General features: G+C 50.7%; 3 protein-coding genes and 1 pseudogene across 3 annotated transcripts; 2 read left to right on the top strand and 2 right to left on the bottom strand.

The window, feature by feature from the left end:
- Window positions 1-2264: 2264 nt before the first annotated feature.
- Pttg1ip (PTTG1 interacting protein) lies at window positions 2265-18239 on the bottom strand. Its single transcript, XM_051153295.1, has 6 exons — window positions 18066-18239; window positions 12808-12860; window positions 9416-9524; window positions 6160-6334; window positions 5193-5239; window positions 2265-3000 (listed from the first exon to the last, which is right to left on the bottom strand). The coding sequence occupies exons 1-6, from the start codon at window positions 18169-18171 to the stop codon at window positions 2963-2965; spliced, it is 528 nt and encodes a 175-aa protein (XP_051009252.1). The 5' UTR covers window positions 18172-18239; the 3' UTR covers window positions 2265-2962.
- Window positions 18240-20839: 2600 nt separating this feature from the next.
- Window positions 20840-21397, top strand: LOC127195205 (high mobility group protein B1-like; annotated as a pseudogene).
- A 9056-nt stretch (window positions 21398-30453) lies between these two features.
- On the bottom strand, window positions 30454-63082 carry Itgb2 (integrin subunit beta 2). Its single transcript, XM_051153294.1, has 16 exons — window positions 62896-63082; window positions 53430-53490; window positions 53004-53092; window positions 49659-49839; window positions 47275-47445; window positions 45987-46228; window positions 44979-45134; window positions 43995-44090; window positions 39334-39423; window positions 38009-38149; window positions 37140-37327; window positions 35804-36048; window positions 35120-35339; window positions 34261-34463; window positions 31065-31231; window positions 30454-30704 (listed from the first exon to the last, which is right to left on the bottom strand). Exons 2-16 carry the CDS (start codon window positions 53485-53487, stop codon window positions 30642-30644), a joined length of 2310 nt encoding a protein of 769 aa, XP_051009251.1. The 5' UTR covers window positions 53488-53490; window positions 62896-63082; the 3' UTR covers window positions 30454-30641.
- A 14129-nt stretch (window positions 63083-77211) lies between these two features.
- Window positions 77212-106026, top strand: Slx9 (SLX9 ribosome biogenesis factor). Its single transcript, XM_051153293.1, has 6 exons — window positions 77212-77392; window positions 79850-79958; window positions 90608-90676; window positions 96828-96978; window positions 103461-103529; window positions 105827-106026. Exons 1-6 carry the CDS (start codon window positions 77255-77257, stop codon window positions 105948-105950), a joined length of 660 nt encoding a protein of 219 aa, XP_051009250.1. The 5' UTR covers window positions 77212-77254; the 3' UTR covers window positions 105951-106026.
- The last annotated feature ends 2921 nt before the right edge of the window (window positions 106027-108947 follow it).

The raw sequence follows: 108947 nt of genomic DNA, 5'->3' as shown, positions 1-108947 counted from the left end.
CTCAAAGCCCAGGCTGACTCTCCTACCGAGTGGAAGACTGCTCGCCCTGTGGGTACCACTTGTGGGACTGAGGTCCTGACACAGAGCCAGCTGACAGCACCCATGGCTGCTTTGGGTGAGGCATGGCATTTCATCCTTAAAACTGGAGTGTCGGGAATGAAGGGTTGACATACCTGCCCCCACCCCAGCATTCTCCCCTCTGTCTGCAGACACAGGAAACTGCGGAGTAAACCTTTCCTCAACCCAACTGCATTGTTCTATTTCTCCACATGAGTGAGTATGAAAGCCCAAGCAGTTCCCCTGGACTGCCGAGATTCAGCGTATCTAGTAGTATCTCATCAACTGGATCCCCACAACTTCCCTTGGCCTTCCCACACCCAGAATTCTCTTGTTATCATTTATGGTGGCCACTGCTAGCATCACTTGCCTAGAGTACCTACAGAGGCCTGTGGTCCCAGGACAAGGCTGGGTGAGTGGGCTCCCACCTGTTCAGTGTGACCTGTCCACACTTCCTGTGGTCTGCGGTCTGGGCAGGGTGCTGTCTGCAGGACACTTCAGATGTACCCGTCCCAGGGCTTGTTTCCTGGTTGCAGGTCACTGCAGGCACATGCCTCAAGAGGGCAGACTTTTTAAAATAATATTTTTAAAATAATTTCTAAATTTACGTGCATTTGTTAGTGTAGGGGTGTCAGGTCTTGGAGTTACAGACAGTTGTGAGCTGCCACGTGGGTGCTGGGAATTGAACCCAGGTCCTTTGGAAGAGCAGGCAGTGCTCTTAACCACTGAGCCATCACTCCAGCCCCCAAGAGGACAGACTTTTATTAAGGGAGAATCACTATGTTCTGGCTCCTGGATTTGCAGGCCAGTCCCTATCTAGTGTTAACCTGAAAACCAGTGAGTCAGTTTCCACCCTCAGGTCCCCATGGCTCCTTTTCCTCCACTACAATGGCAACAGGTCCAGGCAGCCAGGGGAAGCTCTGGGACTGAGAACCGTGGGCACCAACAGCCTGTCACAAGCAGACTTGGTGACACCCAGACCCCTTATCTATCCTACATTCACCTGGCTCCCCACTTCAGACACTAGGGCTCATGAAGCCGGGTGCTACATGTCGAGGGGGGGGGGTGCCTGGATGCCAGTGTCCGCTGGTGGCCATGCAGAGCCACTTCCTCAAAACTTCTTGGTACCAAGGCAAAAACAGAATGTTGAGCATGGTGGGGTGGGATTACACTGACGGCAGGGAGTGTTGAGCACTCCGGGGCTGGCCCAGTCAGTTTCTGTAGGGCATGGTACCCAGTTCAAAGGGCAAGCTCGATTTACCTGGAGAGCTCACACCCCCCAGTCCAAAGCACAGAGAAAGAAATCAAAGTCATATTCCATTTTATTGGAAAGTGGTTAAAAAGTAAGGCATTGGGCGTGATGGTCTCGGGCTTGGCTCTGTGGCTGCTCCTCATGCCGCTCAGAGGCGGACACAGACCAGTCCAGCGAGCACCTGCTGCGTCTCCACGCTGGAGAATTAAATACTCTGCATCTAGCAAGTGGTCACTCTAACATTAGCTCAGCAACCTAAGAGATATGGTTTATATGTGCTACATAGTGATACAAAGTCCATCAAGGCCTGTGAGGAGGGCTCCCTTTCAATAGACAGTGAACAGACGACTCTCATTGGCTGCTACAATACTTAATGTCTGAAGATGCTTTAGATTACATCAGATGCCTAACAAGTCAGAAAAATGGTAAGACTCCAGATTGTGGTAAAGGTCATTCCTTTAGTTTGTGGAAATTGGAAGAGACAAATGTTAATCCCTGGACAGACTGACAGAGTTGAAAAGGTTACCAAGTGCTAGGTGACAGTCTCAGGCATGAGGGAGCCTGCAGTAAGGCCACTGCATCTGATGGTGGCTGCTTTCCTAGGATGGATATCTTTCCTCCTTTCCCTTCCATCAGACGTGTGATCTGCTTACTAGGGACACATCTGGATTTCAGAGAAATGTACACTGGACGGAATTACGGGGACCTGAATGTCCCCTGACAAGCTTCCGAGGGCCCATGCTGATGTGTCTGATACAGTGAGCTGAGACATGGCTGGAAGCAGTGTGGGAAGTGAGGCGGGTGTGTTATGTGTGCTCAGGCAGTTTTTCTGGTAGAAGGATGGAGCGGGGTCCTCCTAGCTTCCTACATACTCAGCTTCCACAAAGGGATGCCTGGTGGGCAAGCTCTTCATCCTCCATGATACATACAGGACCGGCTGGGGAGATGCCCAATCCCTACACAAAAGGATCAAACTGAATTCACAACTCAGATTTCCCATGGGTAAAAAGACTCTCGGTTTAGGAAAAATGAAAAACCCTATCCAAGAGGCCTGGATTTTCATTAAAGGTTTGGTAAGGCTGTTTCCTGAGGTAATAAAGACTTCAGGTGACTTTAGAAGCTCTTGTGCTTTTTGGATATAGCTGGGTTAGAAAGCAAATCTTTACCAGACTGTGGGGATGGTGCCTCTTCCAAAAGGCCCCAAAACTAAAGCAATGGCATGCCACAGAAACAGGCCTGCAGACAAGATGCAGCCTTGGGGAAGCGAGGGTGGTGGGTCAATTCTTGCCATAATAGAGTAAACATTACTCTGGGTGTTGCAATGTGAATCTTGCAGCAAGGCCACCCAGCAGTCAGTCAGCACTTCAGGCTGACAGCTTTGTAATAGGCTTGAAGACTGTGGGGACCAAGTACATTTCCTCCCCCCAAAAAGGACATCAACAAGATTAGTGTCTCAGGTGATTACATAGAGAGATAGAGGGAACAAGAGCAGGATTGTCCTCTCAAGGCCACTCCGGTGCCCATGCTAAGGCTTGAGGGATCACCCAGGCCAAGGATGGCTGTGGTGGTGAGGTCTCCGCAGGCTCTGCTGGAGAGTGCACTCCCAGGAAAATTTGGAACTGCAAGATCTGCCACAAGTGTGTGCCGGCTGCTTTAGAACTTCTCATATGGGTTTTGTTCTTTAAACAGACCTGAGGGAGAGGAAAAAAAAAAAAACTTGGTTTACAAATTCACTCACTCAACTGGATACAAACTCACAACAGTAATGTACAGCCTTGGGTGTTCTGGATTGCACCCACAATCCTAGCCTTAGGGAAGCTAAGAGAGGGGGACTGTTGGGAGTTTGAGCCCAGCTTGGGTTATAGAACAAGAAACTATCTCAAAAGAAAAACAAAACAGGCTGGAGAGATGGCTCAGTGGTTAAGAGTGCCACCTGCTCTTCCAAAGTTCCTGAGTTCAATTCCCAGCAACCACATGGTGGTTCACAACCATCTGTAATGTGATTTGATGCCCTCTTCTGGCCAATAGATATACATGCAGGCAGAACACTGTATACATAGTAATATATAAATAAATCTTAAAAAACAAACAAACAAACAAACAAAAGGCTAGGCTTGCACTAACGAGGCAGAGACCAGTGGCTCTCTGTGAGTTAGAGGCTAGCCTGGCCTACCAGTGGAGTTCTAGGCCAACCAGAGTTACATAGTGAGACCATGTCTCAAAAAACTAAAATTCCAAACCAAACAAAGAAACAAAAACGAAACAAAACCACCTACTTCACTCCATAAAACACAATACACCTCAGGCACGTTTTACATGAAAGACTTGACCACAGTTCTAAGCAAGCTCCTCCTGGACCTTCGCTGAAGCTGAGCTACAGATGACTTTAAAACTGAAATAAATTTTGTCAGGAAAGAAATCACAACAGTTCCCAAGAAACAAGCCACAGCTGAGATCACAGGAAGTCAGGAAAGGTCCCGCACATGCACATGTTTCCTTCAGCCATGGCAGGATTCACACAGAAAACACACACAAGCCGCTTCCCCTCAATGCCCCTGAGAGCTGTGGCTGGGCCTGGAACAAAGGAAGAATTTGCCCATAACTCTGTGGCCCGACCATTCTTCTTTATTTCTATTCCATCATTTACCTGCGTCTCTCTCCTGCCACCCTACCACCTCCTTCCTTGTCTCACACTGCCCTCACTGTCCTGACTGCCACAAACCTGTATGACAAGATGGTGTGAGACCAGTGTTGTAATCTACCTACAGGATCCTGTTAGGGCAGAGACACGAATATCTCTATGTTCCACCCATCCAGAAGAACCCATGGACATGTAAAGATGAAGCAAGGACAAAACAGCGGGACAAAAATCAGTAGAAAGGAGATGAGGTCTAGCCAGGGTCAAGTGCAGCCGCTGACGTCACAGAAGCCCAAATCCAAGCCTAGGCCACAGCCTGCAGCAGGAGCTACAGCACTCCTCAGTTTCCCAGGACCCACATGGCAGAAGAGAATTGGCTCCCAGAAGTCATCCTTGACCTCCAGAGGGCATGTTAGCATGTTTGTGCGCACACACACGAACACAAATACACACATATATGTTAATGCACACACACACACACACACACACACACACACACACACAGAGTAAATAAATAATTTTAATGCATATTTTGGGAAAAATTTTAGAGTTTTCTTCATCAGATTTCACCTGTTAAGGCAGTAATTCAAGGCCAAAAACTGGGTTCACAGCTGGAACCTTCCTTCTTGCAGCCATATGGTCCCATACTAGGTGTGTGAGGGGCACCAGGGTGCAGCACCCAACCCCTGGAGTCACAAGTCCAGGCAGAAGCTCGAGCACCTGTTCTGAGCTTTAAGATGAGCTCAGAACCAGCTGAGAGCAGCAGAAACAGGAGCAGAACACAGCATCGTGTGGGACACTGGAGACAGTGAGTCTCCACCATGCTGGGCCTCTTACTCCGACTGAACAAAAGAGGCTTGCACTTGGCACCCAAGATCAGGCTGGTTCCTTCAGTCACTCCCCAGCTTCTCCAAACAAGACAATGCAGTCAGAAAGCAGGAACCCCATCAGAAGACAGGAAGAAGAGATGCACGCGAGGGAAAGACTGCACAGACAGCCCAGAAACTCACAGACACAGGCATATCCTACTTTAAGGCAAATGGACAAGCAGCTATGAACGATCCTCCTGAAGTGTCATTCTTCACGAGAACCAAAGAAAAATAAAGCCTGTTCTCTTGAGGCACTCGGCGCAGTTAATCTCCGGTGGTGCCCTGGTAACTGCTGTCCTCAGTGGAGGACGGTTGTCTGGAAAAGCAGTAGCTGCCCAGATCAAAACCAGTCAAGAGAAACACATCTCACTCTTACCATATTTCTTCCTGATTTCATCATGTCTTGACTTCATCTCTGCTCTCCTAAAAAAAAGAAAAGAAAGAAAGAAATACTAAGTCACATCTGCTTATGGCAGACAAGCAGGGCCATCTCAAACTCCTAGCCCTTTCACGTCCTTGAGCAGAGCCTATCGCTCCTTCAGCACTTTCCTTGAGCTCCCCAAAAAGAAAGTGATGATGACTGTGGCCACTAGGCCACACCCACCACTTGATCAGCAGGGTGACTGCAAAGCCAGACTGCTGAGGCTGCTCTGATGGCCATTCTGTTCTTCTCCATAAACTAATTCTGAGTGGACATGGTGGTAACCACCTGTTATTGCAGCACTCAAGAGACTGAGGCAGGAAGAGGAAGAGTTCAGGGCCAGACTGGGCTATGGAGTGAGATCCCTACTCGAAGAAAAAACAGCAACAATAAATTCAAATGTCTAATACCATGATCTTTTTTAAAAGTTCTCAGAGAGAAAACGCAGACAGGTCAAAACCTTGTATCTGGTGACCAGGAAAAGTAATTACCATCTACTTAGTGGTACCCGCTTCAGAGCTGAAAGCACGCTCACCATTTGCCCCGAGGCTGCATGAGACCCCAGCACACATCAGAATTCAGTGCTCTGGGAACTAGTAAGCACAAGTCAGTGTCTACGACCGCTGTTAGGGGCTGGGGTTGGAACAGCAGTACTCAAGGCCAGGCCAGAGCACCGCAGCACAGGCTCCGCGAGCCTCCTCTACCAGTGGAAGAGGTAGACCAGCTAGCCTGAACTCTGAGACATGGCCAATGACCCCTCTGAGATTCCTGCCAGCGTCTCAGTACAGCCCAGAAGATGCTGGACAAGACACACGACACATTTTCAGAAATGGAGAAAGCGTGTGACTCACAGCCCTTGTTTCCCATGGCCTCCTTGTTATAAATTCAGAGGCAAGCTCCTGAGCAAGGGGCCTAGCCTCACCTCTCCTCCTGCCGTACTCTCCTCTCCTCCTGCTCTCTGATGGCCCTCTCATCGCTTTTGTCTGGCTTCCGGCTCTTCTTCCGGCGGCAGCAGCAGCAGCAGCAGCACACAGCGATGCCCAGGAGCACAGAGCCCCCAAGCACCGACATGGTGATGATCAAGGCCTCAAAGTTCACTGGAAGTCCAGGAATAAAGTTTAAACCTCAGCAAGTATGGCCTGCCTCCACCCCACAGCATACTCCTTTTTGTCACAGAAGCAGTCCTAAACATGAGGCTTGGGCATGTGTGTCCTTTCAGCCAGTGTCTACAACTTAAGATTTATATATATAGATTAACCACAACAAACTAATGAGACAAAACAGACTTTCCCCCACTTAAGACTGGAAGAAGGAAAGACGTCAATGTGTCTGTTCCCAAGGCCTCTTGACTCCCTAGTGCTAACTACAGATGGCAAACTGCCCTGACCACCAATACGTGCACATCCCTGCCCTAGTATCTGAAAATGGCTGACCAGTGTCACTCAGAGGCATAAAGTGCTGGTAGAGCCAACTTTAGGAACTGATACAAACTGAAAATAAATTTTAAGGCTCTTCTAAATTTCTCTTAAAGACCTTTAATTTAAAACCAGTCAGGCAGGGGGTTGGGGGGCTGGAGAGATGGCTCAGAGGTTAAGAGCACTGAGTGCTCTTCCAGAGGTCCAGCAACCACATGGTGGCTCACAAGCATCTATAATGAAATCTGGTGCCCTCTTCTGGTGTGCAGGTATATATGCAGGCAGAGCACTGTATAGATAATAAATAAATCTTTAAAAAACAGAAACAAAAAATAAAAATAAACCAAGTCAAGGCTTTTCTACTAATCTATTCAGGCCAGAGCCAGTTAAGAGCCCTGCACTGCTTTTGCCAATATGTTCCAGTCACCACCCAGCTCAACTCTGCACCCAGACACGTCACAAGCAGCTTCTCTGGCTGGAGGGCTGCAGAAGGAGAGAGGCCGAGGGCTGACTTCTCGGCTCCCTCAGGCAGTCTCAGCGCAGGGGCCCGTGCCCATCTACTGGACTCCTTTCAGTCTCTAAGCATGGCCAGAAGCAGTCACTGCAACTGCTCAGATGCCTGGGAGCTCCAACCCCCGTGTTCTGTCTAATGGTGCCTAGGTGGAAAGTGTGGAGGTGCAAAAAGTAGCAACTTGTGTGGTTAGAAAGTTAGAAGGCATCAGTGGGTGGTACAGCTTTTGACTACAGAACTCTGTAACACTCAACCTAAGAACGAGAACATTAAGACAGCTGGATCTAACTAAATCCAACCTACTCCCACCGCTTCTCTGACAAGCAGCTCAAGTCAGTGACAGATAAAAGCAGAGCTGTCACGACGGGCTCCTCTGCTAAACCCCTGCACCTTCACAGGGTTGAAGCCACACAGGAACGTCTACCCATGAGCAAAAATGGCCTGACAGCAATGATTGACAACACGCTCAGAGCAAAAGGTCAACATGTAAAGGCTTCATTTGTCTTCAAATGAATATAACACTTCAAGTCATTACAATTAAGACCCTGAGGCTATAATTTTCCTAGAGGAGAAAACAAATGACTCTAAAGCTAGGACTGACAGTCCATGGCGCCAACCTACAATCAGCATGATGAGCTGCCCAGAGCGATGGTGAAACCAGGAAGCTCAGTGGCCCAACCCCGAGTGCCCCACTCTGCTCAGGGGAGCATGAACCCTGGCCAACAACACCCTATCATAGGGCCAGGTGCAACCATGTGTATTCACATGTAGGGGGTGCCAGTCCCTCAAGACCCTCAGAGGTAACCAACGGTGTGCTCACTGGGAACCAGAGGCAGACCTGCTCTCAGGCTGCCTCCCACAGGCGCCACCCTACTCCGCGGGCAACGTGTGGTAACTACTCTTGCTGATAAGCTACAGTGCTGTGTGGCCATGCTGTAACCTGGGTGGGACATTCATTGCACAGGACGGTTATCAAGGGCACCCACCGACTGACACGGCTCAACACCTTCAGTCGTCAGAGTCAGACCAACAGCTCACTATTTTCTACACACCACCCAATGAGTCAAAGGCAAAACAAGTGACCTCCCTCTAAGCCACTGCTTGGAGGGGTGCAACAGGGGAGGTGACACTGGCGCTCAAAGCAGGACTTCCTTCTGTGAAGGCCACCTCAGGACCTAGGGGTGGGGGGCACTTCCAGATACTCTAGAATTGTCTCCCTGCTGCTCTGAGTAGTGATAACCCATACCACAAGGTAGTCTAGAATTCACACATTGATGGGAGATGTCTGAGTGGCAGTCAGTGCTCCCAGTGCAGGAAGAAGCACCACCAGGAGGGGACAGTGGGGGGCAGTGCTGAGGCCTCAGAGGCTTTTCTGTGCCAGGACAGAAGGACAGACACAGTGGTATTTGGACACCAAAGACACACCAAGCAGACAGGGTGTCAGCCCACTTTGCTTTCTGGATTCTCTGAGCTTTAACAACAGCCAGGTTGTTCTACGTGAAGTCTGACAGAATTCTGAGCCTGAAGTATTTTTGTAAAGATAGGTACACTAGATGTAAGAGGAGAGAGGGTCCATGGTGCAAACACATAAAGAACCATCAAGAACCCCCTGGGGCTGGAGAGATGGCTCAAAAGTTAAGAGCACTGAGTACTCTTCCAGAGGTCTTGAGTTCAATTCCCAGCAACCACATGGTGGCTCACAATCATCTGTAATGAGATCTGGTGCCCTCTTCTGGACTGCTGGCATACATGCAGGCAGGATATTGTATAAGTAATAAATAAATAAATCTTAAAAAGTAAAATAAAAGGAGAACCCCCTTGCCCCGGTGCTCTGAGAAACACCTGCACCTTCACAGGGCTGGAGGAGGCCTTCATGGGAGAAAATGACCACCCCAGACACAGACACACAGACACGCACCTGGCCTGACAGGGTCCTTGGTTGAGGGTCACTGGGCCATGGGACCCACACAGGTTCCCAGGCAGCAGCATCCACAGGCACATGAAAACAGGCTTTACAAAGCCCTTTCCCCACCTCCCACAATGGGGGTTGTGTGGTGCTGTGGCTACTGCTGCTCCCGGAGCCCCCAGGTCCCTGGGAGCATGCCAAACAGCAGGCTGTCACAGGACTGCTTGCTTCCTTCCCTTGGGAGTCACAGTACAGCAGCATTCCTAGTAACTTCCCCTGACTAAGCACAAGCCCCAGAATCATCAGAAGCCACTGACGTTTTAAGAAGGAAATGAAGATGACTTACCCCAGCAAACGCCCCAGCGAGCAGAACTCAGTTTACAAAGAGAAGCGGGGGGCAAGACTGTCCTCACAGGGTAGTCCAAGCACGCCTTGTTCTCGTTGCACCACAGACACTGAAAGAGACCAGCATCAGGAGGCCTTTCAATAGACCAGAGCAAGACCACCACCCCGTCTCCGGGGCTCTGCACCACCATCTCCCTAGGATGGATGCGTCTAAGGCATTCACCTCTCAAATACCCGTACTCAGTTCCCTACACAGTGACTGGCAGCCCTGTCCAGCCTACAGAGCCACTTGGTCCTGAGAGCTGCCCCGCTCCCAGGGTTTTTGCAGCCTGCCTGAGAATGGTCCCCTCACATCCTCAAGGAGGCCTGCGCTGCCAACAACCAGCCACCTTCCCGAGGCCCACATTCCCTAACCAATAACCCTGCCTGTCTCCTCACACTGTACAGTGCACTTGCCACACTGTGCAGGAAGTCAGATAACTGTGGCCTTCACTGAGCACCCAGAAACACAGGACACAGGAACCTGAGCATCCAGCAGGTGCTTCCTAAGTGTTTGCTGGACAGATGATGAGGTCCAGGGGAGTCACTACTTTAGGAGGTCCTGTGCCTCAATCTTTACACTGCACTTTAAAGTGTCCAGTTTTGAAGGACAACGTAACCAATGATCAGAGCAGGAGAGGACCTCCAGGGGACTCTGTCTGAGGCCCTCATGTGTTAGGGTGGGAATGGAACAGTGAAGAAATGGTCCTGATGCACCAACACATGTCAGAACTCAGAGCAGGGCCCACCATACCCACCCCAGAGTGACAGACAGGGCTGAAGGCAGCATAGCTGACCTAGGTAGGTGTCCCTGAGCAGACTACACACATCACAAGCCAAAGGAATTCTGCTTTCAAGAGCACTGGCCCTGCCAGAGCCAAGAGGCCATCCTTCTGTCCTCACCCAACTGCAGGAGCACGCATGCCACTGGATCTGCAGCAAGATTAAAACCCAGGTCTGGGTCTCAATTTGGAGCAACGCCTAGTACAAGACCCTGAAACATGCGCTGGGCTACTGCACAGCGTCCACTGTGTCCTCACAGCGCTTCCTGGCATTACACGGCACACAACAGCGGAGTCCTGCAGATCCTGCTGCTGGGCACATCTTCTACTCCAGTGTTTCTGTCCTGGGTTTGGGTGTTCTCTTTTGGTTTTTTCAAGACAGGGTTTCTCTGTACAGCCCTGGCTGCTCTGAAACTTAGTTTATATACCAGGCTGGCCTTGAACTCAAAAAGATCCACCTGCCTCTGCCTCCCAAGTGCTGGGATTACAGGTATGTGCCACCACACCTGGCTTCTGTCCTGAATTATTTTTGGTTACTCGTTCATTTTTTATTTTAGTATTTATTTATTTATTTATTTATTGGTTTTTTCAAGACAGGGTTTCTCTGTGTAGCCTTGGCTGTCCTGGACTCGCTTTGTAGACCAGGCTGGCCTCGAACTCACAGCGATCCGCCTGCCTCTGCCTCCCGAGTGCTGGGATTAAAGGCGTGCGCCACCATGGCCGGCTCATTCATTTTTTAAAAAGGCTCAAGTTGGGCTAGAGAGATGGCTCAGCTTTAAGAGCACTGACTGCTTTTCCAGAGGTCCTAACTTCAATTCCCAGCAACCACATGATGGCTAATAACCATCTATAATGTTTTGGTTTTTTGAGACAGGTTCTCTCTGTAGCCTTGGCTGCCCTGGAGTCACTTTGTAGACCAGGCTGGCCTCGAACTCACAGAGATCCGCCTGCTTCTGCCTCCCTGAGTGCAGGGATTGAAGGTGCTTTGTCGCCACCACACCTGGCATGTTCTGCTCTTTTTAACTACAATAAGAGGTTCCTGAACACCCTTAGGCCTGGAGTGGCCTTCTTCACCTTGCCTTCCTGAATGAAGCCTTGCTGTCTGGGTTCAGAGCAGGGTCAGATGCCTGGACTAACCACTGTGACCTGGGCAGGTCCCTCTCTGGACTCTGCCCTCATCACACATAACTCAGAGTAACAGGGCTACAAGGCTAGTACAACAACGAGTTGTTTTTTTGTTTTTTTTTAAATGGTTAAAATGGTGTCCTAGAGGAAAAACTAGAACCCAGAGTCAAAAAACCCCACCGTTCAACGCTACCAATGTGAGTACTGAGGCAAGACCAGCTGTTGACCTTTAGTCAGTCTCAAAGTAGCAAGACACGTCTCAGACCTGCACTGTCACTTTAAAAATATACTGCTCCTTTTTAAGATGCTCCTAATGTCCTGTGGTGGGAACCAAGAGGAAACACCGCCCTAACCTGTGTTGTCATTAACCCACAGTCGGGGCGGACAACACAACTGTGCAGCCCTGAGATGCCATCCAGGGAGAAGCCTCTGAAGGCTTTCCTGATCATCTGCTGCTCCACTTCTGTGCTTCCCTGAGAGTTCCCAACACAGGCTGCACAGCAAGCACTGGCCCATCCAAGCCCAAGCAGAACTCCTCTGTCTCAAGCGGCAGCTCAGAAGCCTCCCGGGCTGCTGAGAGAGCAGGCCACCACACTGGAGACACCTAGAGTCCTCACACGACATCTAAAGACATGGGTCGTGGAGCTATTTCCCCACTGCTGGTCCGCTTCTCCCAGAAGGGCAAATGAATGTCTGTCCCATCAAAAGGTCCCCTCATGAGTCCTCCCGTTTCACAGAGCAGAAGATGAGGGGATTGTGCTCCAGAATTGGAACTACTTTCTGACTCGAGGGCACACAAGGAAATTAAGAAGGGGCAGGAACATGCTGCCTGAGACTTCCCAGTGCACCACATGGCCCAGAGCTCTCTCATGGCCTGCAGCTGTCTTGCCTCTGGTTCTTCCCTAATCCTGTGTGAGGAGTTGAGAGAAGACCCCACTAGCCCTGACAGCTTCAGGAAGCGCCAGCACTGGGGCACAACCATGGTGTAAGGTTCATAGAGAGCCATTTCTCTTGACAAGGACCCTGCTAGAGGAGCTGACACTACAGCACTACACACATGAATGAAGAAGAGTGCATTCCTGAGTGTGCATTCAAGGCCCCCACTTGCCTTTCATTGCATAAGTTGTTATCTCAGCCCGCAACAGGTCTTGGAGGTCGAATGACCCTCTAGAGAAGACCTAGTCAGAGGCGAGCAGTCCTGGTCATCTACTGCCAGCATACCTGCCACACGTCCCAGTCAGCTCCAGGACGGGAGCATCCCCACACTGCCTGACTGGGTCATGGAGACTGGCTAGATTAGACAGTACATGCGCCTTTCATGGAAAGGCTTCAGGTGCCTGAGAGAAGCTGGGGTAATAGTTAACAACCACCTAGCAATTTCCAAATGGCAGAGCGCTTCAAACACACACGCCTCCTTGGACTCAGGGTCACAGGTCACACTACTTACCGAGACATTCCTGAGGCACTCTTCACAGGATCTGTTTGTGTACTGAGAACAACCTGCCAGGAGAGACAAAGGTATCACTGAGGTGGCAGAGAAGACACTGGTGCCGTGAGCCTCAGCCACGAATGATCAAGACTCTGCTGGTACTGGCCTGCTTCAGGGCACCCAACCTAATCCTGCTGCAAGCAAGTCACCAGGAGAGTCGCTTCTGCAAGGGCTCTCCTGTAAAGAAAGACTCCAAACACAACACAGCCATGCTCTACAGCTCCCCTTTACAGGCGAACCATGAAAGCACTAACCTGTTGGGGCCTACTACTACTGGCATGCTCTTGTGAGCAGGAGGCCACAGCCATATGGTGAAATTGCCTGGAGGCAAAGCCAAGCTTACAAACTTACCTCCAGATCTCAAGATCCCGGGGCAAGCTATACTCCCCAAACCCAGGAAGCCCGGTGCTGTCAGCCCACGCCAGTCATGCAGAGCCCCTGGGACACTGCCAAGCACCCACAGCACTGGATCAAAGTCTATTCAGCTATCAGCCTTGGGACTCAGGCAAATCAGATGTATAGAAGTAGCATAGAAATCAAGACTTTTGCATGCTACCCAACTGGGGCCACTCGCTACTACTGCCCACCATCCCTTAAAACAAGCACACTTGGCTCTCTGTCACTTCCTCAGCTTCCTTCCCTCTCTCTGTCCCCCTGGGGCTCCCTTTCCCCCTTCTTTCTCTCCCCTCCTCCCATCTACAATAAATCTTATATCAGAAAACAAAAACAAGCACGCTTTGAAAAGAGCACTGCACTCTAGTCATTGGCTGCCAGAAAAATGCAAACTAAAGCTTCGAAGGGACGCATGCGTAAGAAAGGCCAAACTTAAAGAGACGACCAGGGGCATACAGCCACGATTCCGAGTTGACTCGGCCATTTTTAGAAATGGCCACTCCTATGGCTAGCAAGCCCACTAGAGGTATCTTATTCAAAACATCAGACGACATACCCACAGAAAGCCCTGTGCAGGCATGCTCACCGCATCTCTATCCACAATGACTGGAAAAGGCCCAGGTGTTCATTTCTAGAAGGATGGACAGACAGACTGGAGTACCTACACAATGCAGCAACTTCAAGCCACAGAGAAAGGTAAAAATCAATGAAACTGACCAGCATCACACAGGCTGAAAGAAGCCTTGTATCAAGGACCACCTTTCAAGTCCAACAGCTCTACACAATGTAAACTCATCCACCTAGGGCGAGAGCAAGCGCTTCTGGGGCCACACTGGAAGGAAGACGGTGACTCATTGGGTTGCTAGGTGCAGTCTGCATCCAAGGTTACACAGAGAAACTTGTCTAAGGGTACATTCAAGCTTTCTAATTTTACAGGAGGAAAAATTTATCTCAAAAGAAAAACTGGTGCGGGGCTGGAGAGATGGCTCAGAGGTTAAGAGCACTAGCTGCTCTTCCAGAAGTCCTGAGTTCAATTCCCAGCAACCACATGGTGGCTCACAACCATCTATAATGTGATCTGATGCCCTGGCATTCAGGTGTACATGCAGACACAACATTGTATACATAATAAATAAATCTTTAAGGAAAAAAGAAAACCAAGATAATACTCGGGCTCTGGAGGTCTGCCACCAACCTAGAGGCACACTCAAGAAAGGCTGCACCTTAATAACAGCACAGGCCTATCAGCAAAACACAGTGATTAAAAACTCAGTGGTGGTGGGACTGGAGAGATGGCTCAAAAGTTAAAAGCACTGACTGCTCTTCCAGAGGTCCTGAGTTCAATTCCCAGCAACCACATGGTGACTCACAACCATCTATAATGAGATCTGGTGCCCTCTTCTGGCATACAGGCAGAACACTGTATACATAATAAATAAATCTTTCTTAAAAAGTTAAAAAACAAAACAAAAAACAGCAGCAACTTTGGTAAAATTGCTGGTCTACTAAAATCCTGCTGACTACGCCAGGAACTGATATCTTTAAGGTTTCATTGTAGTGTTTTTTAATATCCTTTTCTGATTGTTTGGGTTAGTCGGGTTGTTAAGAGAGGTAGGCTCGTTTACTAAGTTCATAATAAAATATAATTGATAAAAAAAATTAAGCCTACAAAAACAATCCAGTGGTGGGGACATACACACACTGCAGGGTGGCTCCTGCTCTGCTCCTTGCCTCCCCATTGGGGTAGACCTGAGGGACAGTGAAGTGCAGTGGGGCAGTGGCACACGCCTTTAGTCCCAGCACTCAGGAGGCAGAGGCAGGTGGATCTCTGTGAGTTCGAAGCCTGCCTAGTTCACATAGTGAGTTCCAGGGCAGCCAGAGCTACACAGGGAGACTATATCTCGAAGGGGAGGAAGAAAGGAAGGGAGGAACGGAGAGAGGTCGGAAGGGAGGGAGAGGGGGGAAGGAAGGAGGGAGGGAGGGAGGGAGGGAGGGAAGGAGGGCAACACCAAACTGAGGCTCTCTACATACTGGCTTTCTGAAGACCAAGATGGACTGAGGACCTTAGAGGAGACCGAGGAGATTAGAAATATAAAAGTTGAAGCAATTTGAAATGGCCCCAGGCTTCAGAGCCTGAGAGGATAGAAGGACCCCCTAGGGAACTTGGTTAATCTGTGTGGACTATATAGTAAGGCAAGCGTCCGAGTCCCACTCTAACAACTGTGTTCTAGCTAAGCAGAGACTATCCTCATTCTTAGGAGAATTCCTGAAGAATTTAGGGGCACAAACCACCTCAACAATTTACTCCATAATTTGGGAAAATTAGGTAACAAGCTATAAGATTGTAACTTGTCAATTTGCAATAAACATTTTTAAATGGCCAGATATTTTGTGGTAAGATAAGAAAGACCCTAGCAAGCACAGAGAGGGGACGGAGTAGTGCAGCAAGCATGCAGTCACTCAGGAGAGCTGCCCCCCTCATCCGTGTGAGCTCACTGTATCGCCCCCCCCCCCAGCTCTCCCACACCCTGCACTGAGAGCTTTCTCATTATGGTGACAGCTGAGGGTGTGCCGAACACACCCACCCACTCTCCAGCTGTTTCAAAGTCAGCCACAAGAAAGGATGGTCTTGCTTACTATCAGCGGACTCAGTGGCCCCAGTGATGATGAGGTCCGGATCTGTTACAGGCTGCGTGGGTAGCTGCACTTTCGGGAACAGAAAGAACTGAGTTCCAAGAATCACATCATGAGCTCCGGCTGCCCTGGGCCTGCCCATTACTAAGCAGGGGCCAGCCCTCCTCCTCCTCCTCCTCCACGGGCCAACTGGAGGGTGGATCTTGTGTGCCAGAGAGGATGAATGGCAGGCACCCTGGCTGAAGGAACTCCCAGACTCACGTGGCTAGGAAGGAAACACTGACAATTTGCTGCCCAAAGCTCACATTTCTGGAAGGCCACACGGAAATCTCTTACCCCATCACGGGACACAACCGACCACACGCTGCAGATAAAAAAAAACGTGTCTCCGCAGTTCCTTGGTGCTGACCGCGAACATCCTGACTCTGGGGCATTAAGCCTTAAGAGTTTAGTTTAGATGCTATTAATAATTAAATGGGAAGACAGTAAATGGTGACTCACTTCTGAGTGGGTCCCTGACGTTTCAGGTGAGTCAAGCAAGACACTCAGGACAAAAGGACGCACCTACACCTGGGAAGGGGTTTGACTCTGAAAACTAAGGACACAGAAGGCCTCCTGCTGCCATCTTCTGGGCCCCAAAGCAGGATCCACTTGGAAGGGCTTGGTGCCCTCTGTGGTGTCAAGACTCAGAGAGCACCTCTACTGTCAAGTCAGGGGAGTAGAGTACACTTGCTTAGACAAAGCAGTCCTGGCCGCCTCACTAAGGAAGGTAAGGAAGGGGCAGGGCACCCCAAAAGGCATGTATGGAGGAGTACCATTCAGTACAGTTTACTAAGGCAGGCTCCTCAGGGAGAGGGGGTTAGGGGCACTCCAAATTCCTCTGCAAACTGGGCTGTTCAGTAAGGACTCACCACCTGGTGACCCGCACCAGCCACCACTGTGCCTGAGTATTCCCGCGGAAGGTGCAGCAACCGGGAGGTTCTTTTAGGACTGTTCCCCACCCCCAAGATGAAGCTCTGAGAGAGTGGTTCCACATGCCATCAGAGAGGAAGCAAAAGCCCTGTCAAAGTGTCATCAACTTCATGAATTTCACTCTCCGGATCTATAATCCATTACTGGTTAGGTGAAGCACACAAAAATATTTTAAAAGGTGATTTTTTTTGCCAGGCATAGCGGTGCACACCTCTTATTCTCAGCACTTGGGAGGCCACAGGCAGGCAGATACCTGTGAGTTCAAGGCTAGCCTGATCTCGGTGGTGAAACCCTGACTCAAACAACACCAAAAGGTGACTTTGGGGGATACCGTAATACATTCTGTAAATGTATGTTGGTATGCTTGTAAACACGAATTGTTTTAAACGTAAGTCGTCTTCCTACACAATGTCACGTTAGTAGTAATCTCACACCTAGCACATGTTCTGCGACAAGAGATGGACGTTTGGTGCCCTCCTCCCTAGGGGCATTCTAGCAATGCAGCAGACACCCCTGAGCCACTGGGTAGGGGTCCTGTGTCTCCACAGGCTCTCCAGCATTCTCCCTATGTAAAGTCCTCACTGGGGAATCTAGCCCCCAAGTCTCCTGGGCCACAAGGGTCGGCTCCTGTAGTCACACTCTGCAAGACAGCAGGAGTGCAGCAGTCACAGACCCTAGGCACACCTGGGAGCAGATAAGAAACTTAAATACAGAGCTGCGACAGCATGCAAAAGGTCACAGAAAGAAAACACACGGTGCCAGGCTAGAGTGCAAAGACACCTTGAGAGAGCCTGAGTTACTATGGTGGAGAAAGACAGTCTTCCTTCTAGCTGGATCCCATCAACCCTAGCTAAGGTCAGGAAGCTGACCAAGCCGACCCTTTCAGCTTCAGACTTGGACACAACCTGCCAGCTCCCCAATTCCCCCCAAAAGAAAAAGTTAAGAGCTCAGATCCTCAAAGTGGCGGGCCCCGGCACCTGCTAACAGGCAGTTCAGATGCTCGCCGAACGGAACCCGAACCAGCCAGCTGCTAAGCAGGTGCCAAGGCCTGCCTTTCGTGCCTTAGGGCTCGACGTAATTCCCCGGAGTGGCGGCCGCGCCCGCGGCTCCAAGTGCAGAGGACGCAAAGCCTGCGGGCTGGGCTCCGCCCTGGATCAGACCCAGCCGCCCTCTTCCCCGGCCCCTAGGCCCCCCCCCCCCCCATTTCCCGGACTTACTCACTCCCGGAGTCTCCTGCGCGGAGGCCATGGGCAGAAGCAGCAGCAGCACCGCGCCGAGGAGCATCACCCATCTTGGCGTCAGCCCGAGGGCAGCAGACGCCATGGTGCGTCGGCAGCGTTGGCGGCCAGCACCTCAGACAACTCAACTTCGACGACGACCTCAGTTGTTTCCACTGCTAGCGCCGTGGCTCCAGAAGCGAACCCAAGGGGCGGTGCCTGCGAGTGCGCAACCGCAGGCTCCGGCTCGCTCCGCCCCCTCGCCTTACGCCCGCCTCCGGGCGCCGCTGAGGCTTAGTACGCCTGCGCACTGTTGGAACTGCCCTCGAGGGAGGTATAACGGGAGCTTCAGACCAGGGCGCCTGCGCAGTAGACTAGTAGGCGGGGCTGTGGGCTTCACTGCTTTGCCTGCTGCAACAACGCTTGCGTAGGAATGCAGCTTTTGGGCTCTGAGGATCAGCTGCTCTACCCCACACAACACCAATGGGGGACAGTAGGCGACCTGGCCCCGCCGAGGGGCTCTAAGGATGACTGCAAAGCGGCATGGACCGGGACGGTAGCCTCAAGTGCAACCAAGCTCCTTTGATTAGGGCCGCTGGCAGCCTCGATGATGGGTTGCGCCTGCTCTTGTAGCCACCTACCTTCCGCAACCTGGCCGACCCTCAGTAAGGATTTCCCGAGCCCCGTGGGCCTCTGCCAGTCTTCCCCGAGCCGCGTGGGTGTCCACCGGGCAGGTTTTGAGGGTTGGTCCACTTATGTACGTTAAAACAGCATCCAAGCTGTCGCAAACTTGTTATTGAAAGGCATTTAAATCCCTGAGAGCTGCCTTAGATGGTAGAATTGCTTGCCTAGCAACCGATGCACAAGCCAGTTCCATCCTGAGAACCTCACAAACCAGTCAGAAGTGATGGCGCACACCTGTCACTCCAGCACTTGGGAGATGGAGTCAAGAAAGATCAGAAGTTCAGCCAATGAGAGCGGGCTGTTGGAGGCAGGAGTGTAGGGTATTTTCTTAATTAGTGATTGAGGGAGGAGTGCCCGCTTGTTACAGGAATACCGCCCCTGGGCTGATGGCCCTGCAGTCTATAAGAAAGCGGGTTAAGTAAGCCGTGACTATGTTAGTAAGCAGCCCGCTTCCACAGCCTCTGCATCAGCTCCTGCTTCCGGGTTCCTGCCCTGCGTGAGTTCCAGTCCTGAAGTAAACCCTTTCCTCCCCCAGGTTGCTTATGTTCATGGTGTTTCATCCCAGCAATTGAACAGTAACTAAGAAAAAAGTTTATTAAGAGATACTAATGAGGGCTGGAGAGATGGCTCAGAGGTTAAGAGCATTGGCTGCTCTTCCAAAGGTCCTGAGTTCAATTCCCAGCAACTACATGGTGGCTCACAACCATCTATAATGAGATCTGGTGCCCTCTTCTGGAGTACAGGCCTATATGCAGGCAGAGCACTGTATACATAATAAATAAATCTATGAGAGAGAGAGAGAGAGAGAGAGAGAGAGAGAGAGAGAGAGAGAGAGAGAGAGAGAGAGAGAGACTAATGAAGCAGGAGTCTGGAAGGGGCTCCCAAGACAAAACAACAACAACAACACCACAGCTGGGTGTGGTGGCACACGCCCTCAATCCCAGCACTTGGGAGGCAGAGGCAGGAGGATCGCTGTGAGTTCGAGACCAGCCAGTCTGGTCTACAGAGTGAGTCCAGGACAGCCAAGGCTACACAGAGAAACCCTGTCTCAAAAACAAAATCAAAAGGCAAAAGCTCTTGTAAGACTGGTGCTCCATCCCCTAAGAAGGAGCCCTCCTCTCCAGCCTGACCCCTCAAGCAATCAGGACTTCTAAGACCTCACCTTAAAGGACCAGAACAGAGACAGTGAGCGACCAGACCACAGATCCAGAGACAAACTATCTTGGCCTATCCTTAGTCTCCCTCAGAGCCCATCTCTGACCTAATAGCTTTTCTACTATCAGGCACAACTTCTGCAATGCACTCTTAGCAGACCACTACCTTCTGCCAAACCCAAGTCTAAGAATGCCATCAGATACTATCTGAGACCCGTCGCAGAGACTTGCCTGCTTCGTTGTGGCCTGCCTACCTGATGTTTCCTCTAATATATTTGCAAAGTGCCTTGATTTATGACTCTGTTTTGTTCCGTAACTATAAGAACTTTCTTAAACTGTTTGCACGTTTGGAGCATGGTACTCAGGACAACCCGAGTCCGTGTTCCTAAGCTGTGGTCCTTCATGTTAGGCTCAACAATAGGGGCTGTCTCCTGCACTTTGGGTCAAACCGGAAACCATGAGGAGTTCAAGTCCCAGCTCCTCCCATTCCCACCACCGTGACCTCTACCATAGTTTCAAAGCCCCAGTGAGCTTCAGTGGCCACAGCAAAACAAACACCAGAACAGGCACAGACTAGAGCCCAGGCTCAGTGTCTCAAACCTGAGCTAACTCAGGGCCTGGTACAACATTCACAGGAAATCTATGCTTGACACACTTGCACAAGAGCAAGGTCATCGGTGTGTTAGTATGCTAGGGAACGTTTTAACAAGCCAGCCCCTTCTCTGTGTAGGGAGTAAATACTCTACGTGTTCCCAGGCAAGCAGCCCTCACAGAAGCTTCTGTTACACAAACAGATGCTTGAATACCCATTTGCGGAGGAGGCTGCACCTGGCTCCCCCTCTCACGGCCATTGCAGTACATTGAGCTCCATAGAAACAGCTCCGGGGCAAGCGGGAGCTGGACGGGCACCGGGCGACCCTGAACCTCGGAGACAAAAATCAGCTAAACATGGGCAAAGGAGATCCTAAGAAGCCGAGAGGCAACATGTCTTCATATGCATTCTTTGTGCAAACCTGCCAGGAGGGGCATAAGAAGAAGCACCCGGATGCTTCTGTCAGCTTCTCAGAGTTCTCCAAGAAGTGCTCAGAGAGGTGGAAGACCATGTCGGCTAAAGAAAAGGGGAAATTATGAAAGAGAAATGAAAACCTACACACCCCCCCCCAGAAGGGAGACCAAAAAGAAGTTCAAGGACCCCAGGGAACCCAAGAGGCCTCCTTCGGCCTTCTTCTTGTTCTGTTTTGAGTACCACCCCCAAATCAAGGGCGAACACCCCGGCGGATGACAGGCAGCCCTGTGAGAAGAAGGCAGCCACGGTGAAGGAGAAGTACAAAAAGCTACAGCTGCCTACAGAGCTAAAGGAAAGCCTGATGCAGCGGAAAAGGGGTGGTCAAGGCTGAACAGAGCAAGAAAAAGGAGGAAGAGGAAGATGAGGAGGAGGATGAAGAAGACAAGGAAGAGGAAGACAAGGATGAGGAAGAAGAAGAAGATGAATAAGCTGGTTCTAGCGCAGTTTGTTTTTTCTTGTCTATAAAGCATTTAACCCCCCCTGTACACAACTCACTTCTTTTAAAGAAAAAAAAAAAAAAAAAGAAATGTAAGGCTGTGTAAGATTTGTTTTTAAACGGTACAGTGTCTTTTTTTGTATAGTTAACATACTACTGAATGTGTCTTTGGCTAGCCCTGTCCTGGTGGTATTTTGAATGGCCACTGACCTTGCCTGGTATAGTCTGGGAGTTGTAAATTGGCATGGAAGTTTATTTATTTGTTTATTTTGGCATGGAAATTTAAAGCAGGTTCTTGTTGGTGCACAACACAAAATAGTTATATATGGGGACGGTGTTTTTTTTTCTTTTCGTTTTGTTTGTTTTTGTTTTTCCATCTTCAGTTGTCTGTGATGCAGTTTATGCAAAGAAAATTATTGTTCTGTTAACTGAATACCACTCTGTAACTGGAAAAAAATAAGTGTGGCTCTTTTGTTGACATTCTAAATGCTTCTAAGTAAATACAATTTTTTTGTTAGGAAAAAAAAGAAAGAAAGAAAGAAAACCCATTTGCAGCAACAGTAGTCATGAGACTGGTGCAGACTGCTTAGCGCAAGTATGCGCTTGTTCTAGCACCAGCGCACACAGTACTAATTCAACGTTTTGTTTTAATTGAAATCGTGTGTGTGTGTGTGTGTGTGTGTGTGTGTGTGTGTGTGTGTGTGTGACATCACAGCACATGTGCAAGTCAGATGACGACTTTCAGAAGTTGGTTTTCTCCTTCCACTGTGAGATCAAATTCAAGTTATTAGGTTTGCATAGCAAATGCCTCTACCCACTGAGCCATCCCACTGGCCCTACAGTACTAATTTGTTTGTTTGTTTTTCGAGACAGAGTTTTTCTGTGTATCCTTGGCTGTCCTGGACCAGGCTCTGTAGATGAGAATGGCCTCATACTCACAGTGGTCCACTTGCCTCTGTCTCCCGAGTGCTGGGATTAAAGGTGTGTGCCACCAAACCGGCTCGCACAGTACTAATTGTAGGACACTGATTCACATTAGCCCATATTCAAGAAATGCTCCTGCTAGCAGCATTATAAAGTACAACAGAGTCTTGGGAAGTTTGGAGATGCAGAAGCTGGAATGATAGTTCTGTGCCCCCAAATGGCAGCACAGGTGACATTGTCCTAAACCGCAGGACTCTGGCAGGTAAACAAGAAGGATCCTTATCGGGTAAACTATCGGGTAAACAAGCCTAGAGGTTTCCGTTTACTAGAAGAGCAGATCTCTCAAGGCAGTTTTTGTTTACCAGAAACCAGTCTTAATCCTCCAGTAACCTCTGTAAATTTCCCCACAAAGGTCAGCTGCCTCTAGCAAGGGCACATAGTTCAGCTCAGATCCTCATCCTGCTGTCATGTAAAATCTGCTTGTTTTTCCACGGTTATGCTCTTCTCTCTGCCCCTACCCCCAAATTGATCCCCAGTAAAACCTTTCTTTCTGCCTACAGAGTGGTCTAATTTCTCTGTGCCGTCGCTTTTAGTTAAGAGTGCTGTCTAGCTGGGCATGGTGGGCCCACGCCTTTCATTCTAGCACTTGGGAGGCAGAGGCAGGCGGATTGCTATGAGTTTGGGGCCAGCCTGGTCTACAAAGTGAGTCCAGGACAGCCAAGGCTACACAGAGAAACCCTGTCTTGAAAAACAAACAAACAAACAAACAAAAACAAAACAAAACAAAAAACCCAAAAAACAAAAGTGCTCTCTATTCTTCCAGAAGACTCCGGTTTGATTCCCAACACCCACATGGCAGCTCACAGTCTCCTGTAACTCCAGTTCCAAGACACCTAATGCTTCCACAGGCAAATACATGTCGCACATACATGCAGGCAAAACACTCATACTGTGTGTGTGTGTGTGTGTGTGGTTTTTAGACATAGAGTTTCTCTGTGTGGAAGATGAGGCTAGCCTCAAACTCAGAGATCTGCTTGCCTCTGCCTCCTGAGTATGGGATTAAAAAGATGTACACCACCATGCCCAGCAAATATAACGTGTTATTTTGTTTTTTTAAAAAAGATTTTATTATTCATTTATTATGTGTACAGTGCTCTGCCTTCACACATATCTGCAGGCCAGAAACAGGCATCAGATTACGTTATAGATGGTTGTGAGCCACCATGTGGTTGCTGGGAATTGAACTCAGGACCTCTGGAGGAACAGTCAGTGTCTTTAACCTCTGAACCATCTCTCTAGCCCGTTTTTTCCCCCCCCCAAGATAGGGTTTCTCTGTGTAGCCCTGGCTGTCCTGGAACTCTCTTTGTAGACTAGGCTGACCTCGAACTCACAGAGATGCGCCTGCCTCTGCCTCCTGAATGCATATTAAAGGTGTGCGCCACCAAGCCTGGCTATAAAATATATATATTTTTAAAGCCTAGCCTAAGGGTTAGACTATAGTCAGCCCTGCTAGCCCACTCCTAGGTTTCCTAGCAACCTGGTGTAATCACTTGCTGTCACTGCCAGGTGTATGCACTTCAGCTGCCCACTAGATATAAAGGACTGGCCCATCACTACACATATATTCCCCCCCACCCCCGCCGTATCTCCTACCCGTCTCTCTCTCTCTTTCTCTCTCTCTCTGCCTCTTTCTATCCTCATGGCCCACTCAGGTCCTAACTCCTCTCTGTCTGTTTGTCTGTCTGTCTGTCTGTCTGTCTCTCTCTCTGTCTGTTTCTACCCTCATGGCCCACTCAGGTCATAACTCCTTTCCCCTTCCTTCCATTCCCCAAATAAATCTCCTCATATCAGATCTGTTGTGTGCCATCTCATCCTTTTTTTTTTTTTGGCGGGGGCGGGGGGGAGGGCGGGGTTTCGAGACAGGGTTTCTCTGTGTAGCCTTCGCTGCCCTGAACACCAAGCTGGCCTCGAACTCAACAGCAATCTACCTGCCTCTGCCTCCCCAGTGCTGGGATTAAGGGTGTACGCCACCACACCTGGCACCATCTCATTCTTTATTACAACCCTGAGGGCTAGGGAGAAGGCTGTGTGGATGAGACTGTTTCCTGTGCAAACATGAAGAACTGAGTTCAACTCCCAAGACCCATATATACCAAGCCAGCTGTGCAAATTGGCAGCACTTTGGGGCTCAGAAACACTAAACATACACCAACAAGCACACGTGTGCACACACAAAGTACGGCCCATATCCCTGCTCTAGCCACATGGCCATGAAGAGGGAGAAGGGCTTCTGCTACAACCACACATCTGACATGCACAGGTACCTCTCCAGTTGGACAAGAGCTTCCATCCCAGGAAGGATTCACATAGCATGTGGTCCAGAAAGCACAGGCACTGGGCGGTGGTGGCGCGCACCTTTAATCCCAGCACTTGGGAGGTGCAGGCAGGCAGATCGCTGTGAGTTTGAGGCCAGCCTGGTCTACAGAGTGAGTCCAGGATAGTCAAGGCTACACAGAGAAACCTTGTCTCAAAAAGCAAAAACAAACAAGCAAGCAAACAAACAAACAAAAAAAAAAAAACCCAAGAAAACACAGGCACTAAGGATGGTTGAGAGAAGCAATGATACTGTGAGCCAAAGGATGCTTGCTTTTTCAAGGAGATGGTTAAAAAATTCAACAGGCACAGACTAGCATCAGCCTGATTTGCATCCAAGCGCCACAGAAGAGCTGCTCACAGCCCAGCCCAGCCACATAGTATAGTGCCACAGCCCAGGAGTCATGGGAATTCCAGGGTCACAGGTCAGAATTTCTGGTACCTGAGTCACCTGCTGGGGATTTTCAGTTGTATTTGGTGGTATCTGTATGACTATCCTTTCCTCGATGTGAGGACACACCTTAGTTAGCCACAGGATTCCATCCAGACAGCAGCCTGGAACACATGGAAGCATCCTCCTGGGCCATAGTTCACTTTGTTTCCAGGTGCTTCACCAAGGGTGCTCCACGTGGAGAGGTCAAATCCACTTTCTTGAGGGTAGGGACTTTAACTTCTAGAAGGAAGTCAGCAAGGCATGGGACTGTAGGGGGGTGTGGTCTGTGGGAGATGGGGTCAGCAGAGCTCTGGGGCAAGGGAGGAGCTGTGCCTGGAGACCAAGCCCAGTTTTCTATGGTTGACTTAAGCAAGGATGAAGAACCTGTTTCCCTGGAATGCGGGGATGGCCCTGATGGCTGTGAGAGGTGGTTCGCTTCACTGCTTTGGGACCTGGTTCATGCTCTTTGGGGGTCTTTCAGGCTCAGGAATTCAGAAATCTAGTTGCCTCTCCCTGATGAACAGACAGTCTCTCCCAGTTCTCCCTGAGAGCCAGATGTTCAGTGATTCCTGCATGTTTGTATTTTTAAATATTTAGTTTTACTTTATTATTGTGTGTGTGTGTGTGTGTGTGTGTGCTCATTTTGTGAATGTATACAAAGAATATGGAAGTGATGGTGGGTGTTATAAAAAAAAATTAAAGCAATGATGATAGAATACAAGGTAACAGGCAATAGATGTTATGTTATACAGAGTTTATTAAATGAGCATGGGGGGAGAAGGAAGGGGAGAGAGTACCCCAGAGAAAGAGAGACAGAGAAAGTAAAGAGGGGAGAGAGGAGACAGGAGAGACAGAGACAGAGAGAGAGAGAGAGAGAGAGAGAGAGAGAGAGGAGAGGTAGAGAGGGGAGAGGTAGAGAAGAGAGGTAGAGAGGAGAAGGAGAGAGAGCACCATGTGGAGAATCTGTTCTTTTATACGGCCCTGGGCAGGGCCACGCCCCCATGGCTGGTAAGCAGTGACATCACAGGTAGGCAGACTGAAGCAGAATCCTAACAGTAGGGGGCAGAAGAGGGAGATACTTCCTTCCCCCACCTCAGCTGGAGCCTCCTGCTGTGGGCGCTGGTCCTCTGGAAGAATAACAGGTGCTCTTATCCATTGACCCATCTCTTTGTTGACAAGATGGAAGATGACACTTGTTCAAGGTGGCATTGTAAAGACTCAATACTGGACATGGACCTAGGCTTGGAGTTTTGCTTCTGTTAGTTCTAAAGGGTTGTGTGTTCCTCCCTCCCTCCCCCTTCTCCCCACTCCATGACAGCGCTAATGACAGTGTCCTTGTTGGGGTAATCTTTTTGTGCACTGTGTAAAGGTTGTCTTTGTATTGTCCAAACATTGACTTCTGTGTCCACAGGGAGCTGAATACTGTCCAGACTTTGTATTGTTGTTTTTATGGATCATTACCTGCCTCATTTGTGAACATTCACCTCCGTCACCTTCTGATGGGTTTAATAAAGAGCTTATGGCCAAGAGCTGAGGCAGGAGGAGAAAGGCGGGACTTCCGGGCAGAGATAGGAACTAGGGGAAGAATCAGGTGGGAAGATTTGCCAATGTGACATGGAGGTGGAAGGAACAGGTGCCGGGACTGAGTGAGCGCTTAAGGGTCACATGGCAGACATAGACTAGAACAGTCAGGTTAACCGAAGTTAGGCAAGCTGGCTGGGAGGTAGCCAGCCAAGGCCTAATCTATAATAATAAATATTAATGCATTTCCGTGGCATTATTTGGCAGATCCAAGACGGTCCAGCGATAATCCTAAACAGGATTTTGGCTGAGTAAACAGAAGCCTAAATGTGGGTTTCTGTTTACCAGAAACCACTCCTTAACCCAAACCCAAAGATTACCTACCATGGGCAAGGTCATCTAGCTCCTGGTCAGTCCTATAGCCTGTATCAGCTCACAGATCCCCACCGTGTTGACATATAAAACAGGCTCGCGGGGCTGGAGAGACGGGTCAGAGGTTAAGAGCACTGGGTGTTCTTCCAAAGGTCCTGAGTTCAATTCCTAGCAACTACATGGTGGCTCACAACCATTTATGTGAGATCTGGTGCCCTCTTCTGGCCTGTAGGCGCACATGCTGTATAGCTAATAAATCTTTAAAAAAACAAAAAACAAAAAACAAAAAACAAAAAACTAAAAAACAACGGGCTTGCTTTTCTGCCATTTTGCTTCTCTCTGCCCCCTCTCCCAAGATACCCTTTGCAATCTGATGCCCAATAAACCTTTACTTCTACCCCTGGCGTGGTCCAGTTCGGTGGTTTCACTGTGCCCTTCCTTACAACTTCCTCTCCATGGCTCATCCTACTGCCACCTAGGAACCAAACCCAGGTCTTCTGCAAGAGCAACAGGCATCCTTAATTGCTGAGCCATCTCTCCAGACCTTGTTCAAGTTTCCTTTAATGCTTCGGGTTAATAAGATAAAGTCAGGTTCTTTCCCTGACCGTAGAAGGACATAGTTTCATTAATGAGGACAAAAATTAATCTTTGGTGACTGTTTCAAATATGCTTATCTATAAGTAAAGCATGTGCTGATCTGCCGTTTCTTCTGCTCTAGCAAAATACCTGAGGCCAAGAAATATATATGTGACACAAATCCATTGCTCACAGTGCTAGACACTGAGAGTCAAGGTACCAATAGATTTGGTGACAGCTGAGGATTGGCTCTGCTTGCAAGACAGCTACTTGTCTGTCACACGCTCCCTCATATCTAATTCTGCCCTGAGGTTTTGCTCTTCCTCTTTCTCAAAGACCTGCTCCCTACCACTATTGCACTTTGGAATAAGTCCCAACAGGTGAAGTAGGGAGAGACATCCACGTTCACACAGCACTATAGGGTGAGTCTCAGGCAAGAAGCGATAGTGTAGGCTCGGCGGTGATGCCGCACGCCTTTAATCCCAGCACTGGGGAGGCAGAGGGAGGTGGATCTCTGTGAGTTCGAGGCCAGCCTGGTCTACAAAGCCAGTCCAGGACAGTCAAGGCTACACAGAGAAACCTTGTCTCGAGAAAATGAAATAAATAAATAAGTAAACAAATAAAAATAAACAATAAAAGAAAAAATCAGAACAAACAAACAAACAAACAAAGAAGTGACAGTGTGGTAGTCAAAGGTGGCCGGGGTGGTAGGGACCTCCATGTAGAAATGGGAGGTAAAGTCTGGCTGCCCACCCAGCCACACCCACAACATGATGGGAACAGAGGTATCAAGCCTTGAAGAGGAGGATTGTTGCCTTGGCTGAGGTAGAACTCCCTATGAAGGAGTGGGTGTTATCCAGGAAGTATTCAAGGCCTCTGGGAGCCAGGGCTGTTCCGACAGCACTGGCAAGGCATGGCTGGATGTACTGCCATAGGACAGAAGACAGCAGCAAGCACCACCAGCAGGTGGCGCTAGACGAGGGGCCCTGCAGCTGTGCCTCCATCCTGGCTCTAGATCAACTCCCAGTGCAGGCTTCCCCAGCCAGCAGAGACCCACCCTGTGTGTCATCCACTGTACCAGAAATGCATCGCTTGCTTTTTGACTGAATGGGATGTTTCATCAACAGTCTTTCTGGACTTTGAACAATTATCTCTTAGGAAAGAAGAGGGCAAAGTATCCTTTGAAAATACATTTCACAGCTGAGTGTGGTGGCATACGCCTATAATCCCAGCACTTGGAAGGCAGAGACTGGCAGATCTCTGTGAGTTCAAGGCCAGCCTGGTCTACAGAGTGATTCCGGGACAGCCAGGGCTACACACAGAGAAACTCTGTCTAGAAAAACTAAAAAACAAACAAACAAACTAAACTAAACTTAAAAAAAAAAAAAAAAGAAAAAGAAAGAAGGAAAAGAAAATACATTTCACTGACAGGTATGGTGGCTCAGGCCTGTAATCCCAGCACTTGGGAGGCAGAGGCAGGCGGATCTTTCTGAGTTCAAGACCAGCCAGGTCTACAAAGTGAGCTCAGGAAGGACAGCCAGGACTATAAAAGAACCCCTGTCTAAAAAAAAAAAAAAAAAAAAAAAAAAAAAAAAAAAAAAGAGAGAGAGAGAGAGAGAGAAAGAAAGAAAAAACAAAAAAAAGAAAAGAAAAAAAATACATTTCCCGCAGGGAAGGCACGCCAACACACACCTGGTGCTCAGTCCTGCACACGTCACTCATGTGTATAATCACATTTAGACAAGAGTAAGGCCCTCTGTCGAGAGGTGAGAAGGCGTGAGGGGTTCTCTGGCCTCACCAAATCCTTCCTGCTCTAAGGCTTGTGCACACAAGCTGGGTGGCCATTTACATGGATGGCTGATGCAGTCTGGATATGAAATGTCCCTCTACAAAAGCTCCTGCGTTGGGGCCTTGGCACTTAGCTAGTGGCACTATTTTGGAAGGTCCTGGGAACTTTAGGAGGAAGAGTTTAGCTTAGGGGGTGGGTCCTTAGGGGGTGGGTCCTTATGGGGTGGGCCCTTAGGGAGTGGGTCCTTGGGGGGAGCTTGTCACTGGCCACCTTCTTCCTCTTGGCTTCCTGGCTGACTAGAGGTAAGCAGTTTGGAGAGTAAACCTCTACTGACAGGTCGCTCTGCTAAGCAACTGAACCACCTGAGACCATGAGGCAAAACAAGTATCCCCAGAAAATCTACCCAGCATGTGGGGTCATCACGCTCAGAGACCCCGGAACACCATAATCACGGAACACAACTTGGGTTCGTTCACTCATTCAGAGCTTGAGTCAGCAGTGATTTCCTGGTCACCACCAAAAACTTCTTATCCAGTGCCTTTGTGTCTGGCCACCACCCTACCCGCCCTGTGCTGAGCCTGATGGATGCTGGGAGCTGGAGAGGGGAGGGTGCCATTTCTGTCACCTGACACCATTGTTGGCAGCCACATAAGATTTAGCGCTGGGCCTGGGAGGGCTCCGTATAGACAGACCCATGGGCAGGGAAGAAGAGAGCCCACGTGAGCCCTCAGGATGTGAATAAACAGTCGGCAGATGGCATAAAGCAGCCTGGAGCTCAGCCACCTTGCCCCAGGGGACTCCACAAAGCCTACGGTCTGTGGGCAGCACGGATGGAAGCTTTATTATTTTTACACACATGATTACAATATAATATGTGGGATACTGTTTTACAACCATATATAATACAACAGATGGGATGTTAACAATACAATACATGGGACGCTGCTTTATACCCTGTCAAGTTTAAATATAAATAAGTTGGTGCCACCTTCACTGAGGGTGCAAGAAAACGTGTGGAACCTCTCAAGACTTGGGGACATGACGTTCTTAAGGCCGTGTGGCAAGATTGTGCAGGTCCGAAGAGGACTCTGTGGAAAACCTGGCAGCCTTGACATAAAGGCGGAAAGAAATAGAGTGGGCCTTTGGATCCTTGGCAGCGCTGTGGTGAGCTGTAAGCCACATGGTGGTTGCAGAGGGAAGGAGGCGTGGTCAGAGGGTCTCATCTGCATGATCCTGACACCTTGTGCCCTAGCTTTCAGCAAACTTAGGGTTCATGACTGTTGTCGTAGCACTCTTGAAGAGGGGGTTGTCCTAAAGGGGAACCAAACATGTTCTTGTCAGTGCAGGGAGGGTGTCAAGACTCTTAAGAAGCCACCAGATCAGCAGACATCACTCCTAGGAGCCAAGAGGGACAGGAAGCCTTCCCAGGGCCTGGGCCTCCTCAGAGCTAAGCCTGTACAACACTGCCCGCTCTGGGAGGCTGGAGGCTAAGCTGGGGTGAGGCCTGTGCCGTCTCTCTAGGACAATCACAGTCCCGGTGTGAGAAGTGACAGAGTTGGGGAAGGTACCCTCATGGGTGGGATAGAGGATGTACCACTGGCTCCCCGTGAGACGCCAAATAGGAGAGGCTGCGTTCATGTGCTATGGGGTCCCCCCAGCAAGGCCACTCACGTTGTTCCATTGGGATTTGAGCTTCTCCTTCTCAAAGCGTCTGTATTCCCTGAGGTCAGTCAGGTGGGTCAGGGCCTTCCAGATGACCAGGAGGAGGACACCGATCAATACGACGCCTACCACAGTGCCCCCTACAATAGCAGCCACGTTGGGGCCTTTCGCACACTCTAAGGAAGAAGCATACAACCAAAACTGTCAGTCCTTTCCTACAGTGGCCAGTGTGTACCATGCCTAGTCCTGCTGCAAGGGATTACCCTTTGCTGTATCTCATGAGGAGACGAAAGAATGTAGGTTGCCCCACCCCCACCCCATCATCACCACCAGAAATAAGACCAGGCCCCGTGCTTCCAAATGAAAGATAAAGGATATTTGGCCAGGTCAGTGGCAAACCCGAGGAAAGACTGGATGAAATGGCAGGACTCCCTGGTCACTTCCGGCTGGTGTACTCAAACAAGGGTTGTGCCGAGGCATCCCTGCCATCTCATTGTTTAGAATGAGAATTGGTACTAATGGCTGAGTTGGCACATCCGGGCAACCAGATACCCTGGTTCCGGGATACCAGGAACCAGAGGCCCATGCTCAGGCAGCTGAGGTAGCCAGTGCTGAGCTGGCCTCTCCTGGGTGTGGGTCCTGGGATACAGAAGGCTACATGGCAGACCCTGACTGTGGGACCGAGGTACTAACAGTGAGTGTGGACTTCTGCCTGCTAGGTCCCCGGCGACATTGTCATAGACTCTCTCCTATCATGATGGCCTCTTCAGGGAGGCCCGTTGTCTTCACAGAGATTAAATAATTTGGCCAAGGTTGCACAAAAGCAGACATAACCCCCAACCTGCCCATCAGAGTAAGCTGGAGGAGCCCTTGCTCAGGCAGGCTGGAGTCAGCAGCCCCCCAGCCCCAAGGGCAGGTCCTGAGCTCCAGGCACTTCACACAGTCTGTATCCTGTCTGTCTTTTATGGGCTCCTGGCTTGAAGAGGAGCTTGGACTCAGGGGGCCCCCAGGGCTCAGTTCTGTATGAGCCTGGTATGCTGCTGGCCTGAGCTTCCGGTGGTCACCTGAGTGGCCGCCTCGGCAATTCCTTCGGCTGAGTCTGTATGCGGTTGATAGGTGAAGTTCCAAGGCTGTTTGTCTCTTGGCTTAAATCTATTTGGTCATTGTTTCTCAATGGACTTCCAAGCTATTCAACCTCCCAATTCCTACTTCATCTGTTGGGGACCCCAGGACCCATCACCTGTTTCTCTCAGCTTTACTCCTGTGGGTTCCATTCAAAGGGAGGCTCTATCGATGCCCCACCTACTCCTCAGCCCACCCTGCTCCCACTCCTCTCCTCTCTGTTAAGTCCTAGACCGAGCAGCAGTTATATGTGCGTCTTCTGCAGCCCTGACACAATCCGTCCACTTGGTCAATGACAGGATGGCACCGCCTTACACAATATCAAGACTATATCTGCCCCATCTCTTGATAAACCTGCGCTTACCTGGCTCCTGACAGGGTCATGCTCTCTAGTTCCTAAAGGGACTGTGCTTACCTGGCCCCTCACAAGACCGTGTGCACCTCATTCCCTGACAGGACTGTGTCCACTTAGTTCCTGATAGGATCGTGTCCACGCTATCCTCAGCAGGGCAATACCCACCTCCTTGTACCCTGGCAAGGGAGCTGCTAGTTGCACTTTTAAAAGCACGACTTGGGGGCCAGTGAAATGGATCAGTCAGTAAAGGTGTCCGTTATGCAAACATGGCAATCTGAGTTTGATCCCATGATTAAAAAAAAAAAAAAAAAAAAAAGGTGAACCAACTCCTGAAGGTTGTCCTCTGATGTGCACACATACACGCACACATTAATAATAATAAAGAACTAACAATTACTGCAAAAAAAAAAAAAAAAAAAAAAAAAAGGAGGACTTTATGTGAACACAGCATGGCTACTTTCTGGAAATTTCCAATGGTTTCTTAGAATGTACAGGAACAGGTCTGGACCTTTCCAGGACTCATGGGGCATCATGGGGGTGCTGACTGCTCTAGCCACAGACCCTCTGCCTCCCCTTGTCCCCTCGTTTCATCTTCCTCTCTAGGAGAACTGGCCCCAGGAACCCCTCACTGATGGCTGCTGCCTCGCACTGTGTAGGGTGTTTATCTGGAGTGTAGCCAGGTGCCTCCCTTCCCTCAGAATGTGACCTTAGAGACCAGGTGAGGATCTCTAAGTCCACAGGTGTTACTGGGCCTGGCAAAGACCAGAGCCAAGTGGAGGGCCAGCAAACAGCACTGGAGGGTGAAATCACCTCCATTTCCCTGAAGCTCTCCATGAGGGCTTCTGAGGAAGCAACAGACATCCCTCAGGATCCTCCCATCAGATGAGAGATGCTCTGGCTGAACAATGTGGCACTGCTGTGGCATCATACCTGCGGTGGTCTGAGTAGCTTCGGTCCCCATTGACTCATGTGTGTGAATGCTTGGCCTATGGGGAGTGGCACTATTAGGAGGTGTGGCCTTGTTAGAGTGGGTGTGGCTCAGTTGAGGGAAGTGTGTCACTGTGGGGGTGGGCTTTGAGGTCTCCTATTCCCAAGCTCCACCCGGTCCGGAATCAGTCGTGTTTTCCTCCACAATGATAATAGACTAAAAACCGCCGGGCATGGTGGCACATGCTTTTAATCCCAGCACTCGGGAGGCAGAGGCAGGTGGATCACTGTTAGTTCGAGGCCAGCCTGGTCTACAAAGTGAGTCCAGGACAGCCCCTGTCTTGAAAAACCAAAAAAAAAAAAAAAAAAAAAAAAAAAAAAAAGACTAAAAACCTCTGAGACTGTAACCAGCCCCAATGAAATGTTTTCCTTTCTAAGAGCTGCCTTGCTCATGGTGTTTCTTCCCAGCAATAAAACCTAAACGAAAACAATATCCATTTTGTATTGGTGCTACCACCGGGAGATCTCTGTCTGCTGTTCATCTCCTCATGCAAGGCCAGGTAAGGAGAGCAGAGCGAGAAGGTCATGGAACAGGCAGGGAAAGTGGATGGCTGCCAGCTGCCTGGCCAGGTAGCTTGGATGGCTCCTCTTCCACTGCTGGGCCTGTCTTGCCCCACAGAAGAGATGTTTCCCTCTGCAGTCCTCTTACTGTCCACAAAGGCCTCATGGTCAAAGTTCTTGTCACCACATCCCACCTACACCAGTTCACGTTATCACGTCCCGGGTACCACTCAGCCTCACCTCGGCTGTCCTCCACATGGATGTTGTACATGTCCCATCCGTCCTTCTGCTGTAGGGTGTACGTCATCCAGCAGCCCTCAGAGTCCCTCTCCTTGCAGGGCGTTCTTTTCAAAGGGGTGGACTGCAGCGTCACATTGGCACAGGCCACACTGCAGTTCTTCTCAAAAGGGCCCTTACCAAATTTCAGGCACTCGGCACAAAAGCTGCAGAGGAGAGGGGTGGAGTAGATTTTTTGGGGGGGCCGGGGGCAGGGAGTAAGGGCATGAGGCTTCACATGGTATATTGATACAAAAGGACGCATAAGTATGTCAGGGTGCACACGTACGCAAAGACGCATGGTGGTGGAAGGGTGCGCTAGTGTGTCAAGGTTTGGGAATATGAAAATACATGGGCGTGCCAGGATGCCCGGGTGTGTGTGGGCACACTGGCATGTGAGGACGCATGAGTGGACCAGGCTACGGAGATATGCAAGGTGGCATAGATGATTCAGGAGACGTAGGTGTGTCTGGTACATGGTATAAAAGGAGTATAGGCCTTTGCATACTGGGTGGTCCCAGGTAGAGGGCCTGGGGACTCTCAGGACTCAGTGCAATGATATGAATGACAGGGGATACAAATTGTGTTCCTAAAAGGGTCTGAAAGGCAGAGCCAGTGTTAATGGAAACCAGTTCAAGGGCTGAATGAAAAGGCATAGGCCTAGACCCACTGTGAAACCAGGACTCCTGCAGGCATACAAGGAGGTGGATGGCAGGAACACTGGACCTGCTGAATCCTGCTGAGAACCGTGGAGGGGGTGGTATCCCTGAGGGCTCCCAGATGCCCAGTAGTGAGGCCAGTGTGGGCGATGGGGGACACTCACATGTACTTGCTGCATGGTGAGGGGCAGCCGGGACAGTCCTCACACAGCGGTGGCTGGTAGTTTCCCTCACACAGGCACCTGTTGCAACTGCACCGGCCGCGGCCACTGCACTCCACCAGCCGTGCATTCAGACACCCCTCGGTGCTCCTGCGGCACTGGCAGGCTGGGCCCTCGAAGCCATCCTTGCAACTGCATTTGCCACAGGAGCAGGAGCCCCTCTCTGGAAAACAACCGAGGTCACCATGACTCAATTCCCTGACGGAGGGGTAGGGAAAGGGAGTCATCCTCGCCACCCTGCACCCTAGCCAGGTAAGGGCCTTGCAAGGAGGACTGTATTTATAACCTCCTCTGCTTCCTGCCTGTACCTATCCCTCCTCACATGGCCTCTAGAGCACCATGGAAGGACAGCTGGGCAAAAGCACAGAGACACCAGAGATAACTTCTGGCCCAGCAACTCCAGCAATGCTGCCGCCATTCACCCAGATGGGACCTCCACATTGTATCTGAAAAGCTCTTGGATCAGGACATGACTGTCACCTCCACTGCCTTCCCAGGATGATGCTGACCCTCACAGAAATAGATCGAGCAGGGAAGGCTTGCTAGTCTGTCCACAATGCTCCACTTAATATCCCCTCCCCCATAAAAATGGAGACGAAAAAAGTCCACATGGCCCCTGACACTTACCTTCGCCACCGCAGACTTGGCCATCATATCTCTCACAGTTGACATTGTCACACTCGCAGTACTGCCCAAAGATCTCTTTGTTGGGGATGTCACTGGTGTGGCACACACACTGCCCACAGATGCAATCCCCCAGCCCTGAACACACGATGGAGCTGTTGTCCTTCCGGCAGCTTCCTTCCAGCTCCTGACCGCTCCGGCCCTGTGTCTGGCACTCACAGTTTTTCCCAATGTAGCCAGACTCACACCTGGTGTGATGAGGGAGGGGTTGCGCTTAGGTCCTCCCTTGGGATGGGGACACTTGTCCTTCATAGCCCAGCAGTCACCCAAACACCTGGAATGTGTGGCATATCACACCTGCTCTCCAAAGATATCCTGAGCACGTGCCACACGTACTAGGCAAGGCTATCCCTGGAATCATACAGGTGACAGTCTTATGAGCATGACACCTCTGACAGGCTCACCTGGGAGCTGCCTGAGAGTTGTGTTTTGAATTGTCCCTTGAAGCCATGCCTGTCCCTTGGACCTAGACCTGACCTAGCCCTGGAAGAGGGTCTGGTGGGGATCTGGGACCACAGCATTATCGCTGAGCTAGGGAGATGATGGAAGGATGTGGGGGAACACGATACATAGCTTAGTAAGACAAGCCTGGCAGTACCCAGGCCTCACACGTCCCGTGGACTCAGAGAACGCACTGACCAGTGGCCCATTCCTCCAGGCAAGCTAGCTCAGCCTTGGAGAGAGGCTGCTCATTCAGGACCAGGGCGAGGTGCTAGCGGCCCGGGAGCAGCCACCGAAGTCACCACTACTACAGAGTTTTTAGGAAAAGGTATATAGTCACTGTAGGCCTAACAGGTGGGCTAGTCAGTGCACCCCAAATATCAGAAACTGGGGGAGCAGTCAGGAGAAGGAGAGGATGGCTGGCACCCAGACCAGCAACTACAGCCTCTCTGTCAGGCATACGGCACCCTTGCTCCTCGAGGTAGAGCGTCTGGAACTAAGGCCTGTGAATACTTGTTCGCTGGGTGGCTTTAGGGCCCAGACTCCCAGGAGTGGTCGACCGTCTTAAAGGTACTCTAGCTGCATGCTGCCAATCGGATTGATCAGAGTCTTGGAGGTCAGAGAGAGCTAGGATATGGGGGTACCTGGACACCATCTACTTCCTGGGTGAGCGCGCCATACCCACTTCACCCGAAGACACCGGCCTCATGAGTAGGCGTGCCATGGGCTGTTCATGCCCACCTCATCTCATCTGCAGATGACTTTTCCACGGACTGATGTGCCATGGGTCACACACACACACACACACACACACACACACACACACACACATCCTCACCTGCAGATGCCACACTCCATGGTACCCTTGCCTCTACAGAGACTCTGCTCCTGACTCTGGTCCTGGCACCGGCACTCGCACAGGGGAAGGACCTGCACGGTCACTGTATCAGTAAAGCCCAGTGCCCGGATGACAAAGGACTGTGGCTGGATGCACTCGGAGGCCGTGACTTTTACCTGGAAGGTGACCTATAGGAGAACGGTGGGGCTCGGCTTAGGACTGTGAATGACCAGGGTAACAGCCCTGCTCTTGTGTCTTTGCCCAGCTTCTCAGGTACCCCAACCAGATACCTGTCCAGTTATGCACATCCAGCAGTTGCACTCAGAGGATGCTGTCATCCCATCCCAATCAGCCTACCCAGGGCCACTGTAGAGATGTGCAGGCCTTCATGTGTTGATAGATATGAACCTGCTGCTGAGACCACATGTGGCACCTTCGCTGTACCCTTTCCCTAATGCTGCATCTGGCCTCCTCGCAGGTATTTAAAAGGAGAAGAGCCTGGGTGCTGGTCACTAGTAGCATCCTTCCTTGCTTTTATCCCTGTGATCCTTTTCCTCCTTTGCTGCTCCTGGAAGTGAGTCACCAAAATCTCCACGGACCCCTCCAACAAGCTAGTATAGGAACCCCAGGTCTGCCGGGTATGGTGGCGCACACCTTTAATCCCAGCACTTGGGAGGCAGAGGCAGGAGGATCGCTGTGAGTTTGAGGCCAGCCTGGTCTACAAAGTGAGTCCAGGACAACCAAGGCTACACAGACAAACCCTCTTTCAGAAAACAAAACAAAACAAGCAAACAAGCAAACAAACAAACACTAAAAAAAGAACCCCAGGTCCGGGGGGGGGGGGGGGGCAGGGGAGGAAGGCGACTCACCGGGATGTTGATCTGCACGCCATCACAGTCCCCTCGGAATTGGCCTATACTTGATGCTCCATTACCACAGAAGGAGTCATAGGTGACTTTCAGGGTGTCCGGGAGGGTGTGGTGGTTCAGGAAGACCCTGGAGGAAAGTTTCTGTGGAAAGACAGCAGCTACGCTCAGGAGCGACAGGCCCAGCTGTCCCTGTTCCTCGTCACCTCACTTCTCACGTCCCTCCTGCACACCAGGCGATGACACAGACACCTACCAAGAGCTCAGTGATTGTGTCCACATGGGACAGCCAGCTGATGTCATGGGTTTGCTCTGAGACAAACTAGTGGCAGGTGGCTAGCATGGACACAGGCCATAAGCCAGCTTTGTGAGGACCACACCCTCCCTGTTGAACCCCTAGGTTAGCAGAGGAAGAACGACAGACTGTTGAAGTGATGTGAGAGACGAGACACAGAGGGAAGGAGAAAGCGCCAAGGTGGCATCCTGCGAGCAGGCAACGATGACGTCACCTGAGTCATTCCTGTAAAGATGGAGCTACACACGACTGGGCAGTGGCCAGGCACAGGAGCCTGCTTGGGGCACCTGGGGGCTCACAAGGCTAGAGAAGGAAACAAGATTCTCCACCCTGGCCCCAGGCTTGTACTCCAGTCACTGTATGTGCTGCCACAGGGAAGCAGGGATGCGGGCCAGAACTTTGGGCACATGTGTCACTGGGAGTAGATTTCTGTTATTGGTTGGGGCCTGGATGGTGTCTGAGCCCTGAGCAGTGTTAGGTGCACACTGGTGTTCCCTGGGATCCTGGGCCTCTGTGGCAGGCAAACCTGAGTGCATTCGGACAGATTGCCCATCACTGAGGAGGAGGATGGACTGGACGGGGCCTAGGAGGGCTCACCCAGAGTAAGGTTGGGGCCTGGCATGCATGAGGTGCTCTATCTGAAGGGAGTCTTCACAAGGTCCAAGGCCACCGTGATGACTGCTGGGGTCTTCCCGCCCTGAGAGGCATCATTCTGCCTTCTCCAATATCCACTGCCCGCTATCCCATAGCAGCTGGCAGGAGGAGAGCCTCCTCAGAAAGAAGGGACTGCTATTAGTGTTTCAGGACATGCCTAGGTAGGGTCTGGTACAGGCCAGCCATACCACAGGAGGACACAGCTGTGGGAAGTGGCCGATGCATCTCTCTTTACTCTCCCTTCTTTCTCCCTGCCATTCCTGGTCAGAAGCTCTGAGGATCTTAGCAGGAGACCCAACAAAACAATGCTCCTCCCCTGCCACTCATCTCCTGACCCACAGGGTCCTTGGCAGCCTACTCAGCTTGGCTGGAGACTCACGTAATAGGCATTCTTGATGAGCTGCACCACGTTGCTGGAGTCTTCTGACAGCTCCCCCACGGCTGACTTGGGGATGATCTCTGTGAGTTTCTGTTGGCGAGAAGAATCAAGTTGGCCCTTGGTGCTACAGGCCTCTCCACAGCCATAAGGCTCATGAGATGCCTCATATGACGTTCAACAAGTCAGTGATGGACGGCTGAATGCTGATAACAGCTTCCTAGAGCATCAATTGAGGAGCCAGGCCTGGTGTCACAGCCCTTAGGGGTGGGACCTGCAAAGCCGCAGGCCCCGAGAAGCTGCCTCTAGTGTCCTGGGCCTCTCAGCCCACACGCTTGGGAGGCTGAGGCAGGGGGATCACAAGTTCAAGGCCTTGCCTGAGTGACTCAGCCAGACTCTCTCAGAGGACAAGATGAAAGAGGGCTGAGGGTTTGGGCCAATGGCAGAGAACTTGCCTAGCATTGATTCAGTCTCCAGTCCTAGTTAAGAAACAGAGGAAGGGCTGGGGTGGTGGTAGCACATGCTTCTGATCCCAACACGTGCAAGGCAGAGGTAGGTGGATCTCTATGAGTTCCAAGCCAGCCTGGTCTACAGAGCAAGTTCCAGGACAGCCAAGGTTACACAGAGAAACGCTGTCTCATAAAAAACAAAACAAAACAAAGAGGAGGAAGGGAGAAAGGGAAAGAGAGAGGAAGGAGGGAAGAAGGGAGAGAAGACCAGCTCTGAAGGCCTGAGTGGAGGCTACACTCTTGAGTCTGAGAATCCCTAGTGGACATTTCAATCTGATGGCATCTCTGAGCTGGGAACGCATGCCTGGCTCACTGTGGGACATCAGCCGGATACACAAAAAACAGGTAAATGTGGTAAAACCACTTGACCCCCCTCTTTTTTTCCCCAAGACACGATTGACTCTCTTTGTAGACCAAGCTGGCCTTGAACTCACAGAGCTCCGCCTGCCTCTGTTTCCCGAGTGCTGGGATTACAGGCATGCGCCACTGTGCCCAGCTCCACTTGGCCATTTTTTAATGGATTTCAGAGCTCTAATTTCAGAGTTTTAATTTACTAGCAACTGTTAGACAGATCTATGACAAGTAGCTATAGCAGGGCAGGCCTGCTGCCCAGAGGAGGCAAGCCAGACAGAGTCCTTGAGTGACAGGCATCCTGCACTTTCCTCACACCTTGCCTGCTGTTATTCACAGATATGCCACATTTCATGAACAGGGACTGACCGTCTCCTCCCACACACCTCCACATAACTGGGCCACTCAGGCCCAGTGCCCTTCTGTGAGTGTCTGGGATGAAGTCTGTCTCTCCCATGAGTCCGTCATAGCCTAGCCACCAACCACACCTCATTTGTCTGCCAGGACCAGCCCTAGCCAGGAAAGCTACACTCTTCTATGTCCAGTTTGCAGATACGGCTCTACGAGGTCTGGAAGTGCATGTTGAGGAAGGTGTGGTGTGTACAGTCCTCACACGTTCCCTGTGGTTTGGTTTGGTTTGTAAAGATTTATTTATTTATTATCAGGAATACAGTGCTCTGTCTGCATGTAACACCTGCAGGCCAGAAGAGGGCACCAGATCTCATTGTAGATGGTTGTGAGCCACCGTGTGGTTGCTGGGAATTGAACTCAGGACCTCTGGAGGAGCAGTCAGTGTCCTTGACCTCTAAGCCATCTCTCTAGCCCTGTTCCCTGTGTTCTTGACCATCTCCCAAAGACCAGAGGAAGAGGAAGGCACATGACCCCTGCTGTGGCTATTCTTGACTGTCAACTTGATTAAATCTGGAGCCGGCTAAGACATGCCTCAGGGCAAGTCTGTGAGAGTGTATCCAGGAAAGATTAACTGAAGGAGGAAGCCTCTCAAGCAGAGTGGCCAGCGCCTCACTGCTAACAACATGGCACGTGCCTTTGCACTGTGGCTGTCCTTCACCGACATCACAACCCAGTGTGTTCTTCCATGGTGGACCAACGAGCAGCAACTTTGCAGGAAGCCTTCAGTCCCTCTGTACCCAGCTGCGCTCGCTGAAGCATTCAGTTTTGTTGACTGGGCAACTACCAAGCTCTCGGCCTTTTGAGAAAGCAGCCAGCCTACTGTGGGATTGCCCTGTTGTCGTTGGTAGCAATGCGTTCTAACGTTTCGCCTCTTACAAGATATCCAGTCGTCCTGTCAGTTCAACTCCTCCAGAGAGCCCTGCCTAATTCAGCCATTGAGATGGCTGCAAGGCAAGTGGTGGTTAGGGACTCGAGTCTCCTGTCAGCAGATTTCTCTCTTGTCACCATGCTGTGTTCTGCAATACAACTCATGGCACTAGTGTGGAAGAGATGGGGCCTGCTATATCTGTGAGGGAGAGGACAATTCATAGCCCAGTTGCAGACGAGAACATGGCAGGGGTAGGGCTCTTCTGCTTCCAGTGGTCACTCTGGCTCTCTGTCACTCCTGTGGTGAGCATCAGCCATTCAGAGCATCTCTAGCTTGCCTCCCTTCTCCCTAATGTCTCCTCAAGGTACTGGGCCCTGCCTGAAGCCTGGGACTCTGACAGTAGGAGGGTTAGTGTGGCTGCTACTCCGACAATCATGGCTCGTCCGAGACCGGCGATGTGACCCGATCCCTAGTTCTTGTTCAGCAATGTGCATTCCACAGAAGTCAACTTCTGACTAGTAGTTATTGTGTGATTTTCCTCCAGGCCCAACATTCCTGCTCACCCTCACACCACAGCCCTGTACCCTGGCGATTTGGAAATAGCCTGGCTGCACAGAACCGTCATACAGGAAGGTCGACCTGAGTTCACACTTGCTGGTGTCTATGAGGACAAAGTGATGGTAGGGGCTGCTGAGGACCTGTGGCTACTCTCAGATGAGAGGTCAGGTTCTCTCTGACATCACTGGGTAACTGAGCTCAGTTTCTCCCACAGTGGCCCTCCCAGGTAGGCACTGGTGTGTCTCACTGAGGAGGAAGCTGGGTCCCTTCTTCGGGTGTATCTGGGGTGGCTGAGATCTGGAGTTCTCTGAACCCTGAAGAATGAGCCATCAGACTTTAGAGATTGATTATGGCCACTGTCTTCTATGCCTCAGGTAACATGACAGGCATACATATCTCATTCTGGCCCAGGTCCTATGCTGAACAGCCTGGGAGCAGAGATTCCTCTAGTGGGAGAGAAGCCATACTTTTTTTTTTTTTTTTTTTTTTTTGAGACAGAGTTTCTCTGTGTAGTCTTGGCTGCCCTGGACTCATTTTGTAGATGAGGCTGGCCTTGAACTCACAGAGATCCGCCTGCCTCTGCCTCTTGAGTGCTGGGATTACAGGCATGTGCCACTGCGCCTGGTGAGGAGTGGTACTTTTGCTTTTAGTGGATCCCTGATGCCCCACTGTCCAGTAAAGGTCAGTTCAGAGACTGGGCTGCCTACAAGCTGCCCATTCCAAAGGAAGTGGGCCTGGGCAGTAGCTCCTGGCATGTGTGTGTGTGTGTGTGTGTGTGTGTGTGTGTGTGTGTGGCAAGGGGGGCAGTGGGAGTGGGCTGTCCTTGGCCCATGAAGGATCCTCTCATTCTTAGGTGGGACTGGAGGTCCTGGTCAGCCATGAGATTAGCCCCAAGAGGGGAGGGGCCTCGGAGACTAGAACCCCATCTCTCTCCTACAGTTTGCCCTGTGCCTTTCTCATCTTGGCTGACTTTACCCTTACACTGTGGCAAATTGGCTGGGAGTCCAGTGGCTTTGCTTAATTCTATAGGCCTGTCCTGCAAATCACTAAGCCAAGAAGGTGGCTTGGGAGCCTGGCAACACCTGAGAACTTTGCTACATCGCTGGAGGATTTTTTTTTTTTTTTACCTCAGCTCCCCAGCTGCCTTTTCGAGGCAGGACGCACAGGAGACCATGACATCAGCCACAGAAACACAGGATGAGCCTCAAGTAGGATTTTGAGGGGCTGCAGGGAGCCACCCCGCCATCAGAAAACACCGTCTAGCTCTGCAGCTACTTCTTGTTGTGTAACACCCTTGGATCCAATTACGGCTGTCATGAAATGAACAGATGCAAGTGGCGTTCCTGCTGTAGGGACTGAAGGGTCCAAGGGTCTCTTGACTGCAGGAGTGGGAGTTTGTCTTCCTCTAGGCCACCATAGAGGTGACCTCTCTGCATGCAGAGCCTTGGTGTCATCAGGCTGACTCAACTTTACAGGCAAAGGCGGCTGCATCCTCCCCAGGAGGATAGCCAACTGTTTCCAAGCCAATGATGAATCCAAGACCCTGTTTGCTTTGGTTTTGGCTCCTGTTTGTTGAGGTGCTTTGGGGAGGCTTGTTCCTAACCAACACATAGAGGAAGGAGGTGTCCCCAGAGGACAGAACTGAGGTCTCCTGAGATGGTAGCCACACATGAGTTTGGCTCCATTAGAAAGCTGGTTATTTAATGAGAGTGCTCTGTTCCAGAAGAAATAAAAAGAGCAAGCAGCACTAGCACAGTGGAATTTCAAGGTGTGGACACTGCATGGCCTAACAGCAGTCTCAACTTCCTCCATCTCATTGCTCGCACACAGAAAACTGTTGTCCCTGGCCAGGCCTACCACCCACAGGACAGCACAGGAAGCAGAACTGAGGCAATATTGGGCAGTACCTGGCTTGTCACTCCCAGCTGAGATGGCCTATTGCCCACATTGCACAAGGCTCCTCTTACCTCATAGGTTTCCACCATCTTCTTTGTCACCGCAAAAATGGGCTGGATATTGCTCTCAGACAGCTTGTGCGCCAGCTGGCCCACCGATGGGTAGTCCTGGAGAGAAGGGACATCTTGTCAGACAAGCTTCCAGGACACCTCGGGGAAGCAAAGGGTCCGTGCTGGCAGAGCCTCGATGACACACTTGCTCAGGGGTGGGCCTCGCTTGGTGTGTAGACTTACGAGCACAAGACAGGATTGGCAGGAAACCAACCACTTTGAAATACGTGAAGAAAACACTGACAATTGTGATGGGCCTCTTAGTTAGTTCCCGGTACAAGAAGCTACTGTGAGTCGCCACTGTAGGTGCTAAGCCAGCCGGAGTGCAAGCAGCATCCCAAGGGACTAGTGTACGGGTGCCAGAGAAGTACGTAGGTTTCCACTAGGGCTAGAATTTTAGACTCCACCCTTCACCACCATGATGTGTAATGGAAGGACATGACAGTCAACTTTAGGGGACCAAATGGACATAAGATACCCTTGCTCCAGTGTCAGGACCCCCAGATTCGATCTGCCAACAACTCCAAATCAGTGGGCTCCAGGTGGTCCCTGCCGTGTGGAAGCTCAAAAAACAAACAAACAAACAAAAAAAAAAACATCCTTCATGGTACCTTTGAGAAGGCAGGGAGTGTCCAGGGATGGCCTGGGGGCTCTGACAGGGTCATTACAGGCAGAGCAGGCCTGCCTAGAGACAGTATGATGGATGGGGAAGGCTGTGTCAGGGCCTCTGCCGTGAGGACCAGGGTCAGGACTGTCTTACAGGCTGGTGTGGGTCCCAGGAGTCTCTGGGAATGCCTCTGTCATTTGTTCTCTGTGTTAGGAGGCATTGGGATGACCTGAGCATGTGACTCTGTTCTCATCTTGTCTTCTTGTCACTCCCAAATGGCCTTTAATCAGTCTTGGTAGTGGGGTGTGCCAAGGCAGGCAGGCAGGCAGAACACTCACGAACTCATTGCTCCTCTTGTACATGTTATCCTCCAGGTGGCAGTGGCCATCATTGGGGGTCAGGATGGCACCGAGCTTCCCATCACCAGCAAAGTGGAAGCCATCATCTGTGGCAAATACCAGTAGCCTCGTGACATTGCGCCAGCCAATTTCCTCCTAGGAAGAAGGATGCTAGGGATTACCTACCTTGGTTTTCCTGCAGGGCCCTCAGAGACAGAGACAGAGAAAGATGGAGAGACAGAAAGAGACAGAGAGACAGAGGCAGGGAGCAAGAGAAAGGGCAGTGTCCAGGAAGTGCCTTAAGCCAACAACTCCCAGCATGCCGGGCAGGAGTATGAGGTGAGAATGGAAACATGTCTGAATCTAAAGAGATAAAGCTTCATAATCCTTTTCAGAGTTGGAACTAGACTCTAATGGCACAATTGGGGAAGGAGAACACTATGCGGCGGCAGTGTCCATTAAAAATGCGAACACCTACCAAGCACAAATGAGGGGACCAAGGGCTATCCAGAGCGGATCTGAGTATCTGGAACAATTGAAGGAGCTTACACTTGTAGCCCCCACGTTTTGTGCCTTGGTCCAACACACAAGTAGAATGTGATGCCCACAGTGTGATCCCCACAAAGCTGGAGATCTGAGAGCCAAGCTGGGGTGGGGTTGGCGTGCTACAATGATGACGTTATAAACACAGTCTGGGTCTGACAGACGGGGATGTGGGAGACCCTCTGCTGGGCACCCTGGCTTGCAGAGGAACTATGAGGGCTATGGGTTAACACTGAAATGTGTGGGTGCTTTTCAGGGCTGTGCTGTGTCACTCTTCCTTTGCTCTCTGGCCTCGGGGACGATGGCTGCCCTTCTAAGGCCCAGGATGACAGCATGAGACCCAATGGGGTTATGTTTCTAAGTAGGCCCACCAGCCAGAGCAAGTGGCCCCACAGCATTTGGTGGAGCCCCTGACTTTGAGGAAATTGCGAGATCTGAACAGGGACAGTAGCCTCATGGCCTCACCTGGCATGCAGCAACTTGCATTATGGCATCCAAGCCACCCTCAGGGGCATCCAGGTTCCCGGAAATCAGTTGCTTGCCGACCTCTCTCTGAAACTGGTTGGAGTTGTCCGTTAACTTCAACACGTGCCGAAAAGCAAACGGGGGCTGGCAGGCTTTTTCCTTGTTGGGACATGGGTTCCTCAGCTTCTCAGGATGTGTGTTGACGAAGGGCAGCACTGTCTTGTCCACGAAGGACCCAAAGCCTGAGGGATACATGGCATGAGGCAGGGGGACAGGGCACAGAAACAGAAGGCTAGCAGCAGGACCCTAAGCAGGACTGGAGGAAGGATGGGGAGAGCCTGAAGCCTAAGGAATATACATGAGGATGCTGGAGACATGGGGATAAGGCAGCAGGCAGGGATCCAGGCAGGACCATAAGCTTCCCAGTGAGGTAATAAGTTTCCCAAACAAAGCAGAAAGCAAGATGATGGTTGTGGATAAGCATGTGGTGCAAGCATGCAAATAGTCGTGTGAAGGTGAGTATATGTAAGGCCATGTACAAACAGAAGTGTGTGTGTGACAGAGCATGTGTATATATATGTAGTCATGCACATGTGTACCCATGAGTGCTTACATGTTAGTACATGTAATATACATGTGGTCTTGTGTATGCAGGCATACAGGCACACATCTGTGACTAGGCATGTGGACAGGCATGCAAATGTGTTTTTGTATATGAGACCCTGGACATGTATGAGCATGAGGGTACACAAGTGTATGTGCACACAACAGTATACGAGCTTGCAGCCTGTGTTCAAGTGTGCATGTGGGCACCCTCAAACGTAGGCGTTGAGGCAAAGTGCTATTCTGGAGTGAGTAGGGAAGCCCTATTCCCTTGTCCCACATGTTTGGTGAGCATGCTGGTGCTGTTCAGTGCTGTGACCCTTGCCCTGCTGTTTGCTTCTACTACCCTATAAATGTGGCAGTTATATAATAAAAGTAAAAAGATACACTTTTTAAAAAGTAATTAGCACTGTAGGACTTTTATCTTTTAAACATCAAAATATAAACTAAAGAAGAAAGAGAGAGAGAGAGAGAGAGAGAGAGAGAGAGAGAGAGTGTAAGGTTGGAGGAGCCCACAGATCTTAGCAGCCTGAGATCAAGTCTGGCCCCTGGTAGCGATGCAGGGTTCACTCTGGCCCCATACACGCTGCATATCAGGTCCGCAGCTTCTGCCTTTGCGGATCTGTGTGCATGGAGGTACGAGGTGGCAGGGAGTTGCCAGGGCTGAAGTGCATGTGTGCCTCACCGATGCGGCCAGACTCAGTGATCTCATTGAGGGCTCGCAGCAGGTCGTCACCCAGCTTCTTGACATTGTTGAGGTCATCTAGCATGGAGTAGGACAGGTCCATGAGGTAGTACAGGTCAATGGGGTAGCCCTTGGCCCGCCGGAAGGTCACATTGAATGCAGCCACCTGCCCTGTCGGAGGAGAGCAAGGGACACTGAGCCTGGCTGAAGTCTATCAGGCCTCACCCAGTCCCCAAATTCCCATTGCCCCCCCCCTCCCATTTACTATGGCCTGGAAGTGGACTACCCTGAAGTCCGAATACCCAGAGCGCGTGTGCTGAAGTAGTCAGGCCAGAAGGGCGGAGCCCGATGTTTACAAACAAGGCCCAGGGAGCCACCTCTCTCTTTCCACTAGGAGAGGCTGTCCTTCTGCCTGGCCTGGGCTTCCTGGCTCAGAACTGTCCAGTCAGCAGGGCTGGGGCCCTTGAGTCAGAGGTTAGAGAACAGAGGGGCTTGTGCCAGCTCATAGGACATCAAAAGGACAAGCTCTGTCCTTTGCCGTCACTAGGACAAAAAAAAGTAGGTCTAGCAAAATTCTGGGGCCCTGGTCTGCTTAAGAGAATGGAAGAACTGAGCTGAGCATGAAACGCGCGGCCATTTCTTCTTGCTGCTCTTCCATGTAGCCACGATATCGCCAGCTGCTTCAAGTGCTCGCTGCCTTGACTTCCCCCAAAATAATATAAACTGTGACCTAAAACTGTGAGCTAAATTAAACCTCCCCCCCACCTCCACTAAGTCACTCTTGGTCATACCCCTCCCTAGGGAGCCACCTCTGTCCTTCACACTCAGCTGGCTGCAGGGTTGTCTGCTGCTTCCTCTTGTCACCGTGGCTACAGCTACATGAGTCAGCCCACTGCAGGCCTGTTGCCCCACCCACCCACGCTCACATCACTGCATCTCACGCAGTAGAGCATGTCTGGGGCAAGCCCTGTACAAACGGATATGTGGCTCCTTGGGCACAGGACTCGTCAGTGCCCTCACTTTGCCAAGAGAGCGCCTGAGTTCTTGTCTAAATGGCCTGGTTCCCCCTTATAACCGATGCTAAGAGGGTCCAGGCTGAGAGGTGGTTGGCGCAGGCCTTTAATCCCAGCACTCAGGAGGCAGAGACAGGCAGATCTCTGAGTTGGAGGCTAGCCTGGTCTACAGAATGAGTTCTAGGACAGCCAAGGGTACATAGAGAAGTCCTGTAAACAAACAAACAAACAAAAAGCAAACAAACGAAACACAGGCGGGGTGAGGGGGTGGGGGAGGAAGAGAACACCCAGTACAGACAGTGGGGTTGAGGGAATCCACCTAGGTCAGAGCTCAGACTTTGAAGTAGCTTTTGAAAAAGTACAGTTGTTTGTTTGTTTTAAGAGGATGTGTAAACATAAGGTTGTTGTATTTTAAATTCTGATTTCTGTCTAAATGGTGTGTAAACTCTGTTCCCCAGCCAGGCATGGTGGCCTTTAATCTCAGCACTCGGGAGGCAGAGGCAGGTGGATTGCTGTGAGTTTGAGGCCAGCCTGGTCTACAAAGCGAGTCCAGGACAACCAAGGCTAACATAGAGAGACCCTGTCTCGAAAAACCAAACCAACCAACCAACCAAACAAACAAACAAATCCCCCAAATCCAATAACAAAACAAACAAAAAACTCTGTTCCCCAATTGTCCCCAATATGTCAATAAAGCAGCTTACAGACAATCGCTGAGCAGGGGAGAGAATAGGGCTGGACTTCCTGCCAGCCAGGGGAGGAGGAGTTAGAGGAGGAAGTAGGGGATTCAGGCAGGGGATTCAGCTATGGGTAGAGAGAGGTTCAAGGAAGAACAGGAGGAAGGAGCTGTAGCCGAGGAAAGCTACAAAGTGCAGGTATCACTGGGGTGTTTGCTGGGAGTAAAACAAAATAGCATAGAGGGTTAAGAACAGACTTAAACTGCTCAGATTGTAAAGCCTTGTATTATAAAAGAGTCTCAATTATTTGTGTGATAGCTGGGTTAAGAAATAAGCTAAGAGAAACAAACACTGTTTTATATAAATGACTTCAACAAGGATGGCTTGTAGACACCACTCTGTGCACGTGAAGGTCAGATAACTACTTGCAAGTGTTAATTTTCTCTCTTCAATCTTTGGGTCCTGGGGGGTTGAACTCAGGTCTCCAAGCTTGCTGGCAAGCACTTTCACCCACTGAGACCTTTTTCTAGTCCCAGAGCTCAGACTTCAGTGATGAGCAGCTCGTCATCCAGCTCTGTTCACTGTCCAATGCAGAGACACGCACCCTTTGTCAGCCCTGACAGGCAGCACGCAGACTGAACTCCTCCTAGATGCACTGGATACTTGACCCATCCCAACCGACTCCCAAACCTACCTGGTCGCAAGTAAAGTGTCACTTTTTGTGGAGAGAGCTGCTTCTGTTTACCCCGTTGCTCATACTGGGGTTCAGCAAGGCTCCTTGGATCCATTATGTCATCGGCTGGGCAGCCCTTCAGCACCAGCTGTGCCCGTGTGTCACAGCGCAAGGAGTCAGGCTCCCCTGGCCCAGTGAAGTTCTAGAGGAGGAGACTTGGGTCAGGCAGATGGCCAAGTGCTGGAACAGTGGGATCCAGCCCTGTTTCCTCCTCGTCTGCCCTTAAAAGCTCAGCTATCCCTGTGGGATGCAGCAGTCACCTAGGGAAGACCAGACTCCCAGACAGCCTACGTCTCCATGACAGCCCAGAGTCTCCCTGAGAGCTCTGGGTCACCAGAAACATAGACGAGAGATCTTTCTCTATCTTTTAGGCACTGACTCCATCGGCAAAGACTTGGGGTCCTCAACCTCCTGCCTAAAGGCTGATCAGCAGCCTCGAGCTTAAGTGCTGGCCAGGACCCTCTAGCATTTTCCTCAGCAGGATCTTTGTCCCAGAGAGCTGTTGTCTCCCAAGGGAACACAGACAATGGGGCAGCCCTTGCTGAGACCCAGGGCAGAGCTTGAGGGTCAAATGTCTCCCAGTTCGTAAAGAAATGAGTTGACAAGGGGAGTGGAGAGGCCAGGGCACCTTCGTCTTGACTACTGCGTCCCTGTCCCTTCAAGAGTCCCCTGGATCTGACATGGAAGTATTTGCTTGTTCTTGATCTCAAGCTGGACCATGTTGCATCCAGAACAGGTCTGGCTCAACTGCAAAGTACTGAAAAGCACCAGGGACTTTCTGTTTGCTCACAGAAAGTAAACCTAGAAGAACAATGACCCAGAAGGGCAGCAGATACCGCCTCCCGAGTGCCTCCACTCTGTGTTGGCTTTCAGCGCCACACCTTAAGCCCTCAAGAAACACAAGCCATCAGCAAGAATAGAGAGGAAACAAGCTAATATGTCATCCATGCAGAACAAGTGGCCTGATCATTCATTTCTGATGAGTAAAATGGCTCAAGTGGAAGAGAGAAGAGCCAGCCCATCTGAGAATGGCTTGTCCAGGCCTTGGACCCGAGCCCTCAGTCACAGGATAGAGGTTACAACCAGGCCCCTGCTCTGGACTTTGTCCTATCATGGGGGTGAAGCCAAACACCTTGTAGGATGGAGAAGAGGAGGATTGTTGCAGAGAATACTGGGAGCCCATTTCTCAGGAAGGCCCAGGAGTCTTTGCTAACTCTAACTTTTGGGCTAGAATAGGGGAGGCCAGAATAAAGTTAGCACAGCTGGCCAGTCCAGAGTAAGAAGGTTCTCAGGGGCCTGGAGAGATGGCTCAGAGGTTAAGAGCACTGACTGTTCTTCCAGAGGTCCTGAGTTCAATTCCCTGTACCCACATGGTGGCTCACAACCATCTATAATGTGATCTGATGCCCTCTTCTGGCCTGCAGGTGTACAGGCAAGCAGAGCACTGTATACACAATAAATAAATAAATTCTAAAGAAGGAAAGAATGAATGAAAGAAAGTTCTCAAAACAAAGAAAAGGACACACACACAAAAAGGTCATATGAATGGCACCCAGGGCAGCTTAGAGGTGCCTAGTGGCCAGGCGTAGACAGGATGAAAGTCAAATTAGAATAATAATAGCCATAAACTATTGACCAGAATAAATATCTTTAGGTCCATCAGTGGGAGTGGGGAAGGGGGCTAGAGGGGGTCATTTTACAGCTACTACTACAGTGGGAATAGCACCTGCCTGGGTTGTCATTGGACAGACTACAAGGTCACAGTTGTAGTTTAGTGGAGACAGAATCCTGGCAGCCAGAAGAACCTTACAGATGAGCCTGTGAAAGACACACAGGAAGAGAAGAGAAACCTGGAAGGTGGCACCTTAGGAAGCATCACTAGCAGAGGGATGCAGGGACCACGTATGCCTCTTGCAGTGCACAGAGGATGCAACCACTGTCTGGTGTCCCAGTGTACACTGGCATTGAAATGTGCTGGGCTAGAGGTGCCAAGGGACAGTCTACACTGATGGCTCCACTCACTGTAAAATGACAAGGATGGGAAGATGCAGAAAGCTGGGAATGTTCTGGATATAAGGAGATTAAAATGCCATCCTGTGTGACCTCAGATTTGGCAATATTTGCATACGGTTTGATAATAAATCTCCTTGGTTTGATAACAGGATCAAGTATGAACATGCAGCTGTGATGGTGGCCAGTGCTGATTATTGACTTAACGGGAGCTGAAACTGCCCAGCCTCCAGGCACAGTGGTGAGGAACTGTGTTAGTTAGGGTCACTGACGTGGGAAGCCCTGCCCACCGTGGGCAGCACCATCCCGTGCCATGGGTTTGGGACCTGGACTGAAGAGAAATGAAAAAGGAAGTTGACTGTGTACATTCATTCCTCTGCTTCCTGTGTGTGGGTGGGATGTGGCCAGCTGCCCTACACACACACACACACACACACACACACACACACACACACAGAGCCATCACCATGACTCCACCACCATGGCAGACCATAATATCTTTGAGCCAAACCAAACCCTTCCTTCCTTGAGTTGCCTTTGTCGGGGTATCTTTATGACAGCAACAGAAAAGTACACTTTTGTCAAAACACACTTGCTGGTTTTTGTAGGGTAACACCTCATTCTCAAAGACCTATGGAATTAGCAGGGATAGGGGCTGCCTTTTTATAGCTTCCACCCAAAAGGATCAGATGACTGAGAAGAAAGAGAAATGTGTGTGTGTGTGTTTCCCTGTGAAGTCAGCAGCTTGGGGACCCTGGGAGGAGGAAATATGATAAAGATTTAGTCCCACGGGAGGAGCCCTCTATAGGAGGGGTGGGAGGGGCAGCTGTACTGAGGAACTATTGTCCAAGAATAAGAAGTCCCTGCTGATGGGCATAGAGCTGGACATGGCGGCACCTGCCTTTAATCTCAGCACTTGGGAGGCAGAGGCAGGTAGATTGCTGTGAGTTCAAGGCCAGCTTGGTGTACAAAGTGAGTCCAGGACAGCCAAGGCCACACAGAGAAACCCCATCTGGGGGTGGGGGGGAAGACATCCCACCATGCCTCATTGTAGGCTTTCATCTCTCTGCTCTTGATCCATATCACAATGCTGGACTGCCCCCTTCCTATGTACCTGGGGTCAGCTTGGCTCACTGTGGTACACTCATCTTCTTTCTGGAAGCTTCTCTACTGAGCCATCCCTGCTATGTCCTAAGGAGATCCTCCTAGTATCCCTGGCTTCCGAGAAGTAGAGATTCCTACCCAGGAAGGTGGGGAGGGCAGCTTAGACTGTCAGGTGACCCATGCAGCTCTTACCAGCTTCTGGCACCATGCGCAGCCTGGTCCCGACTGGATACAATCCCGGCAGTTGCTGGCTTTGTACCTTGTGCACTCCTGGGACATGGCTGTGGAGATAGACAGGCTGGATGAGGGCCCTGCGTCTGCCCTGGCTGCCTTCAAGAGTGAGTGGGGAGCAAAGGTATATGAGGCTTTTGGGGAGGGTGCAGGCTAGTGTCTACAGCCTTATGTGGGTCTGGGAAGGGCTCTGAGTCACCCCAATGGGACTCAAAGCAGAACTCTAGAGAAAGGCAGATTCTATCTCCTGTTACATAGAGACCAAAGCCACACATCCCAGAGGCCCTCTCTCAGCCACCTGGGAACTTATGCCCAAGGGGACAGACATAGGGTAGTGAGCCTGCTATAAGGGAATGTCATGTGTAGGGACAACTCCACAGAACTCACCAGATCCCAGGGAGAGCAGTCCAGCTACAGCAAGCAGCAGTGAGTGCGGGCCCAGCATGTCCTGTGGAGAGAAGGGGCAGGTGGCTCCAGAGTCATCACCTTAAGGAGTTTTTCCTTGTTGACCTGCTGCTATCTTGCTGCCACAGGGTATGAGAACTGGGCAGGGTCAGCACAGATGTCACTCAAAGTCCAGGGGGAAGAGGAGGCCCCCACAGGGAGAGATGTGGGGGCCTGAATACTGGCTCAGGCGGCTAGGTACCTAGAAGAACAGGTAGCCAGCCTCTGTGGGGATACCATAGGGACACACACGGGGGGGGGGGGGAGGGGAGAGCGGTGGGGAAGGGGGGAAGGAAGGGGAGGGAGGGAGAGAGAAAGAGAGGAAAAGAGAGAGGGGGGACTGAAAGAAGGAGGAGGAGGAAAGGAGAAAGAGAGAGGGAGGGAGGAAGGGAGGGAGTGAAAAAAGGAAGGAGAAGGAGAAAGAGGAAGGGAGGAAGGGAGGGAGGGCAGGGGATAGATGCATGCCACACAGAGAGGCCCATTTTCATTCCACAAGCACAGTGATGCACCTTGCTCAGGACTACAGCACCCTTACACTCCAAATCCACAGTGATCTTGGACCGCAGAGCTGGTTGGCCTAGACAGCAGAACTGGGCCCAGGTAGACCCATGAACGTGGAGTACTTGTGGGGCAGGATTGAGTCGGCTCACAGAGACTACCTGTCTCTGATTGTCTCAGACGCACCTTGGAGCCTTGATTCTACTCTTGCCCTGAAGGAACTAGAGATGGGGACCCTATTGGAGTCCCTGTCCCAGGCAGGGGAGACTAGGTTTCACAAAACTCACCCACAGAAATAATGGGACAGGCACACGGGGTTGGGGTTGGGGTGGGAGTTAGCTGGGGCTGGGCATGCTGAGAGTTCTGGCTTGTGACCAGAGTGGCCAGGATGGGCCATGGAGGTCTAGAATGTTCTGGATGGGATAACTCTTGGGTCTGACTTTCTAAGACATGAGAGTGAGGATAGGGACAGGACTCTCGGGCCACTGCTTTGAGGATGGCTCTTAGTGCCATGTTGTGGCCTCAGAGTACTGGGGACATACACCAGCTTGTGGTCCCTAACATCACCTTTGCTTCCTGAAGCCCCAGGCTCTGTGATAGGTGCGACACCACCTAAGATCACTTCACCTGGGGTTCTATGGGTACAGGCCCCATGGAGCCCTATTTTTGACCCTTCTAGAAGTGGCCTATGACCTCAGAACGATTACCTCCAGAAGCCAGAGATGTTAAATGAAGCCTGTTCCATCGCACTTAAAAAAAAAAAAAAAAACAGGACTTCTGTGCTGGCTTTCCACGAAGGCAGGGAGGGGACCTTGGGCCACTGGGGGCCATCCTAACTCCAAGTGTTTCTGGATCTTCCTGTCCCAGGGCACCCAGCTCAATCTGAGGCAAGTGTATTTGGTCCCACTTCCGCATCCTCACCCCAGAGTTCTTTGAAACACTGCTCGGGGTGACCTCGTGTGTCTACCAACTCCCATGGCTGGCCTGGGGGCCTGGCATATGTCCCTGAGATCTGCATGCTGGCACTGCAAATCCAGTCAGCCTCAGGACAGTCCCCTTTCTGAGACCCCTGGCTGCTGTGGGTGGAGAGTGGGGAGAGAGTTCTTCCAGGACACAGGCATAGTGCTACAGGGAGAGATCTCCACAGATATCCCCCATTATACAGTCATGATAACCAGTATTCAAACTCTGTTTTCCAAATGGGGAAACTAAAGCTCCAAGCAGAGGCAGGCACGACCCCCCACCACTCAGAGAGGGGGGAGAAGGGAGAGAGGGGGGAAGGAAGGGGGCAGGGGAGGGAGGGAGGGAGGAGAGAGAGAGAGAGAGAGAGAGAGAGAGAGAACAAAGTTCAACAAGACCAACCCACAGACCACACTACCCTGACCTTGACCACAGGAAATGGGCGGTGGCCAGTGTAGCCACCTCCTGAGCTCCCAGTTGAGAGTGTAGAGCCCTCAGAATTGAAGGCTGTTGAGAGGACCCAGCTCCACCTGGGCTCTCTAGGCCTCACGGAGGACCCCAGACAATGACAGTGGTGTGAGCTTGGCAGGTAGATGGATGGAGGCCAAGTTCCGGGACGTCGCAGAGCTTGGGACTCCTGCCTCTGTGTGAGAATCAGCACAGGGGAAGCCCTGCCTGTCTGATTCTGGGGCCTCAAGTGAAATCAGTATTATAGAAGCCAGAGAGAGCAAAGGCTGACTAACACTTCTGCCTCAGTTTCCTTTGTATAACTGGAGCAGATCATGGGTGTGGAGGCCTAGGCCCATCCAAGGCTTTCCCTGAGGCCTTGATGTTTAGAGAAAGAGTATAGTTTCTTGTCCAAAACCTGGAATATGCTTGTCAAGGCCAGCAATGGCCTGGGGCCAAGGCCTTCTTCATCCTAAAAGCTCAGCTCTTTTCACCGAAGGGGCTATGGTTATGAGTCCCAAGGCTGACTGGGGGCTCAGTCTCTGATGTCCTGGACATATCCCTTGCTCCCGTTCCCCTAGTACAACATTGCTTGGTTAGTCTTTCACAACTTAATCCAATTATATAATAGTATTTTTGCTGACATTGTCCCCATTTCCCCCCTAAAAATTGTATATAAAGGTTGCTGTGAACCGCAGCGGCAGCGGAGGCAGGCGCTGGGGAGGGGCGGGGTGGTGGTCGGGGGAGCATGAGCCCAGAAGCTAGCAGGACAGGGAGTGAACGCATGTCTCATGCAGCAGCGCATGAGGCAGTGAGAGGCCTTTGGAGACTTGGGACAGTTTTGGCTGTTCATTGCTCCACTTTGAGATGCTCCTAGAGAGAACCACTTGAGGGAAGGCTTGGAGCTCTGGACTCCTGCTAAGGTTCTGGGTTCTGGTTGCTCCAGGTTCCAGCAGAAGAAATCCTGCTGATTACGCCAGGAGAATTGTCCCTCGGAACTGATATCCTTATGGTCTTGTTATTGTATTCTTTAATTCTCTTTTCCTACTGTTTCGGTTAGTCTGGTTATAAGTGACATACACTAGGTTAATAAGTTCATAATAAAATATATTTGTTAAGAAAATTGAGCCTACAAAAGGTTTCTCTTCTTCTTCTTCCTCTTCCTCTTCTTCTTCCTCTTCTCCTCCTCTTCCTCTTCTTTTGCTCCTCCTCCTTCTTCTTCTTTGGTTTTTCAAGACAGGGTTTCTCTGTGTAACTTAGCTATCCTGGACTCACATTCTAGACCAGGATGGCCTTGAACTCACAGAGATCCGCCTGCCTCTGCCTCCCAGGTGCTGGGATTACAGGCATGAGCCACTGTGCCAGGCTGGGAGAACAGGTTTGAATATTGCATCTCTGTGTGTGAAACTTTTCTTGCTCAGAGCAGCTGGTCCCTCTACTTAACCTGGTAGCCAGCAAACGGGGAGGGGCCTGGTCACTGTAGCTGCCAGCTCCCTGGAACTAACCGTGCCTCCAGTTCAGGCAGCAGGACAGGCGAGTCAGAGTGCCTAGGGGTGGAAGAGCTCCTCGTGGTTATGTTAACAGTCCTGTAGAGGCCTCCTCCACCTCCTGGGCCTCACTGGGGCATCTTGGCTCTTTGGGCAGGCGCCTTCACCAAGTCACGAGGTGCAACCCTATGCAGAGGCCTCCTGAGAAACCCTAACTCGGCAGCTATCAGAACCCTGCATCAGAGCCACCCTTGATCTCCACCCTCTACCAGGCAAGGGTTGGTGTACAACCCAGGAAGTGGTGAAGATCAGCAGGCCCCTAACCCTGTGAGGCCTGGGCTGTCCTTCCCTGAAGATTCCTTTGGGGACTATGGCATCCATGAAGGAGTGAATAAAGACCTCACTTCATGATGAATAAATAAAGCACCTGAGTTCTGTGGTGGGAAAGCATCTACATTCATATGTGTCCTCATAAGAAGTGAAATGCACATGGCCAAAAAAGAAACAAAAAACAAAAGGCAATTTGGAGCTGGGTGGTGGTGGCACACACCTTTAATCTCAGCACTCGGGAGGCAGAGGCAGGCGGATCGCTGTGAGTTCGAGGTCAGCCTGGAAACCCTGTCTTGAAAAACAAAACCAACCAACCAACTAACCAACCAACCAACCAAACAAACAAACAAAAAAAGGCAATCTGATCAGGCTGTGTGGTGACCTACAACTGTAATCCTAACACTGGGGATAATAGAAAAAAAAAAAAAAAAAAAGGAAAAGAAAAAAGAGTGGGTGGTGATGTAAGAAAGTTAGCACGGATGGGGTGAGTCTAGCGAGAGGCCAGTGGTGGGTGGCTTCCTGTCCTAAGTCATAGCACATGGGGTGCTTGGCTGACAGCAACACAGGCAAAGGCTGGCAGAGCCCCAGGGTAGTTCGGAGGGAGAGTAGATAGAGTCCTAGGGCCACCCTTGTTTCCAGAAAACAAAGCTAAAGTGATGTGATAATAGCAAGTGACCACAGCCCAGCCTTGGACTTTTTTTTTACCAAAGCCGTGTCAAGATGGAGTCATTTCAGCCTCTACACATTCACAAAAGAACCAGGGGCTGTAGTCATGGTGGCGTATGCCTTTAATCCCAGCACTCAGGAGGCAGAGGCAGGTGGATCTCTGGGTTTAAGGTTAGCCTGGTCTACAGAGTGAATTTCAGGACAGCCAAGGCTACACAGAGTGTCTCGAAAAAACAACCAAACAACCAAAACCAACCCCCCAAACAACAACAACAACACACACACACACACACACACACCAGGGGCAGATGGGCTCCAGGATGCTGGAACACTCTCTGGCATCAAGGAGCTCTGGGCAGAGGACATATAAGAATGAGAAGAGCAGCTGGGAGGGTAGATAGTTTGTAAAGCCCTTGCATTAGGACCCGAGTCTCAATCCCAGAACCCATGTTGTTTTAAAAAGAAAAGACAAAGAAAGAAAGGAAGGAAGGAAGGAAGGAAGAAAGGAAGAAAGGAAAGGAAAAAGCACCCCTAATCCCACGATAGTGGTGGAAACAGGCAGATCCCTGGGTCTTGCTGCCCAGCTAGTATGGGCTAGTTGGTGAGCTCCAGGCCAATGAGGAACCCTGTTTCCAAGGAGGTGGGTTGTTCTTAAAGATAACAGCTGAGGTCTTTTGGCTTCCACCCAAAGAAACACAGATATAGACACAGACAGACAGACAGACACACAGACAGACAGACAGACAGACACGCACACACACACACACACACACACACACACACAAACAGAATGAAAAGGAATGTGTACAACTCAGTTTTAGAAAATAAAGTAGAGATAGAGGCATGAATGTCAGAAATTCAAAGCCACCCTTGAGCGAATTTGAGGCCAACCTGGGCTATATTAAAAATCTGTCTTCAATAACCCCACAAAAGATACAATGAAAAAATAATAATAAAGGAGTGTGTATCTCAGAGTAAGAAAATTAAAGTATAAAAACTAAAGGAAAACAACCCAGAAGGCTATTAAAATAACAAATCCCATGCCTGCTAGACTACATAAAGGAAACCATTAACTCTAGTGCACACAGCAAATGGTACATTTCCTCTCTAACAGACTCTGAGAACTACCGTAAATGGTAAAAAAAAAAAAACCAAACCAAACCAAAACAAAACAAAACAAAAAAACCAGAGCTTCTCAGAGGAGCATGCATTGCAAATACGTCATCCAAAAGGCAGAGCACAGATGGCTTTACCATTTTAACGTTCATGACGCCCTCCCTGTGGAATGTGATGTGCAGGCAGCGCGGTATGGACAGCTGCCGGAGCACTTCATTCTCACAGATGGGAAGAGGGAAAAGCCGTGGCCCCACATGTTCCAGCCCTCCTGGTTAGCATCGTTACCAGTGTCCTCAGGCCTCTCCATGTTCCATCTGTATTTTCCACTTTATATAGTAATTGTGCATACAGCTGTCTTAAAAGCTCTGGTGGATGCTTCTTTTGTTTGTTTGTTTGTTTTTCAAGACAGTGTTTCTTTTGTAGCCCTGGCTGTCCTGGACTGGCTTTGTAGACCAGGCTGGCTTCGAACTCACGAAATTTGCCTGTCTCTGCTTCCTGAGTGCTGGGATTAGAGGCGTGCGCCACCATGCCAGGATGTGAAATTACTTCTCAAGGTCCCAAAAGCTATTGGTGTTTCTGTCTCTACTGCCGACAGTCCTGAGGAGAGTTCTGTATTGACAGTGGGAAGAGTGAAAATGGTGACCTCACTTGCTGACTGCTTCCTCCCTCATTGATTTAGTCACTCATCCAGCAAGAGCTGGCTGGTCTCGGGCTGGAGAGATGGCTCAGAGGGTAAGAGCACTGACTGCTCTTCCAGAGCTCCTGAGTTCAATTCCCAGCAACCACATGATGGCTCACAACCATCTATAATGTGATCTGATGCCTTCTTCTGGCCTGCAGGGGTACATGCAGGCAGAGTGCTGTATACATAATAATAAATAAATAAATACATCTTTAAAAAAAAAAAAAAAGAGCTGGCTGGTCTCTTCTGGGTCATGCACTGGGGCATCTGGGATACCCACCTAGTTTGTGAAGGTTCCAGAGCTCCCACCAACCTAAAGAGCACCACAGGGTAGAGTTGACGGCTTCCCCTGTGGCTAGCCCTGAGCATCCTTAGTCCCTGGAGCTCAGGGAGATCCCTGTCCACTGCTTGGACAAGAAGTGTCTGTCCGCAGAAGCTTCCAAAAGCTGCGGCATTCAAGCCGCAAAGTCCCTGCATTTCTCACTGGCAAGATCTAAGCATCCCAGAGGCCTGGCATGCCCATGTCCACAACTCTTGCCCACAGACCATAACCTATTGCAATGAGTCAAGTGGAGTACACATCAGCTCCACCCCAGGGCTGTTACTCTCAGACGTAGGCCCAGCTGCACAGAGGCCACAGACAGGCCACTCACTCCACTTCCTCTCTTCTTAATAAAGGCAAAGGACCCTGCATGGGTGACTCTTGTGGGTCTATGTGGCTGAACTGGAGGCTCCAACATGGGGCTGGGTGTTATGGGCAGGCATTTTTCTGAGGTTAACAGCTATGTCAGCAGACTCAACAAAGTCGACTTTCCTCTATAATGCAATGAAGGGCCTGCCTCATGTTGGTTTATTTCTGTGGGGACTCCTGAGTCCTCTAGACCCCAAGTTAAGGCCCAGCTTCCAGGGAGCTGCTGGAGTGAGGCTGTAAAATAGTGTTGGGAGATTGAGCTATGCCTTCCTGCTTAGCCTGTGTTTCTGAGGCAGCCAAAGCACATCTGTGCTGTTCTCTTCCCCATCCTTCTTGCTCCCACACAGACCATCTCAGGACTGGGATCCAGGGGAGGGAGACCCAGCAGGAGAAGGCCCATCAGCTCACTATTCCAGTGATGGCTGCCTTGATGCCAGGAGGGTGAGTAGCCCAGATGCTGTTTCCAAGGAGGGCGAAGGCTGGCTGTCAGGCATATGCTCAGCATGATCCAGGACCTAATCTGACATGTGTACATCACTCCTTATGGGCCAATTCTCCTTCTTCTTCTTCTTCTTCTTCTTCTTCTTCTTCTTCTTCTTCTTCTTCTTCTTCTTCTTCTTCTTCTTCCTCTTCCTCTTCTCTTCTTCTTCCTCTTCCTCTTCCTCTTCTTCTTTTGAGACAGGGTTTCTCTGTGTAGCCTTGGCTGTCCTAGACTCACTTTGCAGACCAGGCTGGCCTCAAATTCACAATGGTCCACCAGCCTCTGCCTCCCAAGTGCTGGGATTAAAGGCGTGCGCCACCACGCCCGGCATGGGCCAACTCTTTACTGAGGAATCACTTGCAGGATGATGAGCCCAGCTTTACAATAAGTTCTCTGGCTATGCCACCAGCCTGCTCTGCTCTCAGAGAAAGTCCTAAAGAAAGGACTAGAAGACTTGGCCTGCTTGGAGCTCAGAGTGACCTTGCCTTCACCTGCTGCTCACTCAAGGCTTCAAGCAAGTCCTGTCAGACCAACTATGTGCAAGATCCACATTCAGAGGCAAGGCCTGAACCCCAGGCAGCAGAGATCTCTCACTCACGGAGGCAGCAGGTCAGCAGCCATAGGGCTCCAGCCACTAGGCACACCTGGGTCACCTGTCTCAGCTTGGCTACCACCTCTCTCATACACACACACACTATAGAAGTGTCACAGAGACCCCCCTCAAACAGGGCCTGGAATTCATTCAGGCATGTGGGGTGTGGGAGGGAGCGAGCACTCTCATTTGAGGTCCCAGAAGAGAATGGAGACTGGACACAGCCAGCCCTGGATGGCTGCCCGAGGGTGTCTCCTGAACACCTCCCAAGGTTGCCCCGCATCCTGCTGGGTGTTTTCAGAGGCTTGAACTGTAAGTTCTTGAGAGCATTTGGGAACCTCAGCTGACACAGTGCCAGGCAGGCCCAAAAGGGGAGGGACATGAATGGAGGGGCTGATTCAGGGTCTGCTCCTCCATGGGGGTGGGGAGGTGTGTGTGTGTGGGTCTATGCAGCACCCTGCCCCCCCCCCACTCAACCCCTCCCTGCAGCCCTGCCACCTGCAGAGAGCCACCTGTATCTGACTGACAAAGCTGAAGTTAGGGGGAGCCCCTGTTGTCTTCACTCATTTCACTCCTGCTTTGGCAGAGGTCCCTGGGCCTAACTCGGTGCTTAAGGCAGATATCAATAATTGCTTATCTAGTCATTCGCTGCTGGTGACTGCCACCAACAACCTGGGCTCATGGAAATCACAACACAGAGCCAGGCAGCCCTCAGCAGCGATAACCCCCCAGGAGGCCAGTCTCATAGGACCGGACCACACAGGCTTCCATCCTGCCCCTCTCTGCTATGTGGCCCTGTGGCTGCTGGCCCCTGGCCTAGCCACTACTGTGTGTGGGATTGTTGGGCAGAGGACTTCCTCATTGGCTAGCATGCCGTGGGCTAGGCTGGCTGGGTGTTTTGTAGCCAGAGACTTGCAGGGTAGGCTGAAAAGTCCCTTCCTAAAACACAAAGCTCTCAAGTCCCTCCATTATAAGTCAAATAGGTGGCAACAGACATCTTAGCGGCGCTCTCTCTTGCTAGTTACTTTTGACCTGGTGTCCACTTCCATGACCATAGGTACCTACTTCCTTCATGGTAGCTGGGTGACAGCACATGTCCTGGTATCCCTCACAGCTTGTGCCAGTCTTCCCTATTGTCACAGCTGCCCTTTCTCAGCCCTAGGCATCTGGGCACCACAGTCCTCCACCTGCTGGCCCACAGTCAGTTACAGAAGTTCCCAGAACCCCTGGGACTCTCTGCCTGAGGGTGGCACCGTGCCTCCCTTCAATAGACATCAGCCAGGAGGGTCTGGATAACCAGAAGCCTTTTCCTGGCAGATAGGCCAGGTGAGGAACACGGAAAGGCTACCAGGGCCCATTCCAGGGCTGGGGTCATGAAGAGAGATGCCTGCCATAGGAAAAGCCCACCTCTGAGGTGTTTTCTGTAGGAGCTTCCTGAACGCAGGAGCCCTGCACTCACCCCTCTTCGTCCCAGGAAGGCTCCACTGTGAGTGTGGATGACCGGATGTGTCTTTGCCTGCTTCTTGCCAGCTGGCTCTGTGGTGGTGTCTAGAGAATACAGCAGCTGAGGCCCCGGCCTGATGCTTCCTGTTCTAAGTCAGCCCCCAGGAGGAAGTTGAGTGACACTTGACTGGTTGGCCCACATGTGGGTCTCACCCCAGCTCTTTTACACGTAGGAGGTTAGAGAAGAGATACTGAGACAGGGTGGAACCTGTAGGACCTGCCGCAAGAGAAGGGGGTTCCTGGGAGGGGCTACTGTTGGAAGCAGTGGTCACTGATGACATTGAGGGACTCTCTAGTGTGTCAAGAAGAGGTAAGGGGTCGGGGACCAATGAGCAAAGGTTGATTTTGTGGGTTCTCATTCTGGGAGAGGGACCCAGATGCAAGCGAACGGGCTGAGGCGGTCGCCTAGGAAGGAAGTAGGTGAGTAGGAGGGAGGAGGCTGGGGGAAGGTTCCCCAGCAGGAAAAAAAATGGGGCACAGAGGGACGCATGAGGTAACATTATAGGGATTCAATCATGAAGTCCAGAGTGGACAAAAATCCCACATGACAAGACTACAGGGAGCAGAGAAACAGGGAGTGGGGACCTTTTAGATTTGACAGGGCAGTTATGTTGAGAAACCACTGCTAATTTTTTTTTTTTTCAGGGATGATGTTTCGTGGTCACACCTCTCTGCCTCCCATCTTTAGAGTTGCATGCTGAGATGTCTGCAAGCAATACGGAACAACATTTCAGGGTTTCTTCCTTGTCATCGGGATGGGGGTTGGAGTTGGGTGTGCATACAAGTCTGGCCATGAGTTGACCACAGCGAAAGTGGTGATGGCTGGAGACCTGAGCGTCCATATGCTATTCTTTCTGCATGCGATAGAGTGGTAGACTTTTAAAAGGCGTATTTGCACAAGGATAAAGCTGTTGAGTGGGGAGAGGGTCAGTACTGCAGGATGTTCTGGGTGTGAGGGCTACAAGGAGGTGAAGTTAACACCCCTGAACCTTTATGCATCTTTTCCCACAGTTGAAAAAAAATGTGCAAAAGATGCCACCCGATAAACGGTTAAAAGAACAGTGTTGGGCCAGGCGTGGTGGCGCACGCCTTTAATCCCAGCACTCAGGAGGTAGAGGTAGGCGGATCGCTGTGAGTTCGAGGCCAACCTGGTCTACAAAGTGAGTCCAGGATGGCCAAGGCTACACAGAGAAACCCTGTCTCGAAAAACCAAAAAAAAAAAAAAAAAAAAAAAAAAAAAAAAAGAACAGTGTTGGAAAGAAGGTATAATGGTTCATACTTGTAATACCAGCATTTATGAGGCTGAGGCAGGAGGACCGCTGTGAATTCAAGACCAGCCAGGGAATACTGTAAGATCCTGTCTCAAAAAGGACTGACAACTAAGATTAAGGAATGAAAGATCTACAGATACATGTAGAAAATACTAATAAATACCACCCAGAAGTAATCATAATTCAGAGGCCAGAGAGACAGCACAGAGGACACAGTACTTGCTGCATGCAAGCATAAGGACCCGGGTTCAGATCCCCAGAAGCCACAAAGAAAGCTGGGTGTGGCTGTGTGCATCTATAAATCGAGAGCTGGGGATGTGGAGGCAGTAGGCTCTTTGAGGCTCACTGGCTATCCAGCCCAGCTAATTGGTGAGCTCCAGCTTATGCAGTAAAGAGACCCTATCTCAAAAAATAAGATAGAGTGAGATTGAGGAAGACACTTGATATTGACTTCTGGCTTCCACAGGAGCATGCTAGATCTGTAGATATATTTAGCGTGGTGTCTGAAGTCATTCTTCATTGAAACCAAAGACCTGACAAGGAGAAATTTAAGGGAGGGAGGATTCATTCTGACTCATAGGGGATAAGGAATCACCGTGGTGGGGAAGGCTTGGTGACAGGATAGGCTCCTGTCTGTGGTGTGTGTTGGGGATGGAGGCAGGGTTGCTTGCTCTCATGGGGCAGATCAGAAAGTGAAGGGAATGTAGTTCTCAGTGGGGTGTTGAAAGAAAGAGGGCTTATGGGGCTGGAGAGATGGCTCAGCAGTTAAGAGGACCCGGGTTCAATTCCCAGCACCCACATGGCAGCTTATAACTGTCTGTAACTCCAAGATCCGACACCTTCACACAGACATACACGCAGGCAAAACACCAATGCATGTAAAGTAAAAATAAATGATTTTTAAAGGGTTTGTTATAACTTTAAACTTTATCTTAATTTTAAATTAATTAGTTAAATTTGTTGTTTTGAGACAGGATCTCTCTCTCTATTTAGCCCCAGCTGGCCTAGAACTCCCTATGTAAACAAGGCTGGCTTCAAATTCACAGAGATCTCTCTGTCTCTACCTCCTGAGTGCTGGGATTAAAGGCGTGCACCACCACGTCCAGCCAGCTAGAGGTCTGATGAAGGTGTTGGATCCCACCCCAGCTGATGGGATGGTTCAGCCCATGTTCAAGATGGGTTTTCAGTTAACTCTTACTAGAAGCACCTTTAGAGACACACCCCAAAGAATGTCTCACTAAGTCTTGGGGAATTTCTTTTTCTTTTTTTTTTTTTTTTTGGTTTTTTGAGACAGGGTTTCTCTGTGTATCCCTGGCTGTCCTGGACTCACTTTATAGACCAGGCTAGCCTTGAATTCACAATGATCCGCCTGCCTCTGCCTCCCGAGTGCTGGGATTAAAGGCATACACCACCTCGCCCGGCTTTTTTTTTCTTTTTGGTTTGGGGAATTTCTTAATCCACTCTATATGAGAGCAAAATTAACCATCATCCATGTGACTCAGAAGCAGACTGGTCAAATAAAATGGAGGCTGTGCTGTGAAATGTTAAAAGGAATGCTCTCTCTAAATTGCACAGAGCAATGTTAAAACATGTGAGATCAATTACTGGGCCACAAAGCAAGCCTCAGTGTAGTCCAAGATACACAAATCTCCAGGAAGTCTACATAAACTGCCAGGGAGAACATGAAAGGAAAAGTCCAGAACACTGCGAAGCTGGAGAGAAAGCCAACAGAGCGAGAAACACAGCAGGCCTACAGGATGGACTAAAGATGGGATTACAACACTGGTCACAGTCACGTGGTGGGTCTCAAACCTGTGAGGGGGTGGGGAGAGAGTTCTGTGGTTAAGGGCCCTGTGGGCTCTTGCAGAGGGCTGTAGTTTGTCTCTCAGCACCCACATTAGGCAGCTCACACCCGCCACATCTGTAACTCTAGCCTCAAGGGATCTAAGGCCCTTTTCTGCCCTCCTCCAGAACATGCTTGTGTGTATATGCACATACAAGATTTTTGAGTTTGTTTTTTGTTTTGTTTTTGTTTTTGTTTTTTAAAGGCACATGGTGAGTTTCTTCTCAGGCAAGTTTCATAGCAAAAAAAAAAAAAAAAAAAAAAAAAAAAAAAGAGAAATAAATCCATTTTAATTCTATGCAAATAATCTGATCATCGCTTCTTCTTCTTCTTCTTCTTCTTCTTCTTCTTCTTCTTCTTCTTCTTCTTCTTCTTCTTCTTCTTCTTCTTCTTCTTCTTCTTCTTCTTCTTCAAGATTTATGTATTTATCTGGGCATGGTGGCACACGCCTTTAATCCCAGCAGAGGCAGGTGGATTGCTGTGAGTTTGAGGCCAGCCTGGTCTACAAAGCGAGTCCAGGACAGCCAAGGCTACACAGAGAAACCCTGTCTTGAAAAACCAAAAAAAAATTATTTATTGTATTTATTATTATGTATAGAGTGTTTTGCCTGCATGTACACCTGTAGCCTGGAAGAGGGTGTAAGATCACATTATAGATGGTTGTGAGCCACCATGTGGGTGCTGGGAATTGAACTCAGGACAGTTAGTGCTCTTATCCTCTGAGCCATCTCTCCAGCCCTGATCATTGTTTCTTGAAAGGGAATGTACAAATAGGCAACAAATGTGAAAATATACTAACCATCCCTATGTCACAGGGGAAATGCAAATCAGAGTCACAAGAGAGGTTCTCCCGACTCAGCGGAACGGCTACTACAGGGCAAAGAGTGGCAGACACAGTGAGAGGCTCCTATGAGCTTCTGGTAGGGGTGCCCATTAACATGTCTATTATGGAGAACCAGATAGAACTTCCTCAAAAACCCACAAAAAGAACTAACATATGAGATGCTGTCCACTGGGTAGATATCACAGTGGTAGGAAATTAGTGTGCACTGTCCATATTAGCCCAAAACAGAACCAAACTTGGAGTCCTTTGATGTATGAATGGGTAAAAAAAATATGGTCCATACACATGATGGACTATTACTCAACACACACACACACACACACACACACACACACACACACACACACACACACACACACACACACACACCACCTCTTGTTTCTCAGATCTATGGGGAAGCTAAAGGTTGATCTCAAGGCCAGGTGTGCTGGCACACGCCTTTAATCCCAGCACTCGGGAGGCAGAGGCAGGCGGATCGCTGTGAGTTCAAGGCCAGCCTGGTCTACAAACTGAGTCCAGGATGGCCAAGGCTACATAGAGAAACTCTGTCTCGAAAACCAAAACCCAAACCAAAAAATAATTAATTAAAATAAATAAGAACAACCTTATTTATTGTATGAGTTGCTTTTCTCATTACTCTGATAAAATGCCTGGCAAATAGCTACTTAAAGCTATTTTGTTTACAGGGTTTTGTTTTGTTTGTTTGTTTTGGGTTTTTGAGACAGGCTTTCTCTGTGTAGGTCTGACTGTCCTGGTACTCTCTCTGGTCTCAAACTCAGAGATCTGGCCACCTCTGCTGTCAGCTGCTAGGATTAAAGAGCACCTTTTGTCTTGGCTTACAGTTTAAGAGGGGACACTTTCTGTCATGACCAGTTGGAGCAGGAGTGTGAGTCTGCTGGCCGTGTTGCATCCATAGTCAGGAAGCACAGACAGAGGCTTGTGCTCAGCTCATCGCTTTCCTTTTTATTCAGTCCAGGATTCTAGCTCATGGGATGGAGGTTGGGTCTCTCCCCCTCAGCTAACTTAGTCTGAAAAGTCACTCCCAGACCCACTGTGGTGATGAAAATGACCCCATCCCCTACCCCACTCCAGTCACCCACAGGCTCACATATGTGAACAGTTGGTTCCTGGTTAGTTCCTGGCTTGGGAGGTTATGGAACCCTTAGGAGGTGGAGCCCTGCTGGAGGAAGTGCATTACAGGGTGAGGAGTAGCCTTGCCCCATTTTCAGTTTGCTCTCTGCTCTGTGCTTGCAGTTGACACATGGTCTCTCAGCTTCCTGCTCCAGCCCCATGCTCCCATGCCTCCCCAGCATTATGGATTGTCTCATTGAGTTGTAAGCCCAAACAAACTTCTCCTTCTACAAGGTACTTTGGTCATGGTGGTTTTTTTTTTCCTTCTCACCACAACAGAAGTAACTCATACACCTGGGGAGTCTGTCTCCAAAATGATTCTAAACCCTGCCAACTTGACAGTAAACACTAGCCATCCCGTCTATACAGAAACCGTCAAGAGACAATTCCTGAACAAAATGTAGCCTTGTCAATATTCACACTAAAGAAGGAAAAGAAGAAAAAATGGGAAACAGGAGAGAACAACAGAAAACAGAATTCTAAGCCACAGAGCTCAGTTCAGCCACCTCAATAACCATACAAAGTGCCAATGGCTCATGGCACCAAAATCAAGACAGATACCGGCAGGTGGGATTTCAGAACAAGACCTGACTCTTTTACTTTCAATGTGAAGGCAGCCCTAAATGTGGCAATGCAGGAAGATTAAGAAGGAAAGTGCAGAAAAGGTTTACTTAGGAGCCATGGGGAAATGAGACTGACTTGCTGAACCATCCAGGGTTGAGGGCAGGGACGGTTGGCTGGCATATGTGGGAGATTCGAAGGAGCTGAACCAAGCGAAGCTCCTGACAGCCAATGAGGGCTTAAAGAACATGGGAGCAAAGCTGGGCATGGTGGCACATGCCTGTAATCCCAGCGCTCCAAGAGGCAGAGGCAGGCAGGTGGCTGTGAGTTCAAGGCCAGCCTGGTTTACAAAGCGAGTTCAAGGCAGCCAGGGCTACACAGAGAGACCCTGTCTTAAAAAAAAAAAAAAAAAAAAAGAACCAAAAATAAATAAATAAATAAATAAATAAATAAATAAATAAATAAATAAAAGGAAAAGAAAAGACCAGGGAAACATGTTGTGTGGGAGTCCGGGTGAGGGCATGAAGCCATTGAGACAAGGCAGGGACCCTGCAGCAGTTGGATGAAGAAGAGAGAGCAACTTGATTTTGAGAGCCTAGTATGGATGGCTGGGCAGGACTGGAGGGAACAAGCTATGAGTGGGAACTCAGCAATAACGACACAATAGGGGAGACACCTCCCCCGTCCCTTCTACCTCCCCCACCCCCATCACCACCACCTCCCCAGCCCCCCGCTGCTAGATGCTCAGATGCCTTCTTGTTGTTGTTGTTGGGGTGTGTGTGTGTGTGTGTGTGTGTGTGTGTGTGTGTGTGTGTGTGTGTGTGTGCACCTTTTTTCTCCCCACCTCCCTTCTGACTTCCCACAGAGTTCCAATACAGGGGTACACTAGGGAAGACCAGCACCCGGAGCCCTGGAGTCATCTAACTTTCCTTCCTCCTTATCTGTCTATTTGATATGCTGCCTGCCCTCAAAGCTGGAAATCAAAGCCAATTCACACTTCTTTTTTTTAATGTGAAATTCTAGCAAGGAATTCATCTAAATTCCCCAGGTACAGGAAGCAATTCATCTAAAACCCCAAACATGCCCATGCCTAGAGGAAAGCATGGTCCGGGAGGAGCAGGAAACTACCAGCTTCCTGGTAGAGGCCAGAGATGACCAGCTGGGCACAAGGCCTAAGCAGCTAGTGGCAAGCTACTGGGCTTTTTTGGTTATAGTTGGTCCAAGTTGGGAGGGCAGTGTGGTCCCTGAGAGCAAGACCAGGCTTCCATTGTATAGACGTGCTGAGCTGCAGTACTGTATGCTTCCTCAAGTGGTCCAGGCAGGAGCCAGGCCCTGAGGTTGGAGGAGTGGGCAGGACAGGAGTTGTATTCTGGGAGTCAGCTGCTTCCCTTCTTGTAGGCCCAGCAGTTTCATTTGTGTCTCTTTCACCCATACCTATAGGGGATTAAACTCATCAAGGGTGGGTGAGAGCTCTCCCTGGTACAGAGAGCAAGCAATTGGCCCTACAAGAACACTGTGTTGTGTTAAGAGGCAAGCACGTCACGACACGGAGTGGTTGGGGACCCAGAATATAAATCAAGCCTGGCAGGCAAGGGTAAGCAGGAAGCAAGACAGAGAGAAGAGTTATAGATTAGTGGGTACAGTGCTTGGCTAGCATCCATGAAGCCTTGGGTTCAAACCCCAGCATTGCCCCAGGGGTGGTGTTACATGCCTGTAATCCCAGTACTTGGAAGTGGAAGGCAGGAGGGTCAGAAGTTCAAGACCATCCTTAGCTATATCAGGTTCCGACTTAAACAAACAAACAAAAACAGAAGGAAAGAAGAGGGTGGGGAGACTCAGAAGACTGGGAATGTGAGTGTTCTTTTCTCTTCCCATGCAAGCTGCAAGCACGGCCATGTGTGGCTTCCTTCCCGAGCCCCACTATAACCAGTTACCGCTATGACGCTGGCAGCCCTTTGTGATAAGGAGGATTCTGGGACGTGGTGTTGCACTTAACATTGAGGAGGGTCAATGGGAGAGGTCGGTGAGGGATGGGATCTGCAGATAGGTACCAGAAAGCCTGCCCACACCGGGGGCCCAATGCCAGCAGAGAGCAAGGAGGAAGAACTGAAACACAGTACACTTTGTTCTTTGGATACCCTGAAAAGCTCCCAGAATGCTCCCAGACTGCCCCAGCTCTGAGCCTCCCTATGCCTCCCACCTGATCTGTTCAAGTTTCCCTTAGGCCCAACTCTGGTCTTTTCATGCCCTGCCCCCATCTGCCTCTTTTTGGCTCCTTCCCAGAGAGACTTTCTTCTGCAGAGCAGATTTAGCTCTGGCCCACTCTGCGGTGAGCCAGGGGCAGGGTGGGAGGCAGAGGGGGCAGAGGAGGAGGAAGAGGAGGACGAAGGTGGGCCAGAGGAAGAGGCAGGCTAGAGCCGCAGTAGGCGAGTTGTGGCACAGGAAGCCAGTGGGCAGCGTGCAGTGTGCTCTGGGCTCTTTCTTCCCTCGGTCTTTTTGAACCACACAAACAGGCACAAGGGAAATCCCAGCTCTTCCAGTACAGGGCAGCCGGGTGTGAGCGCAGGAAGGCCGGGAGAAGCAGGGTTGTAACCATCCCTCCCAGTCTTGACCACAATGGCTCCTCACCCCAACCACTTTCCCCAAGATGGGCCTCTTTCTCCTTTGTCTTCTTTGTCTTTGTGGAAAGGAGCTGAAGAAGCCAAAGTCTTGCTTTCTTGATTCACTAAACGATGCCACAGTATTCAAGAACGGCAGGACTAGCCAGGCGTGGTGGCTCACGCCTTTACTCCCAGCACTTGGGAGGCAGAGGCAGGCAGATGTCTGTGAGTTCAAGGCCAGCCTGGTCTACAAAGTGAGTCCAGGGCAGCCAAGGCTACACGGAGAAACTTTGTCTGGAAAAGAGCGGCAGGACTTTGGTCCTCATAGGGCTGCTAGACCCAAATTCCTAGCTCTCCTTAGAGGGACTAATCAACAGGCTAGACTATGTGGAAATTATTCTGAGAGTCATTTTACAGACCTACCAGAGAAAGCATGGCTCTGAGTCAGAAGAGGTTGAGCAAGGCAAAATATTAAGCAATTATCAACTCTGGAGGAAAGCCAGAAAGTCGTACACAAAAAAATGTAATTACAGTTTAGCTCAGCACTGAACAACATTTATGTGATCAAAACAACAAAACAGTTTAGATTGAAGGAAGGCAGTGGTGGTGCCCAGAGGCAGGTGGATCTCTGGGAATTAGAGGACAGCCTGCCTGGTCTACAAAGTGAGTCTAGGACATCCAGGGCTACACAGAGAAACCGTGTCTCAACAAACCAAAAAAATAAGTTGTAAAAACAATTGATTAAAAACCAAGCTGTAATACAGGACTATGTGGGTTGGAGGAAAGAGGAGGAACCAACATGTTCATTACCAAAACATGTAGGCCAAAATACCTTTGCACTAGTCAAATCTGCTCCAGTGCAAGGGCCATGCTGATTTGTGGGACTGTCAGAGATTCATAGGTCAGACAGGAGGTTCCTAGCCCCAACCTAGGCCCCACCTGGCTTAGATCTCTGCTTGCCCTCAGCCTGTGTCACTTCTCCTTCCAAGTCTTACCAAACTGCTGCTTCCTTCTCAGTGTGTGGTTTCCACTAATGTCTGAACAGAGCTGCTTGGCATCCTCAGGAGAGTCAGCGCTGAGGGACTGGGCTCCACTCATCAAAGCAAACACATTCTCCCCTGCTTTCTGCAAGCATGTCTCCCTGGGTCCTTTTTCTCTGCTCCTCTCTGTCTCTTTGGGGGTCATGCCAGTTGAGGTAGCAACAGGGCACAGCATGGCCTATAAACATGTGATCAGACCCTTATGAGACACTCCATGTCTTTTCTTCTCTAAGCCTCAGTTTCCCTTAGCTGCCAGTGTTTGAGGACAATTGAGGCCATGTGACAAAGTCCTGCAAAAGGCCCGCTCACAGCAGATGTTCAGTACATGTGAGGATGTAAGTAATCAAAATGGAGCCCTGGGGTGCAGCTCAGGGGTAGAGTATATGGTTAGGGATGTGTGAGGCACCTGGGTCCATCTCTCACACTGTGTACGTGTGGGGGAAAGGTACCGATGAGGTCAGTGGCTGTGGAGTCTGATGAAATTACCTTTGATTTTTGTTTGTGGAGTGAAAAGTCTTCATTTGAACCAAAAAAAAAAAAATGTTTTTTATTGTAATATTTAATTTTAAATTAAAATATAATTCCATCAATCCCTAACATGCTATTCGCCATCTTCCCTCTAAAATTGATAGCCTCTTTTCCCTTATTATTGTTATATATATGTATATATATGTACAGATGTGGGGGACAGTCATTTTAAGACCCCTGAGCTCATAGTAAGAGCTACTCCTTTCTGGCTATAAACTAGCTTTTCCAATAAGTCTACTGGTAAAATCAGATAAAGTCCAGCTGCCCATGAGCAGCAGTTATGAGAACTTTTTCCGGACTAATCAGATCTTTTACAACTTCCCTCTCTCTCTGGACTGTCTCCCCCTTCTGTGATTGTAGCAGCTGTAAAGGTAGACACCTGCCGGAGCATTTCATGGTTAGGTATCCATAGCAACCCTTGCTTACGCAAATACCCATGCTCCCGTGCCTATAAAAACCCTGTGAAATTTTTCAATAAATGAGGTTTGATCAGAATCCAGACTTGCCTCCTGTTTCTTGTGTCTCCTGTCCTATCCCACTCACACACCCCTTCCCAGGGTCTCCGTTTGAAAACCCCGTGGGCCGGGGCACACAGATACATATATATGTATATACACACATATAGATACATATATATATGTAAAGAAGATTCTTTGGTGAAGGATGAGAGTACACTTATTTGTGGGTATAAGGATATGTTTTAGAATGTAGGAAGGAATTATATTGGTCTAGAAGGTTCTCTTGGAGTCCATGACCTCAGTAGCCCCGAGTAGTTTGCTAACAGTTTCATCTGCACCGACACAGACATTTCTTCCTAATCTTTCTGAATCTGTGTGAGCTTCTTTTGTCATGGAAGGAGTCGAGTCATTCTACCGTCAAGCCCAGGGATGTGGCGTGGTCAGATCTTGGCCTTTCCCAAGAAAAGAGGACAAGAGGGCAGGGTGAGGGCAACATGGGGGAAGACCTGGAGTTTGGAGGCCTTGATAAGAGAAGCAGCCCCCTCCTGCCCCCCTCCCGGTCCCTAAAGAAGGCGTAGCTTTAGAGTCTGAGCGACAAATACCATAAAGACACTATTTCTCACACCATCCCTGCTCTGGACACCAGGATGGCCTTTGGGATGCAGCCCGTACTTGCGTTACATCCCACTCTGGGCTCCTGTCAAATCTAGCCACCTCTCAGATCTTTGAACCCACTGGTATTGTCCCTAAGCCCATTTCCTGCCCGCCCACCCTTTTTAACACTGAAAGGTTCAACTCAAAATGCCACCCCACTTTCATGTGTTTCCCTAGTGTTAGGCATTACCTAGTGTTAGGTAGGTTAGCTCTGAGAGGGACTGGCCAACAGGCTCCGAGAAATAGAGTATAAAGAATAATAGGAGCCGGGCGGTGGTGACACATGCCTTTAATCCCAGCACCCGGGAGGCAGAGGCAAGCAGATCACTGTGAGTTCGAGGCCATCCTGGTCTACAAAGCGAGTCCAAGACAGCCAAGGCTACACAGAGAAACCCTGTCTCAGTGGCGGGGTGGGATGGGGAAGAATAATAGGTAAGCTGGTTGTGGTACATACCTTTGACACCAGCACTCAGGAGGCAGAGACTGGTGGATCCCAAGTGCGGGATCAGAACGGTCTCGTGAGAGAACAGGTGAGGTTAATCCACTAGAAGACCAACCACCTCGTGCAGGAGCTTGATTGTTGCCAGCTGAAAAGATCCCATGAACAGACTCTGGGAGGAGATATATAAAGGAGCCCAAAACTGGAGGCGGGGCTTTTTGGAGACTTGGGATAATTTCGGCTGTCCTTTGCTCCACTTCTAGACCCTCCTAGAGAGAATCGCTCGAGGGAAGGCTTCTGGGCTCCGGATCCTGCTGAGGTTCTGGGTTCTGGCTACTCCAGGTTCCAGCAGAAGAAATCCTGCGGATGACACCAGGAGAATCGCTCCTCAGAGATGATATCCTTATGTTCTGTTATTGTGTTCCTTAATCCTCTTTTCCTATTGGTTTGGTTAGTCGGGTTATAAGTGATGTACGCTTGGTTAATAAGTTGTAATAAAATATATTGGTTAAGAAAATTGAGCCTACAGACCTCTGAGTTCAAGGCCATCCTGGTGCCCAATTAGACTATTTCAGAAAAATCAGTGGAGTCAGTATTCCTACAGGACTGGCCGGTAAAGCCCATGGCACAAGAACACTCAAGCCCGCCCTTTCTCAACTCTCCTCTGATCACTAGAATTCAGGAACTGCCGGGAAATAGTTCTGTGTCCTTTGGTGCCTTGACAGCCTTGGTGGTTTAGCAAGCAACTCCTCCCCAGGAAGGTGTGAAGGAGAGAAGGCTACTTCCCTGCCCCATTGCCAAGAGCACTGACCACGCATGCAAAATCAGAGCCAGAATTAGGACTCTGAACTGTCAGTTCAGTCACCAGAAGGTGCTGGCCTCAGAGGTACTGGGTACTTCCGTTCTGTGGTTTGGTGCTTGTCCTTTATAGGGCAACACCCAATTGGGCCCATGGGTCTCTTCTCTGCTCAGCCTTTGGAATCTACCAGCTACAGCTACAAGGGGCCAGCAGGCACTTCCTCCCTCTCATCTTACTCGCAGTTTTCACCCTCCCTCCCCGTCCCCCGCCCCTCCTCTCCCCGCCTTCCTCTCCACTATAGAAATGGGGAAATTGAGGCTTGGGAAACTCAGGCCTTGACAAGTCACTCGAGGCAAGGCAGACCTAGGTTCCTACCCAGCAAACCCGGCCACTTCCGTGGGAGGCTCAAGGGGACCCTCCTTCCGGAGAAAAGTTTGGCAGAGGTGGCAGTGGGGCTGGGGAGGGAGACGGCGGCGGGCTGATCTGGGCCACCCCGCTGATTGCTGCGGGATCAGCAGCTGTGTGTCCCTGGCCAGGCGTGGTGGTACAGTGTTACCCCAGTAGCTGTACCAGTAGCTGTACCAATGGACGTGCTTGCGAGTGGTAGTTCACACCCACACTCAACCGCCAAGCTTGGCACCATCTAGGGGACTTGGAGCGTGGTACGGTTCCAGGGCCTGAGGAGCGGGGCTAGGCAGAGCCAGGGGAAAGCGGGACGCGAGCGCCCTCAAGCGACGAAAAAAAAAAAGAGTAGAAGAGCCCAAAGAATTAACCAACTAGCTCCCCCTTGACAGCTCCTGCATTCCTTGGGACAAAGACTGTGATTCCTAACCCCTGGAACTAGTCCTAAACAGCTCATCCTCCCCGGGGGCCCATTGTACAACCTAGAGCACAGGATTCGAACCCTGCTGAGGGCTGGGAAGGAGAGACCACTTAGGAAGGGGGGGGGGGGCTGCCTTAGGTAAAAGAAAAGGCTAGCTTTCAGGGTGGATCTGGCTACCAGGTTTTCTAGGGAGATAAGCTAGGTTGTGAAAAGTTCAATGGACATTATTCCCAAGTCACCCCACAAAGCAAGCTTGTAGCTGGGCCCTTCAAAGGGTATAGGAAGGCCACAGAAGCCACTCACCCCTTCCAAGACATTTGTTCATGCCCAGGTAACACCCTCACCCCAGGCCCGGAGGAGAAATGGAGCGGTGAGCACATCCTGCAAGCTCCCGCACCGTTCTGGTTTGCTTCCTGTTGCCATGGTAAGTATCAAAGCCAACTTGAGGAGGAAAGTGCTCATTCCATCTTAGAGGTTAGAGTTTATCGTCAGGGCAGGAGCTCAAGCAGGAAGCTAGAGGCAGGAGCTGAAGAGACACCACAGAGGAACAATGCTTACTGGCTCCGTTTCCCTGGCTTGCTCTGCTCTACTTCAGACTTTCTGTCTGTCTGTCTGTCTGTCAGTCTCTCTCTCTCTCTGCAACGTCCTGGCATCCAGGAGAGGAAGGCCACTGCCCTGGCTGTACCTGGGTCCAGCTTTCCTTTGTGGCCCCTAGCTATAGCTCATTTTGTTTTGTATTTTATTCTACAGGTGTCATTTTGATGAACATTTGGAGTCACTTCTCATCCTTGCCTTGCTTTCCCTATGCAATACCGTACTAGGTGTACTGCTGGGCACAGAGCCGACTGTGCGGGCCTCTAAGACATTCGCTACCTGGTACCTGGTGCCCGTTTACGTGGACGACTAAAGTCCAACTCCCAGGACCTGTTTTGAGGATATTGCACAAGTAGAGACCCCATTGGTAACTGGCCACTTGGCTAAGGCCTGGCATGAACCTGTCTTCATCCTCTGCCCCAGGTTTGTCCCATAGACACATGGCATTTCACGTAATATGTACCCGAGGCTTCTGTCATTTTAATTTTTCTGGCTCTTTGCAAGACCAAGGGTCCCGTAGCAGCCACATAGGCGAACTTTGAAGTCTGTAGCTGCAGTCCTCAGCCTAAGCACCGCAATCGCGCACGCGTTACTGGAGGCACTTCCGGTGATCGGCGGAACGCAGACCCACCACGCGGTTGGCTTCTATTTCCGCCCCGCCGGGAGCACTTCCGGGAGGTGCTTCCTCTAGTGCGGCAACTCTGCTACCCAGCGGAAACCTCCTGCGAAGATGGGGAAAGTGAGGGCGCTGCGGGCTCGCGTGCACCGGGCGGCCGTGAGGCCCGATGGGGAGGCTGCACCCGGCCCTGTGCCCTGCGCCTTGGAGCCGGCCCTTCCACAAGCCTCGGCGGGCGGAGCCGGGGTAAAGGTGAGGTGCGGGGGTTGGGGGTGGGACAGGGACAGGTCCCTGCTGAAGGGGATCTCGGGAGAGCATGGGCCCTGAAGAACTGGGTTCTCCTCAGATCTAGAGTGTCCGTAGAATAGTGGCCCAGCATGTCTGGGGTCTCCACCGAGCAGGAGTCCTGCGTGGCTGGGGTCTCCGCAGGGCAGGGGGTTTCACACTGTCCGGGTTTCAGTGCTGCCTCCTCTGTTTGGGTTCCGGTCGCTCTAGTTAGGGTCCTTTAGCCGGTGTGCCATCTCGTTTGAAGTGTGGGGCTCCAGAAGCGCTCCATCGCTGAGGACGGTGAGCATCCCACCACACCTCAGGGTACTAGCAAAAACTCTTCTTTTAAAAAATCGCACCGGGCTTTGAGTAACATTCCTGAGGTTAAGTGTCCTGAAAAGGAGCACTTTCTCTTTACCGCCTTCCACGGCCCCACCCACCCATACCTGCGACCAGAAATATACTTTTGGCTCCTGCTCTGGACGGTCCGAGAGAATGGAGAAGATTGTGGTCACTTGTGTTGGGTTCTTTCACCCAGCACGGTCTTGTCAGCACGGTAATAGCCACCCATAGGCCACATTCTTTGCCTGGTGCGCCTCCTTCAGCTGCCCGGCAGTGTTTACTGGTGTACATAGGCGCAGCAGAGGGGCCATTATTGGGTCGTGGGGGGCAGTGGCTTTCCATCAGTAATGCTAAAGCGTGTTTTTCAAGCATTTACTGCGTGCCGTGTATCACACACCTGTAAAGCTGACACAATTTCATTTGACAGATGAGGCTTTTAAAAAATATTTTATTTTATGGGTATGTTTTAAGTGCATGTATGCATAAATCACATGTGGGCGAGACCAGAGAGAGCATGGGTCCCCTGGAACTAGAGTTAGGGATGGTTGTGAGCCACCGATGTGTTCTGGGACCCAAACATATGCCCTTTGCAAGAACAAGTGCTTTTAACCACTGAGCCACCCAGTACTCCAGCCCCTAGTTGAGGTCCATCCATCCATCTATCCATCCATCCTTCCTTCCTTATTTCCTTCCTTCCTTCTTTGGTGTGTTTTTGAGACAGGGTCTCTCCATGTAGCCCTGGCTGTCCTGGTACTTACTATGTAGACAAGGCTGGCCTCAAATTCACAAGAGATTGGCCTGCCACTGCCTCCCAAGCCCTGAGGTTAAAGAAATGTGGCCCATGCCCAGCTAGATGAGATTTATTTATTCATTTCTTCTTCCTCCTCCTTTTCCTTCTTTTATTTTCTGAGACAGGGTCTCTGTGGAGCCTTGGCTGTCCTGGACTCACTTTGTAGACCAGGCTGGCCTCAAATTCACAGAGATCCACTTGCCTCTGCCACCTTTAGTGCTGGGATTACAGGCGTGCACCACCTTACCTGGCTATTTTATGCTGTTTTTTGGAGACAGGGTTTCACTATAGTGCTATGGTTCGGGCTGGCTTTTCACTGTCTTTGTACCCCAGGCTGTAGCCCACCGTACCCAGCTTTTATTTGTTGGTGTGGCTAAACTGTTTGAGAGTTCTTTCCATCTCTTCTTACACCCTCTCGTTGCTGTGTAGTCTCTGGTGTCTCATTTCCCCCATTTTTCTTTAAATTTGCTAAGCTTAAGCTTAAACCATGTGTTGACAGAAATTATTTTGTTGTTGTTGTTTTGGGTTTTGAGACAGGGTTTCTCTGTGTAGCCTTGGCTGTCCTGGACTCATTTTGTTGACCAAGCTGGCCTTGAACTCACAGCGATCTTCCTGCCTGTGCCTCCCAAGTGATGGAATTAAAGGCGTGCACCACCATGCCCAGCTCAGAGATTATTCCTTTTTTTTTTTTTTTTTGGAGACAGGGTTTCTCTGTGTAGCTTTGGCTGTCCGGGATTCCCTTTGTAGACCAGGCTGACCTCGAACTCACAGAGATCTCCCTGCCTCTGCCTCTCAAGTCTGGGATTCAAGGCGTGTGCCACCACCGCCCGGCCCCAGAGATTATTCTTAAGGCCCTTGGGCCAGCCGTGTCTTTGCCTCTCTACTGGAAGGCAACATGGTTGGTATTCCTATCTTTGAGCCTCCCAGGTGGCCCAGGACCAGTACATAGAGGATTCCCTCTGTTCACTCCCGGGACAGCGTGCGCATACAGTTGCAAGCAACAGTGGTGTCCTTCCTCAGAGCTGCTTCTGGAGCTGCATGGTCACAAGGAGGCCCTGCTCTGTCCCTGTGCTGGTGGCCTCTGCTCTACTTTCTGGTAGACCCAGCTGCTCTGATTGTTCCAAGTGTGATAGGCCCAGGAAGGAGCAGCCTGGGGGTAGGCCTGATCTGGGAACAGAGACACAGCTATGCTCCCAGGGCCTCTTTGGCTGAGAAGTAGAGGGTTTTTGCCTTCGTGTCTTCTCACGGTGTGACTCTGAAACCAAAGGTCAGCCTGATGTCGCCCTCTCTCTTCTCTCTTTGGGACTCAGGCCTGGACATTAGTTCACAATGACATCTTCGCCAGGACGCAGATAGACCCTAGTGCCTTGGTGCAACGGCTGGAACTGGACCAGAAGAGTGTGGTGTCTCTAAAGAAAGGTGAGTTCCTGCCTTTGGAGAAGTAAGAAGGCAACCTGACTATTGCCCGTGGGCTAGCCTGTGCTTTAAAAAAGATGTCAGGCCAGATGTTTTGGTGCACACCTTTAATCCTAGCGCTTGGGAGGCAGAGGCAGGGAGATTTACATTTGAGGCCAGCCTGGACTACATTACTGAATTCTAGGACAGATAAGGCTATGTAGAAAGACCCTGTCTTGCCAGGCAGTAGTGGTGCACGCCTTTAATCCCAAGGGAGGCAGAGATAAGCAGATCTCTGAGTTTGAGGCCAGCCTGGTCTACAGAGTTAGTTCCAGAACAGCCAGGGCTACACAGAGGAAACCCTGTCTCGAAAAACCAAAAAAAAAAAAAAAAAGAAAGACCCTGTTTGAAAGCAAAACAAAATGAGGTGTTACTTTTACAGAAAAAAAATAAAATACACTGAAGTAGAAAGAATGGTGCTGAGTAGCTCCAGGTACCAATGCCTGCCCTTGACACTCATGCACTAAGTACTTCTGAAGGAAGACCAGCCTGCTTGGCATTTCATTCATAAGTTTTCCAGCACTCAGACAGTAGATAACTTTACCTATAAAAGTGATGCCATGCCTGTATATTGACAGTGAGCCAGACTACAAGCAGGCTCTGTGACTGCCAGATAACCAGTCCCAATTGTTGTTGATAAGTATTGTGACTGTAGGCATTCTTTTTCTTTCTCTTTCTTTCTTTCTTTTTTTTTTTTTATTCTCCTCAAGATAAGGTTTCTCTCAGTAGAACTGGCTGTCCTGGAACTTGCTCTGTAGACCAGGCTAGCCTGTCTCTGCCTCTTAAAGGCATGCACTACCACACCTGGCTACCATTGGCTATTTTTTTTTTTTTTTGGAGACTGTGTCTCTTTATGTAGTCCTGGCTGTCCCGGAACTTACTATGTAGACCAGGCTGGCCTTGAACTCACAGAGATCTGCCTGCTTCTGCCTCCTGAGTGCTGGTGTCATAGGCGTGCACCACCAGTCCTAGGATATATAAAATAGTGGCAGATTTAGGCTACCGTATCCAGAAAGGTCCAGGTATCCAGGAACCAGCGTTTCCTGAGGCCAGGTGACCAGCAAGGTGACCAGGCTAGACCTCTCCAGAGGAGTTGGTATGTCCTTCTTAGGGACAGTGAGATGTTCCCTGGTTTCAGCTGAGCTATGGGTCCCCTTACTGCCAACTGTACCCTGAAGACCTTGGTTGGCCATCAGGCCTTACCATGGCAATGCCTCCTTCAACTCTGTCTTGTTCTTTTCCTGTTACCATCTCCGTTAAGCCCTGTTGTTTGGATGGTCCTAGAGCTACCGGTCATCCTGTCTCTTACCTGCCACCACTTGATAGCAGTACTTTCTCAAAAGAGTTAACTTAACAGTTAATCGTACCTGATTGAATCCTTCAAATGATGTTTTAGAAAATTTTTAAAAATCTATGTGCATAAAACCTCAGATAAGGGACGAATAGTCACATCTGAGTTCACAACCTTTCTAGAGTGGCCTTTGGTCTCTTTAGTTGTGTGTGTTTCCCATGTCCTGCCTCTTTGAGAGGGTCATAGGGACTAGAGTGTTAATGTGAGATGGAGATGGCTTTGGGGGATGGAGATAGCTTGGACCATGAATAGCTCTAGCCAAGGAGTAGCCCTGGTTCTCCGTGCCTATGAGTCTTGCCTCAGTGCGTGTGTTTGGGGGCACAGAGTGCCCAGGAGAAGGTGCTCCTGAGGGCAGGACTTGTCCAGTCTATAGCCAACCTTAGTCCCTTGGGGGTGGTCTCTGAGACACCTCCAGGGACTCTCCTTTGCAGTTTCCTTGCTGTATATATCACTTATCTAACCAGCCCCTACCTCCTTGGGGCCCTTCTGACTGACTGTGTCTCCAGTTGTTACTCTAGCCCCGAGTCCCACATACGGCATCAGTTAACTGGAGGGAAGACGTAGGCAACTGTTAGACTGCACAGAGGGTCCTGATGACGTGGGGCAGCCCTGGCTCTTTCTCTGCCCGATAGCAGCTTGTAGGGGCACAGCAGTGTCTGCAGTCCCTTCAGGGACAGCCCCATGTGTAGTGACAACCCCAGGAAAGGACAACTGGTGCTTCAGCTTATTGCCACCTGGCTGAGACTGTCAAAGCCTGGGTCTCCCAGCTTCCCAGGTCTCATCTCAGACCCCTCTCCACATGACTCTTCTGGCTGGCTGGTACCTTTTGTGTTCTTGGTGCTGGTCACTTCTGCTCCTGCCCAGTTTAGACCCTAAAGCAGGCAGGTGCAGGGGGCCCTGGCTTGTGTCAAAGTGGGCATAGGGCACGAAGAGAGCTGAGTCCATGACTCAGTCTCTTGCTGTGTCCTGCATGACTTGGTCCTAAAAACCTCACTGGGGCAGTGCAGGATGGAAGAAAGGACAGACACACACAGAGGAAACCTCTGGCTGGCTGTGCTTGCTCTGATGGAGGACACCCAGGCAACCTGGGAACTCAGGTGTCTTAGGGTGTCTATTGCTATGGTGAAACACTATGACCAAATAGCTTGGGGAGGAAAGGGTTTATTTCACTTAGTGTTGCAGTTCATTGGGAAAAGCCAGGCAGGAACTCAAAGAGGGCCGGAACCTGGAGGCAGGAGCTGATGCTGACGCCATGGAAGGGTGCTGCTTACTGGCTTGCTCAACCTGCTTTCTTGTTGAACCCAGGACCACTAGCCCGGGGATGGTACTGCCTACAATGGGCTGGGCCCTCCCTTATCAATCAGTAATAAGAAAGTACCCTACAGGGTTGTCTACAGACGGATCTTATGGAGGCGTTTTCTCATTTGAGGCTCCCTCCTCTGCCAACTCTAGCTTGTGTCAGACACCAATCTATCTAGCATAGCGGGGGGTCTCTGTAGGGGAGCAGTCTCACATTGCAGTCATCTGGGAGGTGGAAGCTATAGCTGGTAGTTCTTGCCCACACTCGTCGATGATAAACACTGTACTTGGACCAGAAGACTTTGTCATTTCTATGGCTCTGAGGCCTTGGGCTCCTTGACATGGCTGTGCCCATGTCAACAACACACACTTACCCAAGACTTCATCTGCCCCCACAGTCTGCTCAGTGACCTGCTGGTTTCAGAGGCACAAGCAGTGCCTGCCGGTGCTTTTCTGCATGCGTCATTGCAACACCTCTTGCCCCATGTCTCATCCTTGCCCAGGACTAAGTCAGAAATAGCTCCGTACTTCCGGCCCGGGAGCTGAGGTGGCTATAACTGGCATGGCCCTAAGGAGGATAGACATCTGCCATGACCACTGTGCACACAGAGGCTGCCCCGCTGTGTACCACCCAGGAGGTGGTAGGGCCTTTGTCCCTGTGACTGCTTTGCTGGTGGCATCTCTCATCTTTCTTTTGGTGCCTTGGAAGCTAGCTCCCTTCCTGTTCCCCTGAGCTTGCCTTCCTGAGGCAGACAAGATCTCTGCCTTCTGGGAGGTGTTGGGCTCTGCAGCTATGCTATGGGGCTCCTGACCTATGTGTCTCCACCGCTTGCCTCCCCACCCCCTGGCCAATAAACTCATCTTTGTCCTATGGGCTAGAGGGTCTTCCCTGTGGCACCCTGAACCCCCCATGTGAAGTGGTTTGCGACTCCCCTGCCTGCTCTTTTGGCAGGGGTTGAAGGTGTGGCAGATGCCACCGAGCACTCTTTCTCCCACCTCATCCTTCACAGGGTGTGTTACCTGGTGTGTAGTCAGCTTGATGTGGTGCAGGGAGCCTGGGCGTGACACTGCCTAGCAGATGGTCACAGTGTGCTGTCTGGCACCTGCCTCTACTGACCTTGGCCATGAAGCTGACAGCCCACAAGCACATGTTCACACGCTATGTCCAGTTCTCTTGTCTCTGCACACTGGAACATTGCAGAAAATAAGCCCAAATCCATTTCCAGACCATCATCTGGACTCTAGCTCTGAGATGTGGGCAGAGGAGCCAGGGTCGGGCAGGGGCTCCTAGAATGAAGGCTGTGAGATATGTGGGAACAACATTGCCCATGGTCAGCATGCAGCTGGATGTGAAGGCCACCGGGAGTTGTTGGGGAAACAGGTCATTAGGAGCCCTAGGCTGGGCGATGTGGCTGCAAAGCTACAGTGCAGGAAACCCAAAGTGCACACACATGGTCTTAGGCGTTGTGGGACAGGTTCCTGAGCCCAGTGGCTACATCTTTTTAGACACCTGACCTCCCCTATGCTGAGCAGAGTAAGTGAATGTGACCTTGTAGCTTCCCCTTCTGTCAGTGCCAGTCCTCAGTGCACTCTCACTCTGGTCAGCAGAGGGCAGCAAAGCCTCAGTCCCTTAGGTCCTAGGGCAGAGGACCTGTTGAAAGCCACTGTGTACAGACCCCCAGGAGGATAAGAGTTCTTTGGGAATTTGTTTAAGAGGCGGCTGTGAAGTCAGGGCTCTGACAGAGCCCATAGGATACACTCTTCGCTGTTCCACTCAGCTCCCAGGTGTAGCATGTGCGCACCCCAGTGAATTACAGACCAAGCTCTAGAAGCAAGTCACAGCATGAGCTGCCCTTGGCTGCAGTGTTGTGTGCGTGCTGCCTGCCAGGCTGTGGGAGGGCGCTGAAAGCGCTCCCTTGTGGGGTGCTAGGCTGACCTACTGATGGACAAATATTGAGACACCAAATCACGGTTGGCAGACATGGTGCAGTGACTTTCTGTGTGTCCCTTCCAGTGACATTTCTTGGGTCCCTTAGTTGTGGAGTGTGATGCGGAAGTGTTGGTATGTGCCAGCAGGGAGCCGACTGGGGCCGGGCTCTAGCCTACCTATTGCCACGTCCCTCCTGCAGCTTTGGTTTATCCGATTATCTTTTCAGAGCTTGAGTATAGAGGCTGGCCTAAGTTGGAAACAAAGCAAGGCTGCACCTGTGATAGTGACTGCAACATGTTCCAACAGCATGACAGGCCACACCTCCATCAGCCTAGAGGTGCCTGTTGGGTTTAAGGCCTTAGGAACTGTTTACGCACAGTAGCAGAACATGCGGTAGATGTGGGTGTGGGCTCACCAGCCAGCCTCCGGCCTGTGTGCTTCCTGTGCTCTGTGCTGGACCCAGCAGGGGTTGCACATCTGTGGTGGTGTTGAAGGCCAGGACTGTAGAGGGCTTTGCCTCCCTAGGCCCCAGGAAACAGGATCTGGTGTATAGGGCTCTTGGGCCTGGCATGGTCAGTCGTGAGGCCTGGCTCTCTTAAGTATGGAGCCAACCCTATGGACTGTTGCTGCCCTGGTGCAGAGACGTGACCGTTAGGGCCAACTCTACCTGGAGTTGTCTGAAAAGTAACTCATAACAGAAGCATCAGCAGAAACACCCCAGCCTTCCTTGAGATGACCTGCTAAGCCTGGTCATGTTAACTGTCCACCTGTGTTTGCATGGGACCTCCCACATGCTCCTGGTCTGTTCAGGACCCACCTGGTCCTTTGACCTGTGGGTACCTGGAGTATCACCACTGTGCTTTGTCCCAGGCCATCTCAGATGGTGGCGGGTGGCTTCAGTGAGGCTGCCTTTCTTTCCAGTGCTGGTGAGATGGCCTGATGGCTCCTGTTCAGGACCAGAAGACCCAGGAGCTCTTCTGTCCTTATAAGTTGTCGCCAGCTGCTTCAAAAACCTCCGAGGGGTGGGAACCCTGTGCCTACCACCAGTGTTGTGATGGGGTGCAGGACTCTGAAGGCTGTTTGCCTCTCCAGGGGCATCTACCCTCTCCTTGGTGGGCTGTGGTTTGGACACTTGCTTGCCTGGGAGGACATTCCTGCCTGGGGAGGACGGGCAGGAGTACATGTTGTCTGAGCATGTGGGGTGCTGTTTCTAAGCCTACTTCTGTGGACCAAGTGGCTGGGCTATTTTAAGTTCCCAGCATATTTGCTGTTTGTGGAGCTTTACTGCCAGTGTCCTGCTGAGTTTTTTTGCTCCTCACTCACGTCATCCATCAGCAGCTAGGCTAGAGGGCAACTGTAGGTTTTGAGATAAAGTTTTGGCGGGTGGACAAGAAGTGGAAAGGCTTGTGTGTGCTGTGTGTAGATGTTACCGTGCTATTAGAAGCTCCTGTCCTATGGTCAGGCTCTGCCTGTGATCTGGCTGTCTCCCTTCAGATGCCCTTGCCGTGTGTATTTCCCAAACTCTACATGGAGATGCCATCTTTTTAGGGCCTTGGCAACCCCAGTGACTCTGTAGGGTTTTCCTGGCTCATTGCTACCCAGGGGCCTTCTTGAGCCTATGCCTCTGCTCACAGTCAGGAAGCAGAGAGCGGTGAATACTTACGTTCAACTCACTTTCTCCTCTTCTGCAGTCTAGGACTCCAGGCCGTGGAACAGACGTACAACCTGGACTTAGGGTAGTTCTTCCCACCTTCCCTGGCCCTTCCTCCTTTTTAAATTTTAATTTTATGTGTTCTTATTGGTCTGTATTACAATATGTGTGTATGTATGTGCACAAGTCCAAGCACATGAGCCACCTCATATGTTTGGAGTCATATGACAACTGAGGGAGTTTACTATTGCTGTCTGCTGTAGGGCCTGGGGTTTGAACTCAGGTCTTCAGGCTTGCACAGCAAGCACTTCTACTGCCTGAGCTCGCCAGCCCACTTCCTTTTTAAAATCGTTCTTTTTTTTTTTTTTTTTTTTTTCCTGAAACATGGTCTTGCTGTGGTCCACGCTGACCTTGAGCTCACAGCAGTCTTCTTGCCTCAGCCTCCCAGGTGCTGCTTATCTCAGCTATTTTGTCACAGTACTAAAAAGCTGACTACTACGGAGTACTAGCACTTGTCCCTCTCCCTGGGGCCTGGTGACAATATCTTTATCTCTCGTGCTAGGAAACACTGGTCCTGGGCTGAGGCTACTGCTGCTCTTTTCCTTCCGGTCTCTCTAGTCCCTCCCCTGGTCAATGGTGATCAGTTTAGGTCTCAACTGTGTTTCAGGATTTATTTTAAACATGGTGCGCATCCTTGAGAGTAAGCTGTAGATGAGGGTTATTGGCTGTGCAGTGGAGCTTCGCCTGCTCTGGACCCAGTCATCCTGGCACCTGTTCCAAACCCCAGTTCTCTGGGGGTAAAGAAGCTGGGGCTGAGACGTCCTGCCCCAGTATGGCTGTTGTTCCTGTCACTCTTTAGCAATGCTTGCTGGGCCCTCTCTCCTTCCTTCATAGGGCGAGGGCTGCGGCTGATGCTGTGACAACTGGTAGTATGGGATGCCTGGAAGCAGCCACACCTTGTCCTCATCATGGATGCTGCCCGGGTCTGTCTGGTTGCTGCCTGTTTCTGGGCCGGTCTTTGTGCCTCCAGGGAGTAAGCGTCAGCCTGTGCAGAAAGCCCAGTGAAGCGAGGGAAGACATCAGCGCCAAGTGCAGCAGGACCCTAGGGCTGTGTCAGGCCTTCAGCTTCTGCATGACCTCAGCATTCCAAAGCCTGTGCCTCCGTAGGAACAGCCTGTTCGGTTCTGCTGCTCTGGAGCCACGGAGGGCTAAGAAGGTCACATTCTAGCCAGCATTCTCAGTAGCCTGCTCCAACATCCCTCGGTCTGTGTGCGGCTAGGCGTGTTACTGCTTGGGCCAGTTTCCACTGACCGTAGTGTTATTTTTACTTTGGAGTAATTGCAGAATTACAGAAAGTTGAAAGAATCATCTAGAGAGAATTACTTCCTGCCCCCTGGGGTGTCTTACCATTGGGCACTTCTGTGTGAGGCTGTTGCCCCCTTCCTTACCCCCACTTGGTACTGTCATGGCTGGGCCAGCCCCATTTTTTTCTTTTTTTTCCCTCCAGACAGGGTTTCTCTGCATAGCCTTGGCTGTTCTGGACTCTCTCTGTAGACCAGGCTGGCCTGGAACTCAATGGCGATCCGCCTGCCTCTGCTAGGATTAAAGGTGTGTGCCACCATGCCCGGCTCCATTTTTTTTTTTTTTTACAAGCTTCCCTGCACCTCAGATAACCCCCAAGTCCCACCCTAGCCTGACCTCCCACATTTAGGCCTTGTTGTTGCCTCACTTGTGGCTTGACATTGCGCCTAGTCATGTGACTCCTGCCTAGGTATGGTGCTAGGGCACACTGGAGTGCAGCAGTACAGTGGATGCTCCAGCTGTCAGACCCTCTGGGGGAGCAGTCTAACCCCCACCCCCACCCAGCCACACCCCAGCCCAGAGCAAGGTGTGCAGTCCCAGCTCTTTCATTTTGGTGGGGAGCAGGAGGTCAGGTTAGCTCCAGGCCGGAAGCATGGCCACAAGATTCCAGCCCTTTGGTCCTAACTGTGGGAAGGAACTGAGGCACCAGCTGCCGAGTGAGGCTTCGTGCCCGGTCCCTCAGCGAAGGCTGAAGTAGCTAAGCAGGGCCTCCAGCTTCTCCTGACAAGACTTGCTTCTTCCTTGTTTGTCCTTAAATGCACAGGTTCTCTCCCGTACAATCCAGGTACGTCTCCATGCATAAGGTGGCAGGAGACTGTTTTCTACATGTGTTCTTGGGAGCTAAAGCCATGTCAGGCCTTGAAAATAAGGCAGCTAAGGCCAAGGGTGTGGGCCATCCTTGTGTTCTTCTAGGGCAGATAGTGGCCTGACCCGCCCGCTCCACAGTCCTGCTGTTTCCAACCAGTGAGGTTCGTAGACTTAGGCATCCCACTAGGAGGCTGTGCCCAGTGGCCAGTAAGGGGCTCCTTTTTCTGTCTCAGTGTACCTCAGCTCCACGTTTAGTCCTACTTCTTTACTGTGGGCAGGGGGGAACCGCTCTGGCTGGGCAGTGACCCTAACTAGCTGCAGCAGTCCTTAGAGGAGAGGAAGCCCAGCTGGCATTGGCCAGCCCCCTCAGAGCCAGCCCATCAGTGTCCTTAGTGCTTTCTGCGCGCACAGCCCCACAGGCAGTCGACTTCCGGTTAATCAGTGGGGTCTAACTGGTGTTAGCCTTGGTTTTCTCCTTTGAAAAAGGGGGCCTTGTCATCTACTTCCTGGTGGAGACACATCTTAAAGGTCCCCAGGCAACTGACCACTTGGCCACAGAGAGGTCCTCTGCCTGCGGTGGTGACTAGTAGAGACGGGGTCTTCCCCAGGCCTCTCCCTGGCTGCTTGTTCTTCATCTAAATGCATATCGTCTCCGTGGTTTTGGAGAAGTGTGAGTGCCAGTTGTGACGGGGGCATGGGGGGCCGGCTTGGTCTTCCTGGTCCCCCTTGGCTGGCAGATTGTGTCTTCCCTCTGTGTGGCCTTGCCACCATCGAGTGACCTGCTTCATGGTCCTCATCTAAGGGCAAGTAAGATTAGGGCCACCTTGATGGCCTCATTTGCAAAGGGGACTTCATTTTATTTAAACCACCTTTGTATGTGGACCCTGTGCCCTTACAATTCTTTCGCTTGTTTTCATTTGTATTAGTATTTTGTCTGCACATATGTAAGTGCACCAAGGGCGCGCCGTGCCTGTGGACGGCAGGAGAAGGTGTAGGATGCCTAAAGCTGCAGATACAAATAATTGTGAACTGCCATGTCATTGCTGGGAACTGAACCTGGGATCTCTGCAAGAGCAGCAAGTGCCCTTCACCACTGAGCCAGCTTCTCATTCCCAAGACCCATGTCTTTGTTCATTTCCTGTTGCCCTAATAAAATAAGCTGGCAAAAGCAACACACGGGAGAAAGGGTTTGTTTGACCCACAATTTCAGGTTACAGTTCCATCAATTCAGGGACATAACGGCTGCAGGAGCTCAGAGCAGCTGGTCACATTCAAGAGCAGAGTGGTGACGTAATGCAAGCACGCTGGTGCTGAGCTTGCCCTCTGCTTTTCATTCAGTCCCGAGCTCAGCCACGTAATGGTGGTGCCCATATTCAGGTGGCTCTTGCCCCCTCAACCCACTTAAGAAACAGTGTATCATTGAGACACTCCCATTATGTCAGCTTAACAGCCAGAGCTAACCATCCCACCTGTCTTCCAAGGCAGTCAGCGAACTGCCTTTTCTTTCGGAAAAAAAAAAAAAATGTTTTGAGACAAGGTCTTACTTTGTAGTTGAAACTCACTGTGTAGCCCAAGCTGGCCCCAAACTTAAGGCAGTTGAGCAGCCCTCCTCCCTCAGCCTCTTAGTGCTAGGACTATAATAGGCAAGAGCTTCCATGCCTGGCCGCCTGCCATTCCATCATAAAGAATCAGGAGCTAGCACCTCAGCACATAGAGCTGGGCGGTACAGCAGGGATGTGCCAACACACCATAGTGGGCTATTTGAGGCCAGGAGCACAGGGAAGAGAGGACAAAAGCAGGCAGGCGACACTACCACCAATAAAGATAGGATGGAGAGCCAGAAGTGAGAGGCTGTAGGTTTGTGTTCTGGTGACGGGGACAGGAGGAGTCACGGGCCCCTGCACTTTATGTTTTGTGTCCTAATGCTGGCAAGCAGGGCAGAGGTGTATCATGCCCAGGGCCTGCTGGTGGTGCTGTGGCTTCCTCACATTTCCCAAATATACTGGGGGCCCGGCTAAGCTCAGAGAGCCTTACTCGGAGAGCCTTACGGTGTTGTAGCAGCATAGCGGCCCACCACTGCATGGAGCCTTGAGGCTGATGGGTTAGGACTGATTGCCTTGTCAGTGACCTTTGCCTCTGCAGGGATGGAAAGAGCCTGGGCTGAACAGACACCGTCCGACCTCACTACTCACTCATGTGCTCTCTCTCCTCAGGTACAGAGCCAAAGGCCATTTTGCCTAAGAAGGAAAAGCTGAGGCTTCGCCGTGAGCGATGGTTACAGAGTAAGTTCATAACTGTATCCTGGGAGTTAGCCACACCTGCCTCGTTCTCACTCAGGCACCTGTGCCCCATAGTGGGCTCCAGGAGGAGCTCGCTAGGAAACACTGGAGGTAGCAGTGTGTGGCTTCACTTGGGTCACATAGAGGGAGTCAGCAACAGGGCAGGATGAGGTGGTCTGTCCCCAAAGTGGGTATACACCTGTGTGGGAGCCTCCTGAACCTCCTTCTTCTCTGAAAACCATCTTGAAAGCTGTTGTTCTCTGTCCCTTTGGGTAAAAGTGCTCTAGCTGGGGTTCCATGATGAGAGCTTTAATACAGAGCTAACATGTATGTGTGTTGGGGCTCACACATACACACACATGTGTGTACATAGGGGAGGCCGTCTGCAGTTCTTTCCAGGCCTGGCTGAGGCTGGTTATTGTTTCACGATAGAGTCCATGTGGCCCAGGCTAGCTTACCTGTGGGTCGCCAGACCTGACTGTGAGCTCCTGATGTTGGTGCCTCTGCCTGGCAGCTGTGAGATTGTTGTCATAAGGCAGCGAGGCTTGCATGTCTGAGGTTGACTTTGGTCTTGCTCTCCGGTCAGGCAGATGGAACGGCTCTCCCCTCACTCCCTTCCTGTAGTAGGGTCGTCATCTTCCATAGCCCTGATTATGTGTGACTTTCCCTAAGCATTTTCTTGTGTTTATTTGAAAATTACAAAGATTGCTTTGTAGTTTTTTTCTTAGCTGTTATCTTTTTAGTGTGATTCTGCCAACTTTGGGAGTTAATTTGGAACATTTTCATCTTTACATTCTTTTATGTTTAAATGTGGTTTATTTTATTTTATTCTTGGAAAATAAGGTAATTTTTCTTGAAAACTTTAAATAAAAGGATGTTTTTTTGGGAAGCAGTATTTGTAGAAATTGATCAGTTTCCTCAATGATTACTAGTTTTATATTTTGTTACTTTTTGGATTTTTTTTTTTTTTTTAAAGAAATAGGCTGTCCTCTTCATTTCTCACACAATTCCTGGGGCTGTGCGGTGCGCCCTCTGTGGGGCAGGAGATGCCGAGGCCTCCCGGGGCTGTGCGGTGTGCCCTCTGTGGGGCAGGAGGTGCCGAGGCCTCCCGGGGCTGTGCGGTGTGCCCTCTGTGGGGCAGGAGGTGCTGAGGCCTCCCGGGGCTGTGCGGTGTGCCCTCTGTGGGGCAGGAGATGCTGAGGCCTCGGCGTGGACCTCCTCTGTCTGTGGGTGCTTCTTTGATGTGGAAGCTTTTATTCCTGGTGGCTGATTGATTTGAGTCAATTTTTATTGCTCATGGTTTCTTCTAAAATGGTCTAATTCCATCAGATCTGAGACTCTGTCAGCAAAAGGCTGTGTGTTACTTTTTTCCTCCCTCTGCCCCCACCTCCACCCTGTTCTGGTACTGAGGATTGAACCTAGAGCCTTTTATATGCTAGACTAGTGTTCTACCACTGAGCTACATGTCCAGCCTTGCTTTCTCATTGACAGTCTTTTTTATGTATATGAGTGCTTGGCCCACATGGCCTGCGGAGGTAAAAAGAAGGCATCATATCTCCTGGAACTGGAGTTATAACCAGTTATAAGCCACCATGTAGGTGCTGGGAACTGAACCGGGGTCCTCGGGAAGAGCTGTTAACTGCTGAGTGTGTTGTCATTTTTATCTGTGTCCTGCCATTGCTGATTAGATTTGTTAGGACACTTCATCTACTGGGTTCAGGAACCCTGCATACTGGTCACTAGTCCTGCTCAGTTCTCAGCTTCTGCCTGACTCCCTGGCCTGGCTTCCTTTTCAGTTTGGTTGAGATTAGTAGCTCGACTGTTTCCATGCTGGCTTCTGAGTACAGAGTAAGCCGTGTCTTCTTCAGTTAACACTTTACTCTTTTCTTTGTTGTTGTTGTTTGTGTTTTTTGAGGCATGGTTTCTCTATGTAGCCCTGGCTGTCCTAGAACTCACTCTGTAAATCAGGTATCCTCCTGACTCTGCCTCCTGAGCGCTGGGATTAAAGGCATGTGCTACCACCGCCTGGCCATAAGACTTTATCACAGCCATTCATTGATTCATTCCCATCTACCCATCAGCCCCTTCTTAGTGCATTGTTAAAGCAAGTTGCAGGCGTTCGCATGCTTGTCTACAAATAGGTTGGCTAGGGCTTAGCTTGTTTGATCCCCTTTCTGTTCTCAATGAAGAGTGTGTTTACCTGACGTCACCATTAACTTCTGACAGCTCTGTGTGCCACTTGACTGCCTGGTACGAGGTGCCATATCTAGCTTGTCTGTGGGTGGGTCTGCCATGTCTGGTAGTGCACTCACACAGGGCTCTGCCTTCCTGCCCTGCCCTGCAGGCAGCAGTGACCAGTGCCGTGGCTGACAGGCACCGCGCCGTTACTGGTCCTCACTGCTGCCCGTCTCCTGCTGATGGATGTCTGCTCTTCCATCTCAGCTGTGTGGGTAAGGCTGTCTTAGCGTTTGCTCTGGTCCTTCTGTGGACATGGTTTTAGTCTCTTATGTCAGTACTTAGGAATGGAATCTTGGGTCATAGGGCAGGTGCTTGTTTAGTTTCATGTGCAGTGCCAGACAGTCTTCTGAAGCAGTCCTTCGTGTGCTCCCCTCCAGCAGCACAGGAATTGTGGCCCCACAGCCATGCTGACCCGTGGTGTTGTGTCTTCAGTCATGCATCCGGTGACACGGGCTGATGTCCTTGTTTCATGAAAGACCACTGACGTGTGTGTGCATCTCATTTGTATTTCATCTTCATTGAGGTTCATTTTTCTTGAGGTGCTCTTATGTTTTTATTACTGAGCTTGGGGGCTTTCTGTGTGTGCTGGGTACCCGCTGGCCCTGGTCAGCTGTGTGTGTGCACTGTATTCCTTGCAGACTGTCTTACCTGTTCTTTTTTTTTTTTTTTTTTTTTTTTTTTTTTTTTCCCCCGAGACAGGGTTTCTCTGTGTAGCCTTGGCCATCCTGGACTCACTTTGTAGACCAGGCTGGCCTCGAACTCACAGCGATCCGCCTGCCTCTGCCTCCCGAGTGCTGGGATTAAAGGTGTGTGCCACCACGCCTGGCTTTGTTCATTTTCTTAACCTTTTTTTCTTTTTTGCCTACAGGAGTTTAATTTAAAAAAAAAAAAATCTAACCTATATTTCTTTTTCCATGTGGTTACAGTGTGTTGTTGCCGCTTGTGAGTCCAAGGCCAGACTGGTCTACCTAACAACAAGTTCTAGGACGGCCAGGGCTATATAGTAGACTCAGTCTCAAACAAACAAACAAACAAACAAAGGACACCTAATCCCAAATCCTGGAGATGTTTTTCTATTTTCCTTCTGAAATTGTCAGAGCCTGGCTTGTCCTCAGGCTGTGGTCCATCCTGAACTGGCACCTGCCTGTCTGCCGTGAGGGGGTGGGTGGTCCTGCTACAGTCTGCTGCAGATGGTTCTCTTTGGATTATCCTCCATTCCGTGCTTGTGCTGTGGTCCATAGTGACGGCAGCTGCAGCCGGCGGAGCCAGCACACGAGGCCTCCTCCTCTGCACCTTTGTCTTTGGTTGTTCTGGCTGTTCTTGGTTCCCAGCATTTCCATTTGTTTACTATTTGTCATTTTCCTTAAAGACAAGGGAAGCTGAGAGGGATTGTGGTTGGAGCTGCAGTGTGGATTGACTTCAGGAGGGTTTGCCACCAACACTGAATCAAGGCTAGGAACACCATAGGCCTCGCCACTAGTCTGCGTTTCCTTAGTTACCATCATCAGTGTTGTATGTGTCCCCCCCCCCCCCCCACGCACGTGCGTGCGTGCGTGCGTGCATGCATGTATTTCCCTGTGTTTTGGGCAAATTTAGTGTAGATGAGTGCTCTATTAGCCTGTAGACCAGGAGATGGCATCAGATCCCAGTATAGATGGTTGTGAGGCACCATGTGGTTTCTGGGAATTGAACTCAGGTCCTCTGGGAGAGCAGACAGTGCTCTTAACTGCTGAGCCATCTCTCCAGCCCACAAGTGAGCTTTTGAAAATAGCAACCTATGTCTTGTGACCATGCATAGGTCATGTCTTAGGTCTGGTAGCGGTCTATACTGGATTCTCCAGGACCTTCGGCAGTGTGTCTCTGCTGTGGCTGTGGACCCGGCTGATCACTCGCTCCACAGCGCCTAGCGCTGGCATGACGCTCCATGTGCCTGTCTGGTCTGAGGCAGCTCAGTAGCTGTGATTTCCTTTCCTGGATCCCAGTGCACTGCGCGGCTTGACTGTGTTCTGGCTTTCGGTGGTTTTCTACTTACTGAGAGAGAGTGTCCAACTCAAGTAATCAATTCATCCTTGGGTGCAGGGGGTGAGGGGCGGCCCTGAGTACAGCCACTGCTCTGTCTTTGTCTGGTACTTTCCCGGGCTTCACTCTTCTTTATTTTGAGGGTAGACCTGTATTCTTGCTCTGTCTATTTAAGTAACGTTTTGTTCACATTGAGAGTTTTTTTATGTTTTGAGACAAGGTCTTGAGTATCCTGGACTGTCCTTGGTGACCTTGAAGGTTCTTACCCTCCTGTCTCTAATTGAGGGTGTTGTTTTTGTTTTGTTTGAGAGTAGGATTTCGATTAGTTTCTGCAGTTGGTTAAAAGTCCTGTTGCAGTGTGGGTTAGGGAATGAGGCTGGACACCTCTGTGTTGACCCTCAGCACTCCCCTGCTTTCCCCTGCTGTCCCCTGCTGTCCCCTGCCGCTGCCTCCCTGGTAGCAGTGAGCTGATGATGGGAATGCCAGGCTGCAGTTGGCCTTGTCTTGTGAGTGCAGTAGAAACAAGGTATTTACTGTCTTGGATCTATTTATGGTTTCATTGTAACTTTTACCATGAGTAGATAGTGAGTTTTACCAGGTCTCTTCTGGCATGTCTAGTGACCAGGTTTTCTTCCCTTTCAGGCAGCTTGCTATGGGTCATGGTGGGTCATAAGAACTTCCAGACACTAAGCCGTACTTGCAGACCTGGACCACCCTGTTTGCACATCTCTGGCTTAGATTTGCTTGTGTGTGTTTGGGCTGTATCTCTTCCTTAGCCTTGCTCTCCTTTCTCTGGGTCTGCCAGTATGCGTGTATGCCTGCGTGCGCGCATGCATGAGTGCAGGCAGGCAGGCATGAGGGAGTGGCTCCAGGGAAGTTCAGTCCACCCCGTCCACCCCCCACTTTGGCTCAGGGAAGAGCTGCTTGCTGGTTTTGATGAGCTGCTAAGTGAATTGTTTGCTCTGTTCCACCTAGACTGAAAAAAAACCTATGAGATTGTCACTTTATAAATCCACTAAGTCTCTTAGGCTGCATTGGGCAGAGGGTCGTCTTTGCCTCAGGGTGAAGTGATAGACTCTGACATATTGGGGTGGTTAGGGTAGCCTGTCTGACCTGCCCTGTGAGGTACCTTCCCAGTTGTAGGGGGTGGCAGAGTTGGCTGTGTCTTGCTGAGGGGGAAGCTGCTGGTTGCCTCACCCGCCTCAGCTAGGATCAGATCAAAGAATCTGAATAAAGGCCCTTGTGTTGCTGTGTCTCCCAGAGAGAGTGGGGCTTTATCCCAGAACTGCATACACCCCACAGCCACATGCAGGCAAGTAGCAAGTTTAAGTGCTTGTTACATTCGCAACTTGGAATTCAATCGATCTTTCGAAGAAGATCAGATCCCAAGGCTATGCCCTGCATTGAGCTTGCTCTCTCATGAGCACTGTGCATACAACCTGGCCACCCACCTGCTGCCTGTTGTCCCCTGTGCCTCCCTAGGAGGCCACTCTCCTAGATTGCCCAGGATAAAGGACACTGGCTTCTCAGTAAGTGACCTATGGAAATGGAACCCAGGCCCTGCCTTCACTGTCCCTGTGTCTGTGCCCAGGCCCTGCACTGCACCCCTTACAGAGGAGGCAGTCCTATGTTCTGCAGCTCCAAGCTGACATAGTCAGCCCTGTAATTAAAGTGTGCCTCTGTGATTAAGGAGAAAAAAATAACTCAGAGCTGGCCCGCCCCCCAAGTCTTTAGGGGCGCAGAGCAGGTGACAGCAGGGGGAAACAAAGAACACTAATGCTCTCTGAGAGCAAACAGGCCCCAGGGTGCACATAACTTAGTGGGTACCTTGGCATTGGTGGCTTCTGAGGGGGCTGGGGAGTGGGGTTTAATTGGCATATACTCCTGTCTCTCTCAGAAATTGAAGCCATAAAGCTGGCAGAGCAGAAGCTCAGGGAGGAACGAAGGCGCAGGGCCATGGTGGTGGTAGGCGACCTGCACCCCCTGAGGGATGCCCTACCTGAGCTGCAGGAACTGGAGGCCAGCCGCAGACAGCAGCAGACCACATGGTGAGTGTCTGGCACCGGCCACCTCGTAAGAGCTGTGGTCGGCAGCCCTGGATCGCCACAGCCCTGAATTCAGAGGGCAGGAGAGGGACTGATAGCCGGCTACAAAGGCTCCCATCTCTGCCAGGTGAGTGAGTCACCGCTCAAGCCACACATGGCTCAGAGAGCCTCACCTTGACTTGAGCCCTTGGATGTTGTGACTCTGTTGTCAAAGAGGCACCTGGCTTAGGCCCGGCGGGAGCCTGACTAGCCCACCCATGTGAGCTCTCTCGTGCCTTCTTTCCTCTGGCCTCGGTTTCCATCCTAGGCACATGGTCAGCACAGCCTCGTGGCCTTTGCCGTGCGTCCACCTGGCTTTCCTGCTCCCCTTGCAGACAGCTCTGATGTCCCTCTTTCAGTGAACCTTCACCTGACACCTGCCTGTGCACCCCCTCCCCCACCCCTGCCAAGGGCGAGACTCTATTCTTGGGCACTCTGTGGAGCCCTCAGTAAGGGCATGGAACCCACACAGCCCTAACTTTACCCATCCTTCTTGTGCAATGAGGGGATGAGGGATGGACACAGGGCAGCACGGGGCTCTCAGAACTGCAGAGCTGTGCTTTCAGCCAGACGGCGGGGCTTCAGGGCTCGCTGTTCTCCGTAGCTGCTGGCTTTCAGTGTTTGTCACTGTTTGTGGGGGGTTTTGTTTTTGTTTTTTGGAGGGTGGTGGTGGTTAGGGTTGAGACAAGGCCTCACTATCCTGGCCGGCCTGTAATTTACTGAGTGACACACACTAACCTTGAACTTAATGTCATCCCCCTGCCTCCACCTGAAGTGTTGGGATTACAGGTGTGAGCCACCACACAAGGCGTGTTACTTCTTATTTCCTTTAGAAAATAGTCTCTCTCCTGCTGAATTTTCATCTGAGGATAAAACGAAGATTGTGTGCACTTGTCTGTGAGCCCTCACCCTTGTCATAGGGCAGGTGGCTGACATGCTATAGAACCGGATGGCCAAGGGCTGGGTTCCCAAGATGGAACACCCATTCTGCTCCGGCCAGACTCAGCCTGACATGGGGTCAAGACTCAGCAGCCGAACAGAGCCAGCGGTGCAGATTCCATTCTTGGTTCTTAAGCAAAAAATGTGACCCTGGTCAAGGGTCCCTTCCCTCTTTATAGTTTCTCATCTGAAAAATGTGCTTGGGGCTCCCAGAAGTGGGAGAGCTACATAAACAGCCTGCTCTACCAGCCCCGAGAGGAATGTGTTGGGGCCATGTGCCTCCCCAGGATTGCTTCATTGTGATAGGAGAAGGTTCCCATCCTGCCCCGCCCTGAGCGCTTGCTTGCAGGAGCCGAGCACTTGGCCTCCCTCACTCTGCGGCAACCAGTTGACTGTGCTGTGTCTCAGAACAGCTTTAGAAGCTAAGTGTGGTGATGTGCCCATAGTCTCAGCACTTGAGTGGTTGAGGCAGGAAGATTGCTGCAAAGCTGAGGCCAGCCTGCTATGCATCATGAGACCCTCTCTCAAAATAACAAGAAAAACAAGCAGTAGTTTAGATTTGCAGAAAAATAGCAAAGATAGTTCCCTGTTAACATCTAAGTTAGTGTCGTGAGTTTGTCTCAGTGAACCAGGGTTGAACCATATGTAGTAATAGATTTAAAGCATCTGTCTGTGAGATGCCCACCGTGCACTTTACCTGACCTGCGTTTGGATCGCCAGCACCCATGTAAAAACCTGCATGTGGCATCTGTAACCCCAGTGCTGTGTAGGTGGACACAGCAACATTTCTGGAGCTCATTGGCCAGCTATTCTAGCCAAATTGATGAGCTCCAAGTAAAATAAGGTAGCGTTATTGAGGAAGACACCTGAGGTTGACCTCTAGCCTTCATAGGCACATACACACACATGCACACACACATGCACACACATGCACATACCTATATGAACACACACACACCACAAATGAAATCCTAACAGGAGGAAACTTGATGTGTGCGCTTTCCATTTCCTCAGGTTCCTTTTGGCTGTGAGCTTTTCAGACTTAGGCAGGGTTGATTTGGGGGGGGGGGGAGGGGCAGGAGGTGGTTTTTAGAGCAGAGTTTCCCTGTGTAGCCCTGGCTATCCTGGCGCTTGCTCTGTAGACCAGGCTGGCCTCAAACTCAGAGATCCACCTGCCTCTGCCTCCCAAGTGCTGGGATAAAAGGCGTGCGCCACCAGTGCCCAGTGAGTCACTGTTATTTTGAGGGATTTTTGCCATCCCTTGATTGAAGTCTGTCCCATGTTTCTGTGAGGGTAGAAAAGACCTAGGTTGCCAGGAAGAAGCTCACACTTTGTCCCCTTCCACTCTGCCTTTTGGGAAGGAAGTGGCCATGCCTGGCCCAGGGTGGGGAGCTATGATCCCTCTCTTCAGGGGCAGGGTTTGCAGAGTCTTGGCTTTTGCCTCTTCCCCTATTCCTTACCCATCACTAATGGAGGTTCTCGTAGATTCGTGAGTGTCTCCTTTATGTGTAAGGGCTGTCATCCAACGCTGCTTCACTTACTGCTGCAGTTGGTCCAGCGGCGGCCACTGGCATTTCTTTCAGTAGCTCCCAGGTGGTTGTGATCTGCCCGTGTGCACAGTGGGTGTCTGAGTGCTTCCTTCCTCACTTTATGACATCAGCAGATGCTTAGAGCTCACCTTGGGCATCTTCTGCCTGGTCCTGGAACAGGGTGTTTCTCCAAGGAGCCTGACTCCTTGCCTTGAAGAATGAGGCCAGGTAACTGGCTCTGAGGCTGGAGTGCTGGTCACACCAGAGTCTTCTACTAGAGCAGATGCTCCAGTCCAAGTGCTGACCTGAGCACATGTGCTTGGAGGAGAAGAGCAATTACAAGACCGTCCTCACTCTGGTAGCTGTGTTCACGCACCGGAGACTGCTGGCTCCACTTGGGGGATTCTAGAAGGATTCAGTGGTCCCTGAGAGCTCGTCTATCGTGGTCATGGTTTGTACAGCAAAGGGAAGAAAGACATGGCCGAGCATGGGGAGCCCCAGAGGCAGAGCTGGAGTCAGGGCGGGAGGCTCACCCAGCACCGAGGACTGCAGCTGTGACAGCGACTCTGCTCTGCCTTTGGCCGCTTTTCTCCATACCTGCACCCTGACAGCCCCTTGGGGGTTCAGACCCCGAGTATCTCTTTACTGTGTTAAACTGGCCTTGTCCTGGGCAGTGCTCTTCTCAGTGAGAAGGAAGGCGCTGTATCTGCATGGTTACCCTAGGGGCCAACTAGTTTCTGCCTATCACAGTCGTATTCCTCCTCATGTCCTAGGTTCAAAGGGACATGCTGTGGGACAGTCCTGTCATCTTCTTCATATTACCTGGTTTGCTGCAGGTCCATGGTGTGGCCTGGTATTGCTTCATGGCAGAATGGCCTAAGGGTCTTCACAGTACCCTGCAGGTACCTAGGGTAGTGCCTATTCTCTCAGTGGAGCTAGGCTGGACGGTCTGCAGCATTCCTGAGGTACACTGTAGGCCATGCTGCCTGTCACCAGCCAACCTACTTATGAGAGATGAAATTCTCCACAACTGGCCAGACGTGGTGGTGCATGCCCTTAATTCCAGCAGTCCAGAGACAGAAATAGGTAGATCTCTGAGTTCTAAGTCAACCTGTTCTATAGAGCAAGTTGTAGGGCAACCAGGGCTTACACAGCAAACCCTTGTCTTAAACAAAAACAAACAAACAAATTTTCTAGGACAGGGCTTGTGCTTTTTCTACTCATGGCCCCTTTGCACCTGAGGAGATGTTTTTGTTGTTATTTGTTTGTTTGTTTTTTTGAGACAGGTTCTCACTCTATAGCTCACTATGCAGACCAAGCTGGCCTTGAACTCACAGAGGTGTGCCTGCCTCTGCCACCCACGTGCTGGGATTAAAGGTGTGCGCCCCTATGCTAGCTTCCTGAGAAGATTTTATGTGGTCCCAAGTACATAGGTTTGTGTACAAATTAAACACTGACAGAATAAATCATAAATAAGTTTATTTTTAAAACAATCCTATGGGATACATATAATTTTACCTTTATTAAAGATGAAAAAGCCTATTTACATTCTGAGATGAATATGCTTGTTTAACATAAAGAATTAAATCTTGGATTGAAGAGATTGATCAGTGATGAAGAACGCTTGCTGCTTTTGCAGAGGTCCCTGTTTCAGTTCCCAGCACCCACACTGAGTGGCTCACAGCCACCTGTAACTCCAGCTCCAGGGGATCTGATGCCCTCTTCTGGCCTCCATGGGCACCTGCACTCATGATATTCACTTAGACACATGATGCCCACATAAGTAAAAATAGAAACAAATCTTTTAAATTATTTATTTATTTTGGTTTTTTGAGGCAGGGTTTCTCTTTGTAGCCTTGACTGTCCTGCACTTGCTTTGTAGACCAGGCTGACCTCGAACTCACAAATCTTTTTTAAAAATTAATAAATCCTGGCTCTCTATTATTAGGGATGTAGAGTATCTTTAGGATTTTTTGGAGTTAATAACATTTTAATTCTATAATCATAAATGCTAAGAATGCTGTTTCACATAGTAAACAGAGGACAAAAAATATATGTTTCAGAAATCCTGGAAATTATTTCTAACTCCAAGCAAAATTTCATTTAATTATTTGTTTATCTGCTTATTTATTTTTATGAAACTCAAGCCAGCAACTCAAACAGCCATTTTAAAATCGAGGATTCTAAAAATACCGTGCAAAGATGCCCTGATTTGACGCTGGCGTGAAGAACGATAAGAACACATCACACGCGGTCGTTTCCACATTTACACCCTCGTGCTTCCCTGAGAGCTAGGAACTTCACAAAGGAAGAACACTGCCGCTCCTCCCATGTGACAGCCTGCATGAGGAGCCAAGCAGTGCTGCCTGGCACTGCACGCTCTGTTGTGCCTTCAGGACCAAGGCTGCAGTAAAGGTGCATAATGCAATGAAGGCAAATCCTGCCCAGAACATCCTGCGTTCATTCTGCATTTGGTTCTGAGTTTATTTTTGGCTGTTGTGTGTTTAGAAGTCTACTGTTGTTAAAGTTTTCAGTTATGGAACACCATATGGGGTTGTGCTCTAGGAAGTCCACCATCTGCCCATGGAAGAACTCCACAGGGGTTAGGCTGTGCTCTTGCTTGCTTCCTGTGTCTGTCTGTGCCTGAGCACAGAGTGCTGTAAGACCCGGGCTGCTGCCACCCTTCTCTGAGCAGCCCTGGACTGCATTTAGGGGACTTTCCCCATCATGTAGCCTCTGGGACTGAGAGCACTAAGTCTGGTCACCTGAGGCAGTGGTCCTCTGCAAGCTGTCCTGGGGGCACTGGCCACCACTGCTTAGATGCTGCTTCTCATACCGCAGTGGGTTCTGGGGCCTCTGGAAAGGCTGAGCAAACAAGCATGAAGTTATCGTCTTAACAGACTGGGCCAGGAAAAGGGTTGCGTGCAGCCCGACAGTCCTTCCCCAGGGGACCAGAGGCCTGGGTGTGAGAAAGCACGGAGAAGACACAAAGTGTGGTTCATTCATATTTGAAGAGGAACATGAATAGATCAAGCCTCCTGCTTGGGAGTCTAAATTAGGTACTGGCCCAGGGCATGGTGCTTTCCGCCCTTCCTCTGGCTGCCTGCCTTTCTGGGCTTCACTCTTTTAGCATGGCATCTCTGAAATAATCTTGTCAGGTGGTAGGCTCTGGGTTTCTCTGTGCCCAGCTCTATTGCTGGGGTGTGGGGCTGCTTCTCCCTTCCCCATATTGAGTCAGGTTCCCGGGGATGGTGGAGGGATACTCTGCCATCACTGGAGCCACCAGGATTGGGTTTGACCTTAGGAGATGTGCTACCTCGCACTGAGCCCAGGCACTCAGGCTAACCCCCCACGTCAGATCCAGTGTAGTGGCTTGGAGGGTCCTGAGAATCTTCTCACTGTATCCTGGTTTGGTAGTCAGCAGGCAGGACCCTCTTGCCCCAGAAGGTCCCTCGGTGCACTTTGGCATTCAAAGGCCAGATATGGTGTCTGTGCCTGGTTCCTAAGATCACATTGAAGTGGCCGTTGCCACATACCTCTAGTAGCATAGCCCTCTCTTCTCATCAAAAGTGAGAGGACAATGCCTGGTGCCTGTGTTGTGTCAAGAAGTGCTGTCTGTGTGTGGGTACAGTTCGGTTCTGCTCTGCAGTGGAGTAAAGGGGCCAGGGCAAGCTGCTGCTTAGATGGCTTGTTCTCCACTAAGGTTGGACAGGTGGCAGACTCAGGGTACAAATGTGATGTGTTTTCCTGGGGTGACAGTCTGTTCGGTATCCCACAGGAACCTTAGGGAGTGAGACAAGGGCCCAGATAGTGTGGATTTCAGCTCCAGATACGGGAGCCAGGTGACCCAGGTGACCCAGGTGACCCAGGCTCCATGGCCAGTGTGCGGCATGGAACTCATGACACCAGGGGCGCCACAGAGACACATTGTCTGGTGAAATGCGGTGTCAGACTAACTTGGACTCTCTGTGTCCACAGCAGGGCAACCAGCAAGCCCAGGCCAGTGGAGCTTAGCCGGATGAGCACAGCCCAGAGACAGCAGCTCCTGTGAGTACAGCCCTGCCCCACCCCTTCCCAGCTCTGGCTCCCACCCTCTTCTCTGACCGGCTTTGGCTTTTGACTCCAGGTGGGAGCCATTTTGGGGACCAAGAACTTGGCTGCCCTGTAGTTAGGCCTTGAGTGCCTCTCTGGTGTTTGCAGGGAGAGGTGATGGCATCTAGTGTGAGAACTTAGCCATCCCTGAGCCTCTGGGCATGAGATCCTGGCTCTGCTTTTCAGCCTCTGTGCACTTGGCTCCAGCGGTTTGCCAGCTGGGGTGGGGGTGGGGGGACCCGAAGCGGCCTAGATCTCACACCAACACATGACATTTTTCTTTTGTCTGTACGGAACCGCTGTTATTTATTAGTGTTGCATGCTCTGTGTCAAATTTTCCTGAAGCCCTTCATGCCCTTTCAGTGTATGGGTTAAGTAAGGTCTTTTTAATGATTGCTTTTTGTTTTGGAAATTTGTATTGAACTTTATAGCCTCAACTCTCTTCCCAGTGCTGGGAATTGTACCCAGAGCCTCAGACATTCTGTCTGAGCTCCACTGCTGGGATAAACCTTGTCTTCTGTGTTTGTAGCCCCGACTGGCCTGGAACTCGCTCTGTAGACCAGGCTGGCCTTAAGCTCACAGAGATCCACCTGCCTCTGTCTTCTGTGTGTTGGAATCATAGGTGTGCACCACCACTGCCCGGCTCTTGTTTTTGTTTTTTAAGATAGGTTCTTACTAAGCTACCCAGCCTGGTCTTGAACTCTCTCTGACCAAGGCGGGCCTTGAAGATGCTGTTCTCGTGCGTCAGCCTTCTGAGCAGCTAGCATCGCAGGCCCAGGCAATAGGCCCAGCTAGCCTCATCCCTGTCCTGCAGACTGGCTCCCAGTTCTCAGACTTGGAACACCGTTGTGCGCTCTCAAGGCCTCCTCGTCTCTCCCACACTTCTTCTATTTTTAAAAAGATTTATTTATTATGTATATAGCATTCTGCCTGCAGGCCAGAAGAGATGGTTGTGAGCCACCATGTGCTCGCTGGGAATTGAACTCATGACCTCTGGGAGAGCAGTCAGTGCTCTTAACCTCTGAGCCATCTCTCCAGCCCCTCTCCCACACTTCTTAGTCCATCTTCACGTGACCCCTTTCAGGCTTATTGTGTGTGTGTCTTACTTGTTTCTCCTCTTGTGTGGACACACTTCTTTCTCACTAGCTTTGTCTGACGGCAGCTAGTATACACAGTTGCTGCTGGGCCGGCATCCACCTGGCCTGTTGGTTCTCTGGCAGTTGCCCGAGCCTCTGCTATAGCTTAGCCTGCACCAGGGCAGCTCCCTCTGCACTGTGGCTGGGACAGCAGTAGTTCTACCTGCCGGGATATGGCCTGCCCCCACAGCTTCTGTCCCTGCACCTCCCTCCAAGTGCTCTCCTGTTGCTGTGAAAAGTCACTGTGACCAAGGCAGCTCTTACAAAAGGAAGCATTTGATTAGGGCTGCCTTATGTTTCAGAGGGTCAGTCCGTTAGCATCAAGGCGGGACGCAGACAGGCATGTTGCCTGTACAGGCAGTAGCTGAGAGCTCTACATCTTGATCCACAGGCAGCAGGTAGAGAAAAAGAGAGAATGGCCGTTGTGTGGGTTTTGAAGCCTCAAAGTCCACTGCCAGTGACACACCTTCTCCAGCAAGGCCACATCCCTGATCTCTCCCAAGTAGTTCCACTGACTGAGGACCAACAATTCAAACATATGCGCCTATGTGCCATTTGCCTTCTCTGTTGACTGACATTGCATGTGGAAGCAACACAGGCCCGTGTCTCCCGGCTCCACTGAAGGTGGCCACACTGGGCTAGAGAGAGAGTTGAGAGGACCTGACAGTCGAGGCTCTTGCATATCTGAGAGGTCAGGGTCACTAAGGCACCCAGGCCCCCTGAGCTGCCTGTGTCCGAAGCTGTGTTGCTGCCCCATTGCCTAAAGCTCTCTAGTACACATCTATTTTGGGCTTATTTGGGAGGAAGGCACCTCTTATATAAGGCTGTCTTCAGGGCCCATGGCTGCCTCTGCTCCCTGTTTGTCAGCTTCTGCCCTGGCAGCAGCCCCCAGCTAAGTGCTCTTAGACAGACTGGTAGGGCGGCCCTACCTGTGGTCGGTGCATGCTCAGCAGCCTGTGTGCCCTTGCCTCCTGCCGGAAGTCCTGACGCCCTGTCACTGTAGCTCGTGGCTACCTGGGCTCTGCTGTCTGCTCCAGTGTTGGGTGTCTGGGCCTGTTGTGTGGGTCTTGGGGTCCTTGTTCTTCCCACGCTGACCTCTGCTTTCCATTCTTTCAGGGAAGAAGAAAGGACCCGGTTTCAGGAGCTCCTGGCCAGCCCATCCTACAGAGCCAGTCCTCTGCTGACCATCGGGCAGCAGCTGGCACACCAGATGCAGCTGGAAGGTGGCAAACAGCTCTGACCAGGACAGCGTGTGCTGTGAGAGCCAAGGGACTTAACGAGTGGTGGGAGGCAGCACAGCTCTGAACCCTGTCCTGTACCTGAGTGGCCACCTAGGGGAGGGGAAGGAAGAGCTGCTGGGGAGGACAAATAAAGTGATGGAAGGACTGTGGCTCCCATGGCCTGGAGCCCGTCTGTGGCTTCACTTCCCACATAGAGCCAGCCACTCCTGCGTTTCCAAGGCTGGCTGATCCTGGGACAGCTGTCCTAGTTGCGTGCTGAAGAAGCCCAGGGCCCACAGCTGGGGGGCAGGCAGAGTTGGGGTGGTTGCTCATGTGGGGATCTGAGGGGGCTTCACTTGTGTGAACTACTAGACGCCTGTCAAGAAGCTCTCTACCCCTCAGCCCTTGGCATCCCTTCCCAGCTCCGTTTGGGACCCTGGTCACAGCAGGGCACCCCAGCTGCCTACCTTGCTTCTCACATCATTTGTCTTTGGCCAGGCCACACCTTTTTGTGGCTTTGGCCTCTCAGCCCAAGCTCCTCACTGCCTTTTACTACTAAGATCTGAAGGCAGAACAGGCCCAGCCCAGACTATCTCTTACCTGGGTGGCAAAATAGACCTGTGTTAGGCATGAGTGGGCTATTGGGATATGAAGGTGAAGGCAGCACACAAAGGTCCCACAACTCACACTGACCCGTGTTCCACGTTACTTCTGGGAGGTGCTGATGGGGCCACTAACCCTCCCACAGTGGTCTGTACCCTTTTACAAGGGGACACACATGTTCACAGCTCCCCAGCCCCCATGAGTGGGGACTGGCAACAGTAGAGCCTTGGCCTTTTGCCTGGACAGAGCAGGTGAGTCCTCCAGTCCTGATGTGGGCACCTTAGGGCGTTTGGTGAATGGAAGTGATAAGAGAAAATTGGTCTAAGTTGGGTGTGGCAAAGGCGGATAGATCCCTTTTAGTTCAAGGTCAGTTTGGTCTACAGATCAGTTCTAGGACAGCCAGGGCTACACAGAGAAACCTCGTTTCAAAAAACCAAATTAATTAATTAATTAATTTAAAAAGTGAGCCAGTCTGGACACAGGCTCAAGTTCCCTTCACTAGAGGCCATTTCAGCCATCTGCTGAGGACACTGGAGCTTCCTTTCTTGGGGGAAATAGATTCTCATGAAGAGAAGGCGAGTGTGCCTAAATGTGCCTGTGGTGCGCGTGCTGTCCAGTGTGGCTGGCACGCCTACAGGGTTTCTCCTCTTCCTCGTGTTCTGCGTATTGAGACTTCCATGATGTGGCTTCAGGCGACTCCAGTCTGGCCATGGCTAGCACCTTCTCACGATGCTCCTGCTGGGGAACCTTGGGCCACCCTCCAGGCTCCACAAGGCCAGCTTCATGTTGAGGTCAGTCACAGAGGTCACACACAGCAGATGGCACAAGTGGACATCACTGGGGCAGCCTCATAACTGCTGCATGAAGATATGTACAGGAGCAGAGCAGCGCCTGGCTGGCCAGAGGCTAGACGCCGTGGCCATGCGGGGCTCTGTAGGCCGCTTCACCTCAGATGAAGCATGTGGACGGACATGAGGCAGAGCCCAAGAAAGCGGTTCTCTGTGTGGATGATGGGAGTTCTCTAGGTTTGTGTACTTTCCGATGTTTATAGAATAAACGTGAATCACATGGCAGTGCGTTTCTGTGAAAATGCACAATTCCCTGGTTTCCACGCTGATTTAAAGTGTGAAATGAGCGAGGCAGGGGGGTAGGGGGGCATAACAGGACCCCGGTTCCTCCATCCCTGAGGTAGAGCCTGGCTTCTCTGGTCACCCTCTGCTCAGGAGATGGCAGGTGGCAGCCCTGGATACCTCCCTGAGGGTGAGTGTCTGCTGCATAGGGATGGGCAGCTGTGGGAATGCCACTGTAGCCGAGCTCCAGACCCTGTGTTGAAGCTGGTGACTGTTGGGAGGAAGAGGGCCCAGTGAAGTTAGGTCTTTGGGAGTGTCCCCTTATACGGGACATTGGGTTCCTCTTTGACTTTTCAGTCACATGAGCTCAGTATTACCTCATGGTGTGAGGTCATCACCATGGGGCCAAGCCATCAGGAGCAGGCCTTTCCTCCAAAGTGCATTCCCAGGTACTGTATGCCCAGCAAGGAAGAGCGTCAATGGCCACAGAGCAAGGGACTTGGCGGCTAAGCATTGTCTTCCTTGAGCCCGGACCCTGACCATGGAGTTTCTTCTGTCCTAAGCAGGACTGGGCCTGCCCGCCCCACCCTGTCCTTACTCAAGTGTGTGGTAGTTGGGAGGGAGGCCAAGATGAGTCCTGGTGATTGGAACACTGAGGGACCTCATCTCAGCAGACACACAGACACAAGCCATGTTGCAGGATGGCCTGGACTTTGTCCCCGGTCATGAGTCCTCTCAGTCCCTTTTCCGTGTCTGCTCTGGTGTTCCTAGCTGCCGGCCTGCTGAAGCAGGACCTCCTGAGCCTGGACAAGCCATCCAGCTCACCCTGCCTTTGTCTAGCCTTTGATTCAGACGAAAGCAAATCAGAATGCACGGAGCGCCCCTAAACTGCTGAGCACCCACCCTGGTTTCCTCTACTCCAACAGACGTGGACACTTGGATGCTTAGGAGTCTCATGGGGTTTGGTACTGCTCTGAACCACTGAGTGGCCAAGCATTGGGGTGGTGGGAACCTTTATCCAACTGGGTGGCATAATGAAACAGCCTGGAGGCCAAATGCTCACAGCCCTGCGCCACGCTGCTCCTCTCTGCTCTGATCCCAGGATTTGGGGATCAGGAGGGGAGAGGAAGAGAAAGTGCATGCTGGCGTGCATGTGCTGAGAACAGTCACTAAATTTAGGGCCCTGTGCTCTGAGCATATTTTGATGTTGAGACAGGGTCTTACTGTGTAGCCCAGGTTGACCTCAAACTTGTGGCAAACCTCCTGCCTCAGGCTACCAACTGTTGGGATCACACGTGTGTTCCACCTGACTCCATACAGTCAACTAGCTCTACAGTGACTCCA

The sequence above is a fragment of the Acomys russatus genome, chromosome 11 (assembly GCF_903995435.1).
Source record: "Acomys russatus chromosome 11, mAcoRus1.1, whole genome shotgun sequence".
NCBI lineage: Eukaryota > Metazoa > Chordata > Mammalia > Rodentia > Muridae > Acomys > Acomys russatus.
This window is presented reverse-complemented; position numbering and strand designations above follow the sequence as displayed.

Bases quoted from the DNA above. Each gene is read 5' to 3' on its own strand.
- Pttg1ip (XM_051153295.1), bottom strand. From the start codon at position 18,171: ATGGCGTCTGCTGCCCTCGGGCTGACGCCAAGATGGGTGATGCTCCTC. The intron at 6,335-9,415 runs GTAAGTCATCTT...CTGGACTTCCAG, and splicing joins TCGCTGGGGCGTTTGCTGGG to TGAACTTTGAGGCCTTGATC. The intron at 5,240-6,159 runs GTGAGGCTAGGC...TCTTTTTTTTAG, and splicing joins AGAGTACGGCAGGAGGAGAG to GAGAGCAGAGATGAAGTCAA.
- Itgb2 (XM_051153294.1), bottom strand. From the start codon at position 53,487: ATGCTGGGCCCGCACTCACTGCTGCTTGCTGTAGCTGGACTGCTCTCC. The intron at 53,093-53,429 runs GTGAGTTCTGTG...CTATCTCCACAG, and splicing joins ACTGCTCTCCCTGGGATCTG to CCATGTCCCAGGAGTGCACA. The intron at 34,464-35,119 runs GTGAGTGTCCCC...TCTCCTCTGCAG, and splicing joins TCACCATGCAGCAAGTACAT to CTTTTGTGCCGAGTGCCTGA.
- Slx9 (XM_051153293.1), top strand. From the start codon at position 77,255: ATGGGGAAAGTGAGGGCGCTGCGGGCTCGCGTGCACCGGGCGGCCGTG. The intron at 90,677-96,827 runs GTAAGTTCATAA...TGTCTCTCTCAG, and splicing joins CCGTGAGCGATGGTTACAGA to AAATTGAAGCCATAAAGCTG. The intron at 103,530-105,826 runs GTGAGTACAGCC...CCATTCTTTCAG, and splicing joins GCCCAGAGACAGCAGCTCCT to GGAAGAAGAAAGGACCCGGT.